The 144179-nt window shown below is 39.6% G+C and overlaps 2 long non-coding RNA genes and 1 pseudogene across 24 annotated transcripts; 1 reads left to right on the top strand and 2 right to left on the bottom strand.

Moving 5' to 3' along the window:
* The first annotated feature begins 5688 nt into the window (after positions 1 to 5688).
* On the top strand, positions 5689 to 14122 carry LOC102556241 (uncharacterized). Of its 22 annotated transcripts, none has more exons than XR_015632956.1 (7): positions 5735 to 5929; positions 8321 to 8416; positions 9759 to 9926; positions 10465 to 10679; positions 10941 to 11005; positions 11937 to 12059; positions 13056 to 14122. It is a non-coding gene; the product is annotated as an uncharacterized LOC102556241 (long non-coding RNA). The 22 variants fall into 22 exon arrangements; XR_015632945.1 differs by having other exon boundaries at positions 10905 to 11005; XR_015632946.1 differs by having other exon boundaries at positions 10465 to 10807; positions 10905 to 11005.
* A 17564-nt stretch (positions 14123 to 31686) lies between these two features.
* LOC148002475 (large ribosomal subunit protein uL30 pseudogene) lies at positions 31687 to 33330 on the bottom strand (annotated as a pseudogene). The gene has a single exon (XR_015632935.1). The product of XR_015632935.1 is annotated as a large ribosomal subunit protein uL30 pseudogene (transcript).
* Positions 33331 to 44685: 11355 nt separating this feature from the next.
* On the bottom strand, positions 44686 to 143122 carry LOC148002474 (uncharacterized). The gene is made up of 4 exons (XR_015632958.1): positions 143009 to 143122; positions 139000 to 139099; positions 105815 to 105911; positions 44686 to 45280 (listed from the first exon to the last, which is right to left on the bottom strand). It is a non-coding gene; the product is annotated as an uncharacterized LOC148002474 (long non-coding RNA).
* Positions 143123 to 144179: the final 1057 nt, after the last annotated feature.

Genomic DNA, 144179 nt, shown 5'->3' with positions numbered 1-144179 from the left:
CACAAAATGGATAGTTACATCATATATAATATACATATATACATTATATTTTATAATATGTATATGTGTCTGTGTGTATATACATAATATATATTATGTGTGTATATATAATTTATATGTAGAGAGAATATATATTCTATCAGTTTTCTTCACTACAGAAGGGTTTTTCTCCTCTGAGTCTCTCATCCTCTCATTTGCATTCCATAGTTTCAGCATCCAGTAATCCAAGTGTCTCATGTCTATACCGTCTAGATGAAATAAATCCATCCCACCAATCAGGTAGAGGGTAGATATTGAAGGTGTCCCATCGTTCTCACAGACTGACACATTATTTTTAATTCAGAGGTAAAAGAGAGGTGAAATAGTTATATATGTTCTGACATATGTTCGCTATCATGTTGTTATGATAGATATATTTTCCTAGCATATCACCATTCAGCCTGAAATACAGCTTGGTCATTTGGAGTTGGTATTATTGGTATTATGAACATGTCAACAGCTGTCACAATTGGCAGATGTGATGCGTCAAATAAGATAAATGGTTGTTAGTACTTAAGAATTGTTAATTTTCTTTGTCCCATCAAAAAGAAAAATCACGTGACTACAGAGTATGGTTCAGGCCTCAGGATAAAATGGCTGTAATCTTTTAAGGAAAGTAAAATTAAATGCTACAAGGATGTGGTTGATAAAAGGCTGGAGGATGAAAGCACTAAATCCACTGTGAGAAGCAGGTTTCACTTGTGCCTAACCTTGAGCAAATGGTGGGTGTTTAACATGTACTAGTTAACTTGGGGAATCCAGGCAGGAGGAAATGTGGATCTTGGTATGAACTTGAGGGATTTGCTGAAAAATAAGTAGGCTCCATGGGATTCCAATGAAATAAAATCATTCAAAGAGTAGATACATTAGGGAAGCCTTAACAGTGTATGGGAGTTATTTCATGCATAGTGCGGAATAAGCCGTGACAGGCTTTGTACAGGAAAGCGTGTGCTTTCATCAGTGACTGTAGAAGAATTAATCTGACAGCTGTGCAAAGACTTGAGGTAAGAAGGACAAGACAGGGAGACCATTAAGACAGCTAGGCGTTAGTCAATGGTGAATCATTACCCCATACATAAAACTACAGGATTACCTATAGGAGATTTATTGTACTGAATGGATTAGAGTGCAGGTAGGAAAAGAGTAATTAAATGAAAAGAATCCAGGAGACTGTGCCGGCTTGAGGAAAGTGATGAGCTTAGGGCACTTGAGTGAAGAAGATAAAAGACAGAACGCTTGCTGTTGTATGATCCTGGGTAACACAGTGTTTTGTGTTGGGGAAAAAATCCTTTGGAAACATGGTTAATAAGTGATAATTAGAGGGACTTAAGAGAAATTATTAACAGTGCCCTGACTCTCACTGACCTATAGCACGCTGGTAAAATATACACATTATGAGGCAATGTTTAGAGGAAAATGGAGTATTGAGGTCACTGTAAGTCCCTATATCCACAAACAGGTCATTATCAGAGATCATCTCTAGATCAAAATGTGAAAAATGTACCATGTTCAAATTAGCATGCAAAATAAAACATCGTTACCAAGTAAATTATGTGATTATGCCATGAATAATTCATCGGCGCTGGCAATACAATTAGCTGCTTATAATATAATGATGTAACTATTACATTCATGTACAGTAAGCCTGACCCAAATTGTACTAATAGTAAGACCAAATTCAAATGCAAAAGAAAGGCCCCACTGTCTCCAACCCAAAGCCACACAATATTTCTTGCTTGTAGGACAAAGAAATAGTGAGTAGGCAAAGCCCATTCATGGTTAAAACTGGTTACAGAAAAATGGGATAATTTCATATATGAACATTTTATAAGATCTTGAATAAAGTTACTTAGGCCAGTATTGTGATCTAGTCAATGTGTTATATATATATTATATTAAAAAGCACATAGACAAAAACTTAAGTATATAGAAATCCTTTTTTTATGTTTTATTTTGTGTAGAATCTTTGGCTTGCCTGTATATCTCAGTATCTCGTGTGTGCATTTGGTGCCTATGCAGGTCAGAAGAGAGTCTGCACCCCTGGCCCCGAGTCAAAGAACACTGGATGCCAGCACGTGGGTGCTATGAATGTAGTGTAGGCCCTCAGGAAAGGCAACAGCTCTCACAAGCACCAAAGCATTGCTCCAGCATCCACTCCTCCTTCTCAATTTAATTTCTGTCAATTTATTAGTCTGCCTGTCTCTTTCTCTCTCTTTCCCTCTGTGTGTGCACTGCACATGTACAAGTTCGGGCACACAGGTAAAAGTCCAAGGATGACTTTCAAAGGTTGGTTTTTTTCCACACACTTGAGTATCTAGCACTTTTTATATGCTGCATCATCTCACGGACCCAATAGCTGACTATTCTGAATAGAGGCATTTTAACTGTAATGAACTGTCCCTTAGCTTTTCTATAGAACAAAACCTTGAGGTTGACTAGGCATAAGCTGGTTAATGGTTGGCCTGAATCAATAAGGAAATGGTGTCTACAGTGAACTTGCATAAAAAACTGTACTTTCTGGAGATTCTATTCACTTAGCTTACTTCAGCCTTCTTCGTGATGAAATTTGCTCTCTCTGTGGTTCTGTTGGCTTAAGGCTGAGTTTGCCTATTACTCGTCACTCTATGGAGTTTTACTTGGAACTTACACACTCCACAGACTGTAAGTGCTGCCAAGGCTTACAACAAAGGACCCACCCGGACCCAGTGGTTCCAGGTTCCTGCTAGTAAGTTTTGCTTTCCTACCAGTTAATAGGCAGCAGTGACATATGGCCAAGCAGAATGCTCCCTGCTAAAAGCCATGATCCTGTCACCTGTTTGTTGTCATGTCAGTGAGCACCCTATGGGGAAGAAGGCAATATGGTTCTGAAGTTTAAGTGAGATTCTGCACGGTCAGCAGGACTTCTTTTGCACAGAGCATTCCCACAAGAGCAGTTCTGAGTCTGTCATCCAACTCCTTGATTGTTACCTGGTATAGGCATGAATGAATCACATTCCAGCTGTTTATATGTATGACATCTGTATGGCAGAATATGTTGATAGAAAAAAGCCTCATCTTATAATTTTCCTGTGTGTAAGCCTTTTTAATGTACGCACTCTTTCACACGCACAACCAACTTAAAAGTGCTACTACCAGTTGTGGAAATACATCAAAATCCTGCCAAACCTGTTGATTGAGAAACATTTAAGGCACTGAATAAAATCGCCAAGCACATGCAGACACACCCACGTTAACATTGCTGAACCTGCAAGAATTGTTAGATTAAGAACAAGTGTGAATCCAGGACAAGGAGAGCTGGCAGAGCTGCACAGGTGTTCTAGAACTGTCTTAAGGAGGAGGTTTGAGACCCACAGACCACATGCAGTTTGAAAACATAAAACTATGGGCTTCCGAATATGTGCCCAACCCTCAGGTAAAACTGGCACTTCCAAAAGATCCTCAACAAAATAGAATAGCTGTCACGCAAAGGTTGTCACCGAGGAAAACAGACTCTTCTCTGCTTGACGTAGGGTGAAAGCAGAACAAAACAACAAACAAATTGATAAAGCAATCTAGCAAGACACAGTCCAATACATCCAAATGACAGATCCCTCTACACAGTAACAAAGGGCGAGACAAAAAGAAAACGACACTTCTCGTTTTTAATACAAAGCATTAAAAAGAACAAAATACTTAGGAATACATTTAAGCAAAAAAAGACAACCAACATTATACTACAAAAATGCCAATAAGAAACCATGTAAGAAATAAATACTCAGAGAAACATACTTTGTTCCTTAATGAAAAGACACTATTGGGAAGATGGCAATGATACCCTAAGTATCTATGAGTTAAACTTCTGCTTGAAAGTTTATGGCTGCTTTCTTCTCAATAGTTAGAAAGCACAAAGGTGAAAATGTAGCTCAGCATAAATCACTTGTCTCACACGTTTCCTCACACGTTTGATCTCTACTACCCACCTGGAAGCAGAAATTAGATTATAGCAGTAAATGCTCTATGATTCCAATTATATGCCACATCCAGAACAGGCAATGCTGTAGGTGTAAAAGGTGCTTTAGTAGTTGACTGGGACTAGAGAGAATGGATGGTAGGCAGAATCTGCTTGCCGCTCTGCAAAGGGTTTTCATTTACAGTTGTCAAAGTATCCTGGGAGTATATTCAGATGGTGGTGACATTTCCATGTGGCTGAATTACAAAATTCCACTGAGTGGATTCTTAACTGGTAAATTTCTTATTAAAGAAAATTTGCCTTGATTTGGACAAATGCAAAACAGAATATAAAACAAACTAACAAGTCAAAGACTATTTCTCCAAAGAGATTTTTGAACACATGTTGACCCTGATTTGGGTTTGTACTCTGAATTTATTTTGCCAGCTGATGGGTTGTGCCAGCTGGTAGGTGGTATTTTCTGGAGAAGTACTCTCTCAGTCTAGGACTCAGAATAGCCCCACAGAAGTCTCATCACATCTAACCTCAGAAGAACAAAAAAAGTATAAAATGCATCAGGTAATAAAACCACTAAGTCCAATAAAAAAACCCAAATTCCAAAAGGAAGGACGCACACTCTCACAAGGACTATAGATAGTAGAATTACTGAATTTAGCATGTAATAAGAATGCCCCATATTTAGAGATGCTTTTTAAAGAAAGACACAAAGTCCGAGAGCAGTGAATATGGACTGCAAAAATTGACAAGACAGAATTTATTTTAAATTTTAAAATTACAAAAACAGTTGGTCTGGGCGTTCTATGTCAACATGGCACAAGCGAGAGTCATCTGGAAGGAAGAAACTTCAACAAAGAATATTCCACCACCAGAGATTGGTCTGTGGGAAAGTCTATTGAGGGATGGACCCAGCTCACTGTGGGCAGAGTCACTCTTGGGCAGGTGGTCTTAGATGCTATAAGAATGCAGGCTGAGCTAGCCAGGAGCAACGAGCTAGTAATACTTCTCCGTGGCCTTCGCATGAATTTCTGCCTCCAGAAATTCCTTGACTTGAATTCTTTCCTGAGCACTCTCAGTAATGGAGTACGATATGAAAAACTGTAAGCTAAACTAATCTCTTTATTTTCCAAGTTGCTTTGGTCTTGGTGTTTTATCGTGGCAACAGAAACCTTAATGGAAACAATATTTGAAATGGAACAATGTGATTTTTGAAATTTAATAGTGAGTGGAAATTAGACAGCAAGCACAGCTAAAGAGACAATCTACAGTTGAAAAATATAGAAGAATTCACTGTGGAAGAAATGACCTTGAATTCAATCTGAGTAGAGGTTTAGAACCATTAAAGTTATAGGGCCTAGCTTATGTCTTAGTACTAAATCATAAGAAAGTACAGATACTAGGGAAAGACGTATGGGTGAGAATTTTCCAGAATTAATGACAATATAGAAGCAAGCTGTGCAAGAAAAGCTGTGACTTTTATAGAATTCCCAGTGATGCAGAAACCATTGCACATCCCCTCTAAACCAAATAATGTTAAGTGCAAAATTAGACCCTAATATCTGTCTGTATGACAGAATGCGCAGCTCGTGTTGTCTCTCTGCTTATGCTTCTGTAGTAAAAAAATGTCCTTACTAGGAATTCTATTTTTTTTCTAGCTCTGAAGGTTGGAAAGTCCAAAGTAACACTGTTGGCTAATCCGGTTTCTGACGAGAAGGACCTTGAGCTTCCTGATGGTCACTTCCCTCCTATGCAGTCAGGGGTGGGGCCGGATCTCTAGTGAGAGTCAGAGGGAACAGAAGACCAAGGAGAGTGACAGTGGACCTTCCCTCGCCTTCTGAAACTATAGTATGACCATCGCTTCCCACTCGAACATTAACCTTGATTGGCTGTTAAACGCTGTCTCTTTTCCCTCTCTGTTGTTAAAAATAGATTGGCAGGATCTAGGTAAGTGCACCAGTGGGGACTTACTTTGGATCTCAAATCTGGAGATGAGCGAACAAGGATCTGACAACACTGGTAGTCTTTTTACTGGCAGAGTCCTAATGTGGTGTGCGGCAAGGCATAGCAAGGGAGGAAGGAAGGACGGAAGGAAGGGAGGGAGGGAGGGAGGGAGGGAGGGAGGGAGGGAGGGAGGGAGGAAGCTCATGCATGCATGAGTCTCTTCCCTATCCACTTCGGTGTGTGTGCCTGTCTGTCTGTCTGTCTGTCTGTCTGCCTGCCTGCCTGCCTGTGACTACGTGTTCCCTCTTCTTTAAAAGTCACCAGTATAGAATGATGACAACGCCATCCTGATGATATTCTCTGTTTGTAATCAGTCCCCAGATTCTGCCTCTAAACACCATGACACAATTAGGTTTCCATCAACTCAATACCTCACAAGGATAAAACTCATGGACTTCAGAAACAACATGTTGTTCCTCACACCATAGTAAACCTCATCTCCAGGGGGCAGTCAAACTCAGTGTAGGAGCTGAGGGCAATACCATTCAGTCTGTAGTACTTGTTTGTTCCAAAGCAGGTTTGTGTACAGACCCTGTGGTTGAGTTCACCTTATTCCTTAATTAAAGAGGAAGTTTGATGTTGGTAAGCCTTTCTCTCCACTCCAGATTCTTCCTCAGAGGCGGAACCTTCTTGGTTCTGAGCCTCAGGAAGCAAGCCTCTGCAATTGCTCTCCGGCTAGCAGGTTACTGATTACTTTTGGCCCCTGGGATAAACTGGCAGATGATCAATTTTCTGGAGGCATGAGAAGCCACAATATTAATTTTCTGTTCCTCCCCCGTGTTAGCTCTGCACCTTGTGTGGCTGCCTTAAACCTCCAACGCTGCACCTGGAAATTCCTTTCTCTGTCACACTGCTAACGGTGTTCTGGTAACGCTCCTTTGCCCTTGCCCCTTCAGCTAAGAGGTAACCAATGTGTCTAGAGCCAGGGTAAGTCTTGAAACTGTGCCCAGGTCTCCATCAAGAGTGTTGCTGCTAACATTTCTTCACTGAAAGCTTACAAAGAGTGAATTCCGTTTCTTTGAGACCAGGGGCTTGGCTATCTTTGCTTAAATTTCCCTTTTAATTTAAATCTCAGTGTGTGGACCTGCCAGTCTCCGTTTGTATTTAAGGGGGGAGGGGGAGTTCATAGGTAATTATCAGAACTAGAAGTGAAACATGAAAAAGAGAAGGAGAAAGTGCTAGAAGAATTCGTTACAAATCTGCATAAAGACATTGTCCCTTACACCTTTAGAAAACCTCTCAACTCTCAAGGGATGTCATAGGAGAACTGTGTAGACAGAATGCCCTTTGTCTTCTTAGGAATAAGTTGAAAGTTATTACCCAAGATCTCTCCATTGCTTTATTGGGAGGGTTATGAGGGGCCATTTTTCCGTTTCCCTACTTTAGAATGAGAAGTGACCATTTTCAGTACTTGAGTATAAAATAGGTCATTTCCCTCTTGCTTTGTCAGAGAAGTCTGGCTTCCTTAAATTGACTGGCGAGGTTTATTCATGGAGTTGCTCTAAGCAGTGTTAACTGTGTTTCAAACTCAGCCCTCTCCTCATTGCTTCCTAAAGAAATCTTGAAGTTCTAAAGGCAACAGGTCACCGTGGGTGCTGGGGAAAGCCTTCATCAGAGAAGCGACCCCAGTGGGCCCCACTCAGCTATAAGTCCAGATGCTCTGATAGAATGGCCAAGAAGTCAGAGCAGGAGACAGGATGTAATGGGACAGGAATAGTTTTCTCAGCAGACAGAGAGAAATCTGTCCTCAAAAAAGTATAACCGTGAGTGTTTATTGATGACAGAAGCATTCCCACGTTGGACTTCTCGAGTCCCTTCATTCACCAGACTTATTTTAAAAGAGGTGGCCACAAGGACACCAAGCCTCACCCTCCATGCTAGGCCAGGCCAATGTCTGTCACAGTGTATGTTGCTAAAGTGTGGCTTGAAGATTAGATGAAAGCTCTTTTAGAAGGAAGAGGAGAGGAAAAGGAGAAGGGGGAGGAAAGGGAAGAAAAGGAGAAAGAAAGAAAGAAAGAAAGAAAGAAAGAAAGAAAGAAAGAAAGAAAGAAGGAAAGAGAGAGAGAGAAAGAAAGAAAGAAAGAAAGAAAGAAAGAAAGGGCAGAAGGAAGGAAGGAAGGAAAAATAGAGGAGGAAGGAAAGAAAACTAGCTATTTTTCATGATCTGTCCTGAGAAAATATTTCTAAACTCACCCTACAAACTGCTGTCTATAACACCATTGGAGTCAAATGGGCCCCTTTCAGACAGGGAAATTCACAGCTGCTGGCTGTGGCATGCAGGGCACGCAGCCAGGGACACCTAAGAGCAAGTGCTTGCCTCTCTCTCTCACCCAGAATGATGATGCAGGAATGACAAAGGGAGATACTGGGGAATGTCAAGTCAAACAAATCATAGCTCTTCTCCGGTGGCTCCTGTGACCTTGTTCTGAGGTAAGGCACACAGGCGGGAGGGACATTCAGGATAAGCAATGTTTGTCATCTGAGGCTTCTATCTGCTCCAAACGGAACTTTAAATCTCCCTTATGGAGGCATTGACATTTAGTTTGGCACATTTTCAGATACTAGGGGAAAAAAAAAACATGACTTGACAAGAAAAAAAGTCAAGTTAATACACAGGAAAAGGAGGCCATTATTTCCATAGTTCAGCATCTAATTTACATAGAAGCATGCAAACACGCGTTTTTGGACACTAGAATTTCTATTGTTTTACATTACTGTTTTTTTCTGTCACTGAGTCAAGGAAGATAACTGTGGCTTTTACAAATCCCAAATCAAGTAAAATTAGGTTCCCCATTGCTACATCCAGAATCAATCAATCTTTCTTTCTTTCTTTCTTTCTTTCTTTCTTTCTTTCTTTCTTTCTTTCTTTCTTTCTATCTTCCTTCCTTCCTCCCTTCCTCCATCCCTCCCTCCCTTCCTTCTTTCCTTCCCGTGCTTATTTTCAATCATATGAGGTTTTTATCTAAAAGTCGCTGAGTTGACCTGTCTCATATTAAGCTTTATCGCCTGCAAAGATGAAGGAGGCGGTCGTCCAGGGAAGTATTAGCATTCTTCTTAGGGTGGTTATAAATATTAAATTGGGCACATGCTTATCTGATAAACTTTACTATACATAGACCAAGTTTCGATTAGGGCAGGGGCAGGGGTATTATTTTATATGACAAACTGATCCAGCTCTTTCCCCAAATTAAAACATGAGGACTCCTGAGGGACTGTGTGCACACACATGCCTTTAAGGAGAGAGACTTTATAATCGATAGGCTCGCTGAAAGTTTATTTTTGTCCCCGTTAGAAAGAGCGTCTAATTCTGCCCCCCCCCAACCAATGCGCACACTTCGCTCCAGCCTGAACATCCTGTGACTTCAGTAGTCCTGACATTTTAAGGTGGTATTTGATCCTTCCAAATCTTTGAAGATCATTTTTCTGCAGACTCTTCACCATCCCACCTTTAAAGATAAAAGGCCAGTCTGTGAAGGAGATCAGGTCGAAGAAAGTTCAGTTTTGTAGTTCCAGCAACAGGACACTTCCCTCACTGACTGTCTCCCACATATCAGTTATTTGAGACAGACTTTTTTATTTGTTTGTTTGTTTTTCTTTTTTAGAAGAAAGAGAGGTCTGGTGTCAAAAGTGCTGCCAAACATCCCCAAATCACAGAGTCTCTTAACTCCGACAGGTTAAGAAAAGACAGTTTGCCTTCATACCTTCAGCTTTCCTTATTAACTTTGACCTCGGCCTTTTCTCAGTCAGCTGCTTACACAGGCATTTCACACAGGAGAAGTGAAGGAAATTCCAGAAGAAAAGCAAGCAGCATAAAAACGACTTTTTACGGAAAGTTCAACAACCTCCAGAGAGATCGAGTATGGCATGCTGAAGGAGCTGACTTCATTTATTAAATGCACTTCCCGATGTGTTAAGTAACTCGTTCTTCTAAGTGCACAGGGTTTGTATTACTCTTCTCTCTGCTGCCTCCTTCCCCTCTGTAGGATTTATGATGTTTTCCTGACAGGCTCCATGTGCCTGAGGCCCATTAGGTAGGACTGAGGTCTCACCTTTTCTAAGTCCAGAAGTCATCCTGAGGAAGTGCTATTACTTCATGTGTAAAACTGCAAAACACACACAGAATCACTTGGAACAGAAACTCTTTCTGTCAAGGGTTGCTCTTCCTCCAAAGTTTCTTCTCTGAAAACTTATTACTATTATTATTAATTACTATTATTAGTTTTGCTGATTTGATTATGCTCTACTGAAGGTAGTTAGAAAATGATATAAAATAGGAAATATTGTTGCTTGCAAAACAGTGTCAAAGGCCAACAAATAAACCTTCAAATTCATCTGCAGCACATGTCAATTAGATGCTGTCCAGAAAATAGGGCAAGCAACAGGACTTCTTCCTCTGTTCAAAGTGTCAGTCCAATTCAGTTTCAACCCAGAATGTGTTTTAGGTCTGAGGTAATAGGCCTACCTCATTTCTTCCATAGATTTTGTCTGGAGGAGCGACCAACTGGATCCACTTCAACTCTGGAGATCACTACATGCCACCACATACTATATTGTTGGCCACGAGCAGCACTGAATCTTCACGTGTAGCTTCTTACACTGTCATGCCCCATAGTTCCCACAGCTAAATCTATACTTTCCAGCAAAGAACACAAGCCTGCAATTGCCCTTACAGTTTCAAAGCTTAGCTTTGCAGGTAATTGGGGAAAGTTAGTTATGTTCTCCGTGCACAAGTTAATTCATTCCCACTAAAACAATTACAGCATTGACTGTGTCATGAGTCTGTGAGGATTGTATAGTTCACATGAAGCTGCTTAGGAACATGTAAGCATTCATGTGTGCATAATTATACATTACTGTACTTTTATTTATTTTCATTATTTTTATTGTACAAATGTAAATTTCTTTCTTCATATCATAGAGAATTGACACAGCAACATTAACTTGATTTAATTAGCTCATAAAATCTGGACCTGCCAAGCTGGTCAACTGAGGCCACTTTTGGGAACCCAGAGGAAGAAGGTATCTTCTATATCTATTATATAGTCTATCTATTTATGGGGATAAATAGATGTTGGTAGAAGTGGAGGTTTCTGGAATTGTCTGAAAATAGTTCCTATTGCCAAACTTTTGTACATCAAGTGTGTGTACAAGAAAGACCTCAGAAAGTCAGCACTGCTATAGGACTGTGCACAAGCCAAGTATCTGAATAATTTCTGGTGACTGGGCTTTTTCCCTGTTGAGTTCGATGACTGTACTCCACTAGGAGAAAGGTCATGAAGCATGGTTCCTGCTAGGGCTGACATTTAACAAGGAGTGATTGATTTGAAAGCAGGATTGATACTCAGATTTAGTCTACCGGTGTTTTGCTAAAATCCCTTTAAAATGGGACTGTAAGTTCATCCTCTCTTTTTCTTTCCTCTGAATAGATTTTTTTTAACTAGGCCAAAAACTACCAATAGCCAGCTCAAGTAAAACACAAGCCAATTCATGTCTTCAGTGTCCACCATCTGAGTATCTCCTAGTTAGAGGAATGATCACAGTTCTTAAAGTATGAAAACACTAGTTACTGATCGCTACCTATCCTGAGCCCTCACTGCTAACACAGGAGCTCCAGATGAAATCTAAATTTGCTATTTCAAGCCCATTGCTGTGTTGATCATTTGAGATAAAAATGACATAGTTTTGAGTCTTCGGAAACTGCTCCACTTAACTCCCAAACCGTTGCTTTTGAAAAAGGCTAATTTGGGGTTGGGTACATTGGTGTTGCTGCCTTGTAAAACGGCAAGCTTTTTTTTTTAAAAAGAAAAAGAAAGAAAAGAAAAAATGAAAAAAATGGCAGCAGAGACATTTTTTCTAGCCCATGTCAGCACAAAAGGGTGACTCAGTTGTTTCATCTCCCAACAGCTGCATGCTTTCATTGACATTTGGTGACCTTTCTTTGTGCACCCAGCCTAACCTCTTAGGTTATTTCCTGGCCTCCCTTCTGTGACCTATGACCGAAGCTGACCTTTAGCTGGAGAATGTGACATTTTGTTCTCCTCTAGCTGACATGTGATGCTCTCATTATTCAAAGGTATGTGAAAATAACGACCCGGGGTGACCTGTGAGCTTCCTTTCATTTATTGGTTGGTTTTGGTGCTTGTTCAGCATGTAGTGGCCTTGGTTGAAAGGGGGTGAGACTGGGAGATGGAGAGGAGAGGATGGCCAATGTCCTTTTTTAAAACTCACAATTCTATCTGCCTTCCTGCCAGACTGGCTACTCTAATGTGCAAGGACACATTAGTATTTCCTGTTTCTGGATTTAGGAACAAGGTTGGCCTTCAAACAACAGGTCTCCTTGTGGAATGTAAGCACTTCAATGTCATGAGTAAAGCTCCTTATTTATTTATCTTCTTCCAACTAATGACGTCACTACATCTCTGCAGAGAATTTTTATGCATTAGTCTTTCGTAGATGCAGAAGGAGTAAGATACATAGAATAGGGGTTGGGGATTTAGCTCAGTGGTAGAGCACTTGCCTAGCAAGCGCAAGGACCTGGGTTCGGTCCTCAGCTCAAAAAAAAAATGATACATACAATAATACAATAATGAAGAAACTTGTCATTTCCATTCTATAGCTATGATTCTGGTGGATTTCGAAAGTGTCATCTCTCTAGAGAAAACACTTTTGTTTTCATAATATAATCTAATAAATTTGATTATGCTTATGGAATTATGTCAGTTTGCTTAAGAACACATGTATATCGATATGTAAATGTACACAGCAGGTACAAAATATGGAAAAATAAAATTAAATCTGGGCCCTTGTGAAATAATTGTCATAAATTACTTATGTATTTTACAATCAACGTGATTCTTGGACAAAAAGTAGCTTCCCCATTACAGTCTTTGATAAGAATTTCATATTGAAAATAATATTTGCCTCCAAGTATCCCATTAAATAGTTTATGATTTCTGATATTACACTTTTCGACAAGGTAACAAACTTATAGGTCAGCAACCCTCTCTCCTTTTATGAGGCGTGTATCCATTTCTCTTTTGCTCACAGTCACTTCTCCTCTCTTACAAAGCCATCTTGGGAACAGTTCCAAACTGTGGAGAACAGAAGTTTCGACTGCTTGACTGAAGTGTTAACGTCATCCAGTCTGAGATTTCATAACTTTACAAACAAGAGGCCGAGGCCTCAGTGGAGTCACCAGTGGCCGTCTTAATTACAGCATCAACAAATGAGCATTTCAGCAAAAACACGCAACCTTCTTGGTGCAGGTTCAGCTAAAGTTTCTCATTCTGAAGCTGTCGTTTCCTCTCTACTTTCACCTCCTCATTCTTGGGAAAAAAAGTAGTTTCCCCATTACAGTCTTTTTTTTAAAAGTATAGTTAAAAAATAAAATAATATCTTGGGTCCTGTGGATCTTTTCTCATGAATGACTTAGTTAGCTGTTTAAGCTTGTGTCAAGATAATATCCTCGAAATTTGCTGAAATAACAATTCTCTTTCAGGTCATGATGTCTGTGATTAGTTTCAAAGAGGCTAGGGCATATGTCAATGCTGTAGGAAATGTGTTGTTTATGCCCCGAGAAGCTGTATCTTCTCCTGAGTGCTACCTTCCCCGTGAAGAGATGAGTTGATTTCTGAATTGTAAAACAATGCCATATGGGATATAGGTTCAACAAATATTTGAATGGAAGCTTTATACAGAGAACTCCAGTGGTGATAAAATAGTGAGTCCTGCACCTGGCCTTCAACAAAGATGTGTCCTTACCAAGAGCACACTGAAATGTCTAACTCCTGAAAGAATGTTTTGCAAGTTTTAGAGTTTGACAAGATATGGTGACTCGAGCCTGCAACACCAGGTCTTGGGTGGCCAAGGTGAAAGGATAGCTTTAATTTCAGGGCTGACCTGAGCTAGATAGCAGGGTTCTGTTTCAAAACAAAAGCCGTGTGGATCCCCCACCAAAGAAAAGCCTCAATGTAAATCTGCTTTCATAATTTTAATAACTCTATCCAATCAATTCTGATGTTCTGTTCATAGATGAGTTCTTAGCTTACATATAAAATATCTTTCCTGTGTCATTTTTATGCCTAATTGGTGTATAACATCCACTGAACATCAAAATAAATGTTATAAGTCATTGAATACCTGTAGAATGATAGATACTGTCAAAGTCTGGGTCCTGGTACTCAAACAACAACTTAAAGTTCTGACTATAATTCACGGTTTTCATTCTTCAAACAAACTAAAGCAATTATGAAGTGTGAGACTCATTCCACTTAGTTAATGTGACCAAAATCACAACAGAAAAAAAAGTAGTATATGTTCAGAACAGCTGTTGTCTTACTATCCACATTTAGCATAAGTATTTGTTTCTTGATGTTTCTCTTCTCTTTAACACTAAAAAGTTACTCTTTTTGACAACAAACCAAAACCCAAAACCAAAGCAAACCAAAGAAACTTCAGACTGCTTTGAGTTTAGCCATAATAAATAGGTCTAACAGAAACAAAAACAAAAAACGTAATGCAGTCGGTGGATTTGATGCAACTGACAAACTATTGATGGATTCTTTTGGTCAATATAGTTTCCAAAGGGAAGAGCGATCTTCCGGTATTTTTAGGTCTTTACATAGGAATTGCTACACAGTCTTGGAAGGCAGCTCTAGCTTCCTGACTCAGGAATGATCTATGCTTCCATCCCCCCCTAGCCATTGGCTCTTTATTTTGTGGAGCAACAGTAGGAACCTGTTTTTGCACTTAGCTCATGCTGTTCTCTGTAAAGATCTTATTTGTCAATCATTTAAAGATGGTTAAAGACAAAAGTTTTCACTTGTTTAAAACCGTTTTCCAGGATTATACTAGAAGACTTTCTGCATGGGACTCCTTTCATAGACAAAGAGTCTCCATGTGATGGCTAGTAACAGAGTTGGAGAGTTAAAGCTCCTTCTCCAGACCAAATAACCTCATGTGGAAGAGGCCCAAGGTCTAGTTGCTGCTTTCTGGCATTCCCTGATTGTCTTGGTTGTCATTTAAAGGCCTTTAACTTTAAAGACCCTGTGTTCTATAGGTAAACTCCTAATAGCCATAAATCTACACCTCCTTGGCCAAGTAGGCCTTTTCTGCATATGCTTTCTTAAGCACCAGTGATATGCACATTGGAAGGGTAAGAATTGTTTTTGCTTGGCTTCCTCCTAATTCCCATGTCTGTGCATACCTATTACCTAATTTGCCTAGGACGTCCAGATCAGTACAATTCAAAAAGGAAAATCACTGTAAGTGGGGAAGTCAAAGACTTCATAGCTCAAAACGATAGGGAAATTTTAGTTTGTGCATATGTTGAGTTACTGCACAAGGGTCCTTTCATTGCATATGAAAAATAATTTCCCCTATGATTCTTTATAGAATTATAACTTTGTTGCCTACACAACGAGATCCATTATAATGCTTGCTAGTGTCACTAAATTCTCAGATGCTTCTTGAGAAACAGTCTAGAAATCTTTTTGCATTATTATTGACTCTACTGTACATACTTCCTTTCTATCCTTGAAGGATCATTGACCCTAATTTTTAATATACAGATACTTAAACCCTTTTATCTTGGGTTCATTCATTCCAAAGTCAATTATTCATTTATCTCGGAGCAAGGGAAGAGATGATTCATAAAGGAACCTGGAGAGGCCTCTGTAGATGATATTTCTATTCCGTCTAGTATAAAGAAGCCAAGGGTCTATCTTTCACTCTAGTGAACCAACCCTACTGGAAAAAAAGGATAAGAATGTGTTTTAGATGTGAGATTTTTAACCACTCAAATCCAATTGATGTATTTTACTGATATAACCAAACATGAATTCCTTTAAGTCAAGGACATATTTTAAAATATTATTTTTGAAATTATTAATAAAATTTTGGGTCTTTTATATCACACATCAATAAATTACCTTAGAGGTCCCACAAATTCAGTATCTATTTTTGAATGAAATTGAAGCACCCTCCATATACATAAAATCTGCAAAGAAATTTATTTCAGCAGGATGCTAGTTAATTTATAGTGTTAAGTTCAAAAAGGCAGAAGACGATAACAACGCAATTTAGGCCAAGGTATAGCACACGCACGCTGGAGAAAAATAAATGTCACACAGAAACCATATCTGGAATTCAGATCACATTCTGATGCACCCAAGAACATTAAGAGCTGTGTAGGGTGCTATTGTACTCCAATTAAATGTCCTTTCCTCCCATCAATCAGTCCTGGCTTGAAAGTTAATCATATGATTTACAGGGCTGTTGGAGGAGTACAAGGCGGGGCAGCCATGACAGGGAAACGGGACAGGTAATATAACATTCTACAAAACCATGCATTACAAAGTTTAGTCTGGGATGGAGTAAGGATAGGTTAAAGGAAAGTCATTCAAAAAACAAAAGTGTTTAGATTTTCTTTTTCGAACAGGAGATAGGGAGAGGGAGAGGGAGAGGGAGAGGGAGAGGGAGAGGGAGAGGGAGAATGGAAAAGGCAGAGAAAGAATCCCAAATCCTCACAGAGCCTGTAACCTGACACCATAGGTTTCCTAAGGTTGGGGCAGGCATTTCCTGGGGACAGTTTGGCAGTGGACACAGCAGTGGTACATGTTTTGTAGGTTGGTGGACAGCAGCAGAACTGTTTCTATTATGGAAAACTCAGAGAAGGTGGCATACCCTCGCTCAGAGCACTAACTGTGGGAACAACATGGAGGGCTGGAAAAGCCCCTTAAACATGGATCAGAAAGAGAAGTCTGATGTGACGCATTGATTCTTTTCCAAAAGAAAATATGTAAGTCTAAGAGGAATATAAATTAGATGTTTTGAAGGAGAGTCACACGTGTTCAACACTCTTGTCCTCAAAGCCCTGTAATATGTGGGCAGTGTTGATTGACCCCGTTTTATTATATGATGATGGATTAGCGTTGACTCTGTAAATATTGCAAAGGACACAGCAAACTCACATATGTATAGTTTCCTGGAAAATTTAGGTTTCACCATCGTTTTATGAGGATGATAACTAGAGACAGCTATGCAAGCTATTTGACAGACATTCGAGACAGTAGTAATGCCTTCTCCAAAACGTTCATGTTCCTTTTGAAGGTTTCTACATACTCGGTGTAACACTTGGTCCACTAGAGTAATGAGTAAGAAAATAACATGACAAGAACCTCAAGAGACTTAGGTGACTGTGTTTATTGGAATTGTGCTGTCACAGCTTCAGTGACTATTATCTGTTCATGCAGTCATACTCCATATTCTAGCAGTGTGGGTCTTAAGTTGATGTATTTAACAATAAGACGTCACAGGGAACAAAACAATAACCAAACCAAGGAATAACCAAACCACAGAATGTAAATATGCATGTAATTATGCATCTTTCCATAATGCAGATCATCTAGATTTAAATTAAGTGACTGTAGAAAATTGATCACTGACTTGATAAACTATTATAGATATTAAGACCAAAAAACATTTTTGAAATGCATGCTGCTCTATAATAAAAAAAATCTTAGGAAAAAAAATACAATTTTCTGCATGCTGAATAACCTGGATTCGACATTATATATCTTAGCCAGAAATTACATTTTAAAATTAGAAAACATTTAAACTATACAGGATGTGTGCATGTGTTTATAGTGCTAAGTATTGATTCTAGGGCTCTACTCATCCTAGGTAAGTGCTCTACCACTGAGATGTATCTTTAACCTTAAAGAAGAAAAAGAATAAGGCAAGGTTTTGCTGAGATGACTATGCTTTTGAACTAGATTTGTACCTAGTTAGGTCTTCAACTTATTCTCTTGCCTCAGCCACTGAGATTAAAGACCTATACCATGAGTCCTGCCTGGGTTTGATTCCTTATAGAGCTTTGTGACCTTTATATATGAAAGGGGAAATTATAAAATGTCCTTTCATTACCAGATGGATGATGAGGGATCTTGATGACTTGGATGATGACCCATCGTTTGAGGGTACTCTAAACTCCTCGGGCATAGGAACTGGAGTATATTTTTTAAAACTGGAATGCTTTTCTTGATGAGTGACAAATGAGTCGAAGGTGAATGGACGTCATTAGAAGGATGAAAACTTCTCAATCCTAACAAAAAGACTTCATATATCAGAAAGGGAAAAAATATCTTCTCCAGGAAAGATTATGCAGAAAGTGTTCATCATTGGCAACATCATTTGACAAATTTCATCTTTTTAAGTGGAACAGTGGCAAACTAAGAAACAATTTGCTACCTAGACACAGCTTGTTAGACTCTTGACTTTCCTGATATAAGGACTCCCAGTAATATCCAAAGGAAAGTTGATTATTAGTCAGGTGACATTAATGGGGCGATAATAATGCATTCTCTCTTTTCCTGCCAACATCTCTCAGGACTTCAATGGAGACATTGGGAGAAGTTAGGAGAGTCTAAAGTTCTGGAGGAAAAGAAACTTGTATGACCCCTATTTAAAGGTCACTGTTTTGTGGGAAGGCTGTCGGAGTGATGATCCCTTGCTGGTCAGTCTAAACAATATGATATTATTATTAAGGAATGCATAAAGGCCAGGCTGATCTGGGAGCTATTCCTCCACCCCACCTTCCTCCTTACCCACCAAAATGCTGCAAGGAAATAGGGGTTAAAGTTGCAATGTTTTCTATTGGTAAAAACAAAACAAAAAAATTGAATCACCACAAATATGAGTTCATCTCAACAAGTCAATATCCCAAGTTTAAACCTGTTTTTAAGAGTAGGTGAACTCCAAAAGATGCCTGTGTTTCTCTGGAGCCAAGATAAATACCTTGTACTGTGTAAATGTTTGCACTAGTATAAGATTCTCTCACTCGAGTTTAAAGCAGCCCTGGGCCCCCAGCTGCCATGAGTACCAGGGTGGGAAGCATGACTGAGCTATCTTTCTCAGGTCACTGAACTCCATTAATTACTGAAGGATCAACATCCGCGCCAGCAGTCATGACCTCTCTTGGGGTCCCATGGTCATATGCTGTTTTACTGCCATTTTTCTTACCACCTGCTCTACACATAATCAGCTGTTTCTCTCTCTCTCTCTCTCTCTCTCTCTCTCTCTCTCTCTCTCTCTCTCTGTGTGTGTGTGTGTGTGTGTGTGTTGCTCTCTTTGTCATAGTATCATTTTGTTCCTAATGGTAAAATGCCAGTAAAATTGTTTTATACCTGTGAGCACCTCAAGCTTTTCAGATGGTCAATATAAAACAGAACTTAACAGCCCTTGAAAATATATCATTAATTAATAATCTTAAGGACAGCACATGTCCTTAGCAAAGTAACCCTAACAAGATCCCTAAAGCTTTGCTACACAGTTGTACAAATTAATTTCTTTGCCTGGTAGACTTCAGATGGATCCTTTCCCTGTGAAAATCATGTTGACAAGGGTGTGTGTGTCAGTGTTTGGGATCTTCACTGTGAGGGCTGATGTTGCCCTAACTAAACTCTGAAGATTTACCTGAATAAAGGTTTATAGTTGGGTTTCACTGACACTGGATAGAACTCAGCTATTAGTTTTTTAATATATTTAAGCATCTAAAGCGGTCTTTAAAATAAATGCCTGTCAATTACTTAATCATAACACACTGTTAACTCAGTATACCTTCCTTCAGGTTTTCGTGGCCTCTGTGGGAAACCAGTAAGCTGGATCCATCATCCCCACCTGAATGGTGAAGGAGTACAATTTAAAGAGTTGCAAAACTCCTGCTTTTGGTTCTCCCACACTTGTAAGCCATTGTTTCTCACATGTACAGAAGTGCTTTCCCTCTCAGCATGACTGAATAGATTCTGTTTAAGGGTGAAGGCCAGACAATGCTATCACACATGGGCACCATTCAACACACAAAAGAAAGCTACTCAGTCTGTGCTCTCAGTCACTGCAATTCCCAATGGAGTGGGACAAGAGGAAGGCCCAGGGGAGAGCACAAAGATTGTGATGCCATCAGTTGCAAGTTCTGCCTTGGTGCCCTTCATCCTGTAGCTTTGGTCTCCCCACCAAAATGAGAGGCATGTGGTTGTTTCATCATAGTTTCTGTGTAGATGGTTGTTTTTAAGATAATCCTCTCCCAAAATATTAGGATGTTTTTTCAAATGTTCATAAATTAAAGGTTTAGTCTTGAGCTGGTGGCATTACTTTTGGAATTTCTGGAAACTTAAGGCAGCAGCTGCTGAAGGAAGTAAGTATTCTTATTTCTGGACCCACTCTGACCCATTCCTTTCTCATTCTTTGCTTCTTGGCAGTGTTACCTCTTAATGGTGCCTCAGTGAAGTGAAAGCCTATGGACTGAACTCCCTGAAACTATCAGTCAAAATACATCCTTTAATTTGATTGTGTTAGGTATTTTTTATCACTGCAAGGAAATTCTAATTCACAATAAATAAATAAATAAATAAATAAATAAATAAATAAATAACATTTTAAAAATCTGTTACACATAGGCATTAGTAGCAGGCAATAATGTTAAGTGTTAAAGATACTTGTATCATAATTAGCTTCTGCAAAGGGAAGCTTTGTTTGACAGCAACCAGATTATAGTAAGGACGAACATTGTTTTGAAGTGACAAGAAAAGTAAGGTAGTTACTTAGATGTGCTACCCAAATTTGCCTGCATGGAAAAACTCACTGGGATGCTTCTGGGGTGGGCGGTAAGCAGACAGTCCACAGTAAAACCATCTGTTAGCATCACATCAACTGTAGAACATTGTGTCTCTCAACAACGGTCCCTCCCTCTGTTTTCAGGACACCTGTAGCCTCATGAGCAAAAGGTACAAAAGGAGCAATGGGTTCTTTGACAGGTAAGCCACTTCTCTGAGTTCTCATCCTCAGTGGCTCAGGCTTTGATCGGCCTGGGTATCAGCAGGACTACTTCTTCCTTGCCTATCGATGACAGAAACTGGACACAGGCTGTGTCAGGAGAGAATGGAGCAGAGGGGAGACTCGAGAGAAATACAAGGTGCCAGATGCTCTGTTCTCCCAAACCTCATTTGACAGAGATGAATGAAGAACACAGGTAAAATGGGCCCCAGGCAGAAACAAATAAATGAGGAAAATAGTTACACTTAGACGTTTGAGGAGGAAAGAACCTAAATGCGGAGATCTCAAGAGATGATGATGGTGTAATGGTTAGGATTCTTCTGGAAGGTCATCAGGAAGCACGGTGCTCAAAATAGTCTCTGGTTCACTTCCTGTCATTGCAAGTTTCTATTTGGGACTCTGGAGGAAGAGGGAGGTGCTTGCTTCTATGAATGATGTAATACATTTGCAGTCAAAACTTGCAAACTTAACTGTTAAATTACTACCAGATTTAAACTTTTTTTTCCTTTTCCTTTTCAGACATAGTCTCATGGAGCTCAAGTCAGCCTTCAACTTGTTATGTACCCTTTGCTGTCTCTGAACTCTTGATCTTCCTGTTTCAATTTCCCAAGAACTGGGTCGACAGGCACATGCTACTATAACTTCCAAAGTTTTCGCATAGTGAAATATTAATACAAATGAACCCATGGCTTGGTTTTTGTGTGATTGTATAGGCATTTATCATATGAAAAATACATTTTTTTCAAAGATTAATAACAAAATAATTTATTTCTTAGGTTTTTACAAAGGTTCTCATGTTATTTATCTTACTTTTTGAAATGCTATGACCAAACACCCAACAAAAGGCAACTTAAGGACAGAACTGTTTCCAACGTGAGTCAGAGGCGATGCAGTCCACTATGGCCAGAGAGGCATGGCGGAAGGACTATGACTACCAGTCACACTGCATGTTCAGGGAAGGAGCAGAGTATGATGAACTTTAGTGTCTAGCTCATTTCCCTTTTGAAAAGTTCAATTTAGGACCCCAGTAACATAGAACACTGCTGCCCATAGGTAGGGTGGGTCTCCTTACCTCAATAGCCTAATCTGCTCTCCCCCACACAGATATCCCAGAGATTTTTTCGTGGTGATGATAAATTCCATTGATTTGACAATCAAGGCGTCATACTCCCTTTCCATGTTTAAGAGCCACAGAACTTAAAACGACAACACAAAAGAACACTAGACATCAGTGTAGGTGTATCTTGGATAATGACAAGAAAAGGTCATGTCTTTCCTGTAACCAAGGTATCAGACATCACAAAAGATGTAACAAGGCTTCATAAGGCATGCAGGATGGAGTGTTTTCCCTGGGAAGCACTGGCAATTAGCACAGGGCTTAGCATTGTGCCAGTTCTTACAGTTTCAGCGATGACCCACTTGGAATGACTACACCGGTATCATCCCCAAATTGTACTTTTGAGTTCACTTTAGGCCGTGATAAAACAATTGCTACTGAACATGGTTAAAGTTTGAGGGTAAGTGTATAGCATTTTTTTTCTTTTTTTCGGAGTTAGGGACCGAACCCAGGGCCTTGTGCTTGCTAGGCAAGCGCTCTACCACTGAGCTAAATCTCCAACTCAAGTGTATAGCATTTTAACACAATGTTATCCAGCTAGAGGCAGCTTCCTTCCAGATCTAAAGTGAAGAGTGGTAAGCAAAGGGCTACAGGTGCTCAGAGTAGCCTTGTGGGAAAGCATGGTCAATGAGACATGATCTCAGGCTGAAACTCACTGTCACCTGTCAAGCTCTGAAATAGGGACAACATATACAACCACCCTGAGCCCCTGAACTTCAGTTTTCACATCGGTATACAGTGGAAAATAATTATTGCCTTGAGGATCGAAGTGTACATTAAATCAGGTGTGCTACATGCAAGATGTAATTGGTACAGAGTGTACTGCTTGTGGGTAATCTCGGTTGAAGTTTTACTCCTCTATAATATTCTGAATCTGACTCTTGTCATGATAAATTAATAACTAGATATCATGCATTTTTTCATCATAATGGCTGAGGAGAAACTCAGCTTTCTCCATTTCGTTTTATTGAGCTCCTCAAGACAGCTTTCCTTTTTTTGCTTTGACACTGATACAATCATATTCTCAATCTTTAAGATTCATGTCTTGTGTTTTGCATTTTTATATGTTGTGATTCATGCACCAGTATATTTTCAAATACAAACTCCATTAGCATAAACGCTTCTTTTACCATTAAATTTTAGCTCTAGAAGAATGTTTCTAGTTGTTGATGTTTCTTTCTGTCTGTTATAAATGTCACCATGCTCTTAATGATCTGTTTTGTCTATGTACTTAATTCTCTGATGTGAATGCTATGGTAAGTTGCATGGTGAAACCCTCTGTTTGGAAGTCTTTATTAGAAATACACACAGATAGAAGTTGTACATCTGACAGGATGACTATGTAGCATGTATCAGGTCCTAGATTTAATCCACAGATTCAAAGGAACTCGTGGGCCCAAAGGCAACATTCATTTTGCTTTCATTACAATTTTCCAATGTGTCTCCTGACATGGTTCCTCATTAATATTACTACAGTACACATGAAATGCTTTTGTTAGCATGTGTGATCATACAAAGGTCTTTGAGACTAGAACAATATAATACAGGCAGTAGTGAAGGGCTACTTTTCAGAATTACCACCTAGAAAATGGATGGAATGTGGAAAACATGGGAAAAGGCCAGAAACTAGAAAAGAGCCGTTGAGATGGGAGATAGGGGATGTTTGATAGAAAGGTACTGGGTAAGACAGTAATATTCATGCATCTTAAAGTACTAGGGGAAATACCGGATGCATCAGGGAACTGGAAACAGGGTAAGGAGGTAGGGGAGAAGGTGAGATTAAAGGCACAAAAAAGTATATGTGTAAGTGGTATACAAAATCTGGCTACTTTGTAGACTAATGTTTAAGATAAATTAAATGAATAAGTAAATAGAATTATCCCCTGGTTGATAATACATTATCAGTGTAGTAAGTGGCTCCGGGATGTTTCCTCTTGCTAGACTTAGACCTGGATGTACAAGTTCACAAGAATGACTGTATGAACCTGAAAAGGGATTACGTTTTAGGAGCCTGAGTTTTTTTGTGCCTGATAAAATAGCTTTATGAATGAAGCAACTTCCACATGATGCTGAAAGCTGGTGAGACAGGGTATGTGGTTCTCCTCCTGACATATAGGGATTGTTGTAGTCAGAATGTCATTAGTTCCATTTCCTCATCTTTATAGCTGACCGTGCCACCAAACAGGTGTAAGGAAAGAATGCTGGTGATAGGCAGGTACAGCGAGAGGACTCAAAAGAGTACCATCCTGAAGGACACGGCATGCAAGAGAAATAGTGTCCCATTGAACCCTTGAAGCCACATGCAAGGTTAGCCAAAGCCAACAGGATGGGGAACAGGATTCAAATGGAAAGTGTCAACTTGGACATAACATTTTTATCCTACCAGCATAATCGCTCCTTACAAGTTCACATGTATCAAAAACTACATTTGTTTAGCATAGACTGTCCTGAGAAGAACATCAGAGGAGTAAACAACAAAAGACAAATCAGATACTTTGGATGAGCTCATAAATAAACCTTTTCTGCTACAAATGAGACTGTCAAGACAATATAAATGATAACTCCCATGAACTTTGTCTGTGAGATACTGAGGAAGATTTGATGCCAGGACAAAGAGGTGATGCCTAGGTTTGCATCTACTTACCATCTTGTAAAATGGGTTTGGCCTCCAGGATGGGGTAGTGTCTGATTTAAGAAACCTAAGCACTTTTTAAAAGATTTATCTATTTGTGTATGTGTGTGCTCACGCGTGCGTGCAGGTGTATGTGCAAGAGTCTCTAAAGGTCAGAAGAGCGTGTGGGTTCCCCAATAACTGGGGTTACGGGTGTTTCTGAGCTGCCATGTGCATGCTGAGAATTGAAAACATGATCTCTGCAAGGCAGAAAAGAGCTCTAACGTCTCCCCAGTCCCCACTGTAACAGAAAATGGAAAGATCTGCACTGCACACTGTCACTATGCTTGAAGTAAACATCCCGTCTTCTTGAGGCTATATCCCTGTTTCAGGAAGGCATTGCTCTGTGTATTCTTGGAGGCCTTAAACACATCTTTACATTTTATTCTCATCTCTTTGCCATGTGGCTACAGGAGGCCTTCCTTCCACAGTTTCCTCACTAGTTTAGACAGTTCCAATTCTGGTCTTTCTCCTCCATCTTGACATCTTGCCTACTGTCCTGAAATGGTCAGATTTCATTTTTAGCAAATCCCAAAGTCTCTAGACCAGTTCATTAGATGTTTTCCTGATAGGCTGCATTCCCACCCTACATTTCTCTTCTCTTCCCTCTCTCCCCCCCATGCTCCCTCACTCCTTGTTGACTCCTTCATAATCTAAGTTTGCTTTTGAGTTATATGCCTGGTTTAAAGGGCAAACAACTTTAACCTAAAGAGTAGCACCGAGCCCTGCTTCCCACCGCTGTTCCTCTGCCTCAGAGCAATCACTTCTAGTTTTCCACTCACATCCATATTTCTAAATAACACACTCTAACACTGCTATTTCTAGACTTTTGTCAGTTTTATAAGTTGTCTACTTACTTCCTTCAAGACAAGACTAATTTTAGTATTTTTACATCAGTGTTAACACACATATTTATGTTTCCATAAAAATTCTGTAAGACTTTTTAAAAAAAATCCATATTTGCATTTTTTATGTTTGCTACATTTTCTTCATATTTATTCTTATATATTTCTAAGTTAAAATTCAATTTATTTCTGGACTTATCATTACCTTATTTATTTGCTTATGTGTTTCGTTAATATACAGATAACCTGTGTGGTAGAATTCTAAGCCCCTACATAGTTGAACATACTAATTTTATGTTTTGGTGTCATTTGTTAATGAGACCTCTCCTAGAGGTCTGCAATTGTCCATTTTATCTGGACTAGTTGCACAGTTAACTCTCAGAAGTTATTTTCCAAGGCTATCCTTGATCTTCATCTTGGGACTTTCCTTAGGTTCTCTAACCATGGGCTTTCACTTCCTGACTCACTCTTTCTGGTGTGGGACTCACATCCAAGGACCTTCCCAGAAAAGTGGTACATTCAGGGATGGGAGGGAGCAGGCAGAGATAAGTAATGTCTTTGACATTTTTGTTATTGTTACATGTCTAAAAATGTCTTTAATTTGCTCTCAAGGCTGATTGCTAATTTTCTTTGGTACTATAGAATCTATATTGCTAATTCTTCAACAATTTAAGTCTTCATTTATTGGATTATAACTTCTAGAGGCTCCTGAGAACCCCCCAAATCACAGTGCATGCAGATACCTCTTGGCAAGATTTCATGGTACTGTTTGCCTTAGGTTTTCCTAATCGTGGTTCTTCATTCCTGGCAATGTAGGCAAATGAATTATTTAGAATTTGTGCTCCAAATATTTACAAAGTTCTCCCATAATACAGGAACTATCTTAGAACTTATACCTGGAATTCTATGGAATTTGCTCTATTATTTCACAATATGTCTGACCATTCCATCTCTATTTACTAAATGTAGGTTATTCCTCCTTTCTGTGTGTGGAAACTCTGATTGGGAGTCTCTAATTTTCTCAACTATTTAATGACTTTTTAGTTCCCTTTCTATTCATTCTTGTTCTCAAGCATTGTCTAAACTTATTATTTTTTTAATGCAACTTTTCTCTACCTGGTTAGTATTTAAGTAGAAAACTATGAATAATGAAATTTAGATGTTTTTTCTGTCTTTTCTTATTTCCTTTAAAGTTATTTCTTCTGTGCATTAGGTTCCATATTTAATAACTATGGTTTTTCTTAAATAACTGGTCATTTATTAGACATGTTGATAGTCTAACAACTCACCACTTAGCTAAGAAATTGGGTATTGATGGCAAATGCTTCTCTGGGAAGAATAAATCTGATCCTTTCTTCTTCTTGCCAACAGGCATATTTATCTGACAGCCCTGGATCTATATCTACTCGGAGAAAGACAAGGGATGACTTTGGATTCTCCACATTTAGTGTGCCCATGATCTCTCAATGCCTTCATTTTCCATCGTATATCCATGGTCAGAATGTCTGGTGCTGTCCTATCTAGAGCCTCACTGGATGACAGTCTTGGTGGTAACCTTGTCTCTCACAGAGTCAGAGAAGGCCAGTCGGTCAGCAATGGAGGAAAAAGGCACTGGGGGATACACCTACTTTCTACAGCAGTTCACTTGACCCATCTGGGTTCAGCCATCTTTTCGTCTCTCTCTGAGCTTCCTGGTGTGTCCAGTAGTAGACACTTGCTCAGAGTTTTGTGCTCTGCCTCTGTCCATCGGGTGGGTGAGTTCCTAGGAGGCTCACATCCACGTGAGTTACCAGTGGTGATTCCTGTGCTTTCTTGCCTGCCTCTTTCATCATTACTGTCTTTGGGATTAGAGCAGTAAGTAACCTATGTTAGCAATCCCATGCAGCCATTTTTTTTAATATTATGAAATCCCTTTACCAACAAACTCTTCCAGACATTCCAAAGCAGTGACCCTTAGCTTGCCACCAGTCTGTGAACTAAGCAGTGAAATCGTAGTTTTAGGACAGCATGAGTAGAGAGAACTAGTGACAGAGGTAGCCTGACCTCGGCCTAGGTTGTAAGTTCAGATGCATTCAAGAGTGATCCTGGCTAGCTCAGGGCTGGAAGGCAGCTGGTGACTAGTGATTCTTTTAGAACAAGAGTTGCTTCTGGCAGCCTAAAAGAAGACTGGCCTTGGAGTAATTAGCAGAACCTGATCAAAGGGGATTGTTAGAAGCCCAAAGTGGATCCTTAGGTAATATGATCACTAGCTAATAGGGAGTCATAAACTCTTTCTATTCCTTTCATGTGTCAGCTTCCCACCTACGATGCCTCTGGAAACTTAACATTGTTTTAAGAATCTCAGTGTGAGGAGTAATCATGATTGTCAACTTGATAGGAACTAAACATCACCTAGAAGACACAGTTCAGGCACGTCTGAGGACACCCACATTAGTCTGACTGAGGAGAGAGGATGCACTGTAGATGTGGAATCACTTTCCCACAGGTCAGGATCCAAATCTGAGTAAAAATGAAGAGAGGGAACTAAGAAGTAGCTTCATTTCTCTCTACCCCCTGACTGCAGACAGAGGGATCAGATTCACACTCTCACTCTCCTGACCTGGTGATAGACTGTAGCCTTTCAAACAGTGAACCACAATAAATTCTTTTTTTTCCCTAAGCAATTTCTGTCAGGTATTTTATTATCACAAGAAATATAATACACTTAATTTCTTCAACTGTTAAACGGGATCATTAGTCATAACTTCCTCCCCAGGGTTGCTGTGAAGATTGAATCTATTAGTATCCTGTAGAGTTTAATATAGTCTCAAATGCATTGAACAAACAAGGATGCATTAAGGACTCAGTAACCCCTTTTATCTAGGTGAATTAAATACATCATATGGGACCATCTGTCTCTTTGAAATTTATCTTAAGTGTGTGGGATTCACCAAAAAATAACCAAAGAACTGTTTTAATGCCTGATTTTGTTAGAATAATTAGCCACGTACTCTGCAATGGAAGAGACAAGCACTTCCAAATCTCTTCCAATAACACCACCAGGTAGAAAAATGATGACTGATTAACCAAGAGCTATGCTTTGTTTGGTCCAATAACAATTCTGCCCCAGGCATGGCTGCACAGTATTCCAGGGACTCTGACTGATCAGCAAGGAACCAAAAGGCTGGTAATTTCTAATTTATAAACACTGCTTGACGTAGGCAGTCGGGCATTCTGCCACCCCACCATGGCCTGAAATGGCCCAACCACTTTGCAGTGTGCTAAAAGCAATTTCAAATGCCTTAATAACTCTTTACCTACCTCTCCACTGGGGTCCACAGATACCATTGGATGAAGAAGGCCATCAAATGGCCTCAGGACAAGAGGTTCAGGTTACAACTTCATGGGGTTTCCAGCTGAACAATGAGTATATTGTGAGAGTCCCATCTGTCAAAGTCATCAAGAGATAAAGAGGGAAATAATACAATTAAACCTTTAAGACACATTCATTTATCTTTGGTTTTTCAAAACCGATCTCAATTTGGCAAGGCTTTCTTTGGCAAAGAAGCTAGAGATTGGCATGCTTTGATACAAATTGAGGTCTTACAGAAAACGAATCTTTGTATGAAAACAAAATGAAAATGAAATGAAGCAACTGGTACTCTCTAGATGTTGGTGGGGAGAACCTGGCTACAAAATCTGTGTCCTAATAAGACAGATAATTAACTAGCTTAATTAAGTTAAAGACGGAGTGTTTTTGTCTCTCACTAGTCTGTGCATTTCCCATTTGTGTCAGCTGATTGGTCAAAGAGCCTTAGGAATCCAACTGACTCCATCACAAACACACACACACACACACACACACTCTCTCTCTCTCATGTACACATGCATGCACAAATGCACATATGCACCCATGCATAGGAATATATTTAGGCACGTATGTGTGTGCAAGTTCACTTGCACATGTGTGCAAGTGCATGGAGGTCAAAGATCAGTCTTAGATGTTCCTCAGAAAGAGTCTATCTTCTTTTAAAACAGAGTCTCTCACTAAGCTGGGCATTTCTTATTTGCCTCAGCTCGTTGGCCAAGGAGCCTATGGGATCCACCTGACTCCGCCGTTATAAGATTGAGATCACAAATATGCCCAGTTTTATAAATATGGGATTAGATCCTCATACTTGTATAATAAGCCCTTTCTTTAGTGATTGACCTATCTTCCCTGATCCTAAACACAGCTTTTGTTTGTTGATCTCTTAATGAAAAAACTGTTCTTACAAATAGCATGAGAAGACCACATATGGAAAAAGGAAAGAGCAGAAATTATCCTTCCTGGTGAAGGGACACTGACCTCCCTTGTTGCTGTGACTTCATACAGTATCTCTGATGGAATCCTGTTCACCTTAGCAGGCCCTATCTACTCTGAGGAACTTATGACTCCAGAACGCTCTCCTTCAGAGTCATTGGCAACCACCATCACTTTGTGCCCTCAAGCTGCCTTTGGGATTTTTTTCTCTATTTCATATTTTGTCTATGGGCTCTCCAAAGTGATTTCTTACCTTCAGCCACACAGAGCAGCCATGGGTAGATGACAAAGTTTCTTTGTGTCCACGCAGACTTTCTTCCCAGGCCCCTCAGCCTAGGGTGCCACATCCAATGAGCTGTTCTCATACTATGGGGTCACATGATGTTGCCTGTGATTTCTCCACATCTGGTTGTCAGTGCAGTGGCAGAAATCATTACCCTTCCAGAAGGGGAATTTTTCTTCTTTCTCCCCCACTTTCTTACATCAACCTGGGCAAGACACCATTTCAGGGTACAACGGTGTCTTCCCACACTGATAGATTCATTATTGAATATTCTGGGCACCTACAACCTTGTCTGGGTCTAGAGGGCATAAAAGGAAAGGCAGACACACAGACATCCCTTATCAGCTCTAAATACCGTTAGGCTGCTCTTCTTTCTCCACCACAAGGACTTAGGTAGCTCCAGGTCTGTGCACAAGGATAAAACCTAAAGTCTTTTCTCACAAACTCAGCCTTATGAGAGTTCCAGACTTAAGTAAGACTTCACAAAAGAAGCAACCCAACTCAATATTTTCTCAAGAACCCAAGTCAAACTCCTGCCATGTTTTGTCTGGTTAACATGATGGCATAATATGGTATGTGACTACGCCTATGGGTCATATGGACTCTATTGATGATGATAATTATTTGTTTGATTAATTTTTTTCTTACTTTAATCATTGAAACAACTTCTCTGGGAAGGGGAATATTTTTCTAGATGCTAACCATACATGTCACACCCTGGTATTGATTGTGTTAACAATTAGACCCAACCTGGTCTTCCTAAAATTTGTAATAGAGATACCAAGCCTTCTGACTCTGACAGAGCTAAGACATTTCTTCTCAGTACCAATCTTGAGGAATCAGCATGGGAAAAGTCAATTCCCTGATTTTTTTACAGCTGAACTGGCAATGATCAATACCACCTTTGACCACTTACACCGCCCTCCACCCCCCAAAATAGCCAAAGTAGCACTCTCAAGATGTCAATTCAAGATTCAGGGTGTTTTGCATCTCTTAGGAGAATTGGAAACAGAAAAAGTAGGAGGATATCTTAATCTGTCAAGGTTGGAGCACCTGGGCAATATGCTCGGTTCAGCTCCACAAATTCTCTGTTCTAGTCACTGCTAAATGAACTGATCCAGTGATGGAAATGAGGTTCAGTCTGTATCTTGAGATGGTACCTAGTCCAGTCACTGGACATAGTTCAAAGACCATAGAATCAAAGCGTGGATATTGTCACCTCCAGTATTTGCACACACCCTCAGGCTTTGCTATGTGATCTGTTACTCCCCAACTGTTCAGGCTCTTTTGATTCACAAACTAACCTTATATACTCTTACAGCTTTGGATTTCTACTTGAATCTCTTCCTTATCCTCAAGAATCTGATAGACCCTTGAGATCTCAGGAAAAAGATTTGTTTTCCCACCCACCCGGCCACCCTTCCTTCCTTCCATCCTTCTTTCCTTCCTTCCTTCTTCCCTTTTTCTTATCCTTCCACCTTTTCTTCCTTCCTTTCATCCTTCCTTCCTTTCTTCATTCCCTGCCTTTCGTTTTTCCTTCCTTCCTTCTTGAAAGTAATCAGAACCTGTTGAACGTTTTATATTTTTCAACTATTTTCTTTCTTTTTTCTGTTTTGCCAAGCTGTGACTGTCTATTAACTGACCAGATTATAAAAAATACAACAGGCAACACCTTAGTTCATCCGTCTAATAAGCCTGTTTATCTGGTCTTCCTGTTGCCAGCATCTCCACCTTCTACAAAGTGGGTCGTCTTTTTCTTCATTCCACCATGTAGGGAAGGTAATTGAAGAGCCACAGGATGTTATTTGCTTCCTTGAAGCATTTCCCAACTGTATAGATCTCATGAATTAGATCCTTCATGCAGATGATGCCAAATATACCAAGAGATGGAGCAATCAAGGAATTATCTGTCAAGGCAATCTGCTTTTTATTGATTTTGCTATAGCCTTGCTTGTAGATGAGCGCATTTACTGACTTCGGGTTGGGGTACCCCCATGCAATGTACAGTTCCACAATTCTCAGCATGTTCACTGAAGCCTTGTTGAGCTTAACAAAGGCGCCACGGAAGCAGCTGCATACCTTGCGCACCTTTGGCCTTAGGCCATCGAGACCTCGGATTCTGAGTGACAAACGGCCATTTTGGCTCTGCGGGCACACAGACGCTTCAGCTCTCCGTGCCCTCCAGTCATCCAAATCTCAGTCCGGTCCATCTGCCTGTACTCCTTGTGAGAGTGCTTTGCCTTCCTTCTCCTAGATGAGCTTCCTCCTTGCCTTTCGCAGTGTCTTCATGGCAAACTTCTTCCTCAGGCGCCTCACCTTTAACTCTGTGGAATTCCTTTGCCTTTTCCTAAGGTTTTCTGGCACAACGGCATCTTTCTTCTTCTTCTCTAGTTCCAGCCGGGAAAGGAGAGGACTTCTTTGTTTTTTTTTCAATCTCCCTGGTAGTTGTCTGTTTACAAGGCTATTCACACCGTGAAAGGACAAAGCCCACATAGGCCAGAAGAGAGCGTCAGCTTCTCTCGGAATAGGAATTGTATCAGTTGTAAACGACCTTGCGGGTGCTAGGAATCAAACCAAAGGTCTCTGGAAGAGTAGTTCGTGTTCCAAGCCATTGTGCCTTCTCCAGCTCTGGGAGGGATGTTTCTCAGGAAACCCTGGATCCCAGCACACCTGTAATGACCCTGGTGCCACCATCATGGCCTTATCAGCCTTCATGACATAGATTTCTTTTTCTTTCTCTTCCCCTGTTAGTTAAGGATTAGGCATGCACTACCAAAGGAAGCATTTCAGTCCGAACAGTTTTAAGTTAGAATTGTTTGTTTTTTAAACGCATCCCAGGCTGACTCCCTGAAACTTTCCTGTTTATCAGGAGTTATTACTTATGAAAGATAGACTTTCTTTACAGAAACACATAGTATTTTTCTTTATTTGTTCCTCATTAAAACATTCATATTTGAAATAAATATATACCTTTTTAAGTTTTGTTTACACCCTCATTTTATATAATTGCTTATGTGTGCATGTGTGCATGTGTGCATATGAATGTGAATGTATGTGTGTGTGTGTGTGTGTGTCGTGAGCATATATAGAAGCATTTTACTTATGCTTTTAGGTTTTAATGGTTGACAACATAGATGCAGAAATGGGCTTTAAAATCTCCTTTAGTTTTGCTTATCTTAGGCCACTTCTTTTTTAAAATCTGGGAAAAATCAATATTCATTTTCTTCTTTCATGTTAAATAGTTCGGGTAAAATACAAAAGCAAGAAAATACACGTGAAAGCTACTATTCCTGACAACACTTCATCTTTTTCAGGCCCATATTGGCTTTGCTCCCGGTCTATCCATTCTCTAATGTAAGTGTTACAAATTTCTCCAAAGTGCCATAAAGCATGATAAACATAAATCAATATTTCTTGGTTAAAAACTTGGAATTGCTGATGGGGACTCAGTTGATCAGAGGCATCCTGCATCTGTCATGTCCCTCTGATATTTCTTCTGACCAGCAGCCATTTCTGGTCTCAGGAATAAGTCTTTGTCCCTCTCCAACCCAAGTTCCCTGGCCACTCACAGTGACACACCACAATGGATGTGAAGAAGATCTCTTCCAGCAATCTTAGACGAGCCCCATTCTTTTTCCTCCTGGCCTCTGAGCCTGACAACTTTGTGAAAAAGAGAGTGCTACCTCAGACAGAGTTAGACCGCGGACCAGCAGTATGTCAAGCTGGTCTGCGGATAATGCCAGTTTGTCATGGGGGGAAAAAAGAAAACAGAAACTATTTTCATTTTTTGTCTAAGATTCAAAGACGTGAGCAAAATTCCACCTCTTGCCTTCTGCTTTTTTTGCAAATGTGGCAAGTGATCCGAAGGAAGCACCTGCAGGCAGCGTGATGGCAAAGCCCACCTGTCGGGATTCTGCCATCTTTGGGGTACGATCATTTGTTGTACCATTCGAGAGAGCGCCACATCACTCTCCTCGAATGACAGCTTACTCTCACCGCCAGCTCATGCTATTTATGTGGTGTCCATGTTATTTATTCTCATCTCAGAAGGAATGATTGAATAGCTTCGTGTGCTTCCCCCACAAGGAATGGTAGAGCCATATCATGTTACATTTGCAAGCTCGAGTGATCCTTTATTAAGCTTTTCACGGGCGGCTTTCAGGGCACTCATGAATTCTTGGTAGGGCAATACATAAAGTGGTTTGGAGAAGACTGACCCACTGTCCATTGTTCATGCTAATTAGGATCCAGCAAGGACAGGACAGACTGCGTTCTCCCTAAATCTTCACCGAGCTCCAACTCAAAGCAGACTATACTACAGTGAAAAATCAACGTTTGCCCTGAGAAGATCCAGTGGCCCAGTGTGTTCTTGGGAATGGAAGTGGAAATGTTAAACTCTTTTTTTTCCAATTATATTACCACCACAAGCCCAGTCTGATGCATTGTTGTTAACTGCCTGTTTTGTTTTGGGTTTTTTTTAAACACATTTAAATGTGGATGTTTTCACATCAGTATAAAGGCAGGGCAAATCACATTTAAACAAGTGTCACTATGCTCAGCTATGTTTATAATCAGGGAAATTTCAATGGAAAGGCAGCAAGTGATGTCATTTCATAATCATATGAGCAAAACAAAATCTCGCAGTTCTCTTGGAAATCTTTGAGCAGATAGAAACATTTACAACCTTGGGGAGTGTGTGACTGCTCTTTGATTTCAGCCAACCTAATCTGGGGTGATTAAACCCGCAGTAAAAGTTATGCACATAGATGAAACATATAAATATACCTACAAGACAATTTTGTAAATATAAAACTACTCAAAACAATCTACAAAGTAACATTCACTCCACCAGTAACATAGCATCTCTCTATGCAGTAGATACCTCTACAGATACATATTTATCTGTATATTTAAATGTAAGAACAAAAACATGGGAAAATTTATATTTAAGGTATACATTTAAAAACAGAAACAAGAATTCATATTTATTATTGTTTTGCTATTTATATAAAACAGCTTGATAAGATTTGTGGGGAAATAATCCCGAGTGTTGTATATGAATTGGTGAGGGTAACACAGAGAAGGATTAGAACGATAACTAACTTTGCAATGGATGCTCGTTTGCTTATAAAGTGTGTAACCTGTTAAAATAGCACTTTTAATTAGACACCAACTGCTTTTCTTACAAAGCATTTTTATTTTTGTAAAATACATGTAAGAAAAATTCTGGTTTTGCTCTTCTTCCATTTGCGTGTATATATCTCTGGTGTTCATGATTATCTGCATGTATTTGCATGTGTGCATGTGTGCATGTGTGTGCACCAGCAATTGATGTACTGTATCATCTTCCATTACTTTCCACCTCGTTTTCTGAGACATACTCTGTTACTGAACTTGGAGCCCATTGGCTGGCTAGCCTGGTTTGTCAGAAAGCCCCGAGGGTCTTATCTGAATCACCCCAGCTCTGGGATTGTAGGTATATCTCATTGAATGCAGTTTTTTGTTTTTTAAACATGGGTTCTAGATTTCTGTACTCAGTTCTTGGACCAGCACCAGCTCTTATTCCAAGTCCAAGAAAGCAGCATGCATTAAATCCATACTGCTGTATAATCTGGACCACCACAAATCTCTAAACCTTTTGCATTACCCTACAGAGAAACTGCCTCTCCTTTAAACAATAATGTTCTGCCTTCCTTTTCATCTCCAAGTAATTCCTGAGGGTCTTTCCATGTCTATGAATCTGCTTACTATAGACACCCTGTATCAGTTGAATTATATAGGAGTTACTCCCTTTGCGTCTGGCTAAGTTCACGTGACATGTCTTCAAGTTCCATCCATCCAGATTGTAGCATGCATCAAAACTTCATCTCATCTTATGGGTTAGACATTTAATGTTGATTTGTGTATAGAATCTTTTTATCTATTCATCTGTTTATGAACCCTTCTGTTTTCAGGTATTTCTCTATAATGACTATTAGTCCATGAACACTGACATACAAATATCTACATAGCCTTTTTTGGTTGTTTAGACCATGTATGCAGGAAGCATATTGGTGGGTCATAAGTTATTTCCATGTTGTACGTTTTGAGCAAATATGATGCTGGCTCCTGTGGTACTGCACTGATTTGTGAATCTCGCCATCCTAGGGAGGCAGGGAGCAGTGTTTTATTGGGTTGATCTGTTTGAAGTGAATCTTTCAAAGATAATCTTTCAATAAACTGGCTGTGACATTATCATTTCCAAACTTTTATTAAATTAGCAACTTGTTTGACATTCCACAGGCATGAAGTTGCTGAGAAGCCTGGACCAAGCAATCCTTATCCTCTGAATGCACAGGGATGCTACTCAAGACTGTAGTCACCAGTGCTGCATGGCTACCATGGGCTAATTTCCTTACGGTATGCTTTGTCTTCCAAAGTTCTTTTATCTCTGTTAGGGATACAACTTTAGGCCTTATATATGCCAAGCCAGTATTTTATCACTGAGCTATACCTCAAGACCCTGAGGTGGAATATTTTATCTCAAGTTTATAGATTAAGTCCAGGGTCTTCTAGAATAAAGGACATAGTCAATGTAAAACTGTTAGTAAATATCAATGCTGAGATTTGAACCTGTCACACAAGCCTTTGGACATGTAATCTCACCTTGCCAAACTTTAAATGAGGTATTATTATTATTATTATTATTATTATTATTATTATTATTATTTTCTATAATGGAATCTGGACTATTTCCTAACGTACTTTTTGAAATATGGTATTCATGGATACAATGCCAAACACCATGGGCTTTCCCATCAGTCTTGACCCTAAAGCTATCTCCTTTCTATGGGAACTGAGTACTCCCTACTCACATATCACAGTTACAAATACAGACACAGCCAGGAGGCAGGTCCTCCACAGAATAGAGCGAGCTACAATGCAGAGGACACAGATTGCCTGTTCAGACAGTCTTAACTGGAAGCTGGCCATAGGAGCAAAATGTGCTTGTCAATGGAAAGACTGTCCACACGTGATCTCACAAGCGCAATGAGTATTAGACCTTCTTGCCTGGTGGAGGCAAAGTGTCCTCTTTGCTTCAACATTGACAGTCTTTATATTTTCATGATTTATTGGCATGTTTTGCTGCACATAACGTTAGGACTTATAACATTATTTACTTTGACTGTATTCATGTCCCATCACTTTCTGCCCCTTCTCGGCCATTCTATAGTCTCATTTCTATTACGTCTCCTACTCACATAAGGTTTTAAATATCCATATAAAATCCAGAGTTCACAAAATGAGAAAAAAAGACACATTATTTGTTTCACATTCTTTATGACTCTGTTATACATATAAAATGTGTGTGTCTGTGTGTTTGTGTGTGTGTGTCTGTGTGTGTGTCTGTGAGTGTGTGTGTGTCTGTGTGTGTGTCTGTGTGTGTGTCTCTGTGTGTGTGTCTGTGTGTGTGTCTGTGTGTGTGTCTGTGTGTGTGTGTCTGTGTGTGTGTCTGTGTGTGTGTCTGTGTGTGTGTCTGTGTGTGTCTGTGTGTGTGTCTGTGTGTATGTCTGTGTGTGTGTCTGTGTGTGTGTCTGTGTGTATGTGTGTGTGTATGTGTGTCTGTGTGTGTGTCTGTGTGTGTGTGTGTGTATGTGTGTCTGTGTGTGTGTGTGTATGTGTATATTTGTGTGTATGTGTGTCTGTGTGTGTGTGTGTGTGTACACCTAGGCTGATTCTATAGCGTGGCTACTATAAATGACAAGGCAGTAAAACGCCCTGTGCAGATGTCTGTGTGGTCTGTTGGCGCACTTTCATCTGTATGCCCAGTCATGTTAGAGCTGGCTGGCTCAGATGGCACTTCTGTTTTCAGTTTTCTTAGCAGCCTCCACACTATGGTTTCCATAGTGGCAGGACTAATTTACAGTCTCGCCAGCAGTGTGTAAGCCTTCTTTTATCTGCTTCCACGACTGAGCCTCTCACTGTTCTCCTGGTAATGTCTGTCCCCACTGGAGTGGGGTGAAACCTAAAATGTTGTTTTCATTTGCCCTTCTCTGATGCCCAATGGAGAACCCGTTTCTGTATTTTTATATGCTACTGCCCCTTCTGGCAACTTTTACTTTGATCAGCATATGTATTGATTGAAGTGTTTAGGATATTTCTTTTCCTTTTGTGTTCTTTATATATTCTAGATATTAGTCCTCTGTCAGCAGGGCCAGATGTAGCGCTCACAAAGGCTTCCTCTCATTTCTCTAATTGCTTCCTTTGCTGTATAAAGCTTCTTAATCTGAATGTAACCCCATTTATTGTTTTGAATTCCTGAGAAAAATGAATCACTTTACAGGAAATGTTTATGTTTATAGCTTGAAATATATTCACTGTGTATTTCCAAGGTTCAGCTCTGGAATTGGGGTAATTTTATTTCATTTAATTTATTAGTTTTACTTAGTCTTTAAATTTTTCATATATAATTTTTAATTAAATAAGTAGCATTGATGCCTTTGATTTATTTGAGTTGACTTTAGTAAACAACAGATACCCATCCAGTTTCTTCTTTGTGTAGAAATAGAACTACCTAACACCATTTTTTGAGAGATCGGCTTTTCTCCAATGTATGTTTCTGCCATTTTTGTCCAAAGCACATGATATAACCCTATGGGATTATATTTGTGTCTTCTATCCTATTGCTCTACATGGCTGTTTTTAATGCCTCTGTTTTGGTTTTATTATTACTATTGTTTTCTAGGATAACTTGAGTTCATATGTGGTGAAACATCCACTGTTGTTTTCTGTCGGAATGATTGGTTATCTGAGGTCTTTCATGCTTCTATATGAAATTTAAGATTTTTCTTTCTGTTTCTGCTTTATCAATGAATCAAGACTCTTCAATGGAATGCTTTCAAATAGAAGTAACTAGAGATCAGTGTGTTGTGAGTGAAATAATCCACCATGTTGGAACCGTGTCCCTTAGATTAGTGATATAGATTTTTTCTTTATTTGTCTCAATATATTAACAAAAACTCATATATGTTAAAAAAAACCACGTGTGATGATTTGATGGTTGGCCCATGGGAAGTGGCACTATTAGGAGGCATGGCTTTATTGGAGCAGGTATGGCCTTGTTAGAGGAAATGTGTCACTGTGAAGATAGGACTTTGAGATCTCATATATGGGTTCAAGTCTGACAAGTGTGACAAGGAATCCTCCTGGCTACCTTTGGGTCATGATGTAGAACTCTTGGCTCCATCAGCCCATATCTGCCTGCACAGCGCCATGCCTCTCACTATGATGATAGTGGACTAAGCCTCAAAAACTGTAAGCCAGCTGCAATTAACTGTTTTTCTTTGTAAGAGTTGCCTTGGTCATGGTGTCTCTTCGCAGCAATAATATCCAAACTAAAACACTATTCATTAAGAAAAACTGTTTTTGTACGCTATTTATTTGTTTCAATGGGAAGGAAAAGTGATCTAGAAACTATTGGTAAGATCGGAGATACAAAAGCCACCCTGATTCCTCTTTCGCCTGACCTGTATCACTCAGAATGTTCAGAAAGTTGAGGTTTCTGCAAGACCTTGTTCAAGATTGCTTGTTTAATAGCTTAATATATTTTGAATACAAAAATGACATGAAAATTTTCATTGCAACCTTTAAATATAGAAAGGAAAATCCTCTTAACTCTGCCTAATCCCACTTTCAATGGGCATTTTCTGCTACCAAGTTAGTGTGTTTCTTCCAAGAACTTATAAACATTTTAAGTTATATTAGTTCACTGTGAGCTGGATCTTCAATCAATGAATACATATTTAATAAAAAAAAATTGAGCCACACACAGTATGACACAGTATGACAAGAGTAAGCCATACGTACTTAATGAGTGAAGACGACTTATGTCAGAAATGGAGTTGAGGGGTTCACTTCTGGGATTGTACTTGATTGTAATGACAACACTAAATTTTAATTTTTCAAATGAGAGGACTGAATTGCGGTGAAGTAAACAATTAATCCAAGGTCCCCAAAATGATCGACGGAAAAGCTCAGATTCAAACCAAGGGCATATTCTTTAGAGCACACGATCTCAAAGGCATCACATGGTCCTGGCTTAAGAGAACAGCTTTCTTATAGCTTGCCCTTCACCTCAGAGTTTTACCTGGATTGGCTCTTGTTTGTTTTGGGGGTTTTTGTGTTTTGTTTTGTTTTGTTTTGCTTTGTGGGTTTTTGTTTGTTTGTTCATTTGTTTTGTCTTTTTGGTTTTTCAGTTTTTGCAACACTGTGAAAACAGGTATTGCTTTTCCCCATTTTTGAGATAGTGAAACCTAGGCCCAGGTACAGAGCTGAAAGTGGACTAGAGACAATCTAGCTCTACGGACTGAAATGCCCTGCTGAGTTCCATTACTATGTGCATAGGTGCACATCTGTGCTAAAACACCATTCAAGCCTTAACTGTGTTTGCTAACAGTTTTCAATAGCATTGGAAATTCCTTAGATATAAGGTAACTAAGATAACAAATTGAGAATTTCACATTGAGTGCAATCCTAAGTATATAAAGTGTATGTGGCAAAAAATGTCTCATAAGAAATACATTTATTTTGGTTCTGATTGCTATAAGATAGTTTTTCTCACTATTGAAAAGGGTTAATACACAAGTATTTGTGTTCTTTTATCTAAATGAAGTTTTCTGGAGAAGGGCTTGACCCTGATGTGCTGGATTGAGGTGGAGATAGGAATGGAGGTGAGAACAGAACTACTGAGAAGGGAGGAGGCCCTTCCACCCCTGAGACGTGGCTGCAACCATGTTTTGAGTTTATTGCATCAGGGAGACTTATTTGTACAATCACAGTAACAAGCACCTTACCAGGACATAGGAGAAGATACAGAAATACCATCATACCCTCACACTATCCCTCTAAATGTGAATGATTAATACCTAAGCCCACATAACTTCCTTACATTCATCCCTGAAAGGTCTCATTCTTGACGTAACCAGAGTGTGAGGAAGAAGGAAAAAACATTCCTTTCTAGAGTGTTCTAGATTGCAAAAGAATCCCATGGAACTTATTGGAAGATATCCTCTCTACTCAACTTCCAACCAATGAAGAGAGTATTAGTGACAGATATTTCCCTCCAATCTTGCTGGTGGGGATTAACATTAGTCAAGTCTGAAGGCAAAAGGAATGCAGGTTTCCACAAAGACAAGGGGGGCAGAGGCAGACCTCAACAGTTGTTTTCAGATGTAAGAGTTGTGGGTGGCTTTCCTGTGCGTTTTCAAGTTTTCTGTGACTCTCATTTTGTTCCTTACAGAATCAGAAAACCAATTACTTTATTTCAAATCCCTATTAGCTGTATCTCTTTACCGTCCATCTGGCTTAGTTCATGCTTTATTTTCATCCGGACATTTTTATACTGCACATGTTTGTTACAAGTAGGACAGCTATGGTTTTTCTCCAGAATCTAATCCTAGAATTTGCATTTAGATATATGTAAATTAAAACAATTTAGGCCAACAACATTCTATATCCTACTTCGAAAGAATCTTTGAAGTGCTGAGGAAAACTGGGGCTTAATCAGTGTGTTCCCATGCCACACGTTAAGTCTCAGATCGAAAACAAAAATGGCGACAGAGTCCAGACCACAGCAGGAATGAAGGAACTAGCATTTTGACCAGTTCTCCTCGGTGGTGATTTTTATTTTTTAGAGCCCCACTCAGACTTTTTTAAGAAATGGAATGTGAGTCAAGTGGTGAGTCCTAAGAGAAAATCTACAGGTTACTTGCGAAGTAAGAGGTTTGCTTTTCAGTGTGTGATTGAGTCAGTCTGCTTCTCAGTTGTAGTTAGTCACTTCAGTTGGATCTGAGCTGATATCAAAATAGAAGCTCAGTGTTAGGATTTATACCAAAGTGTAATGTGCTACTGTAACTTTACCTCAAAGGTAGTGCTCTTAAAATTTCATCTCAGCACATCTCTGTCCTTAAACAGACTCCTAACACTTGAGCCTCCCTAGTCAGTCCCTAGGAGCTCCTACACTTGAAGATCGCACGCACTCAAGACTTCATGAAGATCGCACGCACTCAAGACTTCATGAGGACTTCTGGTCTTGTGACACCAATTCCATCTTTCATGTCCTGTAATCTTGTCTATACCTTTTTTTTTTTTGTACTGTTTACACCAAGTTCTCATTACAGAGCACTGTTTTCCCTGAAACATGCTGTCATGCTTCTGAGCTTAATGTTTCATTATATATTAGCTTAATAAACTAGGGCACCTGATGTCCTGTCGTCTGAGCATGGCATGGCTGGTGCCCCCCTTGAGCTATCAAGAGCAGCACCAGACCTGCACAATATTTCAACCTATTGCCATCATCCACCTGGAGGGACTCCCAGTACCTAGCAACCTCCTTGTGGATATATAACTAGTTAATAGTTGCTGGGAGAGAATTTCTTTCTTCAGTGGTGTAGCCATCCTTAAGTTCCTCACTCTCTAATTAAACTCACCAAACTACACTTGGATAGGATACTTTCTTTGTTTCTGCCATTGATACCCAGTCTAGAGAGAGTAGATGTTTATTCTTACCTCTTCGGAAAAGAATTTTCCACAATACCTAACACTCAGCATGACTTATGTCTTTGACCCTAATTACCAATTTCTATGACGTCGTCAAGCATGTTGTAGAGGCATGGTTAACACATACTTTGTACTTAAAGCTGCTGACTTGATTTGTCTTTCTTGTCCCTTCCCTGCTAAAATACCCACTCCTTGGACATCATCTCTCCCAGTAAAGGGGGAATTCATCTTTTTACTCTCTTTCCTTACCAGCTAACTATGTTTCCATTTTTATCACCCATAGCATGAAGTTTACATACTTAACGGGGCGGGGTCTTATGTTGATTTTATTTCTGTTATACAAAGATGACTAAATTGAGGCATTTTCTCTTAAGGAGGCTATGCTTCTGTGGTATATGTGCTCCAGGCTTCCATAACAGAATATAATCAAATGTCTGACAAAACAGCATGTACTTGTTGCCCCATGGTTTTGATGATCAAGGTTGGAAAACAAAATCAAGAAATCAGCAGAGGGTTCTTGGACTTCATCAGAAAGTTTCCTTTTGCAGTTGATGGTAATTGATACAGAGACTCAGCACTGGTTAAAAGGCAGAAAATAAATGGCTCCAGAGTCCTCAGCCTTAAATCTGGCCTCTATCATTGCTTACTCGGCAAGTCTCAGGAAGCATTGTGGAGGAGGCAGTGATTAGAAGGCAGGAGTTAGAAACTTTGGAGCAGTGATTTGAAACAGTGTTTTCAGGATATTACAGGGTGGTTGCACTCAAAACTTCACTGCACCTCTAATCACCAGCACACAGTTATACCCATAGACATTTTATCATGAGACTGAATGAGCTCATTAGATCCCACCCCTCCCTGATGCTGAATGATAGTTGGAAGAAGGGGGAGGGTATTATTTTCTGCAGTGTTGTAGTCTTGATGAATTGCCCATACTCAAGTAAGTAACCTTGTACCCATGCTTAGACAGGCAACTCTAATCAAACTCAGTGCATCACACACACACACACACACACACACACACACACACACACGGACACGGACACGGACACAGACACAGACATGGACACGGATGTACACACATGGATATACATATACACACACATGCAGACACACATGCTCCTCCCCCACACACACGGAGATACACACATGGGCACATGCACAAAGGTACACAGACAGACACACACAGACACACACAGAGATGTACACATGGAGATACACACATGGGTACACACACAGGGACAAACACACATACACACAACCACATCGTCATATACAAACACATGGACACACAAATACACAGGGACACACATATGGAAACACACAAACACAGACATAAAGACACACACAGACACATGGACACACAGACACGAAAGAAGGAGGGGGACTTGTTGGAATGAAGGGTTTTAGGTGGAATAGAAGGGAGGATAAGACAGAGTAATAGCATCATAAAAAAATTCATTATACTCATGAATGAATCTGTTGAAGAATAAAAACTAAATAAAAAAAGATATCAGCAGAGCAGGCTCCCTCTGAGAGCTGTGCTTACATGCTCAGCCACAAACATAAAACAGAGAAAGTGAACTGGTGGGGCCATAAACTCTCAGTCTGTTCATCCTTCCCCCATCATGGCTTCCGTGTAGCATCATCTCCAAAAGCATCACCAATCGAGGACCAAATGTCTAAACCACCAAGTGTCTGGGAGACAGTTTTATCCTGACAACCACAAAAGGCAGTGCCAGGAATTTTTCCTCACTAAACACAGGAGGAGGCCTACTGCTGGCCAGCACATGAGAACCCCATCTAGCTCGAGATCATTCAAGCATATTTCCCAGCCCTCTCAGATTTAACCACAAAGGAAATGGACTACCCCGGCATATGTTATCCATCTAATATCTGGGTGTCAGAGTCAACTGCACTTATCAGATTTATTAGATAAAATCACCTGAGGGCGGAAGTACCCAAAAAGTATGAGTAATTAAAATACTGAGCGGCAATATTATTAAAGGTATATTAAAATCAATGACATCCATTTGAAAAGATATATTTCATACCCCGTCCTCCACGGTGGGAGACGTGGCTGGGCAGAAACAGGTCAAGCAGAGCATACTGTTAATGAAGGTCCTCGTGGAAAAGGCTGCCTGACACAAAATGAGTTAAAATCTTTATTGTGTCTTGACAGTGCACATGAATCTATGATGATGATAAATGTTCTCATTTAGGACTTTTCCTTTCCCTGAGACATTTTACATGTTCTCTCCAATTTGCTTTGAATTTCTCAAAAGACATATGTTCTCAGAAGAAAGGCTCTGCTTGCTTTTCATTAAGTTAGATCTTATCAGAGTGTTTGCATGTGGCATCACGTCTAAACTATTAATCTTATGGCAGGATATTAAAGGGGGGGAGGGGAATCCCTTAACAGGCTGAAGGCCATTACACTTGAGAAAGCGCCCTCAGCACCCAGCTGTGAGAACCAGCCTAGGACCTGCAACTGGGATGATTAATATGACGTTCCTGAATTGGGCACTTTAGGCAGGGAGGTGCTCTCCTTAGGAGGGTGGGCAGTGGACAATGCACACTGAGATGACTTGTGTGCCACTGGGTTGGAACTTGGTGCTGCTAGCTTGTTGACATGCAGAATCCTGGCAGGGCACCAGGGAACTTTTGTTAATTCTCAGTGACATAAAGACTTCTCCAGAATACAGGTTCGAACCAATGGGCAACAACATGGATCTATGTAAAAACGAAAAATAAAACAATTATACACCTCCACTATAACAGTTCTGTAACTACACACACACACACACACACACACAGAGAGAGAGAGAGAGAGAGAGAGAGAGAGAGAGAGAGAGAGAGAGAGAGAGACCAGTATATCTCAATGCATATATGCATGCACCTTCTAACAGGTAATATCTAACAGATGATAGCAAACTAGAATAAGAGAGGCCTTGGAAATTAGAGGATTCTGTACACTTTGAACCTTAACACTATAGAAAGCCTTTGACATTTGTTGTAAGAACACTGGGAAATCTCTGACAGATTTGAAGCAAGAAAATATATGTTGTTGTCTTTACTATGTTAGGAGGAATGGATCTAGGACATTCCCCCAATAAGTCTTTTATGTAAAATTGCATGACATTTTCATATAATATATGCACATTGCTGTCTATAAATTTTCTTCGGCTTGCTTTTAATACAAAAACAATATAAATATCATGTAAAGAGTTATTAAACTATATTGTTTAATGAATAATAATAAAACATTATACATATTTTATCAAGTACATTGGTTTAATTTTAATGGCATTTGTTTTTCTCACTGATTATTTCAAGGTTAAGTGATAGGAGGCTACCAAAGAAATCCTGTGGACCACCTTGGAGATAAGGAAGGTACAGAAACCTCAGGGACATTCAAAGCAATTACTAGAGATGTTGATGAAGATATTATTGTTATCGACTTCAGTTATCTGAATGTATAAACAGATAGATGATAAGGAATTTACAGAGACAGGAAAAGATAGAGCAGCCCAGACATGGTGAGGTGAGATAGAACATGAGTTGGCTTGTGGGTGTGCTGGGTTTCCGAAAGTTTGAGAAATAGCTCAGAATTTTCCTTAAAATTATTCTAGCTTTTCCTATGAAGTAAATGTCAAATATTTTACTTCTATTTCCAAAAATAAGGATAGAACAGGTTGCCAAGGGAATGCCCAAGTCAGTCATAAAGCATCTCCAAAAGGAGGCTCTATGGAATGGAAATGTTAATTCTTACCTTGCTGAACAAGCTCTCATGGAACCTTCCTGGGAGTAACATTTCTCCTGTGACTAAGAAAGACTGGGAAGATAATAACATGGGCAGAAAGGCAGGGATACTGCCAGCTCAACTCCTCAAGGCCAAACAGCCAGTCTCTTCTGTGCCTATGAGATTTGTAATTCATGCAATAAGAAGGATACTATCAGGTAAGGATTTCCCCCTTACTCGGAAAATAGAGGGCTATAGTGAGTGAGATGAATCGAAGTGGACATGAACTTCAAATTAGCAGTTCTCTTAAGTTGAAAGCTGGATACTGCCCACAGGCTTGTGTTCTTTGAGCCTCCATGGACTGGGAGGCATGGGTATACAGCTGGAGGGATAAAATGGAGCACGTGAAAGTCATTTTATTACCTGGGAAATAAAAGATAAATCCATAGGAACAGGTTGGCCTTGAGTAAGACTGGATTGACTCCAGTGTTTATTCTCTCAGATTGTTGTGTGAATACTTTTGTTTTAATTTTCATTGTGGTTCTTCTATTTATTGGTATGGATATGTACACATCAGCAACCTATGGGCAGCTATGTCAATGAAAAAAAAGTCTTTGCCTTCCCCAGTTTCTGTAAATTGTCTATAAATTCTTGAGTATGTGAAGGCCTTATGAGGCCCTCTTCTTTTCAGGGTGAGAATTTAACCAGACCAAGTATATGTAGGTGTTTTCCAGGTAACCTCAGCTACTGTTCATGCACGAGACAACGGTCATGCTATTCCCAGAGCACAGCCTTCTATAACATTAATTCTGTTTACTCGTTAAAAAGGGAAAACATTACATATAGCTTCCATAAAGACATTATGAATATTGAGTAAAATGAAAAAAATGCTAAAATAGCATTTGTTGTTTACAATAATTCCATATAAAATACTCTTGGTTTTATTATGATATGGTATCATTTTATTATTATTAAGGATAAGCTTGATATAAGTCCATTAGAGATTGTTAAGAAATTACTAAAATATATTATTTTATTAACCATGTAAATCTATACTACACGCATATATAAACAAAAGGATTTCACATAAGAAATTTTCTATTTAAAATAAAAACTATTATAATGCTTGATTTCATGTAAACATGTAGTACAACTTATTTGGCAAAAGAATAAAACAGAATGCTTCTTCTTCCATCTGTAAGGATGGATGGACACAAGAACAAGCCATACCTGAGACTCCAAAGTCATGTGTTGGAACAGTGACTTAGCTATTGTTTGTTCACAGAGAGGTAAGGGAGGTGTCCTTAGAGTAACCTATTCAGAAGTGTTGTTGTTTACGGTCTATATGACATATGGGCCTCTCTGGGAAGTGTCCCTATCTGATCTTCTGTCCCTTCTAGCATGTGACCTGCAGTCAGCCATCCCAAGGAACGTGCCCACCATTTCTTCTTCTTCAACAAAAATTTTAAACTGACGTATGCAGTATGGTTTATCTTAAACAAAGCATACTTAAGAATGTGCCTGCCCTTAAAGTGTTCTCCTATATTATTATGTTGAGGCCCTGCTAGTAACACCCAGCATTCCTTTGTTCGGAACTGTTAGAATAGTTCTGTGGATCTCCTGACATGTTGAAGGTACTAAATTCTCCATGTTTTTATCTTCCTATAGTATTTCTGACTTCGCATCCACAAAGAGGAGGACGCAAAGGAAGAAGTGTTTGCTTGCCTTCTGACTTGGTAACAGACCTTACTTGGCCTTTCTGATTCACTTAAGAAAAATCCAAGAGAATGTCTTTGTGAAGAATGTGGGGAAATTTACCTGAACAGAGGCCAAAATTTGGGCAAGAATCTTCACTAGAACAAGACAAGGTACTCCAAGGGGCCACATGACGGCTGAGTCTGAGATGGCCTGGGGTGCACGCTGTCATTCACTATGATCACTACCTCCAAAAAAAAATCAAACCACAACAACCAACAATAACAAAAAAACACCTCCTCATGGAAATTTCTCATTAAAGTGCCTCATTTTCACTGCCCTTGAGGAGAAATGCTCAACTTTTTTGGCCTGACTGAGCTCCTCATTGATTTTCAGCCCATTCACATTCATTATCCAATATTGTAGACACTAAAAATAAAAATGGTACTTGAGATTTCTAGTATTCAAAGATTCAATGAAAAGTCTAGAAACTTTTTCTTCTTGACCGTCAGATGACTCAGGTTAAAAACAATTACAATAGAACTTGTTGGGAAACGGCGGCACAGATCTTCCTGGTTGCTGCTACCACGGAGAGCTCTTGGGCAGCACCCCGCGAGCAAACTTGAGCCTCGGGACCACAGGTAAGACCAACTTTTCTGCTGCAAGAGACCTGTCTGGTGATCTCGGGACACACAGAGGCAGAATTCCTCTAGGACCGGACACCTCCTGTGTTTACCGGGAGTCCCACACCCGCGGATCCCGGCCCGCAGCAGCTCTCTGCTCCCAGACACCGTTGGAGAGAGACCCCACCGCCTGGTCAGGTGGGCACTCCTGAGGCTGCAGAGCGGAAGAGACCACCAACACTGCCCACCCCTGCCCACATCCCTGGCCCAAGAGGAAACTGTATAAGGCCCCTGGGTTCCCGTGTGGGAGGGCCCAGGAGCGGCAGGACCACTGCATCTGAGACACCTCCGGAACCTGAAGGAAACAGACCGGATAAACAGTTCTCTGCACCCAAATCCCGTGGGAGGGAGAGCTAAACCTACAGAGAGGCAGACACGCCTGGGAAACCAGAGGAGACTGCACTCTGCATACACATCTCGGACACCAGAGGAAAACACCAAATGCCATCTGGAACCCTGGTGCACTGAAGCTCCCGGAAACGGCGGCACAGACCTTCCTGGTTGCTGCTGCCAAGGAGAGCTCTTGGGCAGCACCCCACGAGCGAACTTGAGGCTCGGGACCACAGGTAAGACCAACTTTTCTGCTGCAAGTGACCTCTCTGGTGAACTCAAGACACAGGCCCACAGGAACAGCTGAAGACCTGTAGAGAGGGAAAACTACACGCCCGAAAGCAGAACACTCTGTCGCCATAACAGGCTGAAAGAAAACAGGAAAACAGGTCTACAGCAATCCTGACACACAGGCTTAAAGGGCAGTCTAGCCACTGTCAGAAATAGCAGAACAAAGTAACACTAGAGATAATCTGATGGCGAGAGGCAAGCGCAAGAACCCAAGCAACAGAAACCAAGACTACATGCCATCATCGGAGCCCAATTCTCCTACCAAAACAAACATGGAATATCCAAACACACCAGAAAAGCAAGATCTAGTTTCAAAATCATATTTGATCATGATGCTGGAGGACTTCAAGAAAGACGTGAAGAGCTCCCTTAGAGAACAAGTAGAAGCCTACAGAGAGGAATCACAAAAATGCCTGAAAGAATTCCAGGAAAATTATTAAACAAGTAGAAGCCCATAGAGAGGAGTCACAAAAATCCCTGAAAGAATTCCAGGAAATCATAAATAAACAAGTAGAAGCCCATAGAGAGGAGTCACAAAAATCCCTGAAAGAATTCCAGGAAAACACAATCAAACAGTTGAAGGAATTAAAAATGGAAATAGAAGCAATCAAGAAAGAACACATGGAAACAACCCTGGATATAGAAAACCAAAAGAAGAGACAAGGAGCTGTAGATACAAGCTTCACCAACAGAATACAGGAGATGGAAGAGAGAATCTCAGGAGCAGGAGATTCCATAGAAATCATTGACTCAACTGTCAAAGATAATGTAAAGTGGAAAAAGCTACTGGTCCAAAACATACAGGAAATCCAGGACTCAATGAGAAGATCAAACCTAAGGATAATAGGTATAGAAGAGAGTGAAGACTCCCAGCTCAAAGGACCAGTAAATATCTTCAACAAAATCATAGAAGAAAACTTCCCTAACCTAAAAAAAGAGATACCCATAGGCATACAAGAAGCCTACAGAACTCAAAATAGATTGGACCAGAAAAGAAACACCTCCCGTCACATAATAGTCAAAACACCAAACGCACAAAATAAAGAAAGAATATTAAAAGCAGTAAGGGAAAAAGGTCAAGTAACATATAAAGGCAGACCTATAACAATCACACCAGACTTTTCGCCAGAAACTATGAAGGCCAGAAGATCCTGAACTGATGTCATACAGACCCTAAGAGAACACAAATGCCAGCCCAGGTTACTGTATCCTGCAAAACTCTCAATTCACATAGATGGAGAAACCAAGATATTCCATGACAAAAACAAATTTACACAATATCTTTCTACAAATCCAGCACTACAAAGGATAATAAATGGTAAAGCCCAACATAAGGAGGCAAGCTATACCCTAGAATAAGCAAGAAACTAATCGTCTTGGCAACAAAACAAAGAGAAGAAAAGCACACAAACATAACCTCACATCCAAATATGAATACGACAGAAAGCAATAATCACTATTCCTTAATATCTCTCAACATCAATGGCCTCAACTCCCCAATAAAGAGACATAGATTAACAAACTGGATACGCAACGAGGACCCTGCATTCTGCTGCCTACAGGAAACACACCTCAGAGACAAAGACAGACACTACCTCAGAGTGAAAGCCTGGAAAACAACTTTCCAAGCAAATGGTCGGAAGAAGCAAGCTGGAGTTGCCATTCTAATATCAGATAAAATCAATTTTCAACTAAAAGTCATCAAAAAAGATAAGGAAGGACACTTCATATTCATCAAAGGAAAAATCCACCAAGATGAACTCTCAATCCTAAATATCTATGCCCCAAATACAAGGGCACCTACATACATAAAAGAAACCTTACTAAAGCTCAAAACACACATTGCACCTCATACAATAATAGTAGGAGATTTCAACACCCCACTCTCATCAATGGACAGATCATGGAAACAGAAATTAAACAGAGACGTAGACAGACTAAGAGAAGTCATGAGCCAAATGGACTTAACGGATATTTATAGAACATTCTATCCTAAAGCAAAAGGATATACCTTCTTCTCAGCTCCTCATGGTACTTTCTCCAAAATTGACCATATAATTGGTCAAAAAACAGGCCTCAACAGGTACAGAAAGATAGAAATAATCCCATGCGTGCTATCAGACCACCACGGCCTAAAACTGGTCTTCAATAACAATAAGGAAAGAATGCCCACATATACGTGGAAATTGAACAATGCTCTACTCAATGATAACCTGGTCAAGGAAGAAATAAAGAAAGAAATTAAAAACTTTTTAGAATTTAATGAAAATGAAGGTAAAACGTACCAAAACTTATGGGACACAATGAAAGCTGTGCTAAGAGGAAAAGTCATAGCGCTGAGTGCCTGCAGAAAGAAACAGGAAAGAACATATGTCAGCAGCTTGACAGCACACCTAAAAGCTCTAGAACAAAAAGAAGCAAATGCACCCAGGAGGAGTAGAAGGCAGGAAATAATCAAACTCAGAGCTGAAATTAACCAAGTAAAAACAAAAAGGACCATAGAAAGAATCAACAGAACCAAAAGTTGGTTCTTTGAGAAAATCAACAAGATAGATAAACCCTTAGCCAGACTAAAGAGAGGACACAGAGAGTGTGTCCAAATTAACAAAATCAGAAATGAAAAGGGAGACATAACTACAGATTCAGAGGAAATTCAAAAAATCTTCAGATCTTACTATGAAAGCCTTTATTCAACAAAACTTGAAAATCTGCAGGAAATGGACAATTTCCTAGACAGATACCAGGTACTGAAGTTAAATCAGGAACAGATAAACCAGTTAAACAACCGCATAACTCCTAAGAAAATAGAAGCAGTCATTAAAGGTCTCCCAACCAAAAAGAACCCAGGTCCAGACGGGTTTAGTGCAGAATTCTATCAGACCTTCATAGAAGACCTCATACCAATATTATCCAAACTATTCCACAAAATTGAAACAGATGGAGCACTACCGAATTCCTTCTATGAAGCCACAATTACTCTTATACCTAAACCACACAAAGACCCAACAAAGAAAGAGAACTTCAGACCAATTTCCCTTATGAATATCGACGCAAAAATACTCAACAAAATTCTGGCAAACCGAATCCAAGAGCACATCAAAACAATCATCCAACATGACCAAGTAGGCTTCATCCCAGGCATGCAGGGATGGTTTAATATACTGAAAACCATCAACGTGATCCATTATATAAACAAACTGTAAGAACAGAACCACATGATCATTTCATTAGATGCTGAGAAAGCATTTGACAAAATTCAACACCCCTTCATGATAAAAGTCCTGGAAAGAATAGGAATTCAAGGCCCATACCTAAACATAGTAAAAGCCATATACAGCAAACCAGTTGCTAACATTAAACTAAATGGAGAGAAACTTGAAGCAATCCCACTAAAATCAGGGACTAGACAAGGCTGCCCACTCTTTCCCTACTTATTCAATATAGTTCTTGAAGTTCTAGCCAGAGCAATCAGACAACAAAAGGAGGTCAAGGGGATACAGATCAGAAAAGAAGAAGTCAAAATATCACTATTTGCAGATGTTATGATAGTGTATTTAAGTGATCCCAAAAGTTCCACCAGAGAACTACTAAAGCTGATAAACAACTTCAGCAAAGTGGCTGGGTATAAAATTAACTCAAATAAATCAGTAGCCTTCCTCTACACAAAAGAGAAACAAGCCGAGAAAGAAATTAGGGAAACGACACCCTTCATAATAGACCCAAATAATATAAAGTACCTTGGTGTGACTTTAACCAAGCAAGTAAAAGATCTGTACAATAAGAACTTCAAGACACTGAAGAAAGAAATTGAAGAAGACCTTAGAAGATGGAAAGATCTCCCATGCTCATGGATTGGCAGGATCAATATAGTAAAAATGGCCATTTTACCAAAAGCGATCTACAGATTCAATGCAATCCCCATCAAAATACCAATCCAATTCTTCAAAGAGTTAGAGAGAACAATTTGCAAATTCATCTGGAATAACAAAAAACCCAGGATAGCTAAAGCTATCCTCAACAATAAAAGGACTTCAGGGGGAATCACTATCCCTGAACTCAAGCAGTATTACAGAGCAATAGTGATAAAAACTGCATGGTATTGGTACAGAGACAGACAGATAGCCCAATGGAATAGAATTGAAGACCCAGAAATGAACCCACACACCTATGGTCACTTGATTTTTGACAAAGGAGCCAAAACCATCTAATGGAAAAAAGATAGCATTTTCAGCAAATGGTGCTGGTTCAACTGGAGGTCAATATGTAGAAGAATGCAGATTGATCCATGCTTATCACCCTGTACAAAGCTTAAGTCCAAGTGGATCAAGGACCTCCACATCAAACCAGACACACTCAAACTAATAGAAGAAAAACTAGGGAAGCATCTGGAACACATGAGCACTGGAAAAAATTTCCTGAACAAAACACCAATGGCTTATGCTCTAAGATCAAGAATCAACAAATGGGATCTCATAAAACTGCAAAGCTTCTGTAAGGCAAAGGACACTGTGGTTAGGACAAAACGGCAACCAACAGATTGGGAAAAGATCTTTACCAATCCTACAACAGATAGAGGCCTTATATCCAAAATATACAAAGAACTCAAGAAGTTAGACCGCAGGGAGACAAATAACCCTATTAAAAAATGGGGTTCAGAGCTAAACAAACAATTCACAGCTGAGGAATGCCGAATGGCTGAGAAACACCTAAAGAAATGTTCAACATCTTTAGTCATAAGGGAAATGCAAATCAAAACAACCCTGAGATTTCACCTCACACCAGTGAGAATGGCTAAGATCAAAAACCCAGGTGACAGCAGATGCTGGCGAGGATGCGGAGAAAGAGGAACACTCCTCCATTGTTGGTGGGATTGCAGACTGGTACAACCATTCTGGAAATCAGTCTGGAGGTTCCTCAGAAAATTGGACATTGAACTGCCTGAGGATCCAGCTATACCTCTCTTGGGCATATACCCAAAAGATGCCCCAACATATAAAAAAGACACGTGCTCCACTATGTTCATCGCAGCCTTATTTATAATAGCCAGAAGCTGGAAAGAACCCAGATGCCCTTCAACAGAGGAATGGATACAGAAAATGTGGTACATCTACACAATGGAATATTACTCAGCTATCAAAAACAACGGCTTTATGAAATTCGTAGGCAAATGGTTGGAGCTGGAAAATATCATTCTGCGTGAGCTAACCCAATCACAGAAAGACATACATGGTATGCACTCATTGATAAGTGGCTATTAGCCCAAATGCTTGAATTACCCTAGATGCCTAGAACAAATGAAACTCAAGACGGATGATCAAAATGTGAATGTTTCACGCCTTCTTTAAAAGGGGAACAAGAATACCCTTGGCAGGGAAGAGAGAGGCAAAGATTAAAACAGAGACTGAAGGAACACCCATTCAGAGCCTGCCCCACATGTGGCCCATACATATACAGCCACCCAATTAGACAAGATGGATGAAGCAAAGAAGTGCAGACGGACAGGAGCCAGATGTAGATCTCTCCTGAGAGACACAGCCAGAATACAGCAAATACAGAGGCGAATGCCATCAGCAAACCACTGAACTGAGAATAGAACCCCCGTTGAAGGAATCAGAGAAAGAGCTGGAAGAGCTTGAAGGAGCTCGAGACCCCAAAAGTACAACAATGCCAAGCAACCAGAGCTTCCAGGGACTAAGCCACTACCTAAAGACTATACATGGACTGACCCTGGACTCTGACCTCATAGGAAGCAATGAATATCCTAGTAAGATCACCAGTGGAAGGGGAAGCCCTGGGTCCTGCTAAGACTGAACCCCCAGTGAACTAGACTGTTGGGGGGAGGGCGGCAATGGGGGGAGGGTTGGGAGGGGAATACCCATAAGGAAGGGCAGGGGGAAGGGGGAGGGGGATTTTTGCCCGGAAGCCGGGAAAGGGAATAACACTCGAAATGTATATAAGAAATACTCAAGTTAATAAAAAAAAAAAAAGAACTTGTTCACTTAGGTCTTATCTCTACTGAACTTTATTTGTTGGTTTCATTTTTCTCTTATTATTATTGTCTTTTGAGAAGATATTAAAGAATAGCTTCCTCTTTGTATAAGAAAGTGCTATTTTATTCTCTGTTGTCATTCTTCCTCTTAGCAAGACCACCCTGATTTTTCCCCCAGAAGAACATAGTTGCCCAATTAACTAAGTACCCTTAATTAGCTGAGGACACATGACTATGCTTTTGACCACAGGAAGTACTTGTGGAGAGTCTTCCTAGGAAAGTGTCTTGTCTGTCTTTGTCTTTCTGATCCTAGAAGTGCATATCATACAGCCTAAGCTTCTGTCGGCATGAAATATAAGGAGAGCAAGGGTTTAGATTTCAGAAGCAATAGACCAAATCTTCCAGTTTGGGACTATAATGTTTGTTTGTTGTGATGAGAGTTAGTTTCTCTTACTATCAAGAGTCTCTCAATAGAATGGTTCAAATGGGTTAGACTTTAATTCCTCTTTCACAGAGCGGAAATGCCAACTGAGTTCCTTGAAATCACCTAGGAGACCACTTAGCAGAGTCCAGCGCTCTCCTTAACATAGAGTTTTAAGGTGTAATAATCTTTACCATCTGAATCCAGTGGGGACAAAGAGAACACAGGAAGATTTAAGTGATGGCTGGACATCGCTATTGCTCACAACATTTGGATGTCCCCATACTTTCTAAGCCGTTCTCTACTGCTGGAATCTAAAATGTTAAAGTACAGCTGAGCTATGAAATAACCTTCTAATAATAAAAAGATAAGTGTTCTACACAAGTACAGTCACTCAGCATATGTTTTTCTAAATGATTAAACAATACACTTTCATATTGTTTAAAGCACTGCACTTGAGGTCTATGTTGTTGCTTATAGCTTAATTAACAGATTATTCCTTTCATAGCTCATTCACTGAATGACTGAATAAACGCTAAATTTTCTTCCAGATGCAAAATTCTAGTTTTGTTATTATTTCTTTTAATGCTGTTAAGGAGCAACTTAAGACAGAAGCAAAAGGTATTCTCTGCAAAGAACCTTGTGGTAGGTCCTGTAAGTATCTATCCATTTCCACAGGGTCCATCATAAGTTGTCACAGGTGAAAGGACTCTAGCCTGGTCGAACATGGCAAACATGGCTCTACCAGGCTTGGTCTTTCTCCTCCATTCCCTCTGCCTTGCTAAAACCCATTAGATTACATTCCTAAAACTAGTCATCAATATCTATTCCCACTTCCTCCTCTGGGAACTGATTAGGAAGTCCAGCCATCCAAAGCCCCCTTTGGCTCACCTAACTAACATGCCCAATTAAAGTTAAACATCTCATCTTAACATGGTATTTCCCCTTATACCTTTATAAACAGCCATGTTTATAAACATGCTATGACTTAGTTTGTCTCTTCTCTATCCAGAGACAGTCTTTTGTCTCCCAATCCCCATCTGGAACAAAAACCCCTTCTCCTCTCCCTTGCTCCCTTCCCCTTCTCCCTCATCCTCTATCTCCTGTCTTTGTCTCTTATTCCCTGACCTTTGGCCCTCTGGGGTAAATAAACATCCTTTGTGCTGAGAACATAGTCTTGGGTGTCCTGAGCTGACTTTGATGTTTCCTACAATATGGGAAGGCCAGGAGTTAGAGTGACTGGGAACAGTCTGATCAAGATCTGAAAAGAGTAAGTCGCTCATCAATTAAAGAGACAGAAGCAGCCACTAAAATTTCAACTTCAGAGAATATCGGTTTGAACACGGAAGGTTTTTGTTGACTAATAGTCTATTCTCTTACCTCTTCAGTAGAAGTCGTTTTCATAGGCTACAAGTCATATTAGTTGCGATACTTTTATTTGCAAGGAACTGACAACTTAAGCCAAAAAGACTTAGGCAAAGTATGACTGATGCATCCAAAGATAGCATTGTTTGTAGAGAGAATTGTTTGGATAAGAGCCTTGTTCCTGGTTCAAATGATGTCACCATACTGATTTCTTGATTCTATTTCTCTTCAGTTGGCTCTACTTTCTGGCCCCAAAGATGAACTGAGGTTCTGGCCTCTCACAACACAAAAGAGAAAAAAAATCTACTTCCCCATTCAATAGCCCCAGAATTGAGTCCTATTGTCCTGATTGGGTAGGTTTGGCTTCCATCCCTGACTATGACCAGGAAGTAGAATGAACAGATTAATTTAACCTTGCTCACATACTGTGACCTGTCGATTGAGGTAGAGCCAGTTTCATGCCAAGCACATGAGGGAATGTGGAGAGATCAGGACATTGTGTCCAGAAGAAGAACACGCAGGTAACAATGGACAAGAACAACAGATGCTTTAAGACTGCTAGATCCAAGGTGTGAAGCCTCAAGAGAAAAGAGTTTAGAGTGCATCCAGCTACCATGTCTATTTCCAAATCTAAAACCTTTAAGAAATGTGCTCCTGATCAGACTCTGCTATAGGGCTTAGAGTCCATCAACCTACATCTACTGAGTAAGCTTGCCGATCCCTCGAATAGAGCCACTACATACATGTGGAAGAAGGACCCACACATGATAATGGATACACTGATTGGGAGAATATGAGAGAAGAATGTTTGAAAATAATGAACACTGAATCCAAGTTTTAGAATGTGAGTCCTACCTTCCTGGGCAGGGACTCCAATGATTCACTGCCCTGGCAGTGAATGCGTTTTGCTCAGTCAAGTCCATCTGACCTTGGCTGTGTTCTCTGAGATTATTGCCATCACAACCACTCCCTCACTACAGACACAACTTCTTATTCTGTCCTGCAGAAGAGCCACTCTTGTGCAATGTCTTTTTTAAGACGTGGAGACTTGAGAGGACACCCATTCAGAGAGCTGAACCTCTTTCAGAACCATTCATTTGGGCTGGACCTGGGGATTATTTTTGGTGTTAACTAGAAACGATTCTTGATTGATGTCTTCCCCTCAGCTAATATGATATTCTAAGATCAAGCTTTTTCAATATATCAGTCCAGAAATGAACCTCAATACATTTTAGTACATTTTTCATTTAAAATGAAAGAGAAGATCAAATCATCCTGACTTAATCAAAACAGGGAATACTTGGATGATATAATGGAAATATTTGGGAACAACATTGGTTTCAGGTCATATTTAGTGTTTGGATATGCAATAGGCTTCACTCATTCATCTACTTCCTTTATGGTAATTCTATTTTCAGACTCGATATGATGACAAGAGTCATCATCAAGTACATCTCAGAATAACATTATGGGAGTCTTGTTCCTCTGAATCAAATTGAGATAACTTTGCAATGAAAAGTACACTAAGCACACATAACATAAAACACATGAGCAACCTTCCAAAGTCACCACACTAACATACTTATCATGTGAGAGGAAACCTGAAGACTGCTGGCATTTCTTCACCTTCTCTATTCTATTTATAGAGAAAAACCTGAAAGCTTAGATTCTTTGTATAGAATACTGAGTCATAGATATGAAATTTATAGTTTAATTTGGATATTATAGCCCCAAAGAAAGTGCAGGGCAGAAAACATATTGCCCAAATAATTTGAATTGATGGTCTTTTTCTATGAATACTGTTCACTCCTGATAATCTAGAAGAACAAAAAAAATTACATTAAAGCAGCAAGAAAACTGAAATTATAATGGCTGTACAAAAATCCACCAATGCACTATGGTGGTAAACTTGAAAAGTCAAATAGAGTAAGCCATAGTATCTAGCCATATGGACAAATTACCCACCTAGAAGTTTCCTGACGGTACTTTTAAAAGGAGATTAATGTTTAAATTAGAAGATTTTTTTATGAAGAGCAATTATCATCAATATGGGTAGGGCTTTATCTCATTAGTTGAAAGTTTTAGTAGGAAAAGACTGAGGTCTTTAAGAAAAAAGGAAGTCTAGATTTACACTGTCTTTGGACTTGAACTATGATATCAAATCTTTTCAGGGCTGTTAGCTTGTTGGTCTGTTCTGCATATTTTGAAAGGATAAGCCTCCATAATTATGCAAACCGATACTTTAATACACTGTCTCTCTGTTACACACACACACACACACACAAACGCACACACACACACACACACACACACACACACACACACACACACACACACTCTAATTTTTTAAGAATCCTAATACATACTAATGACTTTGGTGCTGTCACACTGGAAAGACACATATGTACTCTGGTTATGGTACCCTTAAAAATATGATATAAATTAAGGAGTTTGAAAAAATAATATACATTATTAAAAATAAAAGACATAATAATGTCTTGTAAGTAGGAGATAGGCAGTCTACCTGGTTTGACTTGAGAGAAGATAATCTTTTTTTCTTAAAGTTCTTATACTTTCTTTAACTGCATTTTTTTAAAATCTATATTTTCAATGTTATCCCATTTCCCCAGTTTCCCCTCTAGAAACCTGCTTCCCCCTACCCCCAGCTTCTATGAGGGTGCTCCCTCGCTCACCTACCCACTCCCTCTCACCTCTCTGCCCTGACATTCCCCTACACTGGGGCATCAAGCCTTGACAGGACCAAGGGCCAAGAGAGGACAATGTTGACCCCTACCTCTAGAATCACCTGCAATCCCTGGGCTAAGGCTATTACTCCCATAATTGAAGTCACACAAGGGGCCACATCATCCAAGCCCTTTGTGACTCACCTTCCTCTCGACACTAAAGTTTCTAGACACTTTTTCTGAAAATCAAGGGTCATATCTGCAAAGACTGTTGTGTCATATAAAATGACACACTCATGGGGTGGAGGAAATAGGGCAGTAGACATTTTAAAAGACTACCACTTGTGATTATCATTTGTGATTCCTCAAATTAGGAATCCAGTTAAATAGCAACATGAAAATCAGTCGCAGAATAATAGCAAATTAAGAAAAAATGTCTTAAGAAGGAAGGTTTGGAAGTAAATACTACAGCGAAGTAGCTTGGTTTGACCTTTGATGAGTTTTCTTTTATCTCTATGATCTCTACCTCTGCCACACCCATCTCTACAAAATGTTGGTTTTGGCGGTAAGGGATTGAACTGTTCGAGGAAACCACCCCACCAGCTGAGCTATATTCCTAGACTCCCCCTCCCTCTCTCCCCATCCCTCATCCTTTCCCGTCCTTTCCGCTCTATCCCTCTTCCTTTCCCCTCCTTTCCACTCTATCCCTCTTCCTTCCCCCTCATTTCCTCCCTCTCTCTCTCTCTCTCTCTCTCTCTCTCTCTCTCTCTCTCTCTCTCTCTCTCTCTCCCCCTCTTTCTCTCTCTTTCTGTCTTATTTTTAATTTCCTGTGCCAAGTTTTCATATGTACTTAGACTTAATCTCTGCATAAATCCGTCTATGTGATGATCTCATGCTGCCAAAGTAGAAGTTTAGCAGTAAATTATCAATTCTGGGTGAGCACTTTAAAAGTTTCTTCTAGAAATTTCTAGCTTAGCTTGCATGGTGATTTTTTCCCCCGTGGGATCTCCAAAAACAACTTATCTTGTTCTAGTAAAAAAAAATAAGTAAAAAACATTTTAAGAAAGGTTTCTATTTATTAAATGTATAGGCTGAATAAAAGAACACGGAGATTTTATGGCATTCCACCACGCAAAGAATCTTCTTCCATTTACTCAAGTTATTGTTGTTGCTGGAATTTTTGTCCAGTTTTTAAAATCATATACACATTGCTTATATCTTATACTTATTTGGGACAAGACCCTCATAAAGAGGGCTTTCTCCCACCAATTTTTAGTTTTTTAATATCTGCACCTATGAGGTTATTGATTGTATTCCTAATACATAGGTATTACTATATTATCATTACTTATTTTGAGACAAATTTCTCTAAGTTGCTAGGCTGGTCTTAAACTTGTGATCCCCTTGCTTCAGCCTCTGGCATTGCTGAAACAAGAAGGTCTGGGTCACATCTGGATGACAGGAATAAGATATATATATATATATATATATATATATATATATATATATATTTATGGATCAATAATCATTCTTATCCATTATTTCTACCCCAACTTGTTGGCTTTAATTTGTATCTTTGGATGCTCTTTAATCATCTAGGTCACTTCATACCTACTTTCTTGGAGTTTCTCAAAGTCCAGATGGTCCCTACTATATAAATCAAAGATAGGCATTTCACCTGTCTTCTACCACAGGCCTTTTAGACCGACTTCCAAGTGGGAGTGGTGGGAAGGGTGGTGCAAGGGGACCAAGCACTACCAATATTTGTGCCTCTTTAGCCTGAAGCAGTGTGAGCACTCATCACCTTAAAAGATACCAATAGACATCAATGGCAGTTAGGGCCACTTGCTATAAGGGGGAAATTCACACAGGAAGCAGGGGTAACCTTGGAAGTTATGGAAAGCCTTGCCGATAGATCCTAAACATCTAGGCAAATATCTATCACCCAAGCAGCCACAAATAGCCCATCATCACTGTCCCTAAGCTCTGAACTTAATGATCTTTTGATGAACTCAATAGTCCACTATGTCAAGGAGTCAATGACAAGGAAGAAGTCAGTCAGCCCCACCATTACTTCTGAATGGCTTTCAAATCCTATTTGAACCTCTTTCAGATATGTGGGAGATTTTCTTTATTCTATGCTCTTATAAGTTTTCTGTTTGGGACCTCTTAACTCAAATATTGCCAATTTTATTCTTCAGAGCACTGAACTGAGTTTGAGAAACACAGGAATGTACCTCCTGTTACATTATATCCTGTTAGTTGACCTTCATGAAGTTTGCATGTTATATATTACCATTACACCGCTCGAACAATTTTAATTTTATGTGTTGTACTGGCTGGGTATTGTGTGTCAACTCCACATGAGCTGGAAAGGAGCCTCCCTAGGGAAATGCCTCCTTGAGATCCAGCTGTAAGGCATTTTCTCAACTAGTGATCAATGATGGGAGGGCTCATTGTGGGTGTTGCTATTCCTGGGCTAGTAATCCTGGGTTCTATAAGAAAGCAAGCTGAGCAAGCCAGGGGAAGCAAACCAGTAAGCAGCATCCCTCCATGGCCTCAGCATCAGCTCCTGCCTCCAAGTTCCTACCCTGTGTGAGTTCCCTTCCTGACTTCCTTTGGTGACGAACAGCAATGGGGGAGTGTAAGCTGAATGAACCCTTTCCTCCACAACTTGCTTCTTGGTCATAGTGTTTTGTGCAGGAATACAAATCCCAACTAAGACATTTGTGATTTATTTTTGTTGATCTACTAGTTATTTATGAATCCATCTTTTTTATTTATGAAAATCTCTTTGACATTTTTATGTTTTGAAGAATATTTTTACTGAACATGGTATTAAGTTTTGAAAATCTTTTCCCCTTCAACACTTTAAAACTTCTTCTATTGTCTTCTGGTTTGCATTGATGCTCATGAGGAATCTTCTTTTTAGTTTTGTCAGTTGGTAATTTGTTTCTCTATGGATGCTTATAAGATTTTTATTGAAACACGATAGACTATGTGAATTTTTCTTGGTATACTCTGAGCTTGAATATAGTTGATGATATTTTAATTAAATGGAGCAACTGTTTGCCTATTATTTCTTCATATGTAATTCCACATTTCTGTCTTTCATAGGAGCAAGTTACCCATTTGTCAGAGCTGCATGTTCCTGAGAAATCGAGACAGCGCTGCTGTTTCTTTCTATGTAACCATTTGCTCAGATCACTCTCTATTGCTGTGTCACAAAGTTACCAACTCTTCTAACTTATGGTCTCTGTTTTCCATGTTAAGCCTACTGAGGAGTATTTTCACTTCTGATATATCTTTCAGATTTTACAAATGTAAAATGCACACTCAACACTTTTAAATGTCTGATTCCATTTGCGGCTTGGTTTCCTCTCAATTTTTAATTATATGTAGAAGGGCCTATTTTAACCACAGTGGGCAACTCTTTTACCGGCACATCAGATTGATGTTTGGATTAAAAATACTTTATTATTTGAGGCTATAGAGAGGCTCAGTGGTTAGGAGGGCTTGCTGTTCTTGTAGAGTAAGACTGTACTTTAGTTTCCGGTTTTCATATGGGCAGGTCCCACTGCCTGGAACGTGAGCTCTAAGGGACTTGACAATCTTTTCTGACATTTAGGGACATGTGCACACATGTGCCTCCAACACATAAATAAGGTAAAATAAACCTTTAAAAATATACATTTTATTGTTTCATATATAAAGTGTTTTTGCTTTATTCAATAAATTCTTTAAATTTATTTAATAAATTCTTTTTTGGTACCCCTACTTGGGTATTCCAGATATTTATTTCATTTGGGATGGTTCAAAATTCAGTTTTGTTCTAGGCCTCGAGTTTTCTGCACTTCCCTTAAACCTTCAAAGAAATATTGATTACCACAATTAAAAAAGTTTTTCAAGTTATCAATAAACCAATCTGCCACATCCTTAAAGGGCTTGAGCAACTTTTTCTTAAATATCCAATGAGTGGAAAACCAGAAAATATTTAATTGCTTTGCAAATGATGCACTTGTCTCCCAAGCAAGATTACAAGTCAGGCTTGTATGAAAGACCTCTGTAGCATCAACAGAATTGTCTGTGTTTTCTACATTATCCTTGCTTTACTTCTGAGCAGACACCGAGAGTTAGCTGTTTCTTCTAAATAACTCTCCAAATAGTTGTACGTCATCATGTTCCCATACAGCCAGCTCGTCTCTGAAGGAAACATTTATTTTCCTCAGCTTTTTCTTAAGGTGGAGCACGGCAGGAAGATGTTTGCTGAGCTTTCCTTCTTAATATTATGTGTGCTCCAAGATGGCTGAAGTCTCAGGAAAAAATCTCTCTGCAGCCCTTCCCCACCCGAGCCCCCATAGATCTTAGCTTGAATCTCAAATACCTACTTTCATCAGAGGACCACTCGACTGTTGCAAATGGCCTGTGGCAGAAGAATCTTTCAGAACCTCCTAGGGTTTCATCGAGACAGTCTTTTTGTAGCTTTATGACCCAGAAAGCATGACTCCTGACCACACTTTCAAATCGAACTGTGGGCTGGGGATTTAGCTCAGTGGTAGAGCGCTTACCTAGGAAGCGCAAGGCCCTGGGTTCGGTCCCCAGCTCCGAGAAAAAAAAAAAAAAGAATCAAATCGAACTGTGAGATGATTGAATAACAGCTTCCTGTATTGGGAAAAGAGTGTAGGCCAAAGCAAGGAAAGAAAGCATAACTCTTCTGAAGCATTCAGTACAGCTTCTTAACTGATAGCTTAGTAATAGAGACTGAACAGAAAATTCCAGGTTTTAAATACTTGGGTGAAACACCTGAAGATTAAGACTACCTTATGATCTGAACATTGTTTACAGATGAATTTTAGTTTTTTTTATAAAATCAAGCTTTGAGTATTTTACCTTTAAGGTAAGTTTAATATTACATCATCAATGTCTTATCATTATTAAAAATCCTGAAAAATCTCATTCACCTGTACCCTTTTGACTTTCTGTAAGAGCATCCTTGAGGGCAGTAGGCATCCACAGCCTAAGCCTGACAGTTTGTTTTAATTACACTGTAATTCATTTCCTCAAGCTATGACTTAGTTCTTTCCATCTCCCGGTCTAATCTACATAACCATATTAACAGAACATAGTGAAACATAATTCTCACTCATTAAAAGATGCAGATGCTAAATGTCATGCATTTACATTTTGAAACAGTGATTTCCTCCTATCTACTTGATCTTATTTCACTTGTAAGAAGTCATTTCCCAGGGGCTAATGTGTAGAAAAACCAGGGAAGTAACTTTACACTGAGTATTTTTCTTCAACCACATACAGAGATAAGAGTTCTGCTTGTGACTCCTTATTTGCAGTTAATGCCTCTGATGCCATGCGCTGAGCACTAGCCGTCCTCAGTTTCTGTCACCGATGAGAAAATGGTTGATGGGCAATGATTACTACTTGTTATCGTTTCAAGGTCTCTTTATTTCTCCAATGAAACCTGTCTCCCACATTTTCTTTACCTGTGAGATGACTCAAGGTTTTTGTCTGATGTGCTAGAGTAAGAAATTTATTCGTGCATCCGAAGGAAACGCTTTCCAAGGACTGTTGATTAGAAAAAGAAAAATGAGACCAAGGAATCTTAGGTTCAAATTGTCTAAATGTTCACAACCTATTATTTTATCTCTGTTCCTCTAAAACAAAAAGACAAGTTATTGACCGAAACATGGGCCTAGGAATTGGAATAAGCCAGGATCTGGATGGTTACTGAGGTGGTTTGAGTAAGAATTTAAACTCACAGATTTAAAAGCTTGGTCAACATGGAGTGGCACTCTGTGAAATGATTAAGAGGTGTGGCCTTGGAGGAACTATGTTGGGGGTGGGAGTGTGAGGAGGGTATGGGAGCCTTGAGATTTCAGGAAGCTCTTTCCAAGTCCAGAGTCTCACAGTTTTCCTGCAGTCTTCGGATCTAGATGTAGAACTCTCTTCTACCTCTCCAGCACAATGTCTGCCTGCTGGCCAACATGCTACCCGTTATGATGAAAATGGAGTAAACTTCTGAAACTGTACCTAAGCCCCAATTAAATGTTCTCTTTAAGAGTTGCTATGGTCATGGTATCTCTTCACAGCAGTAGGACGATGACTTAGATAGCTATTATATAGGCTTTGCCAATGAGGGAATAAATGTGAACAGAAAGTGCGAATCCAAAGTGAGTATCTTACTTTCTAATACTTGCTGAGGGTAGATGACTGTAGTCTCATGGATCTTTACTAATACTACATGGTATAGAGTGCTTTTCCAGCTTTAGCTAATTTTCATTAATTTATCAGGCTCACCTGTCATAATATATACATAAAAATAAATATTTTCTAAAAAAATGTAACATGACAGTGATCCTTCTGCCTCTGCTTTACATATTCATGGATTGTAGTCATGAGCCTCAACATACATACAGCATTCTTTGTTTCTATATTAGTATTAACCAGTTATCCAAATTAGAGGCCTCCCTTTCCATATGCTGAGGACTACAATTCCAGAAATGCCTGTACACTATAGATTCTGATTTATTCTCATTATCAAAGCCTCACAGATCCTGGGAATAAATATGCAAACATAACTTTTATTCACCAGATGTAATTGCCATGTTGGTGATTTACTGCTGAATAAGGCCACCCTTTCCAGCTCTTCCTAAAATCTGCCTGCCTGGTTCAATTCAGCTGTTCTGGCTGAAAACTCTCCAAGCTGACTGATTCAAACTGGCTTCTCTTGGCTCTAACTGAATTGCTCTGCTTGGAAAAACTGCTTTTGAATTCCACAAACAAAACTGTACTGGTTGCATTAACTGAACAGAATTGAATTCAACTAAATTCCTCTGCATTGACTGAGCATAATTGAACTGGACTCACTGAACTGCCCTCCCCTCTGAACTCCTAAGTAGCCTCTTTCTTGTCTGTTCTTATGAGAATTGGGTATATCCTACCTCTGACTCATTCTGTCAAATATTTCTGTGGTTTGTCACTTTGTTTGCCCCTCACTTAGACATCACTTTCAATAATGGCTGCTTCCTTCTACCAACTAACATTTCCTTCATTGTCTGCAATTATAGGTGTGAACTAAGGGCAGATCACACTGAGGTGGTTTGAGTAAGAATTTAAACTCACAGATTTAAAAGCTTGGTCAACATGCAGTGGCACTCTTTGAAATGATTAAGAGGTGTGGCCAGATCATACTGCAATCGACAGCTTGTTGTGACACCAGCTGAATCACAGACCTAGAAGGGCTTTGGATGTGATCCCTTGCTAGAGCAGCCATGATGCTGAATTAAATTTCCTCTACAATAATAAAAAGTCCTTTTTCTGGGTTGCTAAGATGAATCGTGTCTAGAGTCCATTCTACATTTTGTAAGATACCAGAACTACTAAAATGAAACCTCTGTGTTACTGGGGCAATTGATGCTGGTTAGCTGGAGCTAAGAAATTAGCAAAGGTTAAAAAGAGACCAGCATCACTAAGGTGAAATCTTCTGGGAAGTGTTTCCTGAGAGCACAAAGGGGCAGTGTTCCAGAGATAGCCAAGGTTGTACCTCATACTGCAACTGTACTTGGTAATATGTAAGAATTACCCAAGTGGTATTGGTTTTGAAGGCACAAAGGGGTCATGAATAGCAGCTGAGGCACAGTGAGAGGCCATGAAGGGCCATTGGTGAAGGTGCAACCTCAGTTGCAGTTGACAGCACAGAACTGAAGAGATCATGCAAAGGATTAGAGGCTTGGTACCATGAAGAGAACCTATGAGTGGCTGATAGTGAAGCCTAGCCATAGCTGTAAAGGCCAGTGTGTTAGAGATGCCAGTACCATGAGCTGATCACTAAGAACAGCAGTGTCAGTGGAGGATCAACCTAAGTTTAAGAGTGCTATAGAGAGCAGAACTGGAGAAGTGCCATAACCCTTTGGAGGAGTCCAGAAGGTTGTATGTGGATCCTAGACATTGATTTTGATTTTGATTTTGATTTTGATTGTGACTGTACCCTGATATTTTCCCTCTTGAAGAAAGAAACTATTTTAGTGGAGCTTGAAGTTAAGAGACTTTCAATTGTAAAAGACTTTGAATTTTAAAAGATATTGGATATTTTAAAGGGATTGAAATTTTAATATGTAAAGACCATGAAACTTTTAACTTTATTTAGATCTTGGAGATGAATAAGAAAGTAAGGGTTAAGGCTTAATAGTGACATGTTTGTATGTCAAGTTGACAAGGCACAATTTTACAGGCTGGTTTTGTGTGTCAACTTGACACAAGCTAGAGTTATCCCAAAGAAAAAAGCCTTCCTTGAGGAAATGCCTCCATGAGATCCAGCTGTAAGGCATTTCTCAATTAGTGATCAAGGGTGGGAGGGCCCACTGGGGGTGGTGCCATCCCAGGGCTGGTAGTCCTGCATTCTATAAGAAAGCAACCTGAGCAAGCCAAGGGAAGCAAGCCAGTAAGTAACACACCTCCATGGCCTCTGTATCAGCTCCTGCTTCCTGACCTGCTGTTCCAGTACTGACTTCCTTTGGTGATGAACAGCAATGTGGAAGTGTAAGCTGAATAAACCCTTTCCTCCCCAACTTACTTCATGATGTTTCTGCAGGAATAGAAACTCTGACTAAGACACCAGTTTCTCATTTCTCCTCTGTTAGCACATCATAAACTATTCAACCAATCGCAATTATATGATAAGTATGCTTTCATACTCACTAGTAGACTTCAAGACTGAAGTCAGATTCAATTGATGATTCTGATTGCCAAGTGCCTAGTTCTAAAATATAAAAAATGTAGTAGTTGAGAAAGTGAGCACTACAGTGGAAAGACTACATTCATGTCAATATTTCTAGGGAATGTGAGTGCTAGAGAGAGAGAAAAAAAGTAACAGAGTCTGGTGTCTCTGTCCTGAAACCTGTACTACAGAGGAGGTTGAGGCAGTAAGATGTAACATTCAAAGCCAGCTTGGGCAACAGAGGGAATTCAAGCTAGCCTGGACAATTTTGAGAAACTGTGACGAAGTTCAAAAAGTCAGAAAAGGCCACAGGTATAGCTTAGTGACAGAGTATTTGCCCAGCATGTACCAAGCACTGGGTTCAATCTTCAGTGCAGATGTTGGATAAAATGTGTTTTTATAAATGTAATTAAATTAAGGATCATTAAGATGATCCTATGTGATCTAGCAGGTCCTAAATGCAAGGGTCCTTAGAAGACAGGGGCAAAAGGATATTTCACAGAACAAGAAGAGAAAGTTTTGCTAGGTATAGTAGTATAGAGAGAAGGAAAATAGATGGGGGAGCATCTCTGGGACAAGCTTTGAGGTCTAGGATGAAGGATCATAGAAGGATATAGTTTTAGTGATGGAGGATATGGAGCCTGAAGTGGCTCCTCCTGTAGCCAGGCAGGACTTTCAGGGCAGGGAGAAACTAACTAACCACAAAACCTTCAACCCACAATTTGCCCTATCTATAAGATGTGCAGGGATAAAGACGGAGCAGAGATTGAGGGAATCTCAATGACTAGCCCAACATGAGACCCAGCCAGTGGGAGAAAGTCAACCCCAATACTATTAATTATGATCTGCTATGCTTGCAGACAGAAGCCTAAAACAGCTGTCCTGAGAGGCTTCATCCAGAAGCTGATGGAAACAAATGCCTATCCAAAGGCAAACAGGCTGAGATCGGGAAGTCTTATGGAAAAGTCAGGGGAGGGATTGAGGGAGTAGGAGGAGTCAAGGATACCACAGGAAGATCTACAGAGCCAATTAACCTTGGCCCATGGGAGCTTGAAAAGACTGACCAACCAACCAAATGGCTGGGCAGGGCATTAATATAAAAACAGAAAGGTTGATAAAACAGAATAGAACTGAAGACCCAAAAATAAACTTACATATCTGCTAACACTTGATATTTCACAGAAGCCAAAACTATACACTGGGAAAAATAAAAGCATGTTCAACAAATTGTGCTGGTCTAATTAGATGCCTGCATGTAGAAGAATGCAAATAGATCCATATTTTAACACTGCACAAAACTCAAGTCCAAGTAAATCAAAGACCTCAACACAAAACTAGATATACTAAGTGTAGTAGTACAAGAGAAAGTTATTCTTGAACATATTCATACAGGAGACAACTTCCTGAACAGAACAAAAATAGCTCAGTTATTTTTATCTCTTATTAAGATCAACAATTAATGAATGGGAACCTCATTGATACTATCAATAGGCCAAGATCACAACCTAGAGAATGGAAAAAGATCTTTACCAATCCTACAACTGAAAGGGGGCTAATATCCAACATATATCAGAACTCAAGAAACTAGACACCAACACCAACAAACCAAATTATCAATTTTAAAAGTTGGGATACAGATCTAAACAGATTTCTCAACAGAGGAATCTCTAATGGCTGAGAAGTACTTAAAGACATGTTCAATATCTTTAGTCATCAGTGAAATGCAAATCAAAATGACTCTGAGATTCTATCTTACACCTGTTAGGATGGCTAAGATCAAAAATGATAACACATGTTGTCAAGGATGTAGACCAAGGGAAGCACTCCTCCATTACTGGTGGAAGTGCAAATTTGTACAACCCCTTGGTTGTACAGTTTCTCAGAATCTGGCAGTTTCTCAGAAAATTAGGAATAGTTTCACATCAAGACCCAGCTACACTACTCCTGGGCATATATTCAAAAGATGTTCTACCATATTACAAAGAAACTTGTTCAACTCTGTTCATAGAAGCTTTACTCAACATAGCCAGAAACTGGATACAACCTCAATCTCCCTCAACTAAAGAATGAATTAAGAAACTGAGGTTCACAAATACTACTTAACTATTAAAAACATGGACATCATGAAGTGGATGGAACTAAATAAAAATATCCTGAGTGAGGTAACCCAGACCCAGAAAGACATGCATGGTAAGTATTCACTTATAAGTAGTCAGTAGCCATAAAATACAGGCTAACCATGTTAAAATCCACAGCTCCAAAGAATCTAAGTAACAAGGAGGGCCCAAAGGAGGATGCTTGAATCTCACTCAGAAGAGGAAGTAAATTAGACACTGGAAGAGGAGGGAGAGAGGGACCTGGGAGAGCAAGGGGATGGAGAAGGGAATTAGGGTGGTGATCAGGTGTCGGGAGAGCAGGGGTAGCTGGTGAAGAGGGCTGAGAGGGTGAAGAGAAATCAGAGGAGGACATCTCTGGTACAAGACAAAGACCGCCCAGACCCCGTGAGAGAGAGACCCAACCGCCTGGTCAGGTGGGCACTCCTGAGGCTGCAGAGCGGAAGAGACCACCAACACTGCTCACCCCTGCCCAAAAACCCTGGCCCAAGAGGAAACTGTATAAGGCCTCTGGGCTCCCGTGGGGGAGGGCCCAGGAGCGGCAGGACCCTGCCAGAGACAACGCCGGAACCTGAAGGAAACAGACCGGATAAACAGTTCTCTGCACCCAAATCCCGTGGGAGGGAGAGCTAAACCTTCAGAGAGGCAGACAAGCCTGAAAAACCAGAAGAGACTGCTCTCTGCACACACATCTCGGATGCCAGAGGAAAAAGCCAAAGACCATCTGAAGCTCCCGGAAGGGGAGGCGCATATCTTCCTGGTTGCTGCCGCTGCAGAGAGCCCGTGGGAAGCACCCCACGAGCGAACTTGAGCATCGGGACCACAGGTAAGACCAAATTTTCTGCTGCAAGAAAGCTGCCTGGTGAACTCAAGACACAGGCCCACAGGAACAGCTGAAGACCTGTAGAGAGGAAAAACTACACGCCCGAAAGCAGAACACTCTGTCCCCATAACTGACTGAAAGAGAGGAAAACAGGTCTACAGCACTCCTGACACACAGGCTTATAGGACAGTCTAGCCACTGTCAGAAATAGCAGAACAAAGTAACACTAGAGATAATCTGATGGCAAGAGGCAAGCGCAGGAACCCAAGCAACAGAAACCAAGACTACATGGCACCATCGGAGCCCAATTCTCCCATCAAAACAAACATGGAATATCCAAGCACACCAGAAAAGCAAGATCTAGTTTCAAAATCATTTTTGATCATGATGCTGGAGGACTTCAAGAAAGACATGAAGAACTCCCTTAGAGAACAAGTAGAAGCCTACAGAGAGGAATCACAAAAATGCCTGAAAGAATTCCAGGAAAACATAAATAAACAAGTAGAAGCCCATAGAGAGGAGACACAAAAATCCCTGAAAGAATTCCAGGAAAACATAAATAAACAAGTAGAAGCCCATAGAGAGGAGACACAAAAAACCCTGAAAGAATTCCAGGAAAACACAATCAAACAGTTGAAGGAATTAAAAATGGAAATAGAAGCAATCAAGAAAGAACACATGGAAACAACCCTGGATATAGAAAACCAAAAGAAGAGACAAGGAGCTGTAGATACAAGCTTCACCAACAGAATACAGGAGATGGAAGAGAGAATGTCAGGAGCAGGAGATTCCATAGAAATCATTGACTCAACTGTCAAAGATAATGTAAAGTGGAAAAAGCTACTGGTCCAAAACATACAGGAAATCCAGGACTCAATGAGAAGATCAAACCTAAGGATAATAGGTATAGAAGAGAGTGAAGACTCCCAGCTCAAAGGACCAGTAAATATCTTCAACAAAATCATAGAAGAAAACTTCCCTAACCTAAAGAAAGAGCTACCCATAGGCATACAAGAAGCCTACAGAACTCAAAATAGATTGGACCAGAAAAGAAACACCTCCCGTCACATAATAGTCAAAACACCAAACGCACAAAATAAAGAAAGAATATTAAAAGCAGTAAGGGAAAAATGTCAAGTAACATATAAAGGCAGACCTATCAGAATCACACCAGACTTCTCGCCAGAAACTATGAAGGCCAGAAGATCCTGGACTGATGTCATACAGACCCTAAGAGAACACAAATGCCAGCCCAGGTTACTGTATCCAGCAAAACTCTCAATTAACATTGATGGAGAAACCAAGATATTCCATGACAAAACCAAATTTACACAATATCTTTCTACAAATCCAGCACTTCAAAGGATAATAAATGGTAAAGCCCAACATAAGGAGGCAAGCTATACCCTAGAAGAAGCAAGAAACTAATCGTCTTGGCAACAAAACTAAGAGAATGAAAGCACACAAACATAACCTCACATCCAAAAATGAATATAACGGGAAGCAATAATCACTATTCCTTAATATCTCTCAACATCAATGGCCTCAACTCCCCAATAAAAAGACATAGATTAACAAACTGGATATGCAACGAGGACCCTGCATTCTGCTGCCTACAGGAAACACACCTCAGAGACAAAGACAGACACTACCTCAGAGTGAAAGGCTAGAAAACAACTTTCCAATCAAATGGTCAGAAGAAGCAAGCTGGAGTAGCCATTCTAATATCAAATAAAATCAATTTCCAACTAAAAGTCATCAAAAAAGATAAGGAAGGACACTTCATATTCATCAAAGGAAAAAACCACCAAGATGAACTCTCAATCCTAAATATCTATGCCCCAAATACAAGGGCACCTACATACGTAAAAGAAACCTTACTAAAGCTCAAAACACACATTGCACCTCACACAATAATAGTGGGAGATTTCAACACCCCACTCTCATCAATGGACAGATCATGGAAACAGAAATTAAACAGTGATGTCGACAGACTAAGAGAAGTCATGAGCCAAATGGAGTTAACGGATATTTATAGAACATTCTATCCTAAAGCAAAAGGATATACCTTCTTCTCAGCTCCTCATGGTACTTTCTGCAAAATTGACCATATAATTGGTCAAAAAACGGGCCTCAACAGGTACAGAAAGATAGAAATAATCCCATGCGTGCTATCGGACCACCACGGCCTAAAACTGGTCTTCAATAACAATAAGGGAAGAATGCCCACATATACATGGAAATTGAACAATGCTCTACTCAATGATAACCTGGTCAAGGAAGAAATAAAGAAAGAAATTAAAAACTTTTTATATTTTAATGAAAATGAAGGTACAACATACCCAAACTTATGGGACACAATGAAAGCTGTGCTAAGAGGAAAACTCATAGCGCTGAGTGCCTGCAGAAAGAAACAGGAAAGAGCATATGTCAGCAGCTTGACAGCACACCTAAAAGCTCTAGAACAAAAAGAAGCAAATACACCCAGGAGGAGTAGAAGGCAGGAAATAATCAAACTCAGAGCAGAAATCAACCAAGTAGAAACAAAAAGGACCATAGAAAGAATCAACAGAACCAAAAGTTGGTTCTTTGAGAAAATCAACAAGATAGATAAACCCTTAGCCAGACTAACGAGAGGACACAGAGAGTGCGTCCAAATTAACAAAATCAGAAATGAAAAGGGAGACATAACTACAGATTCAGAGGAAATTCAAAAAATCATCAGATCTTACTATAAAAACCTATATTCAACAAAACTTGAAAATCTTCAGGAAATGGACAATTTCCTAGACAGATACCAGGTACCGAAGTTAAATCAGGAACAGATAAACCAGTTAAACAACCCCATAACTCCTAAGGAAATAGAAGCAGTCATTAAAGGTCTCCCAACCAAAAAGAGCCCAGATCCAGACGGGTTTAGTGCAGAATTCTATCAAACCTTCATAGAAGACCTCATACCAATATTATCCAAACTATTCCACAAAATTGAAACAGATGGAGCCCTACCGAATTCCTTCTACGAAGCCACAATTACTCTTATACCTAAACCACACAAAGACACAACAAAGAAAGAGAACTTCAGACCAATTTCCCTTATGAATATCGACGCAAAAATACTCAATAAAATTCTGGCAAACCGAATTCAAGAGCACATCAAAACAATCATCCACCATGATCAAGTAGGCTTCATCCCAGGCATGCAGGGATGGTTTAATATACTGAAAACCATCAACGTGATCCATTATATAAACAAACTGTAAGAACAGAACCACATGATCATTTCATTAGATGCTGAGAAAGCATTTGACAAAATTCAACACCCCTTCATGATAAAAGTCCTGGAAAGAATAGGAATTCAAGGCCCATACCTAAACATAGTAAAAGCCATAAACAGCAAACCAGTTGCTAACATTAAACTAAATGGAGAGAAACTTGAAGCAATCCCACTAAAATCAGGGACTAGACAAGGCTGCCCACTCTCTCTCTACTTATTCAATATAGTTCTTGAAGTTCTAGCCAGAGCAATCAGACAACAAAAGGAGATCAAGGGGATACAGATCAGAAAAGAAGAGGTCAAAATATCACTATTTGCAGATGACATGATAGTATATTTAAGTGATCCCAAAAGTTCCACCAGAGAACTACTAAAGCTGATAAACAACTTCAGCAAAGTGGCTGGGTATAAAATTAACTCAAATAAATCAGTTGCCTTCCTCTACACAAAAGAGAAACAAGCCGAGAAAGAAATTAGGGAAACGACACCCTTCATAATAGACCCAAATAATACAAAGTACCTCGGTGTGACTTTAACCAAGCAAGTAAAAGATCTGTACAATAAGAACTTCAAGACACTGAGGAAAGAAATTGAAGAAGACCTCAGAAGATGGAAAGATCTCCCATGCTCATGGATTGGCAGGATTAATATAGTAAAAATGGCCATTTTACCAAAAGCAATCTACAGATTCAATGCAATCCCCATCAAAATACCAATCCAATTCTTCAAAGAGTTAGACAGAACAATTTGCAAATTCATCTGGAATAACAAAAAACCCAGGATAGCTAAAGCTATCCTCAACAATAAAAGGACTTCAGGGGGAATCACTATCCCTGAACTCAAGCAGTATTACAGAGCAATAGTGATAAAAACTGCATGGTATTGGTACAGAGACAGACAGATAGACCAATGGAATAGAATTGAAGACCCAGAAATGAACCCACACACCTATGGTCACTTGATTTTTGACAAAGGAGCCAAAACCATCCAATGGAAAAAAGATAGCATTTTCAGCAAATGGTGCTGGTTCAACTGGAGGTCAATATGTAGAAGAATGCAGATCGATCCATCCTTATCACCCTGTACAAAGCTTAAGTCCAAGTGGATCAAGGACCTCCACATCAAACCAGACACACTCAAACTAATAGAAGAAAAACTAGGGAAGCATCTGGAACACATGGGCACTGGAAAAAATTTCCTGATCAAAACACCAATGGCATATGCTCTAAGATCAAGAATCGACAAATGGGATCTCATAAAACTGCAAAGCTTCTGTAAGGCAAAGGACACTGTGGTTAGGACAAAACGGCAACCAACAGATTGGGAAAAGATCTTTACCAATCCTACAACAGATAGAGGCCTTATATCCAAAATATACAAAGAACTCAAGAAGTTAGACTGTAGGGAAACAAATAACCCTATTAAAAAATGGGGTTCAGAGCTAAACAAAGAATTCACTGCTGAGGAATGCCGAATGGCCGAGAAACACCTAAAGAAATGTTCAACATCTTTAGTCATAAGGGAAATGCAAATCAAAACAACCCTGAGATTTCACCTCACACCAGTGAGAATGGCTAAGATCAAAAACTCAGGTGACAGCAGATGCTGGCGAGGATGTGGAGAAAGAGGAACACTCCTCCATTGTTGGTGGGATTGCAGACTGGTAAAACCATTCTGGAAATCAGTCTGGAGGTTCCTCAGAAAATTGGACATTGAACTGCCTGAGGATCCAGCTATACCTCTCTTGGGCATATACCCAAAAGATGCCTCAACATATAAAAGAGACACGTGCTCCACTATGTTCATCGCAGCCTTATTTATAATAGCCAGAAAATGGAAAGAACCCAGATGCCCTTCAACAGAGGAATGAATACAGAAAATGTGGTACATCTACACAATGGAATATTACTCAGCTATCAAAAACAACGAGTTTATGAAATTCGTAGGCAAATGGTTGGAACTGGAAAATATCATCCTGAGTGAGCTAACCCAATCACAGAAAGACATACATGGTATGCACTCATTGATAAGTGGCTATTAGCCCAAATGCTTGAATTACCCTAGATGCCTAGAACAAACGAAACTCAAGACGGATGATCAAAATGTGAATGCTTCACCCTCTTCTTTAAATGAGGAAAAAGAATACCCTTGGCAGGGAAGGGAGAGGCAAAGATTAAAACAGAGACTGAAGGAACACCCATTCAGAGCCTGCCCCACATGTGGCCCATACATATACAGCCACCCAATTAGACAAGATGGACGAAGCAAAGAAGTGTAGACGGACAGGAGCCGGATGTAGATCGCTCCTGAGAGACACAGCCAGAATACAGCAAATACAGAGGCGAATGCCAGCAGCAAACCACTGAACTGGGAATAGGACCCCCGTTGAAGGAATCAGAGAAAGAACTGGAAGAGCTTGAAGGGGCTTGAGACCCCAAAAGTACAACAATGTCAAGCAACCAGAGCTTCCAGGGACCAAGCCACTACCTAAAGACTATACATGGACTGACCCTGGACTCTGACCCCATAGGTAGCAATGAATATCCTAGTAAGAGCACCAGTAGAAGGGGAAGCCCTGGGTCCTGCTACGACTGAACCCCCAGTGAACTAGTCTATGGGGGGAGGGCGGCAATGGGGGGAGGGTTGGGAGGGGAACACCCATAAGGAAGGGGAGGGGGGAGGGGGATGTTTGCCCGTTAGCCGGGAAAGGGAATAACACTTGAAATGTATATAAGAAATACTCAAGTTAATAAAAAAAAAAAAAAGACAAAGACCTGAGATGCAGGAGGATCCTGGCAGGGTATGGGAATGACTTTAGCTGAAACCCTAGCAGGGGGCTATGGAAACTGAAGCTATGTCACGTCCTGAAGGAGGGCTGCTTGTGATAGGATGGGAACCCACAAAACCTTTGACCCCAAATTTACCTATGTATGTATGGATAAAGATAGAGCAGCGGGAATAGTCAACCATTGACTTGCCCAATGTGACAGCCAACTCCTGATGATATTTAATGATCTTGTGCTGTGCTTGCAGATAGAAGCCACGCATAACTGTCCTCTGAGAGGCTCTATTCAACAGTGGATGGAAACAGCTGCAGAGACCCACAGCCAAACATTAGGCTGAGCTCAGAGAATCTGGTTGAAGAGCCAGAGGAAGGATTGAGGGAGCTGGAGGGTCAAGACCACCACAAGGAAACCTAGGGAGTCCACTAACCTGGGCCCATGGGGGCTCACCAAGACTGAACCACCCACCAAAGTGCATGAATGGACTGCACCTAGGCTTCCTACACAAATGTAGAATATGTGCAGCTTGGTCTTCATGTAGACACCTCAACAATTAGAGTAGGGTCTGTCTTTGCGAAGGACTCATTTGCCTGCCTTTGTTTGTATCACTTTCCCCTAGCTGGAGTGCCTTGTGTGGCCTCAGTGGGAGAGGATGCACTTAATGCTGATGAGACTTGATGTGCCATGGTGGGTCGGTACAGCTGTGGGAGGGTGGGACTTGGGGTGGAGGAAGAAGGGAAGCTTTGATCAGTATGTAAAGTGAATGAATGAATGAATGAATGAATGAATAAATAAATAAATAAATGAAAAAGAGAGAAAGACTAATGGGACTATGGAGGAAATGAATATACCAATGTGGGTGCCAACGGGGGATGCCAGCCGCTATCTGAACCTGGAAGAGGCAAGGACTTCATACTTTACTTGAGCGCCAGAGGAGAGAAACCTGGTCATATCCTGATTTGGTACCTCTGTCACAATGACCATACAATAGATTTTAGTAATTTTTTAGTTATCTAGTCTGTGATAATTTTTTACAGGAGTCAAAAGGATACTTATAGAGAGACCAAAAGAAAGTCATTCTGACTGTTACTTATCATTCATACAAAGACAATTCTCAATGTATAAAAGTTTGTATTGTATACACACATAAAGTTACCAAACAATAAAATAAAAGAGAAAGCTCTACAATGCATATGTTACGTTTCAGGCTCCTTTTCGAAATACCTTCCAAAATTAGAAGCAACGTCACCTGTACCATCCGTGCATTCATTTACACATATTTATGGCTCCATTGTCTTGGGTATGTTAAGAACTCTCTGCTTAGGCATTTCAAAATATTTATTACCCACCTGGATGCAGTCAGCAACCTTAAGGAGAAATAATTATTACAGCTGTGCAGATGTGTTGATAGAGACTTCCAGGTTTTGATAATTTATTCAAAAGGACAAGGGAGTGACAGAGGCAGGGTTGGGAACAAACATTCCCAGAAAGCCAGTCTCTGCTCTGGACTGAAGCTGTCCACCCCCTCTGAATAAGGCATGCACCCTATTTAGATGGTTGGCATTGGAAACAGTGTTACATTTAGGGAATCTTTTGCCAGAATCCAGAAGTTAGCTGATAATTCAGTGAATATTCTTAGGCAATTTTCTAGTAGATGGAATGGTTTTGGTTTCACTGTTTTTATACAAAGCATGTTTAGTCTCATCCCTAAGGTAAATATTTGTCCAAGATTTCATCCTCTGAATTTGAAATAATAAAGCAGCTCATCCTGGTAGTTTTCTATTAATGGACATTTGAAGTCCAAGAGTTTGTTTGAATCTAGCAATAGCACGACTTAACTTGGGGAACGATGGTGGAATTTGATCTCTGACTCAGAAATACAATTCTCCTCTGTAAGATCATAGTTTTTGCCACGGTCTGCCTTCGTCTTGTCTTTACTGTCTCCTCCCTGGTTCTTTGAAACTGAAATGCAAAATTTTGTTGCTGTGTTTTTTTTTTTGAAGTGAATCAAGTTTACAGATACTTGGTTGCAGAACTATCAATGTTATTAGCCTCTCTGTCACATAAAGGATCACAATTTCAAATATCTAAGGCTTAGAGTAGGCTAGACCTCAAGGAATTAAAGGAGCTGGGGGAGATAGAGTAGAGATAGCAGGAGACCACTGACTTTTGAGAAGCTCTCTTCCAAAATCTTACAGTGTTTACAAATATGCCCTACCATTAACCACAAATAGTTTCAGGCCGAGCTGCTTTTGAGGCTGTTTGTTTATGTCCTTATTTGTTTTAAGATCAATGTTTTATAAACAAGACCATGTTTATGCTGAACTAAACACTAAATCCACCCTGCCAAAACAGAGCTAGACATTTTTACATAGTTACCTCGTTCTTTTTTTTTAATAGGAAATAACAAATAGATATATTATTTGTATGATACCAGAATGTACAGTACAGTTCTGAACTCCTGCCAGTGTGATACCATGAAAGACTACTGGGAGGGGGAGAAGACAGCTCAGTGGGTCAGAGTGCTTACTGTGAAAACAGGGACACCCGAGTTCATGGTAGAGTGGTGGAATAGCTCCAATGACAGAAAAGAGTTTTCTGAGACCAGAGAAGCCAACAGTGCTGACATTCATGAAAAAGGGCAGTGGGGAGTGGGACTGGACTAGAAACAAAGAAATAAAGGTGGTTAAACAAAGTTATTCTTTGATACACCTCTTCTGACTCAAACACACAGAGAAAAGTTTCCCAATCAACTGTTTCCATATATATATATATATATATATATATATATATATATATATATATATATATATATATAACAATACAGGGATAACTGGAGCTAAGGCCAAGTGCAGGTGAGTGTTCTGGAATTCTAGAGTGACTGTGGGATCTGGATCATTAGAAGGCAAGTCAGACTCATTTAAGTCAGGAGCTTGGGGTAGACTTGAAAAATATTACTGTCATTGCTTGGGACTTTGACTTATTTCAAGCATTAAACAGAGTATTTTACATGATCACAGTCATGTAACTAAGACCAGTATCAGTACCTTACTACGGGATGGAAAAACAGAGCATTTAACTTTGAAAAATATGCATCTGAACCAACATTTAGGAATGGTGGTACATGCCCATATCGGAATGGTTGGAGTTTAGCCTTCAACGTTCCTTTCAGCTGTACTCTGTGAAGAAATAATCTATGAACAGGTTGTAAGTCTCTTCCCCACATCTTGGTGACCCCTAAGTTTACAACTAGCTTTATAGTTCTCCCTTAAAACACATTTAGTTGATGACTCGGAATGCCTGCTTGAAGCTTCCAAATATACTTCTCCCTTTCATGCTCAGCCTTGTTCCTCCATGCTCAATCTCTGATTACTACCACAGCTAACCTCTCTGGACCACAGTGGGATCATCTCTCGCTTCAGCACCACAGGGGTGCCCATGATTTACTGCAGCCCTCCAATAGTCTGGTCTCAAAACAATGTTCACATGAGAGTCGGCCACTCACTTCCTATTACTTCCTGATTTAAAGTATCTTGGAACTCTTCCGTCTATCTTGAACAAAAGCCAAAGTCTTTAGAGTGTTCCATGCCTTTGATGACTATTTGAACTGACTTGGGATGCTCTACCTTGCTCTCTCACCAAACTTTTCTGGACTCTGGTGCCACATGAGTATAGACATACATGTGTCTTTTACTTCTGACCAGAATATTCCTTTCTTAAAGATCCACAACGCCTCCCCTGTAGCTCACTAACATTTATAAATATATATGAATATATATTTCTATCTAGTAAATATATATTTAGTATATATTTAGTAAATATAGTAAATAGTAGTTATTTATTTATATTACATAATTATAAATAATATATTTACAATATATCATGTATAATGCATGTATCATATATTATATATTACATATTATATATTACATATATAACACATACATTCATAAATTGATATATATTACATATTTAGTATATAATGTATTTTTAATATATTAGAGCCACCACATCTAAGTTTTTATATATGATATATAATAACTATTATATAGATTATGTGTGTGAATGTGTGTGTGTGTAGCCTTTCTGTTTATTAGGCTAGCAAGTCTGACCATAAACAAGCCCCTCTGCCACCTTACTTTTCTCAAAAAACTTTGTCACTTCACTTAGTATTTAATATATGTGTACATTCCATGTGATCTCTCTCTCCATTGTCAAAAATTGGGTCATGTGAAAACAGAGATTTAAGAGGATGACTTAAAAATCATTCATTCACTACTATGGTCCCAGTGCCTAAGACTTCATCAACTGCTGCTAGGTTCTGTTGGTTTGAATAAATGATATTGGGTTCAGTGGAGGAAAAAAAATGAAAGTTAGAACTTTAGTCACTGAAAATTATAATTTCAAAGCATTCCAATATACTTTCTGCTAAGACAGCCAAATCAAAAACATTGGGGTGAAAGGAAAATTCATATTGGTGAATCTGACACCACTAACCTGAAGCTTGAAACTAGAAAGACGGATGCTTAGCATTATTTGTACCATGCATACATGACAATACCAGTGAATATACTAATAAATATAATGCACGAACAAAAAATGGAAACAAGTTTTGCTTGTAGTGAGGGAGAGTGGGGACTGCTTCTGAACACGCATGAACGATTTCTGATCCCTCTGCAGGCACTGGAAGAGGATGATTAACAAAAGCCTCAGCAATTCCAGCAACTGCCTGGGAGAGGAGAAGTGAAGGGTGTACGGGAAGATGTGCAAGTTCTACGGTGAGGTGAAGTTACGAGAAGGAGCAAAGACTGACTGTGTAAACCGAGGAGAGGTGGTAACGGTTAACTCTTGGGAGATTTTCTAAAAGTCATCATCCCGAAATGATTGCGCAAAGCTCAGGCGATTCAACATCATTTCTTAGAAGGTTCTGGAGTTGCCCTTTCCAGTCACACAGCAGCTATTTCTTCCAGGCTCACCAATCCATCCCTGGACAAGGGTGGGAAGGAATTTTAGAGCAGTTAAATATGCTCCTTTAGGGTACGTAATCACCTGTAATTTGATGGCAAAATCTGACTTAGGGTCCCAAAGCTCTATACCAACGTAGTAAAGGAATTTTAGTCCAGTACCATGGCTGATCTGACTGGAATACAGACAAGCCCTTGCATACACCTTTAATCTGAAACACTGTAAGTAAGGTGAGTTTGTAGAAGGAAGCAGCCATGTATGGAAGTCTAATTGGGGAGCAGACAAAGAGACAAATCAGAGAAATAGTTGACAATAGAAGTCAGAGATGGGATATACTCCACTCTCTGGAGTAGCAGATGAAAGAAAGGCTATTTTATAGCAGTGCAAGAAGAGAGGGGGGAGTGGGAAGTCAGTGAGGACAGCACAGTGGAGTTGAGTTCATTCATGAGTGCGCGCAGTTCAATGCGAGTCAGCAGAGGCAGTTGAGCGAGAGAATAAGAAGGAGCCAGTAGATTAGAACAGATTAGCAGAGTTAATTTGAGGCCAAGCAGAGCAATTCAGTGAGAAGCTGAGAGGTTCGATTGAATCAGTCAGCTTGGAAGATTAGATTGTTCGGAGGCTAGAAGCTTCCAGGCGTAGGCCTAGGGTCAGTTACATAGAAACATTGTGGACTCAGCTCATGCCATGTAATGGTAAAGGTTAGGTGGAACTCTCATCTCACTCTGTCCTCTGGCAAACAAAAGTTACATTTACAAAAGTTAATAAGGCTTTCATTATCTTTTGCAGGGAAATGTATTCTACTCCAGTGATGGTCAGACATCCAGTCTTTCCTACCTATGCCTCTTTAGCTTGGTGGGCAACTTCAGTAGGAAGTGACTTAATTCTACATTTGGGTAGCCTCCAAACCCCAAGGGAGTAAATAGCTTTGGTCTCACATGTGTTGAGCCTCATTCATAATAAAGGCTTTGTAAAAGTGGGGCCCTTTAAAGAAAACAAAATCATTCATTCAAATGCATTTTGTTGTGACTGGAATAAGATATACTAATGGACTTACTGTGAAAGCAAGAACTATGCAGAGCAGAAAGTCACTCACAGATTCACAGCCAGTAGATTAGCTGCCCTTCCCAACACCACTAAGGAGACTTGGTTTGACTGTGGCAGGAGTAGTAATTTCTAGAATGGCCTAAAAGAAACTCATGCCTATTCTTTTATCAGCTAGAATTTTCATCTTTACATCTTCCAATAAAATTCACCTCAACCCCAAACCCAATATTAATACTTAATACTTTACATAATTTCTCCAGAAAAGTTGCCTTTCTCTTCAATTTGTTCAAATGTTTTGCCCCTCCCTCTTTTAACTTTTTAACATAGTTTGTCTTTAGTGTAAAGTCTTTATTCCTTCATATTTAGAACAAATTTCCAACATCTCAGTATCCTTCATATTGAAACAATGTACATTGTCGAAAGAAAATATAGTGACTTTTTTCATAGCATGGGGTTCTCTTCTGCCTTTAAGAAAACATTTCCTTGAAGTTTGCTGTGAATGCATGACTTACTGAACAAAATAGTGTGACCAGGCATGAAGTTTGCATATCGTTTCTGACATGATACATCTATCAACTGATACTCAGGAGCCCACGCTGTCTGTACTGTGGAGGTCTGTGTAGACTGGGGGTGCTTGCAGGGAAAAGCAGCCCAGAACTTTGAACCACCACACTGAGAACCTTTGCCTTGGAGATTTGCCCCCACACAAGAACTTTAAAGGGAGGATAAATTAACTTACGTTGCTACTAACACAGGGGAGTGTTTGTTACCACACATAACCTACTCTATCCCGAGGAAGGAGAGACCCAAACTCAAAATTCTTGATTTGCCCTTTTATAGCAGCATGATTGCGGAGACATTCTAAAAGTCCATGTATCCTTACTGTTACAAGGGATGTCACGATTACCTGCTTTACAGACTTTACAGGTTGTACAGACTTTTTTTTCCAAATTGACACATGTTGGAGTCATCTGGAAAGAAGAAAGTAGAGCTGAGATAATATGCCCATCAGACTAGTCTTTCAGCAAGTCTGTGGGCTTTTTCTTCATCACTGATTCTTAACACAGGTCCCAGCCTATTGTGGGTGGTGCTGCCCTTGAGCAGTTGGTCCTGGGTTGTTTAAAAGGCAAGCTAAGGAACAAGCCAATGGGGTAGTCAGCATTTTTTCATGGTCCTTCTTTAGTTCCTTCCTCCAGGTTCTTTGCATTCCTGCCTTAACTTCCATTTGTGACAGACTCTATACCATATAAGCTAAAATAAAACCTTCCCTCTCCCGATTGTTTTTGGCTACAGTCTTTATCACAGCAAAAGAAATCAAACTAGGACACAACAATATCACAGGGTAGTTAAGAAGCATTTATGAAATAAACCAAAAAAATCATAAAATAAGAATTCAGAAATTGTTTATCATTTATCTGACATGTTATTTTCATGCAATGTTGTCACAGAACACAATGACAAATACCAAGGCTGTGATGCATAGGTTTATTAATCTGAATATTTGTAGAGAGTACTCATAAACTATTCAATGAGACTCTTAGCAAGGTATTCAAGAAATAGTTGCAGAAGTAAGAGGTTTGAAAATGGTGCTCAAATATAAAGTTGATCCTGACACTTAAAGAATTCAAGGATAATATTCTCTTAAATCGTAAACTGTACTTGAAGGATGCCTCCCCTCTGTCTGGTCCATCTTTTAATACATGTCACATCCCAGCCATCCTTGTTCTCATTGCTTTGTTCGTAAGCAACTGTTCTGTAATTAACCTCAATAAGTTCATAACCTTCCCCCCGCCCCTTTCTGTGTGTGTCATTTAGCCAACTAAGTATTTTGGCTTGACGCATGTTCTAGAATTTTGATATTTTGGACTCCTTGCATACTGGCAACTTGTCTCACTCAACAATATTAGTTATTTCAATGTTGTAAAATTATTCTATTAATAAAAATTCACACATTTTTCTCTCTTGATTGCTGCTGCTCTCTGCCCACTGCCTAAATTATAAAATGCCGTGATGAAGGTAGTGTCTTGTTTTGAAATGTCTAGAGATTAAATGTAGCTATAAAGACTTTTGAACCATATTATAAAACTCCATTTTTTTTTAAAGATTATGGGTTGGGCATTGAACGAGGAGCCGAATCCAGCTTGGTAACTTTTGACTTTGGGAACACAGGCTTGGCTAAAGCTCTCTCATTTACTTATCTGATGCATTCCCAGAGCAACACTACTTGAGTCTGAGAATTGTAAAATGAATTAAACTTGTCACGTGTCAGTTTATGATGAGAGACAGAGTCAATATTGTCTTCAGTCTGCTTTGCCTAACAGAAATATGGGCTCATAGTGTGTGTCTTATTTTTCCATTATCTGCTTTGTACCCAAAGGATTAGCCTCAGAAGGAGTCATAGACAAGCTTACTCTCCTGAGAATGTAGACAGGGCTTCGCCAGCAAGAAAGAAGCCCTACCATCAAGCCAGTTCTGCTTTTGGAACTTCCTCCACGGTTGGCTTATGCTAATCTGGCCCATTCTTTAACTTCACCTCTGGAAACAACAGGCTCACATTAAGTTTACCAATCTTAACAGCACACTGTAAAAACTAAGTGTTAGGTGGGGGGGAGTAAACTTAACTTAAAACATGCTGAGTAGGAAGTTGGTCATATTTTGTTACCTAATTTTTAGTAAAGAATTGTATCAAAAAATAAAAGAGCCGAAAGATCAGTTAGTCCATTCAGAAGGCTTCCACTGAAAAACAAACAAACAAATTAATAAGACCTCAATCCAAATGCATAAGAGAATTCCAAGGGGCAGTGTTCCCAAAGATACCAACTCCACGATCCCATGCCCAGAAGTTCTCATTCAGTGGGAGTAAGGGAGAAGCGGTTCCTGACACTACTGTGTTTTAAAAATCAGCCTGGGTGACTATAAAGTGTAAAGAGGACTGAGTCACAGTCTTCTTTAACCTGTCCTGGCTGCTTGCTTAGTCACCGAGGAGCCTATACAAACCCCAGTGTCTTCCCAAACACTTTCATTTAAGTGGTGACCAGTCGAACCTATGAACGTTTACCAAATGATTGATTGTTAGAGCCAGATTGAGAAGCCATGAGCTGAGCACTAGAGGCCAAATACCAAGTGTTCAATGGAATAGTTACTGCACAGTGGGTGAGCCACAGCCCCACAGACAATTCCAGGGTTTGATTGGGATCTGAAAGTAGACGCATCTACCCAGTTCTTAAGTTAGGCTATGGCTGGTCCCCAGGGACTGATTCTGAGAACCACTGAAGTCAAACTCAAATGAAAACTATTTTTGAAGTGGGTTATTCTCCTTGGTATCTCCGTGTACCTTAGCCTTAGCTTAATATAGTCCATCTTCTTCCTCAGCATTGTCACGACATACACACCCTTGTTATTTAGAGTTATGAGAGCTAGTGAGTCCATACTAATGCTACTAGTTAAGAATTAACTCCTTCACTCTCCACTCCGCTACCCAATTTTTTTCTAATTTCAGCTCCTAAGAAATATGAGAAAGTAATTGCTAAAGATTCTTAATTCGATGCTATGCAAACAGGAGTTAAGGTCCACTGAACTACAGTGAGTGATTATTAAAAATTATATAAACACAAAGGAATAGGAGGAACTTATAAAATGCCATTGTATAAATCATAATAAAACGAAAGTTAAGGTCATGTTGACCCAAAGTGTTAAGGGAACACTGTCTACTGAGCACAAAGGGAAACAAATTGTCCCATTTCATTCCTCCAGTGGTTGCAAATGAAAGAAGATATTTTGAGGAACGGGATTAATAAAATAGTAAAGTAAATAGAGAGAAAGGCTGATAATTAAAGATGCCTGTAATTCAAACCCTAGCTGAACAATGCTGCTTCCCTTTGGATGCTGCTTCTTTTTAGTCACAGGAATAACACACCCTCAAGGATGCATTCTTTCTTGATGGCCATCTCATAAAGGAACGCAGCCAGTTTAAAAAGCCCAGCCCTCCAAAAGAGGCTCACACTTTCACCTCAACTTTTGCCCCAGCCTGGCTTATCCAGAGAATGTCGGCACTGACTTCCATATGTCAGGTCTTGGCCACACCACATCCCCTTTGTCTTTCTCTGTGTCAGGTTCCCTCAACCCTACTCGGCTGTCAATAAGGGAAGTGAGTCAGAGAGGACCTGGGAATAGTGCTGCCAAGCAGAGAGTACATAGAGATCTTCCCCAGAAAGGGAACTAGGTTTGCTAGTTGACTCTCAGTACACTTAACAGTGTTTTTATCCACACGCACAAATAAAATACTCCTATCATTGTGCGTGATTAGCTACGTACACTCACACCGAGGTTTGGGGGACATGATAGCAGAAAAAATATTTAAGAGAATAAATAGCAAAGAATTCCAAACATCAGTAAAAGTTCTGCAAGTTTCATTAAATGGACACAATTATAACAGGGAAATTCGACAACTGCACCAAACATTTATAGTTCAAATCTAATGTATTATTTTTAAGATATAATACTTGCATTTAACAGATGCATACATTGCATGAAGGGGAAGTCCAGTATCAGAGATACTCATTTCTGTTGACGATGGGACTAGGATGGGAAGGCACATATTTCCTTTAGTCACTTCTTCTCAGGACATAGTATCAGAATATAGAAAGCAGAATATGAAATACTATTCAATATTTCAAAATTACTTTTCAAGGCAATTCTTCAGAAACCTGACAAGGAGGTTAAGTATATAAAGTGTATATATTTGCTAAATAGCAAACAAGCCCTTTTGGAAAAGACTCAAGAGCTTGAACATAGCCTCATCCCCCTGACCCTAGAATCCCACTCCTAGTTAAATATGCAGGAGAAGTAAAATATATGTACATGCAAAGATGTATATACAGATGATAATAATACCTCTGAGGAAAAAAAACAACTCAAATGTCCACCAGTGATGAATGTCAAACTCAAGTTGTGATGACGGGGAGATGCTCTGAACAAGAAGGGAACTGAGATCTCCTTACTGACAAAGGCTTTCCATGGAAGGCCTTAGTCCATGCACAGCAAGAGCACCACAAGTGTTCAGGGCTAATTGTACTTTATTTACTATGTTCTCATCTGGGTTTTAGCTGACATACTAACTGTACACATTCCTGGGTCACTGTGGAATACATTCATTTCATGTATAATGATCAATCTGTAGTAAATAAAATTATTAACATTTTCCATTTCTTTGTGCTTCTTCTACTTTCTCTTTTTCTGCTACTTTCTAAAATGGTTGATACATTCTTGTATGTACCCTATATGAAAACTTCTCGTTGGTACTTGTTAATCCAACCTCCCTCTTTGGCCACCTCAATAACCTTCCTTAGTTTTAGAGATCTCTATGGTGCCCTCTGCTCCTGTGAAAACAACTTCTGTGTCTTCCACACCTGAATGAGAATAAGTGTATTTTTCTTTCTTAGACAGTATGTAACAATAACCAAATTTGCATATCAATCGTGTACTTCTCTGTATCATATATACGCCGCCAAGACAAGTAACAAGTCCTCACCCTGACACATTTGTGGCTTTTTCCCACACGGCCACTCATTTCCACTTTAGGATTTGGCTGGTGGAAACTGGAATTGAAACTGGAATTCCTTTACAAGCTAGATGTGGTGGCTCACAGCTTTAATCTCGATCCTTGACACACTGAGACAGACAGAGAGACTGCCAGGGGTCCAAGGACAACTTGAGCTACAAATCTTCAAGGACAGTTTGATCAACTTAGGGCAGGGAATGCAAGCCAACACAGAGTACTTGCGTCTCATCGCTAAGGCCCTGAGTTCAGTACCCAGTAACACACAGATGCATGCACACCACACACACACACACACACACACACACACACACACACACACACACACACACACACACACCACTCGTACACAGTTTCACATATACATAGTTACATATGCCCACACACATACATTCACTCACAGACACATACATACCACAAACACAATTATCAGTATATAGTTTACTATTTTTTTAAATTGATTTAATTTTTTATGTATGTAAGTTAACTGTAATTGTCTTCAGACACACCAGAAGATGGCATTAGATCCTGTTGCAGATGATTGTGAGTTACCATGTCTTTGCTGAGAATTGAACTCAGGATCTCTGGAAGGTTGATTTACCCTCTTAACCACAGAGCCACCTCTCCAACCTTAGTTTACTAATTTTTATAAGAAATCATTCTCCTAGTGACCATCCACACAGGTAGATACACACATACTCCAATTTTAAACCATACTTCTTGTTTTTTTTTCTGTTTTTTTTTGTTTGTTTGTCTTAGGTTTTTTTTGGGGGGGTGCAAAATTAGGCTAAAACAGAGTGTGACTCAAAGAGACACATTTAGAGGAATTCAGACAGGAATATTAAACTACAGAAGGTGATTTTATCACACAGAAAAGTCTGGAACTACTAATGAAAAAGTGTGTGTGTGTGAGTGTGTGTGTGTGTGTGTGTGTGAGTGTGAGTGTGTTACTGGGAATTGTTCACGTGAGGAAAGTGCTCTGTCACTGAGCTATTTCCTCAATAGATCCTAAACCTTTTGAAAAAATGTGTTGTGTTTGGGATTTTGCTTGAGTTTTGGTTTTGTTTTCTTTTCTGCTTATGATATTTCATTTCTAGAACATTTTCCTTCTCTATTCTTTTTTATTAAACTTTTTATTAATTTATATGTCAAGTGCCTAAAGTAACATACATAATTCATATTATGTGTGATATAGAATATACGTATATCAAGAGTTCAATGTAAACAAATCAATGGATAAGCAACTGAGTCAAGAGAAGACCAAATTAGTGACATCTTGTTAAGTTAGTGGGAAAGAGCTGCAAGTGTGGGAGTTGATTCCCTCATGTATTCTGTGCTGCCTGCCATGACTGGAGAGCTTTGTGATGCGAGTTTCTCATCCTGGATGTGTTAAGAGGAGGACATAGCAAAGACAACTGAGCATGGAAAAGAGACAGCAGTGAACACAAGCTGTTAGCTTGGAATATAAAAACCAGAAAGAAAGAGAAGAGAGCAAAACCACAGCAAATTCACCAGTTATTTATAACTGTGATCAGCTTGTCACTTTCCGTAAACAAGGAAGAAAGAAATCAAAATGCATTGCAAGCCATCTCTGTAGGTCACACCTTCCATTATGCAGAATGCATGTATGTATTTTTTTTCCTGCTTTAAAATACTTTAATAACAGGAGCTTGCAAAGAAACAAATTATGAACTGAAAATCAAAAACAATCTATTCCAGCTGTAGTTGAGGACATTAATTTGAATTTAGAAGAAAACAAAATGTTTTTTCAATTATCTTCCTTTCCGGTCAATTTTCTCTGTTGTTGACCGACTCTAAACAGGTCCGACAACTGCATGCCACCCATACAATACTCAGGGGAACACTTCTGGTGAAAAAAACACTACACAGAGTATGGCAATAATATTGCCCACGTGCTTGGTTTGTTTTTGTGTTTGTTTCGTTGATTCTTTGTCCCAGATATGTTGGTCACCTGTGGTTGGGTTGATACACCGATTGGGCTGAAGCCTTCAGATTTCACTGAGATTTGCTGTCTGTGACCATGACTGTGGCCACCATGACAGGAAGACATGTTTTCATTCCCAGCCACAATCTTTACAGCCTTCTAGAGGTCAGGAACAACTTCCTTCCAACTAGTCATTCCAAAGTCTCTCATTTGGTCACTGATGTTTAGAGGAATTGTATAGTGTACTCCAAATCTCAGGGTGGCATTAATTTTCAGTTAATTTCATGAGGAGCTAGGGAGATAGTCAGTATACTAATGGCTAGGAACATAGGTCTATATGATTTGTGTGTGCCTGGCAAGCATGAGGAAACAAGTTGGATCTCTAGAACATGCATAAAAATACTAGATAGGTAGGGGAGAGTTGATTTTCTTCAGAAGAGTGTTTTCTGAAATGCAATATACCTTTGATTAGATGGTCTTATACACACACGGATACAAGCAGTTTTCAATGAGTTCAATCAACTTAAAAAATATAGAAAGAACAACAAGAAACTGGGAAGGGACAGTGTGGGGTCTATGGAAAGACCTGGAGAAGAAGGTATAGTGGGTGTACTTTATCTAAAATTTTATGTATGTGTAAAATTTTCAATAGATCAAATGGCAAAAAGTATCTTGGTGTTATGGCCTGTACATGGATGTTGGGGGTGGAGACCTGAATAAAGCTCACTGGCCCATCAGCCTACCATGGTTAGCAGGATAGGTAACCCAGTGAAGGCTGTTATCTCAAAACCCAAAGTTGATAGAATGACTCCAGAGAAACACCTGAAGTTGGTCTTGAACAGACTTATGATACATGGACCCATATGTAGACATAAACACACACACAAACAAAGGAGAGAGAGAGAGAGAGAGAGAGAGAGAGAGAGAGAGAGAGAGAGAGAGGGGGGAGAGGGGGAGAGAGAGAGATGGGGGAGAGGGGGAGGGAGAGGGAGAGAAAGAGAGAAAAAGAGAGATAGAGACAGAAAAAGAGAAGAGAGGCATTAATGAAAAGTTAGACTTCTGCACTGCAAGACAGGGAATACTCTGAAAAATTATTCACATCAAGAAAAAAGTCTTAATGTATGTCTGACTTAGGGTTGCTGTGATGAAACACCATGACCAAAGGCAGTATGTGAAGGAAAGCATTTATTTGGCATACACTTCCACATTGTGCTTCATCATTGCCAGAAGTCAGGACAGGAACTCAAGTGGTACAGGAATGTGGAGCTAATGCAGCAGCTATGGAAGGGTGCTACATCCTCCGTTGTTCCACAGGGCTTGTCCATAATTACTCTCTTATAGAACCCACCTCTAGACCTCTCTTACAAAACCACCTTGGCACAACTCACAATGGACTGGGATTTTCCTCATCAATGGCTAATTAAGAAAATGCCCTCTAGATCTTATAGAGAGGCATTTTCCCCACTGAGGTTTCCTCCTTTCATATAACTCTAGCTTGTGTTACATTGACATAAAACTAACCAGAACAGTGAAGATTACATGAAATAAATATAGTGACCAACTTCTCTGATCAGAAAAGCTTCCTGTTAGACACACGTGTTTAGATTTTCTGTCACATGTTCACAATGCCAAAGAAGTTATGTGGAAGAGAAGCTACTTGGCAAGATGAAATTGTCACTGAAAGATATAAGAATGAAATTATCCTACAAAGCAACCGTACATTTGAATGTGAAATTGACTTGGCAAAGTTTATTTTGTTGATTTCTTGAAAGTATGCTGAGCTAAATCCCCAAGTATTCATCATGCACTATGCTATTTAAAGATTGATTCCTTATTCTTAGATTTATTGTGTCTGTTCTTGAAGAAGTGTCAATTTCATGCCCTGTTATTTCATAATTGATATTTTATATTAAAAGACTTTCACCTGCTGGAAATTTAACCAAAACAGGTTTTGAAATTTCTCTGCTTCTTCTAAAATAGCATACACAAACATAGTTCATCTGTAGGAACACCAAAGACTTTACTGTTTTCAAGTAGTCCAATGATTTATGACTATAACAAAGTAGAAATCTGTCTGAAAAAAAAGTATCTAGAAAATACTCAACTGTTTGGGGACCTGAATCCTTAGCACTAAATAGGACATGACTCATATAAGAAATCAAAGTGAACTACAAAGTATAAATTGAATACAAATGAAAATAAAACTTAATAAATAAGGCCAAAGTGTTGCTTAGAACTTTTCCCACTACTTTTAAAAGAAATATAGAGTAAAATATTTATTATCCTATGACTGAGTAAGCAAAAAACGCTTAAGCTACAAAAATTGTGAGTCTTCAAGCATACCCATAGGATGAGTTTCTCAAAGTTAAAGCCTTGATTTCTTAAAATGTAAATTAAATGCATTTCTGATGTATAAACATGGAAGTTACATATTAATGGGATAGCACACACTGTTTTATATACCGCATAATGTATATACTGTACCATATTTAAATCGTGTGAAGCATATCTATTTCCTCAAACATTTATCCTTTCTTTATGTAACAACTTTCAAAGCAGTTTCTAGTTTTTGAAATGTATAGAGCATTGTTACCCATCTTCAACTTCTTAACATTTTTTATTCATTGAAAGCCACTTAGAAATTAAAAAGCAAGCTACAAAGCCAGGGAAACTATTGGTAATGTGTATTTCCATATAAACGAAAAACTTATACACAAACATAGTAAAAAATGGTTAAAGCTCAGTAAAAACTTCAAATCTGATCCAAAAATCCAAATAGAAAGTTCACAAAATAAAATATGCAAATGACCCCAGAGAATAAAAAAATATGCCCAATATCATTTGCTGTAGTAAACTTCCAACCCCAATAATAAATCCATGCAAAAACACACAACTCAGTTATATTTGCAAGCTATGCCTAGATTGGGCAGATCTACCACTACACTACCCTTTTCCCCAGCTATGTGATCCCTTGCTATTGTGGCTTCTCCAGTCCATGTGGGTCTGCTCCATCTTCCTTCTGCCTACTTTTCCTCCACCTAAAATCTCCAGCCCTCCCTTTCCTTTCCACTGCCCAATCACAGGCTCCAGCCTTTATTTGACCAGTGAGAATGGGGAGAAGGGTCACCACAGGAAATGACCTGGGTAAGTGATCCACTCCTCCTCTGAGAAGCTCCTCTTGAAGTAAAATTAACATCAGAATACAAGCAGCAGGAGGGCAACCCACCGCATCACTGCTCACCAGAGATCTACAAATCAAAAGCCAAGGTATAATACTCAAACACAGATAACAGCTAAAATTGGTGTCAGTGTTTAAACAACCTAGAATGACTAAGAGCATGACAGTTACCGAAAGAATGACTGCACAGCTGCTTCCCAACAGAAAAGAAGGTAAGTGTCCATTTATCAGGTAGCCTACCATTTTCACCTCTAGATGTTTGCTTGAGATAAATACAAACATGTCAGCATCATAAGTTGTAAATGAATGCCATAGCACCTGTGTTCATAATCATAAAATGATAATCCCCACAGTTGATGAAATGGGAAACAGAAGAACTAATTGTGGTCCATCCTTACAATGGAATCCATATTGGGTACAAAATGGAGCAAATCTCTGACAGGCACAATATATACAATGGCTGTGACAAGCAGGCTGAATAAAGGTGGTATGCGTGAAACTAAGCACACCCTGTTACTCCATTTGTGTGAATTTCTAGACGAGAGAGCAGTTTGTGATGACAAAAATGTTTTGAGACCAAGAGTAGCAATAATGGTCCTAGGAACAGAAAGGAATGGTAAGCCTTCCAGTGTTTAGTTGGGTGGGCATGTTTGTCAGCATCCATAGATCATTACATCTATTTGTCTCAATTAAGTTGCTATTTTTAAGCTGATAAAGACTTAACCAAGATCAACTGAACTGACTAGCTTCTTGTCAACTTGACCCAAGTCATGGTTATTTGGGTAGAGGGAACCTCAGTTGATAATACATCCTCAGCAGATTAGCTGTTATTATTTTGATTACTTTGAAGTGAGAGGGTTCTACCCAGTCTGGGTAGTGGGTACACCTCTGGGTGGGTGGTCTTGAGTTTTATAATAAAGGAGGTGGCAAAAGCCAAGGGCAACAAACCTACAAGTAGTACTTCTTGACTTCCGCTTCAGTTCTTACCTCCAGGTTCCTGCCTTTATTTCCTACCTGACTTCCTTTGGTTGAAGACTGTACTGTGGAACTGTAAGACCAAATAAACGCTTTGTTCTCAGAGTTGCTTTTGGTCATTGTCTTTATGATAGCAACGGGACAAAACCTAAGAGAAACTCTGTATCCACGGCCAAGGCTAAGGAGTTGCTTTAATTCCCTTGCTTTAGATTCTTTTCATTCCGTTCCCTTTGTTATTTTTCTTAAATGATGTACAAGTATTTTTGTATTATATAAAAGCACCATATTTTAGAAGCTTTCTTCTAGAAGTTTCTATGCAGTCATGTTTTATTGTGTCTTATCTCATCTTGCCTTGTTACTTCATGGTACTTTTGAAAGTGAGATCAGTAACAAATACTAAAGAGAATACTCTCTCCTCTCCAGGCCAGAACACTTAAAAATAAATATTGCTTCATACAAGGTCTTCTCTTTTTTATTAGCTAGCAATTAGAGGAGCCAAAGACCTCACAGAGCTATTGTTTTGGACCATTCCACTGGGGACATCTTGACCTCTGGGGACTAGAAACTTAGCTTCTTGGGACAGGGTTTCTTCTAGCATTTCCACAGACTACAGTTGGCCTCTCCTTGTCCTCTGGTCTAGCGTTATCTTAGCAAAATTAATATTAGAGACTCCCAAAGTCTGATTAACCATTTTGTTGAATGGCACAGGGCAGAGGGTAACTTTGCACACATTAATTTTAAAAAAATATTAAAAGAATACCAAGGCCATGTGGCCCTCACTTCCTAGTAAATCTAATTAAGTCACCTATTCCTAGGAGAGGTTTTCAGCCATGACATGAGGAGGTATTGCAAGTAAGGCATACTAAGCTCTGGCTGGCTAGGTGCTCAGTTAGATTTTCCCATTTAGACAGGCCAGAGCTGATACTCATTTTTGAATGATGTGCATTTTGATTTTCTAATTTTCCGGATCATGTTTTCAAATACTACAGAGACTGAAAGAACCAACTTGCTGTGTGAGTTGCAATCCAAGGGGGAAATAAACTATTCCTACCAGGTTGAGAGCCCTCAAGAAAATATTTGTATGATACCTCTTCGTTTATTATTTTAGTGGAGGTGCTTACTATCATCTATTCAGTTTTGCATGCTTTGGTTTTGAATTCATTGATTCACTTCTTCACATGCACATGGGTTGAGTACACTCTGAGTAAGCAGTGCTAACTTGAAGACAGAAAGATGTCTTTGATGTATTTTCATTAAACCCATTGTTTTCTGAACTTCTTAGCTTTGTGAGCATCACGTGTCCTTTGTTTCCCCTTCTGAAATCATTCCTGGAAAAATCTCAGTATTCTTACTTTCAAAGTGAAGGGAATGAAACTGGCTCAAAATTTGAACTTAGATACCATGTACTAGAAAATCCAGACTCATTGCAGTTAGCCACGCTGTCTCTCCAGTCTTATTTCAGAGATGAAGCCAAAAAGGTCTAATATAGGTCAGAGCAACATAACGCAGAACCACATAAGGCGGGGCTCCTGGTTCTAGCCTGAAGATAGAGACTTGTCACCTTTGTGCACTAAGCCTACCAAGACTTGCAAATCCCCTCTAAAACGGGGACCATATCAAAACCCACAAAGGTCCTTGGTTTTCATCAGTTTAAACATCTCTAATTTTTCATTTTTGCCTCAAAATTATATTCAGTTGGCTTCAGAAGGCTATAGTAAGAAGTTTTGTGACTTTCTTAAATTGTCATTGCTCTTCCTGTTGTTGTTTCTTTTTGTCTCATCAGTTACGCTTCAGAATGCAAAAGCGATGCACTGGGCTTCTAATTCAGGGAAATTAGATATTGAACTGTCAACAGATTCTAAATAGCATGAAGTAACTTGTGAAGCGGGTGGCGTTTACACTCCAGTTTCCAAGTTCTCTTTTGGCATTGATCCTTGAACATGACAATATAATGTTCTCAATTTGGTGATGCTAAAATATCTTAATCTTAATTAATGAATAAAGAAAAGGCGGTGTTTGCTGAGCTCAAACCTCGCCAAGTATGAGCAAACTACATCTCAGCTGTATGTCCTGTTACACAGTGTTCTTGGAACTGGTCCTGTGTCGCTCTCGGTCTGTTCGTTGTGATCTGATAACTAACTATGTTTATCCAATGAAATATTTATATATGCTGTCACACAGTCAGTCCATATGTGCTAAATATTGCAAGTTCCTCAGTAGCATTTAGCATCACCCACTGTCATGTTCGTTTCTTGGAATAGACCTTATGGCGCCTTTGGAAGTGTGCTCTAAAGGCACTCTGTTTCCTCGCTGTGAGCGTGGCAGACAAGCGCTTCAGAATGGACAAGGTGACCAGTTCATTCTCCAACCCAACTCAGCAGCACAATGAAGCCCTATTGCTTTCTCCTCTGTGCCTTTCCTGTGCACATCTTACAGGTCGCACCACATCCCCGCAAAGCTGAGTTCAGCCACACGTATCAGCCAGTATTATTTTATATTTAAGATTTGCAGTTACCTACAGAAACACATGGAGACTCTTGAAGAATAAGAAGAGGAGGAAGAAGTTTACAATTTAAGCAAGCATGCATTCTCCTCTAAGTGAATATATTCTCTCTATATTCAGCATACAAATGATAAAAACCAGTGAACTTCTGGAAAAGAAATAAGCTGAAAGCCTGTGCATCAGAATTAATATGTCTTAGCTTTGTTTCTGAATTCACTATTGGGATGCTCACCCGTTTAGAGAAAGCGAGACAGCCGTCCTCATAGAATATTCACCTGATGAAGTTACCTTCATTCCTAAGTCTGATCAAGTCACACCAGAGAGAGGACAAAGAAAGGAAGTGGCATTCTTCCTGCAGCTTAGAGATGTGTACAGATTTATTTCCCCAAAACGTTCAGCTCTCTCAATTAAATTCAAATACAAGACAAAGCAGGAGGGGAAAAAAAGGGGGGAAGACAGAAAAAGTGGAAAGGTGGACACGTTACTGATGTGTCCTTTTACATTGGATCCTGACCCATTGTATACTGAGCTAATGATACAGCCAATCCAAGTGGCTAGAATGTGGTGACATGACCAAGGTCCTGACTGTTAGGCCAATATGAACAAATATGCTTCTTGGGACCAGCAAGATGGCTCAGTGGATAAAGGGAGTTGCTGCCAAACCTGATGTCCTGAGTTCAATCCCCAAAACCCACGTAGAAGAAAGAAATAACCAATTCCCACAAGTTACCCACTGAACTCTATATGTGTCACATAGTTTACACATACTGGTGCGCTGTAACACAGACATGCACACACAAAAAATAAATAAGCAAATGTAAAAAGAATGTTTCTAAGTACACACAGCTTATGCCGCTGAGTCCTTGGAAATATTGATGATATTAATACTGGGAGATATTGATGGCATTAATTTATGAACCTATATCTTTTATAATCCTATCTCTGTGAATAATGTAGGATGTTTTGAAAGGTACAATTCCCCAGCTCTTAAGAATAACCTTGAAAAGATGGTTCTTTATACTACAATAATGGCGTCATGTCACTAGTTTAAAGCAGGGATGGATGCATTATTTCCTGTCTTTTTACATCTTAATAGATTTGTGGTGGGACGGTTTAAGAGGCTCCTGCAGTCTCAAGCTATACCCTTCAAGTGCTGACCATGAACTGGACTCGGAGATGATTTGGATGCAATGTTTCAAGGACAAAAATTCTCCTAACGCAGCAGACAGTAGAAAGACTATGATTCTGTTTTACTGCCACCAAGACAGCCCAGAAACAGGAAGAGATCCTGTACTGAGCTCTCTGCACTGGACTGGGGACTGTGGACGTTAATGGCATGAATGCCTACAAAGAAAGGAAAGTGGGGAGAGCTGTGCAAGCCACACTTTAAACAAACAAAACACACGTTCAGTTTCAAATGGTAAAGTAGCCACTCCCTGCCAAGTCTCTTCTCTAGGCTTGTCGGCCACACTGTTTTTCCTACCGTGACAGATTGGATTTAATTGAAAAGTTGCTAGTTTAGAGCTGTTACAGAAAACTGTTGAAGTGAAATACAGCCAGCCTGGTGGCTGTCCTTCCGTCTATTTCTGTGTAGTTTTTTTACCCTAGCCATCATTTTGTGAGATGTAGAGTACTTCCCAAAGCCATCAAAAATACATTACAAAGGGGGAGGACTCTCTTTGAAAATGTCTCGTTTATATTTTCTATTTATTTTTTTGGTCATTAACAAACCGAATGTTCCCCATTTATGGCATAGAGTTGTGTTCTTATTGTTAGCTTTGAGAGCCTAGATATCATTTTTATTCTAAAATTTAGCAATGAATTTTTGCTGGTTAGTTTTTATTGTCAGCTCAATCAACAGTCACCTGGGAAGAGATAACCGCAACTGAGGAATTGAGTAAACCAGATTGGCGTGTGGGTATTCATGTCTTGATGTGACTGATAAAAAAGGGCCAGGCTAGAGTTGGCAGTATCACCCCTAGACCAGTAGTCCTGGCCTGTATATACAAGTAATGCTGGGCTAAAACCGAGCTTGGGAACAAGCCAGAGAGCTAGATAGCACAACTTCCTGCCTTGAGATCCTGCCCTGATTTTCCACAGTGAGGAATTGACTGACCTATAAGTATAAACCCAATAATAAATCCTTTCCTCTCCCAACTTGCCTTTGGTGGGAGTGTTTTATCACAGCAACAGAGAAGAGACAGAAACAACTTCATTCCATCACACTGAACATACCCCTCGCAGAGCTCTCCACTGCAATGGTTCTCAACCTTCCAAATGCTGGGAGTCATGTTGTGACTCCCCCAACCCTAAGATTACCTCATTGCTACTTCAGAACTGCAATTTTACTACTGCTAAGAATCGGACTGTAAGTATTTGGTATATTGAATTTCTGATATCCAGCCCCAGTGAAAGGGTCATTGACCCCCAAAGGAGTTGTGACCCACAGGTTGAAAACTCTCACTGTCTTGTCTCTTTAGGTCAGTTCTTCCAAATTTCGACTCAATGCACATGTGACTGCAAGCAACTTTATGTCGAAATAGGCCTCAGTGAGGCCACAAAATTATCAAGCACTGTGTATGTCAGGAGGGACACTGTATAACGCTTAAGGCCTTTCAGAAGGACTAGTTAATAATAACTTGCTTTATTTAGTAAATAGCATTGCATAATAGTCATGACTGGTCATAAAGAGCAGCACAGTCTACTGCTAGGTGTTTGCTCTGAATTGACTTCACGAGTATTATTTGGAAGCTCAGTGGAAAGGTGGCATGTCATTAGAACCCCAGAGGCACCTGCTTTGTTAGACCCCTATAGGCATCTATGAGAACATCTTTTAATCCCCAAAATAAAAAAAAAATAAAAAAAAGTTCCCCTTTGCTCTTGTTATTGGAACTTTTTAAAAATTTCTTGTGTGCATGTGTGTGTATTTGTGAATGACTGGGTAAACACATGTTGTATGAGGTCCGAGGATACCTTTTGGTGGTTTCCCTTTCCATTTTATATTGGGGTACCTTTGTGTGTGTGTGTGTGTGTTCTTAAAAACATAGATATAACCTGCTCAGTTCATATAATATGACCTATAAATATACTTTCAGAGCTGACCATTTAGTACTGGATACCCACTTGGTATGCTCTTCCCTGGAGAAAACTATTTCTCTGATTTTCAGGAGTCCTTAGTTGTCTATAGCTCTTTCTCTGTGGGTGAGGCCTCTCGAGCTTTCCTTCCTCCACATTAGATGTTGTTCTTGTTCAGTCCATGTTTAGGCAGCCATGTTGGTGAAAGTTTATGGGTGTAGCTTCTCACTTTCCTAGGAGACACAATCTTACAGCAAACTCCCCCTTTTTTTCTGGCTCTTAAAGCCGTCCTACTCTCATTCCCAGTAATCCCTAACCCTTATGTGCAAGACTTCTATTATAGATATTATTGGGACTGATCTCCACAACACTGCAATTTTATTAGTTGTGGTTTTCTGTAATGATCTTCATCTGTTGGGGGGAGGGGTGCCTAGGCAGCTGATAAGCCTGTATTTGACATTGGTATTTCCACCAGGCATTTACACTATAGTCTATTGGAAGACAGGAAACAGTATTCTAGAAGAATGATGACAAACTCAATTGCACACAGGTGCACAGGACATGTTAAGTAGCTGTTGAGCTGACACGTATTAGCATCGACTCTGTAAGCATAATTATTGGTCAAGGGCAGATTGTTGTAAAACAGCGAATAAACAGGAAACACGAACTTCCCTCACACGGGGCCTTGGCAAAGCAAATATTAGGCCTCTGTGCTCTGTACATGTATTTTCTCTGAAGCCAATTAACCTCTTTATTGGAAAACAAGAGCTCTGTTATTGTTGATCATGGCAGCTAATCCTTCACATGAGATAACTTTCGTTGAGCAAGAGTGGAATGGGTTGTGTTTACATCATGGACTGACATTCCTATACAATTAAAAGAAAGATTAATTGTTTAATTTCTTCACCTTTGGTGTTAGTGAAAGCTAAGAGATCCATAAAACTAAAAACTCAAGTTTTTTCATTCCTCCAAGGCCAAGGGAGCAGAGCAGATTAAATTTTCTACGGTGCATATCTTTTCATTGTCCTGACCATCTAAAGAATGGTTTGTTTATGAAATCAATTTTTATCATATTTCTGCCATAGAACTTTGAAGGTTCAGACTGGGACAAGACCTAAGCCTTGAATATCTATCAAATCACTGTCGAGTTTCAGACCCAGACTTTTGGCTGATGTCAGTGTATGAAAGATGCCAACAAAGAAGAATTACAAAAATATGAGCAATGAACACTTAGGAAATACAAAATGCTGAAGGTATATTTAATAATAGCTATTTGTGCATTCAAGTGAGTCCACCTGAGGTTGTGTTTTTGTGAGCAAAAGTAAAAATCAACTAAGTAAGACTCTGAGACTTCAGTGACCAAGCCTTAAAGGATCTCTCTCTCTCTCTCTCTCTCTCTCTCTCTCTCTCTCTCTCTCTCTCTTTTGTTTGTGTGTATGCGCTTTTGTGTACATGTGCATGTGTGTCTCTGTGTGTACATATTCGTGTACATGCATCCATGCATGTGTGTGCAAACATGTACAATGCACTATTCTTTATGTTTCACCATTTGACGCTTCTCCTACCTCCTCCCACTTGTAGGATTCCCCTACAAGTCTTCCCCTCCATTGTCCTCTTTCCTCCCTCTCTCTCCAAATTCTTTCTTCATATGTCCAAGGAAGAACTAGTTTGCTTGTCATTATCTTCCAGACTAGCTTGTGGACTGGCACTGTTCAACAGAGCATGATATGCAGTGTGAGATGACTTTGAATTAAATTCCTAATGTGAAATTATCTAACACAAATGAATGTGTTGAAATGTGAGATCAACTGATTTTAATAATTTTTTTTGCTATTTGGGATCCCCTATGTAACTCACAGGTCAGAGAACATTGCGTTTAGGCTAGCCACTCGTGGACAGAGACTATACCATCAGTCGACAAGCCTTCCACCTACCCATAAGACGTAAATATTTTTTCTACCAAACCTTACTCATAAAGAAAAGGATCTACTGTGGACCAAAGGACCCATCATCACCAATAGCAGCAAAATATGTTGAGCAACTGCCTATTTGAAAAATAGTCATGGATGGAAATGTTTGTTCTTATTCTGTCTTATTTAAAAACAAACAAACAAAAAAAACCCAAGTGCCTTCATTTGCATGGAAATGACACTCATTTGGTTGAGATGGAGAACTGTGTCAGGGAGAAAACGAGTTGGCTTTTCCGGGGAGTTTCCTGCACCTGAAACTCTCCAGTTCATGGTCTTCCAAAAAAAACAAAGCATATGGACAATTTATGCTAAGGGGGAAAATTGAAGCTTTTCTCATTTCTGTTGGTATTTTCCATTATGGCTTTTAAAAAATTACAGCTTTAGCTGTCTGTAGAATTTTATAGTCTCTAAACTATTTGTGATGTCTGTACCCAATCCTCCTTTTAAATCTCTCCTCTGAGAGGAGATGTGCACAGCACACCTTATTAGTCAGAAAGCCCGTGGGATGTCCTCTCTTTCAAGTACTTTGAAAATCTCTTACGTCTGTTCTGCCATTTCTGGCTACCTTTATCAAAGGAAAGAACATAATTCCCTATGTCAACTTTGTGATCTAGATCACAGTGCCTGCTCTAAACTGGGTTTATCAAAGACAGCTCATACTATGTGTTAGAATGCACATTGGGAAAAGTGTGGGGGAAGTCAGGGAGCCTCCAGCCTAGGAGTACATGAGATAGGAGAGCCATTCTGTAATTAGATTCATTAGAGGGGGCTTCCCCACATCTGACAAGGATTTTTTTCTCTTTACCACAGGACTGCTTTAAGTCCAAGTCTTCATCTACTCACTTCTAATTATTTGACATGGAGAGGAGACAGAGAGAGAGGGAGAGAGGGAGAGAGGGAGAGAGGGAGAGAGGGAGAGAGGGAGAGAGGGAGAGAGGGAGAGAGGGAGAGAGGGAGAGAGAGAGAGAGAGAGAGAGAGAGAGAGAGAGAGAGAGAGAAGGGGAAAAGGCAAACCAAAGTGTTAGGAACCCTTGCCAAATCGAGATTAATCAAAAATGAAACTGCACCATCTTTGAAGTTACAGTAAGCCAACTGGGAATTAAGATTCACTGCTTAAACCTTCGGTTCTGTTCATTTGCACCTTACCTTGTGCTTAGCAAATCAGGAAGTGAAACCCAGTAATGACCCACATTTATCAGTAGCCTTCTGGAAGTGAACATCCTGAACAACAGTCCCCCCACTCTACCCCACCCCACCCCCACGCCACCCCCACGCCACCCCCACGCCACCCCCACGCCACCCCCACGCCACCCCCACGCCACCCCCACGCCACCCCCACGCCACCCCCACGCCACCCCCACGCCACCCCCACGCCACCCCCCACATGCGCAGTAGGATGCCCACATGCGCAGAGGCAACTCCAGACCCCTACCCCGCTATATTTCAGACAGCCTCACCGCGTTGCTGTGCAGTGAAAGCCACTGATGAATGTTTGCTTAGGAGCGAAACTATGAGTTTCTCAAGCTGCTAGGAAAGTCAGTTTTTACCCAAAACAGCTGCGAAACCAGACTGACTTTCAACCTCCCTTGTTGAATACAGGAACTCTTGGCACCATCACCGTGCAAGTAGCACGGGCTCTACGGGGTTACCATTATAGAAACAGACTTGGCCAGCAGGAAGTGTTTACATCCTGCATGAAGCCCTGATGTTTGACATGAAACCGGAGCTGCTCGCCATGGGTTCAGAGAACAAAAGTCCCCATCTTTGAACTTGCCTCCTAGCCCAAACAAACAAACATTCTCCTTCCCTTTCCATCAAATACCTCAATCCCAACTACTTGCTTCACTGAACGTTTTCATACTGTGCAAATACAGGAAATAAACAAGCTCTGTGCTCTTTTGCCTGTAATGAAATACACACCCTTGCCACCAAGGATAGCACCCAGCTTGGGCTGAACCTTGCAACGCCTCCAACATCTCCTGAATACAGCAATTATAATTTAATAGAAACAAGCTGGGCTTCGTTCCACAAAAGCCAGACAACTTCTGCTACAGCTAACTGTATTTGAATTTGAGAGCCCAAGGAGTTTCTGTGGACTGACATCGAGGCATTTACCAGATCCGACATGATAAAGGGTGACTGTGAGGATGAGGGAAATGAGAGAAAGTGGGGTACCCAGGCCAAGGAAATGGAACCCCAAGATCCAGGAGAAAGAACTAGCAGCCTCTAGTTGCCCTTGGCAAGGTTACAGTACAAGAAAATAATTTAAAACCAATTTCCAACCTGTAACTGAAAAAAATACAGGGAAGTTTACGAAGTGAACAATCCACTCTGATTAGACTCTATCAATTTGCATCTTTGCCGTAGTAATATAACCAGCCATGAACTTAGGAAATGAGTGTGTGCGCTTGGCCAGAAAGGAACTCGGGCATCCAGAAGTAAACCGTGCTGTTATTTGGATCTCAATTTTACTTGGATTTCGTAAGCAAATGTGGGCAAAGGATGCTTGGAAAGTCTTTGAGAGTCATATGCTGGGGGCAAAGAAAATTGATTTTAATGTTGATGATATCGATACTAAGAATGTGTTCCATCTCTCTGAGATTCTCTTCCTTTACCTGCAACAAGGGACTCCCTCAAGACCTGAGGATGTGGCAGTAAGAAATGTCCAGAAAATGAGAACCTTGCCCTGGTTCCCAATAATCCTAATGCTATGACCCTTCAATACAGTTCCTCAGGATGAGGTGACCTCCAACTATAAAATCATTTTTGTTGCCCCTTCATAATTTTGCTACTGTTCTAAACCATCACGTAAATCTTTTTGGAGACAGAGGTTTGTCAAAAGAGTCTCAACCAATAGGTTGAGAGCTGCTGCTTTAGATACATACATTGTATTTGAATGTAAGAGAAGGAAACTCTCTCTTATTTAAAATAGACAAAAATATTCATCAATTTTGCTTTCTTAATTCAAATTAAATGATCATTAAAAAAAAACATAGTCTGTTCCTTCCCCTTTCTGCATCTAGAGGCCCCTAAATGTCCTAGGCTCTCTCCCTTCCACCTTCAGAGTCACACTCAGTAGGTTATATTACTTGACCAGAGCCAGGAAAGCTTTGAGATTTAAAGAACTTACGTGATCATGCTGAGGTCATCTGTATAACTCAGAATGGTCTGACTCTCCTACTCCAAAATCACTTTTTCCTCACGAGGGAATACTGTATCCACAGATTCTAGGAACGAAATATGGTCACCTGCAGAGTGACTGTCATACTGTCTACAGAGGTAGAATTTTATAAAAACTGCCACCTCCATGAATACACCTTTGCATCTTTGACCCCAATTTTTAGAACATACATGGCCATTTCTAGAACTTTCCTCAGTTCTCCACTAATTCCCTAATGCTAAAGGTGCTAATCTGAAAGTACACTGGCTAAGAAATGGACATTTCAAATATTTCCAGCATTTAAATCAGGTTATGTTCAGGATATGTTGGCTAAGCTATAAGTGTATGGTAATCTGTTATGGGTCAGAACTATTGAACACTCTAGCATCTTAAGCCAAGAGACTACATATTTCAGAAATACTGAGGAAAAAACAGTGCTTCATGAAAATGTAGTCAAATTTATGTTTTTGAACTTTTTAAGAATTTCCTAAGATCTTCAAATAGACCCATTACTCTCTTATTCTATTTATTTCATCATTACACTGTACTTTTGGGGCACAAATTATACCACCCAATTTCATCCAGTATATATCAGGATTCTACTATAACAGATTCCAGTCTCCAATCTTCCCTTACTGCCTGAATTCCCAGATGTTGGCACTAAAGTTCTGTTATTTATACTCACCTATCCATCTATTCACATAACTTTATATAATTACCATATTCTCATAAAGCCTGGTTTATATATACACCCAAGTCAAATCTCTCCCAAATTTGTATAGGTCAACTCTTATCAATATTTTATTTCATAGATATAAAGCCTGGTCATTCAGAAATCCCTCTCATCTGAGTTATCTTACTCTCTGTTCTACTGCTGTAAAGAGACACCATGACCGAGGCAACTTATTACAAAAGAAAACATTCATTTAACCAGTAGTTTGCTTACAGGTTCAGAGGCTTACTCATTATCATCGTGGTGGGGATCATGGCAGTGTGCAGGCAAGCACTGAAACAATAACTGAGAGCTACATTCTGATCCAGAGCTGGGTACCAGATCCTATACCAGAGAGGATCTGGTACAGACATTTGAAACTTTGAAGCCCACCTTCAGTGACACCCTTCCTCCAATAAGACTATATCTACTAATCCTTCTCACCCTATCAAATAGTCCCACTAAGCTTTGAAATATATGAGCTTATGAAAACTATTCATATTCAAAGCATCACATGAGTTAGTGTCTGTCAAGGACCAGCTTCAGTTTGGCGAGGCATTCTGAGGAAGGGTGTTTGGGAGGGGCAAAAGAAATGACTTGAATTCAATCATGTGTACAAGCTGACAGCTCCGTTTTCTGCTCCGAATACCTCATAAACTCAAAGAAATCTTAGAAAAGACTTGGGTGCGTCTTGACACCTTTCTTACTAATGGCTCATTTCAAAACTTTAGTGTAAATTTCTCTGCTTTTAGAATTTGCTTGTCCCATTTTTATTTATCTTCCTTTCCCAGCTGTTCCTCATTCTAGGGGATTCACAATACCTTAAGCAAAATCCATCACCATCTGAACTTGCCCAATATAGTTACCTTCCCTTGTCTCTGCCTCTGTTCTGGGAGCCACCTGCCAAGGACCAGCCTCAGCTTGTAGAGGGGTTTGGAACAAGGAGTGTTTGGGAGTGGAAGAAATGACTCAATTCATGGGTTCAAGATGGCAGCTCTATGTCCTGCTTCAGCTGGCTCTCCAGATAGCTCATCTAGATAGGGCAACTTTTGCATACCAAAGCTCAGTCTTTTATTTACATAACAATTTAATTGTTTATCCAGGTTCCCGTTTAATTATTTCAAGAATCAGCATTTTATGACCTTGATTCTTAAACAGAAAGTACATGTTTGTTTGTTTGTTTGTTTGTTTGTTTGTTTTTAAACATAGCAAATGAACTCAAAGATCTGCCGTCCTTTGTAAACACAAACAGTTAGTTTATCAGGATGGGATCCCATCCTGATATTACCATTCCTACTATGCCTGGACCTTAATTTAATCTGTCCCAAGCTGACCTTGAACTCAGATTTGTGTCTGCCTTTGTATTTTCTGAAAAATTAGTTCATTAGTATAGAGGCTTTTGTTTTCTTAGGTCTGTGAAGCCCATCATACAATTCATATTGCATCCTTACATATTGCATATTTTAAAAATTATACATTCTCAAACTCATGTTTTCAGAGTTCTTTCCCACAGCCTTAAGGGCTGTCTTGAAGGTCACAACATTTACCATTTTGCTGAGACAGTAGGCATACCCTTACCTCCTGGACTCCTTCTATTCCTAATTATCATGGAGTCATTAACCTTGGCAGGGAGAATATTTCCCAAAGAAGGAACATAAAACATGTGAATCATGTACATTATTGTACAAACAAGCCTTATGCTTAGCAACCATCAGCACTCATGGAGGCTCAAACCCTGTTGGCTCTGCTTCAGGTGTGGGAACTGTGTCACACTGTCCCTTCCACAGCAGCCATGCAGGTCTTCACAAATGACAACACTGTTATTTCTGTTGCCTCCTAACTGTAGTTTTCCATCCACAGTAATCTTCTATCTTATACTCTTCATAAGTAATCTGCCATAGCTTTATTTCCCACATTTGTGAAAGCTTATCTCTCACTGCTCTCCTCACTATTCTTGTGACCCAAGTCATCATCATCTCTCACCTGGATTATTACAATTGTTCCTAAATAGTTTTCTTGGTCCCATATATACCTTCTTCTCTATGGGTTCCGATTGCTTACAGAATAAACTAGACTTCATGTTATAGGTACAAGAACCTACTCTCAGTGACTTCTACTCCATGTCTCAATAGTGTAACACTTTCCTAAAACATTCTAGGACATGGGTTCATTCATGTTGACAAAACAAACAAAACAAAACAAAAAACAGTAAAATACTAATACAGTAAATATCACTGAAATCACTTTGAACATAATGACAATTATAAGTTTCAGAAATTCAAAACACATTTTGTTATCTTGTCAAATTTCATTTTAATCTATAAACACAATTACCAAGTACATTATATTAGAATATGTTTGCTATTTGTGTAAGAATCATATGCATGTATAGGCATATTTGTATCTTGTTTAGTCAACTCATAAAAGTTGAATACAAGGAGTACACTTTAATTTCTCTTAAATTTGAGAATAATTTTATGTATTAATCATTAATTTATGTTCTAAAGATATATCAATAAGGCAAACAAAATCATGCATACCTATAATCTCAACATTCAGAAAGAGGTAGCAGAAGGACCAAAGTTGAAGGTTATATTTGACAAATAGTAACTTTGAGGAAAAACCCGATATATTTTATATGGAAAATAGTATATACACATACATGGAAAACAATCTCTCTGTCTCTCTCTCTCTCTCTCTCTCTCTCTCTCTCTCTCTCTCTGTGTGTGTGTGTGTGTGTGTGTGTGTGTGTGTGTTTATTATACTAAAGAAATTTGTGGTCGACCAAGAACCACTTTTGGTAGTGCGCATTTTCAAAGATATTTTTCTAGTAATACCAATGAAATACCATAGGAGATTGAAGAAGGAAAAGAGAAATATTTAATGGAGCACACTTTACTAGTTATACTAGTGTAAGTTTTAAAGGTAACAGCATTGAATGCAACTGTGAAATTATTTTTATCATAAGACTGTAGTAAGGTACTTTACTTAAATTTTTAAAAAAATATTAGTAGGACAATTTTAGAAAAAGTGAGATGACTAAAAGTTCTATATAATGTAATTGGCCAACTGATGTTAACTTGGTTCATGTGAAAATTTGAGGGACCCACATGCTTTCATTTGCATAAACTGAATTGCAAGATCATGTGTTAAAGTCATAGTTTAACACTGACTGACCAGCTTTAGGAAGGTGACCAGATGAAGAACATTCTAACGTCATAAGTTGACTAATTTATGGAAAAGTTCAAATCTTAGTTCAGGAAGTTTTACCTGTTTGGAGGAAATAGGTCACTGGGGACATGGTTTTGAAGATTAGATCTTTTCCATTGTCCATATTCTCCCATGTGTTCTTTCTGGCCTCAAACCCAATGCAATAGATCTAGTTAGCCATGGACTGAAACTGCTGGACTGGAGAGGAAAAGTAAATCTTTCTTTTTATGTTGTTTTCTTGTATGTCTTATAATGGGCACGAGGAGCTAACTAATGCAACAATGTGCTAGATATGAACATATGTCTATATGGATAAGAAATAACAAATCCGAAAGCCAGTTTAAAGTTGAAACTATTTCCTAAATTCCTAGCTTAGTTAATTAAATGTGTGGTGGTATTCATAATTAAAATACTGAATAGGGTGTGTGTTTGACAAGTTGGCTAATAGGAGAATCTTGAAACATAATAAGGAAAAGAACAGCTATAATATTAATTTTAAGATATTCAGTATATAATTTAAAATATGAATCTATTATGTCTTTGTTTATGGATTCCTCATGCAATGTCAAGTCAAAGAAATAAATAACTTTTCAATGAACGAATAAACAAATGAATGAATTTAACTTGACTTGCCAGATATTTTACAGGATTCAACTTGTCAGGGTCAATGCCATTCAACCAGCGTCACACATTCCACTTGCTCAATGTATGTCAAGTAATTTGCTGCTAACACCTTTCAGAATCCCTCCAATTGCTTTCTTGAAAAGGGTAGATTGAGTCATGACATTCTTACTTATACTCCAGCTTGATTTTCTGAATGAAAGATAAATGAGTGATTGAAGCCACAAGAGATTCTAATTGCGAACAGTTCTGGTGATGTCTCCAAGTATGAGATTTACCCTTGAGATAATGTATTAGAGAGAAAACAAGAAACGAATTGAGTATCCAGAGATTTGGCAGAGGAAGCTTCTAGGTGAAAAGAAGTTATTCAAGGTCATAGAGCTGATAGTAGAGGTTGGGATGGGTTTGGCCCGAGTACTTACATGTACAGGTCTAACAGAGCAAAATGGAATGTTTTGAGGGGTCCCAATGACACATGGACAGATGAGGTCTCCTTACTTTTACTTAAGGAGTGAACACAATGGGAAGCAAAGCTTTTCTTCACCTAGAAGAAAGATAATAACTTCTTATCCTTTGTCAGTGTGCCTGAGCACCGGTCAAAGAGACATAGAAATGAAAAACTATTTAATAAGGCAGGGAATCTCCTTCAAAGAGGACAAAACCAAAGAAACATTTACTGGTCAAGGCTTTTTCTTTTTCTTTTTTTTTTTTTTCTTTTTTTCGGAGCTGGGGATGGTCAAGGCTTTTCAGGCAAGTTTCCAAAGAATGAGAAGGCTGATACCTTAGCAGCACATGAAACTCACACAATATAAGTAAGGTACACGGCTTTGTCACTCAAGGTCACGCTGACCTTTTTGACGATGGACCCAAGTACTCCCATGTAAGTTAATCACCACTCGCTTTGGAGATGGTGACTGTGTCAGTTTGAGACTTTTTCAGAGCAGGCACACGAGAGGCTGCTGTAATGCTGTATTTGTTTATATAAGGTCAGACTAACCCAGAGGTCTTTTAAGTACTGCAAAGTGGGAAAACTTTAGATGAGTCCATCCTTGTGTGTGTGATTGTGCAAAAGATAACTTATTCTCTGCCACCCTACAAGGTCACACTACTCTTAATGCTAAGTGCCCTTGACTGAAATAGTAACCATGCAGTGGAATGCAAAATAGACTTGAAGCCTAGACACATCTGTAAAGTTATAAAATATTTTTCAGAATATACAAGAAGTAAATCTCTACATGGAGAAGAGCATCAACAGAGAATGACTTTAAGGAATCACAAAAGATAGCCTTCAGTTCTGAAGTTTAATATCTCACTGACTCACGTCTAAGCAATCAGTATATATCTTGGTGTAGAGCAGACTACTGGCCTGAAATTAACAATTAATTTTATATTAAGTTTAGCAGGATGAGAACGACACAGTCAATACTGTTAGCAAACAGCATGATTTATATATCACTTTTAATTAAACATGAATTCTTTAAAGTTATTTTAAAAATGAACGCATCAAAATTGGTTCACTCATCATAAATATTTTAATAGGTGTATAATAGGTACATTTTTATAATTTCTTAAGTAATAGGTATGTGTCCCACCATTCCAAATGTGAGTAGATGGATCAAAACAATGGCCCCAGAGCTAAATGAATGACCTAAAGGATAATCTCAGCAGCTGATAATTGAACTGAGATGAATTTTGTATTTTAAGTCATCTTTTAAAAATGGAACAATGTGCACACCCGCGGATCCCGGCCCCGCAGCAGCTCTCTGCTCCCAGACCCGGTGAGAGAGAGACCCAACCGCCTGGTCAGGTGGGCACTCCTGAGGCTGCAGAGCGGAAGAGACCACCAACACTGCTCACCCCTGCCCACATCCCTGGCCCAAGAGGAAACTGTATAAGGCCTCTGGGCTCCCGTGGGGGAGGGCCCAGGAGCAGCAGGACCCCTGCCTGAGACACTGCCTGAACCTGAAGGAAACAGACCGGATAAACAGTTCTCTGCACCCAAATCCCGTGGGAGGGAGAGCTAAACCTTCAGAGAGGCGGACACGCCTGGGAAACCAGAAGAGACTGCTCCCTGCACACACATCTCGGACGCCAGAGGAAAAAGCCAAAGACCATCTGGAACCCTGGTGCACTGAAGCTCCCGGAAGGGGCGGCACAGGTCTCCCTGGTTGCTGCCGCTGCAGAGAGCCCCTGGGCAGCACCCCACGAGCGAACCTGAGCCTCGGGACCACAGGTAAGACCAAATTTTCTGCTGCAAGAAAGCTGCCTGGTGAGCTTGGGACACGGAAGCAGAATTTCTCTAGGAGGCACGGTCTGTGTTTACCGGAAGTCCCACACCCGCGGATCCCGGCCCCGCAGCAGCTCTCTGCTCCCAGACCCGGTGAGAGAGAGACCCAACCGCCTGGTCAGGTGGGCACTCCTGAGGCTGCAGAGCGGAAGAGACCACCAACACTGCTCACCCCTGCCCACATCCCTGGCCCAAGAGGAAACTGTATAAGGCCTCTGGGCTCCCGTGGGGGAGGGCCCAGGAGCGGCAGGACTTCTGCGCCTGAGACACCGCTGGAACCTGAAAGAAACAGACCTGATAAACAGTTCTCTGCACCCAAATCCCGTGGGAGGGAGAGCTAAACCTTCAGAGAGGCAGACAAGCCTGGGAAACCAGAAGAGACTGCTCCCTGCACACACATCTCGGACGCCAGAGGAAAAAGCCAAAGACCATCTGGAACCCTGGTGCACTGAAGCTCCCGGAAGGGGCGGCACAGGTCTTCCTGGTTGCTGCTGCTGCAGAGAGCCCCTGGGCAGCACCCCACGAGCGAACCTGAGCCTCGGGACCACAGGTAAGACCAAATTTTCTGCTGCAAGAAAGCTGCCTGGTGAACTCAAGACACAGGCCCACAGGAACAGCTGAAGACCTGTAGAGAGGAAAAACTACACGCCGGAAAGCAGAACACACTGTCCCCATAACTGACTGAAAGAGAGGAAAACAGGTCTACAGCACTCCTGACACACAGGCTTATAGGTCAGTCTAGCCACTGTCAGAAATAGCAGAACAAAGTAACACTAGAGATAATCTGATGGCGAGAGGCAAGCGCAGGAACCCAAGCAACAGAAACCAAGACTGCATGCCATCATCGGAGCCCAATTCTCCCGCCAAAACAAACATGGAATATCCAAACACACCAGAAAAGCAAGATCTAGTTTCAAAATCATATTTGATCATGATGCTGGAGGACTTCAAGAAAGACATGAACACACTTAGGGAAACACAGGAAATCATTAATAAACAAGTAGAGGCCTACAGAGAGGAATGGCAAAAATCCCTGAAAGAATTCCAGGAAAACACAATCAAACAGATGAAGGAATTAAAAATGGAAATAGAAGCAATCAAGAAAGAACACATGGAAACAACCCTGGATATAGAAAACCAAAAGAAGAGACAAGGAGCTGTAGATACAAGCTTCACCAACAGAATACAAGAGATGGAAGAGAGAATCTCAGGAGCAGAAGATTCCATAGAAATCATTGACTCAACTGTCAAAGATAATGTAAAGCGGAAAAAGCTACTGGTCCAAAACATACAGGAAATCCAGGACTCAATGAGAAGATCAAACCTAAGGATAATAGGTATAGAAGAGAGTGAAGACTCCCAGCTCAAAGGACCAGTAAATATCTTCAACAAAATCATAGAAGAAAACTTCCCTAACCTAAAAAAAGAGATACCCATAGGCATACAAGAAGCCTACAGAACTCCAAATAGATTGGACCAGAAAAGAAACACCTCCCGTCACATAATTGTCAAAACACCAAACGCACAAAATAAAGAAAGAATATTAAAAGCAGTAAGGGAAAAAGGTCAAGTAACATATAAAGGGAGACCTATCAGAATCACACCAGACTTCTCGCCAGAAACTATGAAGGCCAGAAGATCCTGGACTGATGTCATACAGACCCTAAGAGAACACAAATGCCAGCCCAGGTTACTGTATCCAGCAAAACTCTCAATTAACATTGATGGAGAAACCAAGATATTCCATGACAAAACCAAATTTACACAATATCTTTCTACAAATCCAGCACTACAAAGGATAATAAATGGTAAAGCCCAACATAAGGAGGCAAGCTATACCCTAGAAGAAGCAAGAAACTAATCGTCTTGGCAACAAAACAAAGAGAATGAAAGCACACAAACATAACCTCACATCCAAATATGAATATAAAGGGAAACAATAATCACTATTCCTTAATATCTCTCAATATCAATGGCCTCAACTCCCCAATAAAAAGACATAGATTAACAAACTGGATACGCAACGAGGACCCTGCATTCTGCTGCCTACAGGAAACACACCTCAGAGACAAAGACAGACACTACCTCAGAGTGAAAGGCTGGAAAACAACTTTCCAAGCAAATGGTCAGAAGAAGCAAGCTGGAGTAGCCATTCTAATATCAAATAAAATCAATTTCCAACTAAAAGTCATCAAAAAAGATAAGGAAGGACACTTCATATTCATCAAAGGAAAAATCCACCAAGATGAAATCTCAATCCTAAATATCTATGCCCCAAATACAAGGGCACCTACATACGTAAAAGAAACCTTACTAAAGCTCAAAACACACATTGCACCTCACACAATAATAGTGGGAGATTTCAACACCCCACTCTCATCAATGGACAGATCATGGAAACAGAAATTAAACAGTGATGTCGACAGACTAAGAGAAGTCATGAGCCAAATGGACTTAACGGATATTTATAGAACATTCTATCCTAAAGCAAAATGATATACCTTCTTCTCAGCTCCTCATGGTACTTTCTCCAAAATTGACCATATAATTGGTCAAAAAACGGGCCTCAACAGGTACAGAAAGATAGAAATAATCCCATGCGTGCTATCGGACCACCACGGCCTAAAACTGGTCTTCAATAACAATAAGGGAAGAATGCCCACATATACGTGGAAATTGAACAATGCTCTACTCAATGATAACCTGGTCAAGGAAGAAATAAAGAAAGAAATTAAAAACTTTTTAGAATTTAATGAAAATGAAGATACAACATACTCAAACTTATGGGACACAATGAAAGCTGTGCTAAGAGGAAAACTCATAGCGCTGAGTGCCTGCAGAAAGAAACAGGAAAGAGCATATGTCAGCAGCTTGACAGCACACCTAAAAGCTCTAGAACCAAAAGAAGCAAATACACCCAGGAGGAGTAGAAGGCAGGAAATAATCAAACTCAGAGCTGAAATCAACCAAGTAGAAACAAAAAGGATCATAGAAAGAATCAACAGGACCAAAAGTTGGTTCTTTGAGAAAATCAACAAGATAGATAAACCCTTAGCCAGACTAACGAGAGGACACAGAGAGTGCGTCCAAATTAACAAAATCAGAAATGAAAAGGGAGACATAACTACAGATTCAGAGGAAATTCAAAAAATCATCAGATCTTACTATAAAAATCTATATTCAACAAAATTTGAAAATCTTCAGGAAATGGACAATTTCCTAGACAGATACCAGGTATCAAAGTTAAATCAGGAACAGATAAACCAGTTAAACAACCCCATAACTCCTAAGGAAATAGAAGCAGTCATTAAAGGTCTCCCAACCAAAAAGAGCCCAGGTCCAGACGGCTTTAGTGCAGAATTCTATCAAACCTTCATAGAAGACCTCATACCAATATTATCCAAACTATTCCACAAAATTGAAACAGATGGAGCCCTACCGAATTCCTTCTATGAAGCCACAATTACTCTTATACCTAAACCACACAAAGCCACAACAAAGAAAGAGAACTTCAGACCAATTTCCCTTATGAATATCGACGCAAAAATACTCAATAAAATTCTGGCAAACCGAATTCAAGAGCACATCAAAACAATCATCCACCATGATCAAGTAGGCTTCATCCCAGGCATGCAGGGATGGTTTAATATACGGAAAACCATCAACGTGATCCATTATATAAACAAACTGAAAGAACAGAACCACATGATCATTTCATTAGATGCTGAGAAAGCATTTGACAAAATTCAACACCCCTTCATGATAAAAGTCCTGGAAAGAATAGGAATTCAAGGCCCATACCTAAACATAGTAAAAGCCATATACAGCAAACCAGTTGCTAACATTAAACTAAATGGAGAGAAACTTGAAGCAATCCCACTAAAATCAGGGACTAGACAAGGCTGCCCACTCTCTCCCTACTTATTCAATATAGTTCTTGAAGTTCTAGCCAGAGCAATCAGACAACAAAAGGAGATCAAAGGGATACAGATCGGGAAAGAAGAGGTCAAAATATCACTATTTGCAGATGATATGATAGTATATTTAAGTGATCCCAAAAGTTCCACCAGAGAACTACTAAAGCTGATAAACAATTTCAGCAAAGTGGCTGGGTATAAAATTAACTCAAATAAATCAGTTGCCTTCCTCTATACAAAAGAGAAACAAGCCGAGATAGAAATTAGGGAAACGACACCCTTCATAATAGACCCAAATAATATAAAGTACCTCGGTGTGACTTTAACCAAGCAAGTAAAAGATCTGTACAATAAGAACTTCAAGACACTGAAGAAAGAAATTGAAGAAGACCTCAGAAGATGGAAAGATCTCCCATGCTCATGGATTGGCAGGATTAATATAGTAAAAATGGCCATTTTACCAAAAGCAATCTACAGATTCAATGCAATCCCCATCAAAATACCAATCCAATTCTTCAAAGAGTTAGACAGAACAATTTGCAAATTCATCTGGAATAACAAAAAACCCAGGATAGCTAAAGCTATCCTCAACAATAAAAGGACTTCAGGGGGAATCATTATCCCTGAACTCAAGCAGTATTACAGAGCAATAGTGATAAAAACTGCATGGTATTGGTACAGAGACAGACAGATAGACCAATGGAATAGAATTGAAGACCCAGAAATGAACCCACACACCTATGGTCACTTGATTTTTGACAAAGGAGCCAAAACCATCCAATGGAAAAAAGATAGCATTTTCAGCAAATGGTGCTGGTTCAACTGGAGGGCAACATGTAGAAGAATGCAGATCGATCCATGCTTATCACCCTGTACAAAGCTTAAGTCCAAGTGGATCAAGGACCTCCACATCAAACCAGACACACTCAAACTAATAGAAGAAAAACTAGGGAAGCATCTGGAACACATGGGCACTGGAAAAAATTTCCTGAACAAAACACCAATGGCTTATGCTCTAAGATCAAGAATTGACAAATGGGATCTCATAAAACTGCAAAGCTTCTGTAAGGCAAAGGACACTGTGGTTAGGACAAAACGGCAACCAACAGATTGGGAAAAGATCTTTACCAACCCTACAACAGATAGAGGCCTTATATCCAAAATATACAAAGAACTCAAGAAGTTAGACCGCAGGGAAACAAATAACCCTATTAAAAAATGGGGTTCAGAGCTAAACAAAGAATTCACAGCTGAGGAATGCCGAATGGCTGAGAAACACCTAAAGAAATGTTCAACATCTTTAGTCATAAGGGAAATGCAAATCAAAACAACCCTGAGATTTCACCTCACACCAGTGAGAATGGCTAAGATCAAAAACTCAGGTGACAGCAGATGCTGGCGAGGATGTGGAGAAAGAGGAACACTCCTCCATTGTTGGTGGGATTGCAGACTGGTAAAACCATTCTGGAAATCAGTCTGGAGGTTCCTCAGAAAATTGGACATTGAACTGCCTGAGGATCCAGCTATACCTCTCTTGGGCATATACCCAAAAGATGCCTCAACATATAAAAGAGACACGTGCTCCACTATGTTCATCGCAGCCTTATTTATAATAGCCAGAAAATGGAAAGAACCCAGATGCCCTTCAACAGAGGAATGGATACAGAAAATGTGGTACATCTACACAATGGAATACTACTCAGCTATCAAAAACAACGAGTTTATGAAATTCGTAGGCAAATGGTTGGAACTGGAAAATATCATCCTGAGTGAACTAACCCAATCACAGAAAGACATACATGGTATGCACTCATTGATAAGTGGCTATTAGCCCAAATGCTTGAATTACCCTAGATCCCTAGAACAAACGAAACTCAAGACGGATGATCAAAATGTGAATGCTTCACTCCTTCTTTAAATGAGGAAAAAGAATACCCTTGGCAGGGAAGGGAGAGGCAAAGATTAAAACAGAGACTGAAGGAACACCCATTCAGAGCCTGTCCCACATTTGGCCCATACATATACAGCCACCCAATTGGACTAGATGGATGAAGCAAAGAAGTGCAGACCGACAGGAGCCGGATGTAGATCGCTCCTGAGAGACACAGCCAGAATACAGCAAATACAGAGGCGAATGCCAGCAGCAAACCACTGAACTGAGAATAGGTCCCCTATTGAAGGAATCAGAGAAAGAACTGGAAGAGCTTGAAGGGGCTCGAGACCCCAAAAGTACAACAATGCCAAGCAACCAGAGCTTCCAGGGACTAAGCCACTACCTAAAGACTATACATGGACTGACCCTGGACTCTGACCCCATAGGTAGCAATGAATATCCTAGTAAGAGCACCAGTGGAAGGGGAAGCCCTGGGTCCTGCTAAGACTGAACCCCCAGTGAACTAGTCTATGGGGGGAGGGCGGCAATGGTGGGAGGGTTGGGAGGGGAACACCCATAAGGAAGGGTAGGGGGGAGGGGGATGTTTGCCCGGATACCGGGAAAGGGAATAACACTCGAAATGTATATAAGAAATACTCAAGTTAATAAAAAAAAAAAAAAAAAGATTAAAAAAAAAAAAATGGAACAATGTGCTATTTGGAAGTAACCATTCTATTATTATTATTATTATTATTATTATTATTATTATTATCATTATTACTTTCTTCAGTATTACATGTTTGTCAGCTTTTATAATTGAAATTTGAACTAAAAATGTACGGCAAAGTAAAACTCCGAAGGGGACAAAATATAGCTATAAGTCAAGGTTGCCTTAAAGATCTTCAATAGGAAGGTTAGCATGTTTTTTTCTCGAGAGAAGCATTTTCGTTTCTTCAGTTGAGGTCATTCTGGGAATATTTAGAAAGATGGAAAATGATTAACTTTCACTTGAGCAATTCAATAAAAATGAGATACATTATCTTAAAGCATTGATTTCCTAAGAAGGACAGTGCGAAAAGATTATGCGGTAAAGAAAGCATGAATGAGGACACAAATGACAGGGAGAATTTACCTTATATTGACAAACCACAAAGTTGAACAAGGTGGAATTACACTATAAATATTTAACTTTAGGGATGTGTGAGTAATAATAGTTCTCTAAATCGAAGTTACGTTCTGTGAATTATCTCATGCATATTTTATTTAAGAAGTAGTAATAGAATACTTATTAATTTTCAGGCACCCTGCTAGGAAACAGCAAGGCAAAGATGTATGTAATTTCCAGTCACCTGGAGCTTACTAGCTAGTGAGGGTGATAGATAGTCTCCAAATAACAGCCATATGTGCAATTACAACCAACACCTAAAGGCTGCTTGAGAGAACACAATGTGTTTAGCTTGACAGATCCTGTTTTCCCGAGAGAATGCAGGCAACTGTACAAATGTCCATGTTTAGTCAGAGTTGAAGTGACTCTGATAAAAGTGACTTTCAAATAATAGCCGTTGAATGAATGGGAAGAAGATCCTTGTCAGTCGCCACAGGCAGCATGACTGACTGACCTAGACATTTTAAAGAAGTAAAGTCGGACAACAGAAAGCAAATGGTTGAGCCAATGAGGAAGGAGAAAAGGGATTTGACGTTTTAGTTTGTACTAAAGAGCAAGATGCCTTCATAGGATTTAAATAGGATGAAATGATCATTTTCTTTTTCTAAGATCTCTCCTCCACTATAGCAAAGTTCCTCCCTTCAAGGAGCAGCATGGATGTATCAGGAAAGGTAGGAAGATGTTGCCTTGTTTTAGAAAGATGCAATTATATGTTAGGTTCGGATGTAAAAGTGATGGAGATTCAGACAGGAAGAGGTTTCAAAAACAATTAGAAAAGAGCATATTACTGTTTTTCAAATTACTATGTGCTACTTAAGATTTTAGAGAGAAAAATTGAATGTATCATTTATACCAATTTTTGTTTGTTTGTTTGTTTGTTTGATTGATTGATTGGTCGGTTGGTTATAACACCTGAAACTGTGGAATAGAAATTATTGGCAAACTATGGAGAAGCTAACAGGGCCCATGGTAAATTAGAGAGTTGATCTTGGAATGATGTCTAGAGTAAGAGAAAGTGATATTGCCAAGAACCCAGGCAGAGCCACCCCACAAGAATAGCCTGAGGGACTCTGGTTTCTAGTGTAGTCTTGTAGATGACTACAAAGTGTTCTTTTCTTTCTTTGTGTCTCAATGGTCAAAACTTAGCTAGAAAACTGTACTTCCTGATTCACAGGCCAGGGTTTAACGGCTATGGATATAAGTAAAAGAAATATTTCTCTTCAGCTTTCATCGTTAGAGAATAGATCCTATCTCTCACAGTAGCCTTCTAATGAGGGGTTCCCCTCTTTGCACATGTGTGGAATTCATAGGACAACTGGGAGCAGTCCATCCTCTTTCCTCTTCATGTGAGGCTCTGGAGATGAAAGGTAGTCAGATTTTGTAGCAGGGACCTTTACCCATCAAGCCATCTCTCCCAGCTTGAAACAAGACCTAGATGCTGTTACAAAATTGTGTTGCATGAAAGGATCCAGTTGCAGACAGAGAAACATTGTATAACATCACTCATACCTCTATCTAAAAGTTGATTTCAAAGAATATGCACATTAAATGATGGTAAAGGGAGAGTTGAAGGATAGGAGAGATTGAGCAGCTCTCCGACTTGATTGGTACTAAATTCTCGTTACAGTAGAATAAGAACTATTGCTTAGTAAAATGACTACAGAACAGAATAAAGGATACATCTCAAAGCATCTACAATAAAGTAATTTGAATGTTTTCATGGCAATGAAATAATGAAGATTCAAGGACATACATACGCCTGTCCTAACTTGAATATGACCCAATATATCCACATGTCCCATAATTTTGTACAATTTTAATGTATCAATTAAATAAATTAAAATAGTTATCACTCACATAGCATTGTTCAGAAATTGTTCAAAGGGTGTTAATTTCATTTTTATTAGGATATGTCAATGTGTAAGAATAAATAATCTTCATAGAGTTTTAAATCCCTATTACCATATCCCTCAACTATGCCTGAAATTGACCCCTAAGAACATATGTTGAGGCCATATAATGTAAGAAAACTCACAAAGGTTCATGCCTTTGGTAGTGTCGGTAGTACTTTATCCTTGACACTTCAGACTTTCTCTCTTTCCTGTCTTCCATGACGTGAAGAACTTCTATCACCAACTCAACCATCATGATGTTCTCAAACAACCTATGGGCCTAAATCTCTGAAACAATGAGGACAAATATCATTTTTCTCCTATCCATTGTTCTCTGAGTTTTTTCCTCACAGTGCTGAGAACAACAGAGTGTATCTTAATCTAAGCCAGTGGTCCTTTTTTTTTTCTTTTTTCTTTATTAACTTGAGTATTTTTATTTATATTTCCAATGTTATTCCCTTTCCCAGTTTCTGCGCCAACATCCCCCTAACCCCTCCCCCTCCCCTTCTCTATGGGTGTTCCCCTCCCTGTCCTCCCCCCATTACCGCCATCCCCCCAACAATCAATGTTCACCGGGGGTTCAGTCTTAGCAGGACCAAGGGCTTCCCCTTCCACTGGTATTCTTACTAGGCTATTCATTGCTACCTATGAGGTTGGAGCACAGGGTCACTCCATGACCTTTGGGTAGTGGCTTAGTATTTGGGTAGTGGCTTAGTCCCTGGAAGCTCTGGTTGGTTGGCATTGTTGTTCATATGGTGTCTCAAGGCCCTTCAAGCTCTTCCAGTCCTTTCTCTGATTCCTTCAACGGGGTTCCCGTTCTCAGATCATTGGTTTGCTGCTGGCATTCGACTATGTATTTGCTGTATTCTGGGTGTGTCTCTCAGGAAAGATCTACATCTGGTTCCTGTTGGCCTGCACTTCTTTGCTTCATCCATCTTGTCTAATTGGTGGCTGTATATATATGGGCCACATGTGGGGTAGGCTCTGAATGGGTGTTCCTTCTGCCTCTGTTTTAATCTTTGCCTCCCTATTCCCTGCCAAGGGTATTCTTGTTCCCCTTTTAAAGAAGGAGTGAAGCATTCGCATTTTGATAATCCATCTTGAGTTTCATGTGTTCTGTGCATCTAGGGTAATTCAAGCATTTGGGCTAATAGCCACTTATCAATGAGTGCATACCATGTGTGTTTTTCTGTGATTGAGTTACCTCACTCAGGATGATATTTTCCAGTTCCATCCATTTGCCTATGAATTTCATAAAGCCGTTGTTTTTGATAGCTGAGTAATATTCCATTGTGTAGATGTACCACATTTTCTGTATTCATTCCTCTGTTGAAGGGTATCTGGGTTCTTTCCAGCTTCTGGCTATTATAAATAAGGCTGCTATGAACATAGTGGAGCACGTGTCTTTTTTATATGTTGGGGCATCTTTTGGGTATATGCCCAAGAGAGGTATAGCTGGGTCCTCAGGTAGTTCAATGTTCAATTTTCTGAGGAACCTCCAGACTGATTTTCAGAATGGTTGTACCAGTCTGCAATCCCACCAACAATGAAGGAGTGTTCCTCTTTCTCCACATCCTCACCAGCATTTGCTGTAACCTGAGTTTTTGATCTTAGCCATTCTCTCTGGTATGAGGTGAAATCTCAGTGTTCTTTGGATTTGCATTTCCCTTATGACTAAAGATGTTGAACATTTCTTTAGGTGTTTCTCAGCCATTCGGCATTCCTCAGCTGTGAATTCTTTGTTTAGCTCTGAACCCCATTTTTTAATAGGGTTATTTGTCTCCCTGCAGTCTAACTTCTTGAGTTCTTTGTATATTTTGGATATAAGGCCTCTATCTGTTGTAGGATTGGTAAAGATCTTTTCCCAATCTGTTGGTTGCCGTTTTGTCCTAACCACAGTGTCCTTTGCCTTACAGAAGCTTTGCAGTTTTATGAGATCCCATTTGTCGATTCTTGATCTTAGAGCATAAGCCATTGGTGTTTTGTTCAGGAAATTTTTTCCAGTGCCCATGTGTTCCAGATGCTTCCCTAGTTTTTCTTCCATTAGTTTGAGTGTATCTGGTTTGATGTGGAGGTCCTTGATCCACTTGGACTTAAGCTTTGTACAGGGTGATAAGCATGGACCGATCTGCATTCTTCTACATGTTGACCTCCAGTTGAACCAGCACCATTTGCTGAAAATGCTATCTTTTTTCGATTGGATGGTTTTGACACTTTTGTCAAAAATCAAGTGCCCATAGGTGTGTAGGTTCATTTCTGGGTCTTCAATTCTGTTCCATTGCTCTATCTGTCTGGCTCTGTACCAATACCATGCTGTTTTTATCACTATTGCTCTGTAATACTGCTTGAGTTCAGGGATAGTGATTCCCCCTGAGGTTCTTTTATTGTTGAGGATAGTTTTAGCTATCCAGGGCTTTTTGTTATTCCAGATGAATTTGGAAATTTTTCTGTCTAACTCTTTGAAGAATTGGATTGGAATTTTGATGGGGATTGCATTGAATCTGTAGATCACTTTTGGTAAAAAGGCCATTTTTACTATATTAATCCTGCCAATCCATGAGCATGGGATATCTTTCCATATTCTGAGATCTTCTTCAATTTCTTTCTTCAGAGGCTTGAAGTTCTATTTGTACAGATCTTTTACTTGCTTGGTTAAAGTCACACTGAGGTACTTTATAATATTTGGGACTATTATGAAGGGTGTCGTTTCCCTAATTTCTTTCTCGGCTTGTTTCTCTTTTGTGTAGAGGAAGGCTACTGATTTATTTGAGTTAATTTTATACCCAGCCACTTTTCTGAAGTTGTTTATCAGCTTTTGTAGTTCTCTGGTGGAACTTTTGGGATCACTTAAATATACTATCATATAATCTGCAAATAGTGATATTTTGACTTCTTCTTTTCCAATCTATATCCCCTTGATCTCCTTTTGTTGTCTGATTGCTCTGGCTAGAACGTCAAGAACTATATTAATAATAAGGGAGAGAGTGGGCAGCCTTGTCTCCCTGATTTTAGTGGCATTGCTTCAAGTTTCTATCCCTTTAGTTTAATGTTAGAGACTGGTTTGCTGTATATGGCTTTTACTATGTTTAGGTATGGGGCTTGAATTCCTATTCTTTCCAGGACTTTTATCATGAAGGGGTGTTGAATTTTGTCAAATGCTTTCTCAGCATCTAATGAAATGATCATGTGATTTTGTTCTTTCAGTTTGTTTATATAATGGATCATGTTGATGGTTTTCTGTATAGTACACCATCCCTGCATGCCTGGGATGAAGCCTACTTGATCATGGTGGATGATAGTTTTGATGTGCTCTTGGATTCGGTTTGCCAGAATTTTACTGAGTATTTTTGCGTCGATATTCATAAGGGAAATTGGTCTGAAGTTCTCTTTCTTTGTTGGGTCTTTCTTTGTGTGGTTTAGGTATAAGAGTAATTGTGGCTTCGTAGAAGGTATTCGGTCGTGATCCATCTGTTTCAATTTTGTGGAATAGTTTGGATAGTATTGGTATGAGGTCTTCTATGACGTTCTGATAGAATTCTGCACTAAACCCATCTGGACCTGGACTCTTTTTGATTGGGAGACCTTTAATGACTGCTTCTATCTCATTAGGAGTTATGGGGTTGTTTAACTGGTTTATCTGTTCCTGATTTAACTTCGGTACCTGGTATCTGTCTAGGAAATTGTCCATTTCCTGAAGATTTTCAAGTTTTGTTGAATATAGGTTTTTGTAGTAAGATCTGATGATTTTTGAATTTCCTCTGAATCTGTTGTTATGTCTCCCTTTTCATTTCTGATTTTGTTAATTTGGACGCACTCTCTGTGTCCTCTCGTTAGTCTGGCTAAGGGTTTATCTATCTTGTTGATTTTCTCAAAGAACCAACTTTTGGTTCTGTTGATTCTTTCTATGGTCCTTTTTGTTTCTACTTGGTTGATTTCAGCTCTGAGTTTGATTATTTCCTGCCTTCTACTCCTCCTGGGTGTATTTGCTTCTTTTTGTTCTAGATCTTTTAGGTGTGCTGTCAAGCTGCTGACATATGCTCTTTCCTATTTCTTTCTGCAGGCACTCAGCGCTGAGTTTTCCTCTTAGCACAGGTTTCATTGTGTCCCATAAGTTTGGGTATGTTGTACCTTCATTTTCATGAAATTTAAGAAGCCTTTAATTTCTTTCTTTATTACTTCCTTGACCAGGTTATCATTGAATAGAGCATTGTTCAACTTCCATGTATATGTGGGCGTTCTTCCCTTATTCTTATTGAAGACCAGCTTTAGCCCGTGGTAGTCTGGTAGGACGCATGGGATTATTTCTATCTTTGTGTATCTGTTGAGGCCTGTTTTTGACCAATTATGTGGTCAATTTTGGAGAAAGTACCATGAGGAGCTGAGAAGAAGGTATATCCTTTTGCTTTAGGATAGAATGTTCTATAAATATCTGTTAAGTCAACTTGGTTCATGACTTCTCTTAGTCTGTCTACGCCTTGTTTAATTTCTGTTTCCATGATCTGTCCATTGATGAGAGTGGGGTGTTGAAATCTCCTACTATTATTGTGTGAGGTGCAATGTGTGTTTTGAGCTTTAGTAAGGTTTCTTTTACGTATGTAGGTGCCCTTTTATTTGGGGCATAGATATTTAGGATTGAGAGTTCATCTTCGTGGATTTTTTCCTTTGATGAATATGAAGTGTCCTTCCTTATCTTTTTTGATGACTTTTAGTTGAAAATTGATTTTATTTGATATTAGAATGCCTACTCCGACCATATTAGCTTGCTTCTTCCGACCATTTGCTTGGGAAGTTGTTTTCCAGCCTTTCACTCTGAGATAGTGTCTGTCTTTGTCCCTGAGGTGTGTTTCCTGTAGGCAGCAGAATGCAGGGTCCTCGTTGCGTATCCAGTTTGTTAATCTATGTCTTTTTATTGGGGAGTTGAGGCCATTGATGTTGAGAGATATTAAGGAATAGTGATTATTGCTTCCTGTTATATTCATATTTGGATGTGAGGTTATGTTTGTGTGCTTTTCTTCTCATTGTTTTGTTGCCAAGATGATTAGTTTCTTGCTTCTTCTAGGGTATAGCTTGCCTCCTTATGTTGGGCTTTACCATTTATTATCCTTTGTAGTGCTGGATTTGTAGAAAGATATTGTGTAAATTTGGTTTTGTCATGGAATATCTTGGTTTCTCCATCTATGTTAATTGAGAGTTTTGCAGGATACAGTAACCTGGGCTGGCATTTGTGTTCTCTTAAGGTCTGTATGACATCAGTCCAGGATCTTCTGGCCTTCATAGTTTCTGGAGAAAAGTCTGGTGTGATTTTGATAGGTCTGCCTTTATATGTTACTTGACCTTTTTTCCTTACTGCTTTTAATATTCTTTCTTTATTTTGTGCATTTGGTGTTTTGACTATTATGTGACGGGAGGTGTTTCTTTTCTGGTCCAATCTATTTGGAGTTCTGTAGGCTTCTTGTATGCCTATGGGTATCTCTTTTTTTAGGTTAGGGAAGTTTTCTTCTATGATTTTGTTGAAAATATTTACTGGTCCTTTGAGCTGGGAGTCTTCACTCTCTTCTATACCTATTATCCTTAGGTTTGATCTTGTCATTGAGTCCTGGATTTCCTGTATGTTTTGGACCAGTAGCTTTTTCCGCTTTACATTATCTTTGACAGTTGAGTCAATGATTTCTATGGAATCCTCTGCTCCTGAGATTCTCTCTTCCATCTCTTGTATTCTGTTGGTGAAGCTCGTATCTACAGCTCCTTGTCTCTTCTTTTGGTTTTCTATATCCAGGGTTGTTTCCATATGTTCTTTTGTGATTGCTTCTATTTCCATTTTTAATTCCTTCAGCTGTTTGATTGTGTTTTCCTGGAATTCTTTCAGGGATTTTTGTGACTCCTCTCTATGGGCTTCTACTTGTTTATTTATGATTTCCTGGAATTCTTTCACGGATTTTTGTGACTCCTCTCTATGGGCTTCTATTTGTTTATTTATGATTTCCTGGAATTCTTTCAGGGATTTTTGCGATTCCTCTCTGTAGGCTTCTACTTGTTCTCTAACGGAGTTCTTCACGTCTTTCTTGAAGTCCTCCAGCATCATGATCAAATATGATTTTAAATCTAGATCTTGCTATTATGGTGTGTTTGGATATTCAGTGTTTGCTTTGGTGCGAGAATTGGTCTCTGATGATGCCATGTAGTCTTGGTTTCTGTTGCTTGGGTTCCTGTGCTTGCCTCTCGCCATCAGGTTGTCTCTGGTGTTACTTTGTTCTGCTATTTCTGACAGTGGCTAGACTGTCCTATAGGCCTGTGTGTCTGGAGTACTGTAGACCTGTTTTCCTGTTTTCTTTCAGCCAGTTATGGGAACAGTGTCTTCTGCTTTCGGGCATGTAGTCTTTCCTGTCTACAGGTCTTCAGCTGTTCCTGTGGGCCTGTGTCCTGTGTTCACCAGGCAAGTCACTTGGAGCAGAAAAGTTGGTGTTACCTGTGGTTCCGAGGCTCAAGTTTGCTCGTGGGTGTTGCTCTTGAGCTCTCCGTGAGGGCGGCTAAGCCAGCGGTTCTTAACCTGTAGGTCATAACTCCTGTTTGGACAGATGACGCTTTCACAGGAGTCATATATCAGATATCTTGTATAGCAGATATTTACATTATGATTCCTAACAGTAGCAAAATTACACTTATGAAGTAGCAACCAAATCATTTTGTGCTTGGGGATCACAGGAACATGAAGAATTGTATTAAACTGCAGCTTGAGAAAGGTGTAGTTACAAGCATTTACCATGGCTTTGAAGCATATGTTGTTAGTGTCCACTATTTCACAGTGGGCTCCCTCTCTTGAGTCCTACTAAGGACAGCATTGTAGACTGTCATTTCAGACTCTTCCTGGAGCTACCATGTGCTCAGCCATTGCTCATATTGTGTATTCCTTCACCACCATGACCTCTGCCCTCTGCCTCAACAATGGCAACCAAAAAGAATGTAGTTTTCCTCTTTGATGAGAGAAATACTTTCTTGATGAGACCTGAAGATTACCTTGTGTATACTGATTTGTTATTTAAGGTTTCTATTGCTGTGAGAAAGCACTATTACCAAAAGCAACTTGGAGAAAAGGGTTTATTTGGCTTAAACAGTCTAATCACGATACATCATGAAGAGATGTCAAGGAAGGAATGCAAGACAACCTGAAAGCAAAGACCAAAACAGACCATGGAAGAATGCTGCATACTGCCTCGCTCATCATGGCTTTCCCAGCCTGCTTTATTACAACACACAATGTTAGCATTCTGTCTAAGCTCCACCCCACAGTTTTCTGGCAACAACCAGGTATGCCTGACACTATAAAAGGGACAGCTTGTCCCCCACCCCAACTCTCTTGCTCTCTCTTGCTGTCTTCCCCTCTTCCCCCTTTGTCATTTCTCTTCCCCATTCTCCTCCCCCCTCTCTCCCCTGTTCCCCTGCTCATGGCCAGTCTCTATTTCTCTACTTCTTCTCTCTCTCTCTTTCTCTCTCTCTCTCTCTCTCTCTCTCTCTCTCTCTCTCTCTCTCTGCCTTTCTCTGCCCCTACTACCCTCTTAACTCCCTTCCCCATGTCCTGAATAAACTATTCTATTCTATACCCATATGACTGGTCCCTCAGGAAGGGATGCCTCAGCATGGGCCTGCAGAGGCACCCCCTTCCCCCATATCTCACCACACCTCCATAGAACATATCCCCCCATTTACCTTTTTATAAACACATAACATAAGACCTCCAGCCTAGGAAGGACACCTCCCACATCAACCATGAATTGAGAAGAAGCTCATGGGCTTTATCACATCCCAATCTTGTGAAGACATTTCCTCACTGAGGTTTCCTCTTCCCAAATGACTATAGCTTGTGTTGAGTTGACATAAAATTGGTCAGCACAATGTATTCGGAGAAACTGTGTGTGTGTACTCAGATGACGCCTGCCAACAGTGCTGGGCACCTTGCGCAACCCAGGTTATTTGGTTGTTCACTAGGTTGGCTGCTGTTGTTTATTTGGTTTCAAACCTCTATGATATTTTAATTTCTTTGTTTTTGTGCCTAATCATCTTGAACAATACATCTTTAATGTGTGTTCTGAGAAGGAGTCAAGAAAGAGGGCTGGTCACCATCACTGTCATCACCATCATCATAATTATCATCACAGAAAACTCACACACAGCTCCAGCTGTGTGCTAAGCATCCTTCTAATGTGTAAGAGGTCAGTTAAAAGGTTAAATTAAAATAATTGAATTTTCACATTCATTTAATAAATTAAAATGCATAAAATAAACAAAATTTAAAACATTTGATTCTGGACAGGCGAGTGCCTTTGTGCAGGCCTTGATCTCCATTTTATTTGCCTCCACATTTTGTTTCCACATATCCAGTTATTGCTAAACCAGAGACGGCTATTAGCTAAAATGAGCAAAGTTCAAGTATTATTACTAACAGACCATTTATCCCTCTCATCTTAAAATTTTAAGACCTTTTACTTCCATGATATTTTTTTGCAATGAATGGCTACTTCAACATAATCAATCTGTTTCTTAACCAAATGAGGAAAAATGAAATGGGTCTTCTCACTCCCTCTGTAGCATCTGGGGTTACAAACCCTTGATGAGAAAGTTTCTAATGCAACTCATTATAAATATCAGCCTGTAATTATTTTTTAAAAAAATCTAAGAAGATGAAGACCAATAGGTAAGGTTGTACTCTGGCCTCCACTCATAATCCTGGCTGTGTGTGTCATCCTTACTAGCACATCGCATCCCTACGTCTACCTCCCTGTCTTCCTTGGTTACTCCTTGCCAACATTGTGGGTGCTTGCCACAAAAGTTCTTATCTGCCTAAAGGCATTATGTGTTTTGCTTTCACAATGAAGAGATGGTTCTTACATATGTTACCCCTCTCTCCTAGAGAATACTTTTCTTGGAAAGCTTCCACTGACAAGAGCTCCTTGAGTAGGTCTCAGTGGTCCCTTTTGGTTGTAACTTTTCTCTTAACCTCTGCAAGCTTGTGCATGTGAAGACAGACAGATATTGATAGTTTCTTTTAAACATATGGGAAAAGAGGTCACGTAGCTTTTAATTGTTATTGAAATACTGTCTTTTGGATGAGACATAGATGTTGCACTCATGAACTCACAGGAGCTACAGGGACCTGCACAAGACCTGCACAAGGTCAAACTGGAGGTAGAAGGCAACATTCCAACAGGCCGGGAGCACTGGTTTCCTCAATGCATTCCATTCCCTTCAACTATAACTGATCACTAGTGAGACTATTCCCTTCCTTTCTAAAAAAATTCTCTTCTCTATTTCCAGTGCTTCCTTTCTTCATCATGCCACACTTCCTTCCCTTTTCTTGATAACAGCCACCCTAATAGATTGGAGATGATTTCTGTCTATGGCTTTAACCTCAGTTTATTCAATGATTACTGACAATAGACTTTATTCATATATTTGCTGGCCATAGTTCATGTGATCTTTTGAGAAAATTCATTCAGTCCTTTGCTTGTTTGATAGTCAGTTCGTGGTTTTCTTGATTGATCTTTTAAATTTCCTCCTATGTGTGGTTATTAAGCTGTTACCCAAGTTATTTTTGGCAAGCTGTTAATTGTTTTCTGTAGATCATATTTTCATTGTGCAGACTTTTGGCCTGTTTTCATTTTTTGTTACCTTATTTTTGGAGTCTTATCCAAATGATCAGTGCCAAAAAAATATCATGGGACTTTTGTGTTTTCTTCTAGAAATTTCAAAGTTTCAAGATTTAATTAAGCCTTTGGTCCACTGAGAGTTGATTTTGGGGGTGGGGGAAGCACTGTATGTTAAGGACTTAGTTTCATTCTGCTGCAAGTGCATACACACATTTTTCATAAACATTTGTTGAAGAATTAAACCTTAAAAAGATGTGAAGGAAAAGGAGAGCTTCTATACTTTCAGAGGGAAAGGAAGTGAATCTAGTTTTTATGGGAAATAGTGTAGAAGTTACTCAAAAAAATTAAAAGTTGAACTAATTCATCATCAAGAAATCTTGAGTGCCTATCCAAAGGAAATGGAGGAAGTAGGCAAGCATAGCCCTGCACTCCCATGATCATGCCAGCATTATTCACAGCTGAGCTATCAAAACAAATAAGATCCCATTAACATGATTTGAGCATGACCTAGGAAAGTTCATGAGTTGGAAGCCTGACCTTCAGTGTGGCCGTTAGGAAATGAGGCTTAATAGGAAGCATTTTAGGTCATGGTAACATTACCCTTGAAAATTGATTGATGCAATTTCCATGAGAGGGAATTAGTTAACACAATAGCAAGCTGTTCATCCAGACCCCTTTTTTTCTGTTCCCATTTCACATGCACTTGCCTGGCCTTTGGCACTTTCACCGTTTTAGTAAGCAGCGCAATTACTCCCAAAATGCCAGCCTCACGCCAACATAACCTTTTGGACATTGGAGCCCCCAGAACAAGCCAAAATAAATACCTTTGCTGTATAAATTATTCCAGAATATTCTATTATTTACTTGTAATTTTTAATTATGTACATGTCTGCATGTATAAGTATGTACACAAATGTGCAGGAGCCAACACAGGCACGAGAAGATAGAAGATCCCCAGAAGGCAGAATTACAGGTACTTGTGTGGTACCTGATATACTGGGAGCTGAACTAGGATCCGCTACAAGAACACTATAGGCTTTTAACTGGTGAGCCATTTATCTAACATCCTTAAGTTTCAAGTAGTCTTTTGAATCAACATAAAATAGACTAAGACATCAACTGAAGAATGAATGCATACCCCAAATGTGATTAACATGTATATATATATATATATATATATATGCACATTGGTATTAATTCAAAAGAAAAAGAATATTGCCATTTGTTTCAATATGGGTGAACCTGAGGGCTATATGATAAGTTTAAAAAACCAAGAATAGAAAAGCAAATGATGTATGATTTCACTTATATGTGGATTTCTTAAAAATCAAATGTCACATTCTTTTAAGTGAGTTGTTCTGGGTTTCCTCAAGAGTCAGGTAAGTGAAGGAAATGTTTATCTAAGAGTACAAAATTTCAGTTTTAAGTTGAGTTTGGGAGACTAAAGTCTCTAACAGAACAATTATAGTTAATAATATTGAACTGTATAGTGTATACTTGAAATTTCTTAAGTAGTTGAGTTCTTAAACATCCTAAGTCAAGACAAATTCACTACATGTGGTACCATTATTTGACCAATGAAGTAATTATTTCATAATGAAGTATCTCATACATATATCAAGTTATCACAACATATACAAATATACTTGAAATGAATAAAATTTTGTTTCTCAAGTTATATCAATAAGACAAAAATTTAAATTTAAAGTTATTAAATACAAATGATTAAACTATAAGAGAATCAAATAAACAAACCTAAGCTAAACTGAATAAAATTCGAATTGTCATAACATAAAAATTATTGAAATGTAGCCAAGAAGTGAAGAAGAAATAAAATTACTTTTGCAGTAATATCCAAATTTATCTCACAATATCCAAACCTCAGAATGTTTCTAGATCTAGTCATTTCTGGGATGTTTTATTTCTCAAAATAAAATCTTCAAGGGGCACACGTAATGTTTTATGTATTACAAATTGACAAAAATCTCCCTGACAATGTTTACAGTGTATGTCATGTTAACATGGCTGAAAAAATATTTTTGGAACAGAATAATATAACATTAATTAAAAATAAATATAAAATATAATATCTAAAAATTTCAAAGCAAAACTGGTATACTACAATGGGAAATCATTAGCTAGTGAGAGACTTAGGAATGAGTGAATTAAAGCAGGGCTTCATGCAAGTCTTGGCTATCATGATTAAATCCAGGGTCTGAGCCACTAGGTCTGGAGCCAACACTGTATTCCCACAGACTCACAGGCAATCCTAATGATTCTGACTAGACCATTGTCACTCTAGCAGGACATGCGATGATAAAGCCATTAATGAATATTTATTTGGAAGTATCACTGATATTTAACCACAGCATACACATCAGGGCATTCAGTTCATTTATAAAACATAAAATCAAATGATCCCTTCATGGGATACATTAATATACTTGCTAAATAAAGTTAATTTTAAAGTGAGCAGACCTAATTTCTACTACAAAAATGTAATATGCTTGTAATTTTAAAATATGCCTAACACTAGTCCTTAACATAGAAATGCTATAGGGGAAATTATAAAATAACTATTCAAAAGAATGAAATTTCTACATGTTAAGAAGAAACTGTAACATGAAATTTAGTGAAAAATTATTTTAAAAATATTTGGAACATGTTAAAATCTGAAGATTGATGTCTTTAATACTTGAAGTGTTATTATCAATAAGGAATGAATAAATATATTGAAGAATAGAAAAATATAGATTAAAAATATGAGAAGAAATTATTTGTATGATCTGAAGAGGAAAGAGAGTAAGTCAGTCACAATACCTTCTAACTAAAATTTGTTCTGACTATAGAGTGTGCTGGAATGAGAGCCTAGGAGACATAGTCATCAAAAAGACAAAAGACTTCAAAATGGGCTTCAGAGCTAAACAAAGAATTCACAGCTGAGGAATGCCGAATGGCTGAGAAACACCTAAAGAAATGTTCAACATCTTTAGTCATAAGGGAAATGAAAATCAAAACAACCCTGAGATTTCACCTCACACCAGTGAGAATGGCTAAGATCAAAAACTCAGGTGACAGCAAATGCTGGTGAGGATGTGGAGAAAGAGGAACACTCCTCCATTGTTGGTGGGATTGCAGACTGGTACAACCATTCTGGAAATCAGTCTGGAGGTTCCTCAGAAAATTGGACATTGAACCCCTGAGGATCCAGCTATACCTCTCTTAGGCATATACCCAAAAGATGCCCCAACATATAACAAAGACACATGCTCCACTATGTTCATAGCAGCCTTATTTATAATAGCCAGAAGCTGGAAAGAACCCAGATGCCCTTCAACAGAGGAATGAATATAGAAAATGTGGTACATCTACACAATGGAATATTACTCAGCTATCAAAAACAATGACTTTATGAAATTCATAGGCAAATGGATGGAACTGGAAAATACCATCCTGAGTGAGGCAACCCAATCACAGAAAAACATACATGGTATGCACTCATTGATAAGTGGCTATTAGCACAATTGCTTGAATTACCCTAGATGCACAGAACACATGAAACTCAAGATGGATGATCAAAATGCGAATGCTTCACTCCTTCTTTAAAAGGGGAACAAGAATACCCTTGGCAGGGAATAGAGAGGCAAAGATTAAAACAGAGGCAGAAGGAACACCCATTCAGAGCCTGCCCCACATGTGGCCCATACATATACAGCCACTCAATTAGACAAGATGGATGAAGCAAAGAAGTGCAGGCTGACAGGAACTGGATATAGATCTCTCCTGAGAGACCAGCCAGAATACAGCAAATACAGAGGCGAATGCCAGCAGCAATCCACTGAACTGAGATCGGGACCCCCGTTGAAGGAATCAGAGAAAGGTCTAGAAGAGCTTGAAGGGGCTCGAGACCCCATATGTACAACAATGCCAAGCAACCAGAGCTTCCAGGGACTAAGTCACTACCCAAAGACTATACATGGACTGACCCTGGACTCTGACCTCATAGGTAGCAATGAATATCCTAGTAAGAGCACCAGTGGAAGGGGAAGCCCTGGGTCCTGCCAAGACTGACCCCCCAGTGAACGTGATTGTTGGGGGGAGGGCCGTAATGGGGGGAGGATGGGGAGGGGAAGCCCATATAGAAGGGGAGGGTATGTTGGCCCGGAAACCGGGAAGGGAATAATTGAAATGTAAATAAGAAATACTCAAGTTAATAAAGATTAAAAAAAAAAGACTTCAGCTTCTGATGGAAGCAGATGCAGAGTACCTAGCTGAACTTTAGGTGGAGCTCAGGGAAGGAAGCATCCAAGGAACCAGATGGGGTAGGGACACAGCGCAGAAAACAAGGCCAGCCCACAAAATCAATTGACAAAAAGGCTATAATTCAAGAAGCTTAAGCAAGACATCAGAGAGCCTGTAGTGGGGTCAGGTGGGGACAGGGTCCTGTGTGAGCCTCCACAAGGTCAATGGCTGGGCATAAGGTTTGTTCGTATAATAATGTACATATTTTCACATTCCTCTGAGGAATGGTCTCCCTGTTGATGGTAACGATTCCTTGAAATTAGAAACAGCATGAGTCCAGGAGTGGAAGGTGTGTTAATGTCTCAGCAAAATGGTAAACACTGGAACCTTCCGGACAGCTCTTAAGGCTATGGGAAAGAGCTCAGAATACATGAGTTCAAAATATATATAATTTCTCAACTATGCAAAATGTAAGGATGCAATATGAATTATGAATGACTTCATGAATCTAAAGGAACAAAGGCACCTACATTATAAGCCAGTTTGCCAGAAAGATATAAAAGCAGGCAGATTCCTGAGTTCAAGATCAGCCTGGGACACAGCAAGATTAGACCTAGGTATGGTAGAAATGGTAATTTCAGGGCAAGATTTCACCCAACTACCTATGAGCTGTGCTTAACAAAGGTAGACAGATCTCTGAATTCTTTTGCAATATTAAGAAAAAAATATGCTTCCTGTCCCCTAAGAATCAAAGGGCTGAGGTCATAGAATCCTGATTCATAAAGTAATCTGAAGGAAACCTGAAGTAAATGACTAGATTAATATGTAAAAGACAAGACTGGACCTGAGTTCTTCAGGAGATGAGTTGTCCAGAGAATTTTTTAGCATAAAAAGAAAACTGCTTGGAGAACTGACAGACGTAGACACACACACACACACACACACACACACACACACACACACACACAAGCAAGCAAGGCATGGCCAGAGAGATCTCTTAGAATACCAAGCAAGCAGAATACAGACAGAGAAATCTCCAGAGAGAAAGCAGAACAGTGAAGCAGACTGGAAATGCTATATCGAGTAGAACAAAGGCCATCAGCTTGTATCCACGATTTGACTTTGTGTCATTCTTTTCTGAGTTCTTTTCGCTGCTGTCAGACACCCCTTCTCTCATAACCCCTCTCCAAGCCGAGGCTGATCCTTGGTATTGTAGTAGTGTGACCTAAGTGCTTTACATACATATTATATACCTGGGAGTTTTTGTGTGGATCCTAATAGTGGGAGCAGGAGCTGTGCCTGACTCTTTTGCCTACTTGTGGGAACCCTTTCCTCCTGCTGGGCAGCTTTGTCCAGCCGGGATGTGATGATATCTATGTACCTGTTCCTACTGTAGCTTCTTATGCCAAGTTAGGTTGATGTTGCTAGGGAGCCTTCTCTTGACTGAGGGGTGACAGAAATGGATGGGGTGGATCTGTGGGAAACAAGGAGTGGATGGAGGGAGCCTGGGGTAAGCACAGGGAGGAGAAATTGAAGTGGGGATACATGAGAGAAGTTGAGATGAGAGAATATACATACATACATACATACATACATACATACATACATACATACATGAAATAGATCATTAGCAGGGCATATTTTATTGACCCAAATTAGCAGGATGTTTGGAACTTACAGCATCAAATTTAAATTTTAGATATTTTTTCCCACATGATATTATACTTTGCCCTTATCCATCTCCTTCCCCTATTGCCTTCCCTATTACATGTCTCTCTTCCCACCTTCCCCTGTTCAGCTTCCTGCTCTCAGATCACACATGACTTGATCTACCTTCTATTAACTTCCAAATTCCATGTATTAAATATGAAAAGTATTACTCTATGACCTATATTCTTATTCCAAGCCTTGAAAATACTGAATTGCAGTTAGACATATTTTTTTTCTGACATTGCAAAAAGGTATGCTTTCTCTTTGATTCTGTGGAATTCATCTTAAAAATAATGTCATGAAATAGAGAAGGGAGACCAAGGGTAGAGAAATGGACTGAGGTAAATATTATCTATTTGGAAGAAATTGTCTATATGAAACTCAACACCAAGAACAATGAATACATGTCAATAAGAAATATTTTAACTACACCTAAGAAAACACAGGAAATAAATATTTGCTGGTATGGACCAGCAAAACCAAAACTATCATCACCAATGTAAAAATAGCAGAAATTAACGATCATTGGTAATTAATCTCTCTCAATATCAGTGGACTAGATTCCCCAGTAAAAAGACAAAAGCTAATCAGATGAATATGAAAACATGATCCATCATTCTACTGCATATAAGAAACACACCTCAGCAAAAAAGACAGACATTCAGAGTAAAGGGCAGGAAAAGGGTTCTCCAAGCAAACTGACTGAAGAAGCAAGCTAGAGTAGCAATTCAAATATCTAATAAAATAAACTTTCTATCAAATTAACCAAAAGAGATGGGGAAGGACACTTCATATTCATCAAAGAAAAAGTCCATCAACATTTTTGGCCCAAATGGAAGTATAACCACATTTATAAAGTAAACATTAATAAATTTTAAATCACATTTTGAACTTCACACATTTATAGTGGGAGACTTCAATACCAATGTTCAAAAATGAACAGGTCATTGAAACAAAACCTAAACAGAGAACTAATGAAACTAACAGATATTATGAATCCATGAACCTAACCAATAACTACAGAATATTTCATCCAAACATAAAAGAATATACCTTATCCTCACACCTCAAGGAGCCTTCTCCAAAGTTTACCATATACTCAGTCACAAAGTGAACCTCAACAGATACATGAATATTGAAGTAACACTTTGTATTTTATCAGACCACCATGAATTAAAGCTAGAATTCAACAGCAAAAACAACAGAAAGCCTACAAATTCATGGAAACTGAACAACTTTATAGTCAGTGATCGCTACATCAGGGAAGAAATAAGAAAGTAAGACTTTCCAGATTAATAAAAAGGAAGGCACAACATTATCCAAACTTACGAGACACGATGAAAACTGGGTAAGAAAGTTCATGCACTAAGTACCTTAATAAGGAAATTGGAGATATCGCAAACCAGCAATTTAAATGTACATTGAAGGCTCTTAAACACACACACACACACACACACACACACACACACACACACACACACACACACATGCACACACGCACACACACACACACACACACACACACACACACAAAAGCACACACAAACATGAACACACACACACACTGACACACCAAGAGGAATAGATGGCAAAAAATAATCAAAATCAGGGCTGAAATCAATCGATTAGAAACAAAGAGAACAATACAAAGAATCAAAAAAAAAATACTAGTTCTTTGAGAAAACAAATCAACAAGACAGACAACCCCTTAGGCAAACTAACTAAAAGGAAGAAAGACAGAATCCAAATTTAAAAAATCAGAAATAAAAAGGGTGATATAACAGATGCTAAGGATCATTAGATCTTCTTACTTCCAAAGCCTCTCCTCACCAAACTTGGAATATCTAAACAAAATAAATTATTTTCTTTAATAGATTTCACTTACCAATGTTAAATTAAGATGAGGCAAACATGGGGTTGGGAATTTAGCTCAGTGGTAGAGCACTTGCCTAGCAAGCACAAGGCCCTGGGTTCGGTCCCCAGCTCTGAAAAAAAGAATAAAAAAAAAAAGATGAGGCAAATTATTTAAATAATCTTATAACTCCTTATAATATAAGGAAATAGAGGCTGTCATCAGAAGTCTCCTAACAAAAAGAAGCCCAGGGGCAGTTGATTTTAGTGTAGAATTCCACCATACTTTCAAAGAAGAACTAATATCAATACTCTTCAAACTATTCCATAAAATAGAAACAGAAAGAACATTGCCAAACTCTTTCTAGATGCCATAGACATCGTGATACCTAAACCACAGAAAGACTTAACAAAGAAAATTTCAGACTAATTTGCCCCATGAACATTGATTTAAAATGCTCAATAAAACACTTGTAAACAGAATCCAAGAACACATCAAGATCATCATCCACCATGATCAAGTAGACTTCATCCCAGGGATGAAGAGATGGTTCAACATACAAAACTTCATCAGTGTAATCCACCATATAAACAAACTAAAAGAAAATAAAAACTGTACAATCGTCTCATTAGATATTGAAAAAGCTTTGGATAAAAATTTCACACCTTTCACAATAAAAGTCTTGGAGAGATCATGGATTCAAGGCATACACCTAAACAAAATAAAGGCAATTTATAACAATCTGACAGCAACCCTCAAACTAAGTGGAGAGAAACATAAGTATGAACCACTTCTACTAAAATTAGGGACAAGAAAAGATAGTCTACTCTCAACTTCCTTTCTTTCTTCAGTTCTTAAAGTTCTTCTCAAACAGATCATTCACTTGCTTGGTTAGAGTCACCCCAAGATATTTCTTGGTGAAACTATTCAATACAGAACTTGAAGTTCTAGCTAGAGAAATATTACAATTAAAGAAGATCAAGGATTTACAAATTGGATAGAAAGAAATCAGCACACCTATTTGAAAACAGTTGGGAAATAATTCTAATGCTTTGTTTTAATTCAGTTCCCCAAAGCCCTCCTGAGGCTGAGGGTCCCTGCCCTCAGTTGGCTTTGATTGGTAATAAAGAATTGCCATAGACAGAAGTGGGACTTTTAGGCAAGAGACTGAGGGAATCACCATGACAGGGAAGCAAAGAGAACAGACATATATCATAGTTTATAATTCACATAATTGATATGGCTGTGCTCAATTTATGTCTGAGAAAAGAGGCTTTTTTTATTGGACAGAAAGGATGAGATATTGGGAAACAATTGTAATGTTTTGTCTTAATTCAGCTCCCAAAAGCTATGCTTCCGTTCACTGAGGGTCCCTGCCTCTAGCTGGCTTTGACTGATAATAAAGATTGTTGTACAGTCAATGGCTGGGCAGGAAGACAAAAGTAGAACTATTGAGTTGTGTGGGCAAAGAACCAAAGGTAAGAGAGAGATAGAATTACCATGACAGGGAAGCAAAGACAGCAGACTTAAAGGCCTGCCTACATGTAAGAATCTGGGAAAGTGGCCCTGTTAAAATGGCTGGATACAAAATTAACTCAAAATAATTAGTAGCCTTCCTTTATACAAATGATAAGTGGGATGAGAAAGAAATCAGGGAAAAAGCACCCTTTATAATAGACACAAATAATATAAAATATCTTGGTGTAAGTCTAACCAAGCAAATGAAAGATATGTATGACAAGAATTTCAACTCTCTGAAGAAATTGAAGAAGAAATCAGAAAATAGAAATATCTCCATGCTCATGGAACATTGGGATTAATATAGTAAAAACAGCCATCTTGCCAAATGCAATCACCATCAAAATTCCAACGCAATTCTTTTCAGACCTTGAAAGAGTAACTCTCCACTTCATATGGAAGAATAAAAAAGCCAGGATAGCAAAAACAACACTGTACAATAAAAGAACTTCTGTAACTATCACCATCCCTGATTTCATGCTGTACTACTGAACAATAAATAGATAAAGATAAAAACTGCAAGGTATTAATGTAAAAACAGACAGGTTGACCAACAGAATAGAATTGAAGACTCAAAAATAAACTTATGTTTCTATGGACACTTGATATTTGACAGAAGTCAAAATCATACATTGAAAAAGAGAAAGCATGTTCAACAAATGTTGCTGGTCTAATGGGATGTCTACATGTAAAAGAATGAAAATAGATCCGTATTTTAACGCTGCACAAAACTCAAGTCCAAGTGAATCAAAGACCTCAACACAAAACTAGATACACTAAACATAGTAGTAGAAGAGAAAGTGCGAAGTATTCTTGAACATATTCGTACAGGAGACAACTTCCTGAATAGAACGAAAACAGCTCAGGTAATAAGATCATCCATTAATGAATGGGAACCTCAGGAAACTGAAAAGCATCAGTGAGGCAAAGGATACTATCAATAGGCCAAGATCACAACCTAGAGAATGGAAAAAGATCTTTACCAATCCTACAGCTGAAAGGGGGCTAATATCCAACATATATAAAGAACTCAAGAAATTAGAAACCAACAAACCAAATTATCAACTTTAAAAAGTGGGATATAGAGCTAAAGAGAACTCTCAACAGAGGAATCTCTAATGGCTGAGAAACACTTAAAGACATGTTCAATATCCTTAGTCATCAAGGAAATGCAAATCAAAATGACTCTGAGAGTCCATCTTATACCTGTCAGAATGGCTAGGATCAAAAATGATAACTCATGCTGTCAAGTATATAGACCAAGGGAAATACTCCTCCATTACTGGTGGAAGTGCAAGCTTGTATAACCAATTTGGTTGTACAGTTTCTCAGAAAATTAGGAATAGTTCTACCTCAAGACCAGTATGTTCCACAATACTACAAAGAAACTTCTTGTACAACTCTGTTCATAGCAGCTTTATTCAAAATAGCCAGAAACCTCGATTTCCCTCAACGATATATAGCTGTCTCTTAAGAGGCTCTTCCAGAGCATGACAAATGCAGAGGTGAATGTTAGCAGCCAACCATTGAACTGAGAACAGGGTCCCCACTGGAGGAGTTAGAGAAAGGATTGAAGGAGCTGAAGGGGCTTACAACCCCTTAAGAACAACAATACCAACCAACCAGAGCCTCCAGGGACTAAAGCACCACCCAAAGAGTACACATGGACAGACCCATGGCTCCAGCTGCATATATAGCAGAGGATGGCCTTGTTGGGCACCAGAGGGTGGAGAAGCCCTTGGTCCTGCAAAGGCTCAATGCCCCAGTATAGGGAAATGCCAGGGCAGGGAGGCAGGAAGGGGTAGATGGTCGAGTGGGAAAACACCCTCATAGAAGCAGGAGGAGGGGGGATAAGATAGGAGGTTTATGCACGGGAAACAGGAAAAGGGGATAACATTTGAAATGAAAATTAAAAAAATATCCAATTTGGAAAAAAGAAATGAGGTTCATTTACACAATGGACTCAGCTCATTTACACAAATACTACTCAACTATTAAAAACATGGACATCATGAAATTTGTAGGCAAATGGATAGACCTAAAAATATCATCCTGAGTGAGGTAAGCCAGACCCAGAAAGACTTGCATGGTATGTACTTACTTATAAGTGGATATTAGCCATAAAGTACATTAAAATCCACAGACCCAAAGAAGCTAAGTAGCAAGAGGGGTCCAAGGGAGGATGCTTGAATCTCATTCAAAAGAGGAAGTAAATTAGACACTGGATGTATAGGGAGAGCATGACCTGGGAGAACAAGGGGATGGAGAAGGGAACTGGGATGGGAATCAGGTATGGGGAGAGCAGGGGTAGCAGGTGAGAGGGCTGGGAGGATTAAGAGAAATCAGAGGAGGACATCTCTGGTACAAGACAGAGACCTGGGATGTAGGAAGATCCTGGCAGGATATGGGAGTGACTTTAGCTGAAACCCTAGCAGGGAGCAATGGAAACTGAAGTTTTCATCTCCTGAAGCAGGGCTGTTAGGGAAGCGATAGGGACCTACAAAGTCTTTGACATCAAATTTACCTTGTTATAAGTTATGTAGGGATAAAGATGGAGCAGAGATTGAGGGAATAGCCAACCATTGACTTGCCCAATGTGAGAGAGCCAACTCCTGACGGTATTTAATGATCCTGTTCTATGCTTACAGATAGAAGCCTAGCGTAACTGTCCTCTGAGAGGTTCTATTCAACGGCAGATGGAAACAGCTGCAGAGACCCACAGTTAAACATTTGGCTGAGCTCACGGAGTCTTGTTGAAGAGCCAGGGTATTGGAGCAGCTGGATGGGTCAACGATACCACAAGAAGACCTAGGGAGCCAAATAACCTGGACCCATGGGTGCTCACCAAGACTGAACCCCCAACCAAAGTTCATGCATGGACTGGACCTAGGACCTCTATATACGTGTAGCAGTTATGAAGCTTGGTTTTCATGAGGGTCCTCTAACATTAGAGCAGGATCCCTCTTTGATTTTGACTCTGTTGCTTGCCTTTGGATCCCTTTCCTCTATCTGGCCTGCCTTGTATGTCCTCAGTGGGAGAGTATGTGCTTAGTCCTGGTGAGACTTGGTGTACCAGCCAGGATTGGTACCCGGAGGACAAGGGACTGGCCTGCTCCACGAAGAGGGGCAGGCTGAATGGGGAATGGGGATGTGGGGGTGGAACTGGAGGAAGAAGAGAGATAGGCACTGCAATTAGGATGTAAAATTAATAAATGAATAAAGGCTTGTTATCACACCTACATTCCAGTTCAGAGCAGGAGACTCTTCAGAGTGCTCTGCCTCTCTCGTCCTCAGAATTTCCTGGATGCTAAGCTGCCCTGTGATTGGTCCTGTCATTCTTGGAACATCCTCATATTTTTTAAAACATGAGCATGGCTTACTTCCTGCAGCATTGCGATGGGGAATTCTAACTACAAGAGTATGAAACATGACACTCTGCTCAAAGTAATTAGGATCAAAGTCAAAATCGGGGAATATATTGCAACTTAGTTTATAAGTCCCTGGGTTGCAGCTCAAGTCCTTCAGTAATTATAGTTCATAATGCAAAGGTGCTTAACAGGTGGAGCCTGTTAATAGAACTATCAAAATTTTCTCATGAAGAACCAACTCTCCTATTTTCCATTATCAGTAGAAAAATGAACGTTTTGTAAGTATAAATGATCTCATTTCATAGAATGGTATCCTTCCCAAATAGT

This window comes from Rattus norvegicus, chromosome 11 (genome assembly GCF_021556685.1).
Source record: "Rattus norvegicus strain SHRSP/BbbUtx chromosome 11, alternate assembly SHRSP_T2T, whole genome shotgun sequence".
Taxonomy (NCBI): domain Eukaryota; kingdom Metazoa; phylum Chordata; class Mammalia; order Rodentia; family Muridae; genus Rattus; species Rattus norvegicus.
The sequence above is the reverse complement of the archived record's forward strand: the minus strand, read 5'-3'. Positions and strand labels throughout refer to the sequence as shown.